A 121896-nucleotide genomic window follows, 5' to 3' on the forward strand; every position below is an offset into this window, starting at 1 on the left:
TTGATGCAGGGCATCCGTATGGCGTGACAGATGATATGTTGTCAACCAACCTAAACATCAGGATGAGTATATCGGACTATGTGGGAAGTACTTCAGCAAAAACACAGCTGCGTGTTAAACGCAACCTTTCTTCACAGCAGATAGCCGAGTAGCTGCCCTGGTCCACGCAGCTCTGTGAGGACGGCACGTCTCACCTCATTTGGATGTGAACAGTTTTTCCTTCTATACAACCCTGCTTCTCTCAAATGTGACTTTCATTATGTACCGTTACACTACGTGTTTGGGGCTGTAACAAACCACAGGAGAGCGAGGACAGTCTGACTGAGAGAGAACTCATTTATTATTTTTACTTTATCACATTTTCTAGACAAAGCGAATCTAAAATAAACACTGATGCTGAGTGTTCAGCAGCTTTTAAAACCCCGAACTCATTGGTTTTGTACCATACCTAATGTTTCATATGTAAGGTTGACTTATCTCTGAACTTGCAAATACAACTAAATAGATGAATAGTAACATTAAAAAAAGGGTATCCTAGTAAAAAAGGGTATTGAATCGTATTTGAGGTGTTTATAAGTCCAGTTTTAGCTGAGATGAGTTCATCACAATATGTCATTGAGATTATCATATAATATTATCATTGAGGTCAGAGGGACTTGTAGAGTTGTGTCTGACTGCATTATACTAAGTGATGTTATTTTACACAGCATCATGTCAGTGGAGTGGATACATCTGTTTACTATACAACATGTACAGTTAACAGTTCATGCTAGATAGCAGAGTAAATGCACATGTGTAGTGGTTAGCACTGTCGCCTCACAGCGAGAAGGTTCCAGGTTCGCATCCCGTCCTGGGCCTTTCTGTGTGGAGTTTGTTCTCCCCGTGTTTGCGTGGGTTTTCTCCGGGTACTCCGGTTTCCTCCCACAATCCAAAGACATGCACGTGTTAGGTTAATTGGATGACTCTAAAGGTCATGAATAGTCTAGGTGTGAATGGTTGTCTGTCTCTGATCGTCTCTATGTGCCCTGCGATAGACTGGCGTCCTGTCCAGGGTGTACCCCGCCTCACGCCCAATGTCAGCTGGGATTGGCTCCAGCACCCCCCCACGACCCCGACCCCGGGATAAGCGGTTGAAGATGAATGAATGAAAAAACGTTAACACACCACCATCGCTGTTAACGTTACTTGCCTGATAGCTTCGTTTTGACTGACTGTGGACTGTCTGGACCCAGGCAATACTAGTCCTTACAACCATAAATAGCTGTGCAAACATCATCTCAAACTAACGTTCTGTAACTACACTTCAGGGTTTTAACATTAGCGAACTGATGTAACAGATTTTGCTGGGTTAACCTGTAATGTTAGGTTTGATAATATCTGATGCTAACCGCTAATGCGGGCTAACAATACCGTTAGCTTGTTAGCTGGTGTGTTTCGGCTGCTTTACAGCAAGAGTACTAACCACACTTCGGTTCTTATGACTTAAACACTTATGCTGTTTCATGTGAACGCTGACAAACATAACAAAATTAAGCTTACGATGCACAGTTCATGTTTTCATCCAGCTGAGTCTTCATGGCCAAGACCATCCCTCCCACCGGAGGCGTCAGCTGCACCGGAGGCGCCAGCAGCACCGGAGGCTGACGAAGCTGCTGCACTGAAGGAGGTGCACCAGCTGTCTGCCTCACATGTGTGTCCGTGTCGGCTTCAATATCTCACTCTGAAACCCGTCATATCACCGGGAAAATCAGAGAGCGCCCTAATGTTACACGGCCATGTACAGCTGCGGCGGGTATCATCTCTTCTTCCTGTTAAAAAAAAAACAGTCCGTCTGTCCAATCAAGAGGGTGCATCCTCTAATCAGAGAGACCTACCCTTTCTGGTAGATGTTAATGTTGTTGTGTTTTACGATTTGTCATTGTAGTTTCGGATTTGGCGTTGTGCTTTCCTATTTGGCGTTGTGTTTTCTATTTGCTGTTGTGATTTGCACTTCAGGGCCACCGTAGTTGCTCAAAATAAACAAACAAACAAACAAATAAATAATAAACGTAGCAAGTATGAGTGTGGATGTAGAACCATAACATAGGCTAATACTGGAATGAATATCTAGTATGATTTATGCAACTGACCTCACAACATCCAATCAACTGTAAACTGTGAGCTAAGCTTTCATGCTTAGAACCAAAATCAAAACAGATCCCATTTTCAAAAAATTAAAAAAGAGCATTCAAATCAAGAAGACCAATTATTCTTATGAATATTTGCTACAAATAATGAAACTGTGCTAAATAATGAAAGGCCTGTTGTTCAGTAAACTAAGTCAATATTACTGTGGTGGTTTGTAATGCAGTCACCTGCTCACTCTGTCCTAAATCAACTACTACATGAACAAAACCGCAGTTTGAAGGTAAGGCTGATATTTATATACGGTATAAATATATATATATATATATATATATATATATATATATATATATATATTACTGGTTATAAATATATATTTATCTATAAATATATGAATGTTAAAGCGGGACCTGATTTCCCGGAGCCGATCACACCTAGAAGCCGGTGTGATCGGTAGCCAGGTTACATTCGGCTGGCCCTGCGTCAGGATCCCCGGCAAAGATCCTGTTACACGGCTTCACTTTCCCAAACATCAGCGCCATGGTTCTCTCCTGTTGTCTCTGCTCTCATGTGAGGATAATGGAGAAGGCTGTGGCTTTGGGTGTGTTCTTCCTTTCTTGAAGACGGCAGTCAGAAAGAGACAGAGTCCTGCGCACGTCCTGAGAACACGGTCACCCAGAGACTGAGCTGGAATCTGCGTCAGCCTTGTGTTTCCTGACAGGAAAAGAGCAAGGATGCACTGACCTGTCCCTTTTAGGAGAAACTTGGACTGTAACTTGACTGAAGCCCCGGCCACTTGACTGAGCTGGAAAGCTTTATTAAGCAGCCGACAGTGGATGTGGGCCTTTTTTGATTTGTCTTGAATAAACGAGGCTGCCCTAGAATTCTCCACCACATGAACTAAGATCTGCTGTCCTCTTTTAAAAGTAGACTGAAAACATTTCTATATATCCAAGCTTTTAGTAAGGCTTTATGTTTGTGGTTTAGTCTATTTTAGAATCAGTTATTATTCCCTATTTTTAAATATTAATAGGCCTTCTTGTGTTATGCCCTTTTCATTATAGGCATATGTTTTTATGGTATCTTCTATGTTTGTTTATTTTTAGATTTTTTTTGTTGCAGTTTTCAAACCTTTTATCATTCAGGACATAGAGAGGGGGAGAGGTGCAGCAAAGGGCCGCAGGTCGGAGTCGAACCCGAGGCCGCTGCCTCCAGGACCTTCAGCATCTCCACATGGGATGACCGCTGTTGCCCTTTTTGCTTTTCATTGTGTATGTATAAAATATGCTATTCTATAAAGTAAATATCCTCGACTTGACAATGTTATTGGTGAAATCAGGAGCTCCCCTGTTTTGAGGGTTTGTTTCCCTCCAGGGGCACTTAAACTGATATGGATTCAGGTTGGCCTTTTTTAGGTGTCTAAAATATTGTAGTGAGGGAGTGGCATGGGGCGGAGGAACTCCGCAGAGAGGGGGGCAATCAAGGGCTGATGCAGTTCACCTGGGAGGGGGAGGAGGGAACGGGGTCAGCAGCTGGGAAGAAAACAGGCGGGGGAGAGAGCGAGTGGTGGCAGAGACGGGAGAGCTGTCGGCCTGAGCTTTTTGGGAGCCAGTGGCACTGTGGCGGGTGGGTGCTGTTCGCAGCTTATAGTGCTGCCGGCAGTGAAGACAGCTGAGTAGGAGAGTTCGTCGTGTCGATCAGCCCTGTATCAAGAGGGGAGGCCAGACACCTCCTTTAGGTAGCGAGGGACTGGCGAGTAGTCGTGCCTTACCTGTGCTCTCATGCAGCAGCCACATCAGTGACGCCGACCATGCTGAACGACCTCACGCCTGCCAGCTGAGCATTCTGTTCTCCGGTGCACAGCCCCGTTCCATTGCCTAGGCCCCACGGGGGGGGTCTAGTCACCAGACCGGGGCAGGATAAGTCCTCTGTTTTAATGATTTTCATATAAACTTACTTGTAGTCTTGTCAGTTAATGTCCGAGTGTTATATGATTTTCCTCTTAAAGAAAGGTTTTTAATTAACTGACGTCAGTGTGCCAGCGGCCCGTTAGGGGCGGCTCATTGCTCTTGCGGTGCTCTATCTCCCCCTAGTGTTTGGGAGTGGGTTTCGACCCTCTGTGTTGTAGTGGTCCCTAAGGAGCCCGTGTGATTTTTGAGCTCCCATTGTGGGTAGTGTGATACCGGTCCTAGTTGCTGTGAAGTGATTTGTGTGCAGTGTCCCTTTTTTGGGTGTGTTCTCTCTCGTGTGCAGTGTTGGTTTCGCCAAACGCTGGAGTTACCTTTTTTGAATTGAATTGAATGAATTACCTGCCTGACCTGCTGGAGCTGCCCTCATTGGCCTGCTGAGTGCAAACGTCCCTAAATTAATTGGAAATAAAGATTGTCTATTTTTATACATGTCTGTGGTGGGTGCTCTCTGACCTCTAAATACCGGACCAGACCGGGTTAACAAAGGTGGTGGCAGCTGGACGCTACTCTAAACATCCTAAACAACAAAATTCATTACAATACGTTTAGCTGCTGCCTCCATTACAGTGAGCTGAATGATCGGTCGGCAGCTCCTGTGTGGAGTGCACCCATGGAAGCACAGACAGCTATCACTGGATTACTACTGAAGAAAACTTCAAAACAGGATGATTCTCAGGCCCGTTTTGCAGCGTCTTTTCTCCATGATTTCTAAGTGGATTTATGGACATTTGGCAGTCAAACAATTAAAATGATTGTCTCCTATGACACAAACTTGCCTACATGTTGTATTTGGCTGTGGATTTAGAGTAAAGTTGGCACTAGGAATGTAACAGAATGTGAAAAAAAATAACATACAGAACATGATGATTCATTTTGGAGTCTTTGTCTGTCACCAGATCAATGTCACTCTCTTTCAGCTGTCTCTACCAACTCCTGAGGAAAATCTGTTTTACTAAAGTCACCAAATATCAGGAGCTCATTTGAACTTTAATAGACAAAATGCTGTTGCTGTTGAATGGTAGTGGTGCCATTACAGAGTCTATCCACCAGAGAGCACTATTTAGACACAAAATGTCACACTCATATCTCAGTCACAATTATTAAAGCTATCTATCTATCTATCTATCTATCTATCTATCTATCTATCTATCTATCTATAAAAAAATGCTAAAGAAAATATTTTGGTGTGTTTTATTCTATGTTGGTATTTGTCTGGATTTACTTGTGTCATAACATATCATACTGTGACATATATATCTGTAGTCCCTAGACAGAAAACAAAAACGGAAAATTACATAATATATATTTACAAACGTACAGTACACAGGTAGAAAAGGAATGTAATTCACTAATTCTTTTTAAAGCTGATACATGATACTGATTATTGTTTTCATCTGTACTTACTTTTAAAGGTGATAAGTTGGAAAGTACTTAGTTACAAGTAAGAGTGCTGCATGTCCTGCTCTCAACTTTTCAATGACTGCTGAAACAGTGGCATGCACACTATGTGACTGAGGGGAACAACCTATTGTTACAGTTAAAGTTCCTGCTGCTCAAGGACAAATCTTCAGCTGTTCAACAACTGTCAGCCACAAACAAAGAGCAAAAGGAATCATCAGCACATTCACAGCTACCCTACAATTATCCAGCTCCTCTTTCTCCTCTGGCTACATGTCATCATAACGTACTTGAACTGTGTCACACGTCTGTCTGCTATGTATAGAGTCTGTTGTCGGAGCTGTGAAAAAACAGAAATCTCTTTGAGCTATCTGCGCTGGATAGGAGGCACTCAGTCTCACCGTGGTAAAACACCACCAGTATGCAGTTCAGCTGAGATGTGATGAAGTTCCACGGCAGGGAAGTGGAGTCCAACAGCTGTCCATGCTTCAACCAGCAGCCAGGACACTGTAAGCCACCAAGCAGCCTGAGGGTCAACATCGACGGCAGCTCTTTCACTGTGGATAAAACCACTCTGACTGAGAACTGTGAGTACTTCAGAGCATTGTTCCAGTCAGGGATGAGAGAGTGCCAACAGGAAGAGATCCACCTGCAATGTGTAGGGGTTCTGGGGTTCCTGGTCATGCTGCGGGTCCTGGACGGGGAGCGCCCCGTGCTGAACAGCGACCAGATCGTAGAAGCGATTGAGTGCACGGCTTTCCTGCAGGTGCCGGCTCTCACCGATCATTTGATCAATATTGTCAATTCTGAAAACTGCCTGCTCATGCACCACACAGCTGCCACCTACGGGGTGTGGGAGCTCTCCCACAGTTCAGCCTTATTCATCAGAGATATTTACACTGACCTGAAGGAGGATGTTCACACCTTACCCAACAAGCTGGTAGAGTACATAGAGTCCCTTCCCCCGAGTAGCTACATGGCGGTGTGCAGTCACTCACCATCCACTGAGCTGTTGCAGGATCTCCAGAGGACTGTCTGCTACCTAGATGAAGACAGCAGAGAGTGGAAGGTCCTGACACATCTACCTGTGAGCACGAGCACCACGATGGCAGGCGTGGCCATCCTGAACAACAAACTTTACATTATCGGAGGAGTGCATGATGTGAGCAAGAAGGTAGTAGAGACTGGTTTCTGTTACGACCCTGCAGCAAACACATGGTCCACCATCTGTGGCTCCCAGCAGCCACGCTACAACTTGACTCTGATAGGTCATGAGGGCTGCCTGTACGCCCTGGGAGGTGAGTATAACATGAAGGCCCTGTCGTCTGTAGAGAGATACAGGGTGTCTAATGGAAGCTGGGGTTTTGTTTCCCCCCTCCCCTGCAATGCAGCCTCAGTGGTGTCTGCTGTAGCCATGAACAGGATCTTTATCTGTCTCTGGAAAGGTAAGGGAGCCACAGATATACATGAGTATGTGTCTACACAGGACCAGTGGCTTCTGGTGACCACGCTCATCCGTGAGCACAGTTATGGTCTTTATATGGTGGCCCATAAGGATAATCTTTATGTGATGCGCAATGGACCCTGTGATGACTTCTTACTGTGTTTGATGGACTCCTACAACCTGAGCTCAGGGCAGTGGACGGCCATGTCTGGCCAGTATGGGAACAGTAAAGGCTCTCTGCTCACTGCTGTGGTCAGAGGAGACTCTGTGTTCACACTCAGCCGGCAGGTGACCATAGAGTACACCGTAGAGGATTACAAATGGAGAGTGAAGCGTCAGATGAACGGTTTTGGTCGGATTGGATCCATATATACATTTCTGATGAGGCTGCCTAAAGTCACTGTCTCCCCCATGGGAAACTCTCCAGATCTGATCGGGAGCAAAGCCTCAGAGACTATTCCTCACAATGCTCTGTTAACCTGTAAGAGCTGCTGAGAGAGCTGCTTTATTACTCCATTTTTCTGATTACTTTGGACATGGTTCAAAAGTAGACACAACTAGTAGGCAGTAGTTAGCGCACATTAGAGGCTTTTGGGCTGATGGATAATGGTGAATCAGTAGCGGAGAGAAATCAATCTGATTGGCAGTTCAGTCAGTGCACAAGAAGAGAAGCTGTAGAGAGGAGAGTAAACAAATGGCTTAAGTTAACAGGCTGTAGGTGTAAAACAAACTAGTTATATCAGGTCAGATTTAGCCATTGATTCCTTTAGCACTGCCACTGCAGGCAAGATTGCTGGATGAATATATAGATATTTTAACTTGCTGCTGCTCAAGGGGTAATTGTTGGGTCTCTGTAAATCATAAATAAGTCACAGAGTGTTGTCTAGACCTACTCTATATGGAAAGTGTCTTGAGATGACTTGTTATGATTGGCACTATAAATAAAATTTGATTGAATAGCAGAAACAGTTCATAAGAGCGTGTATGTGCACGGTTAATATAACTTATTCTTTCACCATTGGGCTGGGTTGTTAGTATGCTAACTGGCTAGGTTTATACTCCCGACAGTGTACCCTGCACGAGGGGTTACACATGAGGAATAACATCACCAAGTCGCTCACAACCGGCACGAATCATTTCAACATGGACAACTGGGAAGACTGGCCGAGCAGAATGGTCTGTACAAACATCTGAACAATTCTTCAAAGACCTCAGAGTTAAATGTTCTTGATCACATGACGTAAAAGAGAGAGCCACCACACTGGTAAGAAAGAGGCATTTTGCTTGAGGATGAGGAAAAACATATGACTTTGGCAAAGCTGTGTGGAGGAAGATGGCTGTAAACTATAAATTAATACAGAATGCAATGATTTGCAAATCATTAAAACCACATATGTAACTGAAAATAGCACAAAGACAACTTTTCAAATGTTGAAAGAGAAAAATGTAATTGTTTTAGAATTTGATGCCATCAGCACATTTAAAACAGTTTGGACAGGGTCATGTTTACCACTCTGGTAAACATCACCTATTCTTTTAACAAACCTCTGTAAGCGTTTGGGAACTGAGGGTTGCTGTCATTATGAAATTGGGTTTTTTTTTTCTTGCTTGATGTTGGAGTTCAGCTGCTCCACAGTTGAGTGTGTCATAATTCCCCAAACATTTTTAATAGGTGACAAGTCTGGACTGCAGGTAGCACCTGTACTCTTTTACTATAGCCATGCTATTGGAATACGTGGAGAATGTGGTTTAGCATTGTTGTGCTTAACTAATAAGGCCTTCCATATGGCAACATACAGTATGTTGCTCTAAAACCTGTATACTCTGGAGATCATAATTAGAGAACACAGTTATAATTCTTGATTTATTCTGAAATACTGTTATTTTTTATTGTTCAAAATTTCATAGAATATTCTCTGTGTCTATACCACTGCTGTACTAGCAGGTTTTTAAAAAATAACCTAGTCACTTCAACAAAAACCTTTATTGTGTGAAAAAAAGTGATCAAAATTAGAGAAAAGTAACCATTGTGTCAGAAGATTTCAACTATGTTTTCTTAGGGCTATAGGATTCAAAAGTGACTTTTATTGCCACTGTCACAATTTATCAAATTCTGGTATCAAATTCAAAATAGGCATATCATGTTAAAAAAAATAATGACATTTCTTAGTTTCAACACTGGATACGTTGTCTTTTTGCTTCAATTAAATCTGGTGTTTCAATGTTTTGCAAATCATCACATTCAGCATCCCTACTTGTTTTGGAAATGGGGTTGTACAATTTTAAGATTTGGACCTGAACCTAAATAAAATGTCCACACATATTCGTGTTTAGTTGGAAAAAAAGTTTTTTTGAGGTTTAGTTACTCTTGTAAACCAATGGGAATATATTGTGTTGATGTTTATCAAAGCTTCCTGTTGGTGGGAACCAGTCCCTGATGGATTCATTCCAGGAAACAGGATAAATAGCAAATAGCATTCATGTGACAGCGTGAAAAACAAACCTTAGTGGATTTTCATGACATGTCTTTAATAAATCTATCACAATTACAACTACTCAGATCACTTGAGACTGTTACACAAGTTCACTCGACTTCACACAAGCCAGGGATACACTGTTAATAAACACTGGCGTCATAGACATCATCATCCTCCTCTTCATCATTTTCAGCATTATCACCATCACTGTCATCATCATCATCATCATCAATGCAATATATAAACAATATAACTGTCCTGAAGGCCACGTCCATCTTCAGCTATAATAATGTGTGTTTAGTCGTTCTCTCTGTGCATTATTAACATAGATTATATATTTCCCTGCAGTAAATAACTTTTAGGTTGCAATTGAGTTATATAAAGTGTGTGTGTGTGTGTGTGTGTGTGTGTGTGTGTGTGTGTGTGTGTGTGTGTGTGTGTGTGTCTGCCATCACACCACACGCATCATCAGCTCCTCCAGCGCCCGTTCTCTGTGGTTTTCATGCACCAGCAGCACTTCTTTGATGGCGTTCTGCTGGAAGCCCATCTCATTGAACTGACTTAGCAGATGAAGGAACTGCTCGGCCTAAAGATGAACACATCACTGTGTAATTACCTTTTTATTAATAAAACTGACTCTATGAGAGGAAAAGTGTAAAGATGTCTGGATGTTTTACCTTTGTTTCACAGTTGTGAAACATCTCCAGAGCCTCTTCTACCAGAGCCGTATCATAACCCAGTTGACACAGGTGGTCACATGCCACGAGGTAACTCAAGATCTGCAAACACAGAAACATTTGGACATCAAATAGGGTCAAAAACCAAAAGGAAGAATGAAAGGTGTCCTTCTCTGTTACTAATCAGTTGGGCTGAGAGAAAAAAAGGCAGACAACTTGACTTATTCTGGCCATTAATAATAATAATAATAATAATACTACTACTAATAATAATAATAATAATAATAATACATCAGTGGTGGAGGAAGAATTCAGATCCTTTGGTTCAGTCAAAGTCAAAGGCATTGAAAATCTTCCTTTACAAGTATATCACTGTTAAGAAGTATAGAACTGTTATTACTATATTTTATATATATATTATTACTATATATTATTATTATTATTATTACTATATGATTATTTTCTTTATGGATTAATCTACTGATTATTTTCACTATTAATCAATCAATCAATCAATTGTTTAGCTTGTAAAATAAAATTGTGATAAATGGTGTCACAATTACCCAGAAATGATTACAAATCAATTACATTTAAAATCACAGCAAGGAAAATCAAGAAATCCTGAGCTGGAAATATTTTCACATGAAAAATGACTTTTCTATTATCAAAATATTAAGCTGTTAATATGTTTTAGCTGCATGCATTTCTGAAATGTAGCTGCAGAAGCAGAGGAAGAGCATGAATTGAAGATACTTAAATAAAGTACAAGAACCTCAAAAGTACAGTACTTCAGTCAAAGTAATTTGTTACTTTCCACCGCTGTCATCTGGTTAAAGCTCATGCTGTTGGTCATAATCTATAAAAGTCTAAACCTGTGGATGTTTATTCCAACCATCTGTATCCACTGTCTATAATAAATAATGATTTCACATCTCTGCGATGAGTTAAGCAGCTGAGCAGAGGCTAAATCCACTATGTTCTGACATCAGTGCAGTGAAATACAATCTGTGTGACCTGAGTGAGCAGCATGAGACAGAGTCATACACTCATCAAGTCACTGGCTCGTCCCTGCAGCTGCTGCCAGATCAGACAGACTGAGACAGCAGGGGCTGATCTGAAATCACACTATACACTTTGTCAACCCACTAAGCATTCCAATGAGTGAAATAAAAGCACTGATCTGAATATCAGTGCTGCAGGATTCTTTAACCCACTTTTCATCAACAGTGAAAAAACAAACCACGCTGCATGAAGAGTTCTCGTCAATGAACACACTTATTGTCAATTGCATTTAGGCAGAATGTGTCTTTTGTAACTTTAAGGCTAATTACATGGAACTTACTCAAAGGGTTAAAATGCATCAGAATTTTAACAAGCAAATATTCCAAAGTCAGCTAGTGTGTCCATCTGTGTCTCCCACTGTGTGTCCCCCTTCTGTCCTTACTTTACCATTAACCCTGCTGTGGCCTGTGAGCCTGTGACTTACTCTGAGCCGATGTGAGGTGAGGTTATTGGAAAACACAGAGCAGGCTGTGGAAACTCAGCTCTATTTTTACACTGGCTTAAAGTGGCTTAGGATACTCTCTTTTGGTTTCGTTCCCACCTACAGTTGGCTAATTGGTTATATATATATATATATACATATATATATATATATATGGGTTTTTTTCTGCAATGACAGCAGACCCAGTGTTTTGCAACTCTGTGACTCTGTAGATACAGCCCTGATTTGGGTAATGTAGTCCCTGCTGAGGTCATAGGACTACCTGCTACAGTCAACCCTGGAGTGGTATGCTCATCAGTACAGCGGCAAAACTCTCTACTGGAGGCTAATGCTGTTCATTATGCTGCCACTGTGTGTTCCACCGCCACATACTGTTTCTACAAGTGTTAGTTCACTGTCAGTGAAAGTAATTTCATACTGTGTATCTTTGCAGATGTTTCCAAAGTAAATATTTGAGCTAGCCTTATCTTACATGGCTATGTTAGCCTAGCCACCATACCACCTTTTGCCCATCTGTGCGAATGCCACGATGATAGCAACTAATTAGGCTACTCATTCATAGTAGCCTTTTTATGCTGAATAATAAATAATATACCCTGTGTATGCCTGGTTAATGTTGTGCAACATGTTTCATATGATGTTACGTGTGTTTTATCACTGACAGTGGTCATTTCAACTGTCACAAACAGTGTATGCTGTTGTAACACAAGCACACAAACACAAGCAGCATACCACTCCGGGGACTGGTGCAGATGTAATGAGCAGCATAAGCCGCCAGGGGATCCGTTTACGCCGCTGTGGGCTACTGACCATCAAACCATTCCAGGGATCAGCTTATGCTGCTGTACCATAGTGGTTTACCATAAGTCACTTTTCAGTCTCTCCAGTATGATGGATGGGATGTTCTCTTCTCCGAGGCTGAATATGTAGATATAGTGTTTCCATAAATATGTCCACATATGCAGACAGCAGTAGGCTATTATTAAAGTTTTACACAAAAATTAACCATAATTCATATTTAACTTTACTTCAGAATCTCGTTTTGTTTATTCTCATTAGCTTCTTTTGGAGTTGTTGGAAGCTTCTGCTGTTTCCTGTCTTTGAGCTATGGTAACAGAGTGTTTTGATTTTGTAAACTAAACACAGGCAACATTTTCTTTGATAGCAAAGATTTTTGTAAAATTGTATTTAGCACAAAGTTAGCTTCTTTAACTTCAGGTTCCATTTCAAGAATGGTTAAAATGTTACATATTTGTTAAAGAGTAGAATATTAGCAAGTCCAATTGTAAATGAAGGCTAGACCGCTAAATTAGCCAGCATACTGTATATTATAATATTATATACTGTATATACACACACAATTGTTTGTTTATGTTCTATCATGTTGATGCATTTTTTCAGCAGTGTGAAGCCACAGTCCAGGCTCAGAGTCAAGAGTGGTCAGGTCTTACTGTATGTGACACTGACTGACCTGATCCGGGGTCTGCTGGCCTGTCTTCTGCAAGGTGATGATGGCAGTACGGAATGGGTAACCCCGGGCAGTGATGGCCCCGAGCAGCTCTCTCTCCTCTGGGCTCAGAGCTGACAGGAGCTCTGCTGACGAGTCTGAACCAGAAGAGAAGAGACCCAGGGGAGGTGAGGTCACAGGGGTTCTACAGGAGTCTGGGCTGAGAGATGTCTAGGAAACAACAAGAGAAAAGAGGCAGGCAGTGAGGACACAGAGAGAGCAGCATGTCTCTGGTTCTTTCTGTAAGGCTGACAGCAGCTTTGCTGAGAAAGACATTTTCCGAGGACTTCCACCTGCTTATCCTGATAAATCTCTCATAACCTGGCTGGATTCTGGGAGCAGACTTTACACAGTCTATTTTTATAGTGCAGATCCCTGAAAATATTTAGGAAATGTGAACTGAACAGTGAATGACATTCATGAGCGTAATTAAAGGACGTTTAAATGGACTGCATTTATATCACACTTTTCTAGTCTACAGACCACTCCAAGCTTAACAACACAAGCTAACTCACACATTCCTCACTAATGACACAGGCTGCCATGCAAGACGCAACCTGCTGATTAAGCAGTTAGGGGTTCAGTGTTTGCTCAACGCAACACTCAACACTCAACACTCAACACTCTCTCTGTTGAAGCAGGGGATTCAAGCAGGAACTTTCTGTTTAGCTTGCTAGAGGACTGGTGTCCTAAGCCATTCCAGCCCTTTATTTGAAGACTGACTTATCACCAACTTGACTTTAAATACAATCCAACCAATCTTGCTGTGTTGGGCAGTGAAGGTATGTGTGTAATACTACAGTGAGTCCTGTCTGGGCTTGTGTGTGGAGATTATAGTAGGGCTCAGGAGAGGGTAATGCCCTGGGCTTTAAGCTCTATTCATAGTCTGCTCCTGTAGACTGGAGTAAAGGGCTAACTATGCCTCAGATTCCAGGGGTCCGTTTCACAGAGCAGGTTTAGTGAAAACTCTGAGTCTGTTAACCCTGAAATGAGGGAAACTCTGAGTTTTCCGTTTTACAAAGAGAGGTAATTTAACCTCTCGGTCAGTTACCATGGTAACATGCTCTCTGAACCTAACCTAGTCGGGACCAGGTTTTTCTCAACAAACCTCGAGTTTCTCTCTGTCTCCGCCCTCTTTCAGCCACACACGGTATTTGATTTCCTCATTCATTCAGTCAGCAGGTGAGTTTCGGCGTAGTATAGTTCTGGCGTCTGTTTTTTCAGAAAATCTTTGCAAAAATCAGACATTAGAAGTTATATTAGGTGGTGAATATTTCCACTACCATGGCATGTCCTTTGATAACGATCCCGTGGATGAAGGTGCAGCATAACCCACAACAGCCAGAACACTGGTTGCTTACAGTCTTTAAACTATTTTAAAGAGTTTAAAGACACAAACTTGGATAATAGCGAACACAAAACAACACCTTTTTGTATGTTCTGTGGAAATAAACTGCAGCCATATTTACAAAATTAATTCAATGGATCTTATGAGCAAGTTGAATGAATTTGACTTAGCGTTTCCTAAATATAATCCCAGCTTTTCTTGCAATTCATAGGTTCAAAAGTGTGTGCTTTTAATGTGGTTACCTGTATATAAACTACTCCTATAGGTCGAAACAACAGCCTTCTGATCCAGAATATCACCTATAATGCGAGGGGGTGCATTTCACAGCAGGGGTGCTGAACAGGGCACAACACCGTTTCATGTCACAGTCCATCATTTACATACACAACCTTATCCGTCCTTACATTACCAACATTAACAACCAAAGTCATGCTCTTATATCCCAGCAGATATTGTGTGTTGCGCTGCGTTTTTTTGCAAACGGGAGTTTTTTATACAACATATAAAACAGCCACTTACGGTAATATTTACTTTATAATGTAAAACATGCTCAAAATGAGGCGTCACCATGAGATTGTGCCGATGTTATACCTGTTTGAACAATCTTTTTATGTTTCATCTTAAGCTACTGCCAAGTGCGCTTCTCCCCCGTGGGACTGCACCTAAATGAAATAAACTAATAGACTACCACTCAAGCAGTCCCCCCTGTGATATTATTGTGATTGCAACAGGACTACATTTAAACTTACGCACTGACCCGAGTAGCAATGTCCTTCTGCACCGTCTCCCTCTCTTTTGCTGCTGCAGCGGTGTTACACTTACAGTGAAAAACCTGCTCAAACTCTCCGTGTGAGCGCATTAATATTTACAGTTCCAGTTGTAGCGTAGCCCTCCCCTTCCCCGTTGCCATGGTGACTCGTCGAATCAGAGCTCCATTGATGCTGTCTTTTTTTACTTGTGGTGCACGCGCTTAACTCCAGGTCAAACTACTCAGAGTTGATCAAACTAACGCAAATCTGCTGTTCTGGAACTGAAAACTCAGAGTTTCCTATCTCAGAGTAGATCAACTCAGAGTTCAGGGTTAGACTCAGAGTTTTTTGAACCTGCTTTGTGAAACGGACCCCAGAGCATTAGCTTTCCCTAAGCCACACTATAAACTCCCACTCATAAGACTAAATAGACAGCCTCATTAAAACATTAGGTCATATCCCATATTACAATCTGACAGGTATTTCGGTCTATTAAGGTCATAGGATGCTGTTTTATACAATACAATAAATATTTGGAAAATTACATTTTTAATTGTTTACTCCAGCATAATTGATTTGAAATTATATAATACCTATGATGTTAAGGGGCTGGCTTTCAGTGTAAAGCATTAATTATTTTTAATATAACCAATGGATCAACAACTTTGTGTATTGGGAACTGTGTCAATTGTAGTGATAAACCCACAGAAACGTAGGCTCAGGTAGGCTGTACTCTACCTGCTCAGGTAGGCTGTACCCTACCTGCTCATGTACACTGTACTCTACCTGCTCAGGTAGGCTGTACTCTACCTGCTCATGTACACTGTACTCTACCTGCTCAGGTAGGCTGTACCCTACCTGCTCATGTACACTGTACTCTACCTGCTCAGGTACGCTGTACTCTACCTGCTCAGGTAGGCTGTACTGTACCTACTCAGGTACACTGTACTCTACCTGCTCAGGTACGCTGTACTCTACTTGCTCAGGTACGCTGTACTCTACCTGCTCAGGTACACTGTTTTCTACCTGCTCAGGTACACTGTTCTCTACCTGCTCAGGTACAATGTACTTTACCTGCTCAGGTACACTATACACCTGCTCAGGGACTCTGTTTGGAGGACTATGTCTAAAGAAGGCTACAGTCCCTACACACCTCACATTAAAGTAATGAGTAAGTTAGTACTTTAGGACAGAATCAAATAAATGATACATGTATTTCTGCAGTATGATAAAATACAGACATTTAGTGAGATTCTCCTATTAGAAATTTCAAACGCAGACTTTTCCTTGGTTCAGCACCATTCTTGATTTGAGCATCACTCGGTTATCTTTGACTAGTGCAAATAAAACTGTAGCTCTATTGGTCAAAATACAACATGTTCAAATGTTAAGCTCTTACTGTATGTGTTTTGTTGTGGTTGTTGATGCCGGGGAGCTTGTCGACTGTATTGGCTCTGGTGGTGGGGGTCCTGTGTGAGAACAGGCTCTTGGCTTGGCTGTCTGTGCTGGGATCATGTTGTTGGGATGTGTCCAGCACTGATAGGGAGCACTGTCGGAGGTTCTTCCTGCGCTGGTGTGGCAGGCTGCTGAGGCAGGCAGGAGGGTTCAGGAGGTCTGGGACAAAGGCTTTCTGTGCTTTCCTCTGGCCAGGCTGACATGAAGCTGCAGGACGGTCTCCACCAGAGTAGGCTTTCACTGACAAACACATCTTGGCGCTCTCTTCATCATCAACAGAGTCTGAGATGGTCAATTTGGTGCGCAGGACGGCGGGGTTGAGGCTGTTGGAACGCTGTCGTGGATTGGGCTCCCAGAAGTCGGAACAGTGACGGCTGGCCAGGCGACTCTGCTGCGGGCTGCTGAACATCATCCAGTATGGAGGACAAGATGGCTGCAGTCCTGATGGAGGGGGGTGGAGCTGAGGCCGATGGTGGCTGATGAAGCCGCTCTGCAGCCCAGTGAGCACCCAGTTCTCCAGACTGAATTCATACTGTCACATGGACAGACAGCATGTTAGTGAGGGAAGGCCGTGGGTTCATTAACATCAACGACAGGTGTTCATGGACATCCTCCTCACGCTACTGAACACACCACTCACCTCTGTGTCCTGCAGTCTGGTGAGATAATCAGGGACAATCACTTCAACTTCCTCTATGACTTCCTGTGAGGCATTCTGTGGCATCTTCAGAGGGATCCCGTCCATCCCACACACCTACACACACACACACACACACACGCACACACACACACACACACACACACACACTCACACACACACTTTGACTTTGGGTTCCTGATACCATTCACCAACACAGTGTAGGTAACTGCACACTAGCATACACACGCCTGCCACTTTGCATATCCAGCACAGTTTGTATCAGTTCTCATCATTGTTCATTGTTTTATAACCAAGACCTGATTTATTTCCTGTTTTGTTCATTTACAGCTGAGGTTTTCAGACAATTTACATCCAAAATCACACTCCTTCTTGTCATTACTCAGTCACACAGCTAAAGTTGTTAATTCAACATTGAGTTGTGTGGAGTTGAGGTTTCCACAGCCGTCAAACTTCAAATCAATGCCTTTAAATCAATGCCATTCAGTCAACATTGACTCAATGGGCTACTGCCAACTTTCCCTCCAAAATATCTTAAATGAAATTCTGCAACCTGGTTTTAGATTTAAAAGAACAAGTGCCCACCGTTCTCATCATCTCCCACCAGCCTGTGGAGAAGGAAGGTAAGTTTGAATCTGTTTAAGGAACTCAAATATTATTGTTCCATTGATTGTATTAGTCGAAATCAGTAGGCACACAGGCACAGTTTGTTTCTTTCACCTGCGACTAGTGAACAACTACAAATCCATCTGCTGCTTCAGCACCACAGATTTATCAATATAGCACAGTTATGCTGCTGCTATATCAGAGCCATGGTCCGGGCCACAGATTCTAACTGTCACAAAAATGATCGTTGTAAATTTACAGCAGGATTTCCACAGTATCATTAAATACAGGGCTTTAATAGTACTAAATATGATTATCTGTTAAATTACTGAATGTTATTTTTGAATCTCTCTCTCTCTCTCTCTCTCTCTCTCCGTAAAATAAATAAAAACGTTCATACTGCATTTTCATTGGCAGTACAAAACTGTATGGACAGTAAGAAACTGATAATTTTACCCTAACATAATGGCAACCCTGCTGCCAGTTGTTTACTGTGGAACTAGAATGTCATTTGGACTCAAACAGGCACAGCAAATACCAGCAGTAGTATGAGCTTTAATACAGTTTCTAAGTGAAAACGCGTCATCCGGCAGGTGCATGTACTGCAGTGACACAAAGCTGGGTGAAAATCGATAAAGTTTCCCATGAGGTAAAGGATTCATGCGGCATACAGTATGTCTGATGATGTCAATCTGCTCAGTGTCCTTTGTCCCTGCTGTCCTGGGAAAGCTAATCAGATATTTGCTCCAGTAACACCAAAACACCAACAAGCCAGATGGTAGAGGACTTACTAACAGCAGAGAAGACAGGTGTTCTGTAAGCTCACTGTGTTGTCTCTGACGTGCAAAACGAAACATGTTAATGCTGCTGGACAAACAACATGTACAAATGTACGTGACCACTTCCAAGTAGTCCAGTTTAAGGCCAGTACAACTTAACTTACGAAAAGCAGAATATGTAAAACATGTGCATCATTCGATCCCCATTTCATATACGTCCTGCAATAAACAAGTCTTTCCCAAAACAAACACTTTGTTATGTAACACTAGTGAATATCGTGAAAGACCTGAAGATCAGAACATACTCAACATACATTTTAAAATCACTTCTTAACACTTAAACTTTTATCACATTTAATTGTATTTGGTGTAGGATTTTATTATTAGGGTTGGGCATTCAATATGATTATTTATTGTCTTTCAATCAAATCGAATTATGCTGAAATCACACAACATCATTAAATTGATAATAACAATCACATACTAACTCAAACTTTTCAGGAAATCTGAAGTGAAATATTTGAAATAGCTGTTTCATAGAGACTTTATTTATTATTCTCAGCCGGAAAACATGCTATATTATGACTTGATGAGATTTTGACCATTCACCCAGCCCTAGCTATTATTCTATTTCATTCACTGAACTTTTATTCACTAGATTTTTTTTTTGTGGTGCTGACCTTTGTTTCGCCTTTGCAAAGCCCTTTAAAATGTTTTGTATTATTATTAATATTAATTGTTACAATAGAAACCGCATCTTATCTCACTTATACAGTGTATGGGTACTGTCATATATAGTTCATGTAACGGAACTAATGTTGCCACAGCAACTTGTAACATTGTAATGCAGAGCAGTTAATGTCTTGTTGCCTTGGTTACAGAAGACGCTTTTCTTATGCCGGTTTGTTGAGATGTTTGCGCTGTCATTAAAGTGAATATAAACGGATCAAGCCGACCCTCGATCATTTTACAGGTACTGTATGCGTATGTGCCCGGGAAATCAATTAAATGTAAAGCACAGTCTAACTTTTCAATAACCTTTGTGTTGTGTGTATTAAAGATTATTCCATTGAAACTATATTTGAATGTTGTAATAAAACAAATGTCAGCTTACCTGTGTTGTCTTGGAGTTGCTGTCACACTGTCAATGTCCTCTCAGGTGCGTGTGAAGCTCAGACTGACACATTAAAGGAGAGCCACCTGGAACAGTAATCTACTGCCTTACAGTAACCTACATCACCTGATTTACTGTCCACACACACACACCCACGCTCACCAACGCACAATCAACAAAGAGTAAAGGCCTGTTACGTCAGACACTATTATAGCAGTACAGTCAGCTGATAGGATCCTGTCTGAACACAGTGATGTAAGGTTGTTCTTTAAAGGCTGCTCTCTGTGTAACTTTCAGAAAACTCTTGTTATTAGCGACACCAGTGGCCGTTAGTGAATTGAATCCTGTTGCTGGTGTGCACATGCTCGCACACTCCCACACTCCCATGGGCTGAGGCCCCCAGTCCATCATTTGTTTCCTCAGTGGGATCTTCAGCAGCACTGGCCCAATCAGACCGTGAGGTGTCTGCTCTAAAGACTCCTCTTTGCCCTGACTTCAGCGAAGAGAGCGGGTGACTTGTGTGCACTGTCTGTGCATTCATCGGAGGGCTTTCTTCCCCCCTCCTCATGCAGAAACGCCTGCACACATTGTATCCTATCCTGTGCGTTCACTCAAATATTATGAAAAGCTGTCTTCAGGAGGTCTGATTGGCTATTTGTCTGCCATGGTAGCTGGACTTCAGGAGCATCCTTGTCAACAGCTCGTCAATGGATCTGTCACACAGGAGTTATGAAGCAGTGGGTCGCCTTCGCAGAGAGGGTCTCCACCAGGGGGGATCGCTCCATCAATAGCATTGTTCAAGGATGTCTCAGTGGAAGACATCCGCCTGGCCACCTCTTGGTCCTCTACATCAATTTTTACGCAGTCATCTCAGGGACATGATTGTTGGCTCTGTGTCTCATTAGGGGCTTGGTGCACAGTCTGGAAGACCTCGTCTGTTGCAGGCTAAGGTATGTTTGGTATAAGAGTTCTGGACTGTGTTTGTTTCTGGCCCAACTGGGGGTACATTTGATCCCTACAGCCTTCGCCTGTATAGGGAATAGGGAAGCCCATTATAGGGCGGAGCAAGTAGGACATACAAATAGTACTTACATGGATGTAACTCCAGTTCGATGAGTAAGTGCAGAGCCCTCTAACTGTGGGCCCCGGGTCCTTTGGTTGAATTTCCTAGATGAGATGAGCCGTGGGGGAGCAGGGATTATATAGGGGGAGGGCACTGGACAATCGGGCGGTGAGTTAAAATATACCTTATCTATCTATTGTTTTAATATGGGCATAATGCTGTAAAATGAATTACAATAACAAAACAAAACTGCCCTCTGCACTGTTAGACTTTGTTGTTGTAAATTGTAAATTGTTTATTGTTACATGTATAAATTGATGCAATTTGTTATTTGTTATACATATGTACTGTTATCATATTTTATATGTATATATTATCTGTTTTTTATCCACTTTGCTGCTGCAGCAATGTAAATTTCTCTCCTGTGAGAGACTAAAGGACTATCTTATCTTAATTATATTTATGCTAACAGTAGCTTGTGTTACAACCCAGCTCGTGAGGGGAAAGGGAAGCAACATAAAACCAGCTGTTGTTGGTAATATGAAAGGTATTTATTAACAATGAAGTAGAAAATGAAAACATACAGAACTACAGCAGAAGGAGAGGGCCTAAGGGTGCTGCTTAAGGAATGAACTGGAAAAGGACTCTTTAAAACTAGAGCTGAAACAAAAGGCAAACAAAAGATCATCCACTTAACTAATCCTTTAAAACAAAGCACAATGTGAGCAGCACCCCTATCCCCAGTGTTACTAACATGAGGCAGCTATGGTCTAAGCGAGATGCATGTGAGTAAACCTACCCTGGCCCAATCTCTGGAGTAGAATCTCACAAAAGAAACAATACCACAAAGCAGTGCCGGCCCTGAGTAATTTGGTGCCCTAGACAAGATTTTAGCCGGCGCCCCCTTGCATCACAGCAGTCAATTTCACAATCAACGTTACACGTACACTCACACAGAAACTGCATGTGTGTATCCAAGATTTTATTTCTTTGAGTAAAAAATATCACACCAAATAAAAACTAAAGAAATAAACGTGATAAATTACAATACAAAATATATAAGACAAACATATTAAGATAAACAGTGCACACATAAACAAGTGATATAATATAAATTAAAAATACAAAATAAATAAGGCAAACATTAAGCTAAACAGTGCACATGTAAAGCAACATAATATGAATTAAAAATACAATATAAATATGGTATTGCACAAAATAAATAATGAAACCAGTGCATATATGACAACACACAATAATGCACAAAGTAAAGAAAAATGAGATACACCGCTATTTACATAATTCAAACAGAGGGGGCTATCTGCACGGTAACTGTATTAAACAGTAACACCTCAAGAAACTCACTTAACAGCCTTACTCTTCTTGACTTTCTAGATGCAAAGTCATCTATAATGTCATTATATGACAGCTGTTTTCCAACAGTATAGTTGATGCTTATAATGGAAAGCCCACTGAGACGCTCTTGTGCCATCGTTGATCTTAGAGAAGCTTCTTTCCGCAGAGCCACTGTAACAGGGAGAGTGGCAGATATCCTCAGAGCAACCCACATGTTGGGATAATTCTCTGTTAGCTTTTTCTTGTGCAGGAAAGTCAGGAGTTCCATGGCTGTCACACAAAGTTCCCTGTCATTAATGTCTGGCTGCCCGTCATGGGTCAGAGCAGTGCTCAGGTTCTGACACTGTTGTAGCAGCTCTTCTTTTGCTGCGTTGGGGAAGTTGAGGAGCACTCCAAACTTGTCCTTTACCTCTCCAAGGTTCTGAAATCTCTCATCAAGTGAAAGGACAACTGTATCCACGACCACATTAAAAAATGTGGTTTCCATTTTTCTGAGTGCATTATTGATAGGCTCATCTGGAGACTCGTATGCAAATGCTATTCGTGGTTCTCAACCGCTGTTGTTTCAGTACAGTCTCCACGTTTATCTCTTCACACATCTCCTTTGCAGTTTTCTGTGCATCAGAAAACGCAGTGGTTCTGTAGCAGGCCATGGAATCTCTGGTTTTCTTCAGCAAGTCTACAGCCACATCTAGCTGCATGGAGGGTGACTGCAAGAATTTACACACATGCTGGATTTGGTTGAGGATGTCGTACCACATGGCTGTACAAATGGAAAATCTGTAAGATCCTATCTCCTCAGCCAAAGACTGGGCTTCAACTCTCACCCCAGGGTCTGCAGTAGTTTCCCTCACCTCCAGGAGAGCCCCTCTGACTTGCCTAGCCTGGTACCTTACTGCCTCAATGCTTTGTATCCTGCTTTCCCATCTTGTCTCTGACCATGATTTCAAAGTAGTTTTAACATGATTCAGCAGTGTATCCCATCTCTGGGTGAAGGCTGAGAAGAGCTTGAATAACTTTGTTAAATGTCCAAAGTAGCTGATGGCTTCTGGTGTGCTCTTTGCAGCATCAGCTATGACCTGATTTAAAGTGTGAGCACCACATGCAACAAGAAAAGCTCTCGGGTTCTGTTGAAGCAACCAAGCCTGAACACCTTTATTCTTCCCCTTATGTTGGTTATCATAGGATTGTCCTCTGCAGTTCTCAAAGGGGATGTTCAACTCCTCCAGCCTGTTTAGGATGAGAGATGACAAACTTTCCCCTGTTGTCTCCTCTGCCACAAGAAAGCTCAATAAATGTTCTTTAACTTGTGATAAGTCACCTAGTGATACTGTCCTGACAATGACAGACAGCTGCTCCTTATGACTCAGATCAGGGGTGCAATCTAGAAAAATAGAGAAATATTTCATTGTTTTGATCTCGTCCACAATGCTTTCCAGTATTTTGGAGCTCAGTTCATTTTGGATTGATTTGCCCAGATAATGTGTGTGACTGCTAGCTCCACTTTCCACCCTCCCAACATGCTGCTTCATTACTGGATCAAATTTTTTTTTCAAATTATTCTCTTTCAGAAAGTTGCCATTGTCTGGTTTATTTAATGTATCTGTGGACCCTCTTAAAGCCATGTTTCTTTCAGCTAGGAACTGAATTATTGCCACCAATCGAGAGAGAACATCACGCCACCTGTTTCTCTCAGCCTCAGCGAGTGCCATCTCTTGCCTATATATTGTTAACCCCTTTGCAAAATGGACATCCAACTCCTATGTTGCCATGAGGTTATTATGCTCCTGGCTATCCTCATGAACTTTCAGCAATTGGCTTGCATTTTTCCAGTCCTTCTTTGTTAAGTTTGTAATCTTTTGTAGAGAGCATTTTGCAGCAAAAGCAGTGCAAGCTATCATTATTTTTGGAATACATCAGCCAGCTTCTTTTGATTGTTTCCCCAGTAACTAAGACTCTTTTAAAAAAGTCTTGTTGACACCTTATCCCATCTTTATTTTTCGGAAATGTGTAACTGTTTTTTGTTTCAAATGGTCCTCTGTGTACTAACTCTCTTCTTACTTTGTCTGTAAGAAGAGCTGGCCAGTCAGCAGGGTCTGTTGGTGCAGCCTTTGGTCCTGATGCTGTGTCACTGGCCTGTGCAGCGGTAGATTGGACAGGAGCACCTGATGCTGTGTCACTGGGCTGTGCAGAGGTAGATGGGACAGGAGCACCTGATGCTGTGTCACTGGGGGTGGTACTGAAATACTTTAAAAGTGCATCTGAAGAGAGGAGAAAAGAAATGTGACCGCTGGATGTTACATTTTAATAACAAACAGATGTTTAGTGTGCTATAAGACTAAAAGGAAAATATGATGAGATTCATTAAACTTTATTGTCATTGCAATACAATTCAGTCTAACCAGAGAGCAAAAAGCAGTAATGTGCAGTGGAATCAATATGTATTTTTTGTCTATGAATGATATGGGGAAGCTAAGGTGTGGAGTATTAACAATAATACATTTTAACTGCACTTAAACACTGAACTATAACAAACATAACTGACACACAATTAACAAAGGCTTACAGCTAGACTATTACAAAGGGGGTGGAAAATTAAAAGCATTTTAACTGACATACCAGCAGTAGACACCTGTAAAATAACAGCTGAACAGGTATAACGTTAACTTTTCAAACGTCCCTGATGTTTGCGGCGCCCCCCGCGGATGACGGCGCCCCTAGCATTTGCCTATACTGCCTATGCCCAGGGCCTGCTCTGCCACAAAGAATGAACAGTAAAGCGCACAACAAGGCACGAGGCGTCTGAGTCACAGAAACAGGCAGTAATCATCACTCAGGGAAGCCATTTATAGGTGAGTCAGTGACGCTGAAGTTGCTGGAGCCGCTGGAGCCGCTGATTGATTGGTGGGGGAATACTGCAGGCCGCCACACCAATCCGGATCCGCAGGAACCAGGAAGTGGGTTGTGCCAGACAGAACCAATCCCCGTAGGAGGCCACACATCCAACTTTGCATATACAAACACTTAAACATATGAGTGGGGAATAACAACAGCCGTAACAGCTTGCTTTTTGTAAATCATTCCATCAGCCAACATCACAAAGCCACTGACAGTAGATATATGTCACGCACTTATGTTCCCCCAGCTCGCGAGTAATTCGGCCACATTAGCAAGGAAGCTACCATTAGCCAGAAGCCTGTGAATGTTCTCATTTGTCCAGGTCATCGTTATCCCCAAAGCAATTTCAGTCAAAAGCAACTGGACTTGGTTATTTGTCTAGGAAGACGTTTCACCTCTCCTCCAAGAGGGACCAGCTACCCACTGTCCCTAGGCCCTGAACATGGCCTGTATGGAGTAGGATCAAAAGCCAGGTTAACCAACCGGTTACCAACTCAACTGAGCAGAACAAAGAGCGATCTGAGTCCTCTTTTGTCAAACAGCAACAACCAAGACATCTCCCATCTCATGGGCTGGTAACTAATCACCAACTGGGCATTACTACATGTTATAAGACTGTATGAATGGCTAAGCATAGAACTGTGACTTTGGCATAACCTGAATAAGAACTCCTGAGATCAGGCCTGCTGGCTTTTGTGTAACTTAATGTTCACACCTTTTCTGCAGGGGTCCAAGCCCACACCCTTCCTCCCTCTCTCTTTGTCTTATTCACACACACACACACACACACACACACACACACACACACACACACACACACACACACACACACACACACACACACATTTGCTGTTCTCCGTGTGAAGTTTTTTAATAAATTAAAGTTATTCATTTTTAGTAATTTTTCTTTATTAATTTCCTTTTTCAAATATTTCATTTGATAGTCACACTTTTGATCCAATTAATCCTAAAGTACCTACATTGGTGCCCCGTGTGAGGCTTAGTTATATTGGCTGTTGGCAATAATTCATGTGTGATATTAATATTTGTCATATTTTTGATTTTTGGACATTTTACAATTTTTGGATTTTTCATCCAACATTTTCCAAAGTTGTTTCATTGAACTCCACTTGTCTTCCACAGGAGTAGACATCCAGCTGTACTTACAAACGAGTATAAAGTGGTGTTATTTGAATTCTTCAAATTTAGCTAAAGCGATTTGAGATTATTGATAACCTCTGTAAACCTTATAGTTACCCTTAAGATTTTGCTATGGTTGCTAGCTATTCAAGTTTGGTTTAGCATTTGAATATCACATATTCAATGCAATCAAATGAGTCTTGTCGTAAGTTGTTGCTAAATTAAGTGCTCCTTCCCCTTAACTCATAGCGTGCCCCTGGCCCTATGAACCAGAGAGCTTGAACTTTGTTGGAACTGCCTTGCATTTCAACCTGAGTGGATATAGATAGAGTCACAGAGTGCTACAAGCCCTGTGAAATAAAGTTACATACCCAGCTGTTTCTTCCGAGTGTCTCAGTTTGAGTAGAACTTTACAGATATAATTCCCTGACTGACTGCCCTGCATCTCAGTAAGTGTGAATTCTGGTCCCAGAATCACATGGTGCTGTAGCTGCCCCTCCCTGTGCAGGATGCAAGCTACCCACATAGTGTAGATCAGAGGAACTGTTGTTTTAGGCTAGTGTACTACCCAAGTCACATCACAGGGTGTCTGCCAAGCAACACCAGAGCCAAAACAATTGCATTGTTGTACTAGACAACAAGTTTTAATCTCACCTTCCATTTTAACAAAATGGAGAACCCACATGTAGAAAATTTTATTTCTTCCCTAGCACAGAGCCTTGAGCTTGGCTACCCTGAGTTCATTAACACATTGAATCACTTCTGAGTGACACATCTAAAGGGTCAGTGTTGAGATATTTGCTCCTGAACTTCCACCGGCAAACTAACATTGTCTGTCAGAGCAATACAGCATTAGAAAAGGAGATAGAATCCCTTAAAGCTCAAAATGCTAATCTCATTAGTGGAGTTCAGATAGCAAATCATAAAGTCCTGCGTTATTTAGAAGATTTGCACCCAGCAGAGTCAGAGCTCTTCTCACACAAAAAGAAATTGTTAGGGCTCAGAACAGAAACTCTTGCCCCACCAAAGTCATTCAGCTACGCTGATTCTGGCTTTTCAGATTCAAATTTCTCCCTCAATGAGAGATTAACGCCCTCTCTAGAGCAGACCAGGAAAGTTCAGTCCTGCTCTACCTCCTCACTGTATCACTTTGAGAGTGATGACAGAGTGCCTTCACAAACGATGACCTCACAATGTCCCCGCCTTGAAGAGCTTGAGCTTCTAGCTAAAGATATGGACATGTTTGATCCAGACAACTGCGATCATAACATTGAGGACCATTTTAGGGAATTAGATCAAAATCTAATTGACCTGCCCAATGCAACGCAGAGAGAGAAAGTTAAACTTGTGTGGAAAACCAGCTCAAAAGCTGTCCACAAAGTTTTACACTCTCAACCTGCCAGAGTCAGAAATGACTACAATGAGCTTCGTCATGCACTGACAGAAGAATTCGCTTCTACTGCAGCCGAAATCACTTCTTTGGTTGCAGCTAGTCAAATTAAACATTCCCGTCAAGAGAGTCCCAGAGACTATTATAGACATTTGCGACGTGTATACTTTCAGGGAAAGAATGCACCAGGCTTAGAAGAGAACCCAACCTTTAAGTCCCTGTACTTGCAGAATCTTCATCCTTGTACGCACGTTATTCTTGAGACAAGAAAAGATAACCTCTCTCTTAACGAGGTTAGGAAAATAGCACAGGTAGCTTGGGAAACTGTTGTCAATTGCAAATCAAGGGAAACAACATCTGCTTCCAGCAGCTCAAACACTGTGAGGTCACACAGACCTTCTGTCTCAGAACCTCATCCTCTGGACAGATCGAAGAAGGGGGACAAAAGACAGCATGGGGACGCAAAGCGTAAACGCCATGTCCGCCAGCTGCCACGGGATAGTCATGCCCACAGCAGGAGCTGTAGAAGGCTATATTCTGAGATTCTGGCCCAGCATAACGACTTGCAACTGACAGCTGCATCTCATATGTATCTCACACTTACACATTTACATAACTAACACTTCTGTTCTCACTAACCTGGAGAGTAGCTGAGAAACAATGTTTATTATGTGTTTCGTATAGTGCCATTGTCATGTTTAGATTTTGTTTTGTAACTTTTGTTCTTGCCTAGCCGAGATATTAGTAGTGTTTAACCAATTCCCAGTTGGTAAAACAACTGCCAAAAATGTTGCAGACACTAAATTAACTGACAAATTAACTCTGTACATCTATGGACTGTGAAAGCTGCTCTTAAAATCGCACATCGGGTGCAGTCTCAAGGACATAGGGGGGATATTTAGGTGCAACCGGCATCCCAAAGATGATTGTTCATTTCTGGATTAACTTGAACTTTCAGTTTGATTATGAGAAGGCCTCAGCCTGATCGAGCAAAGGGAAAACTTAACTAGAGTAATTTTTATTATTATCTTTGATAATTATTGGTGATAGCTAATATTTACTTGATTAATGATAAGTTTATTTAGAATAATCAATCTCATAATCTGAACGTGATTCAAGGCCCTACATTTAATTGGTTCTCCGTGTGAAGTTTTTAATAGATTAAAGTTATTAATTTTTAGTAATTTTTCTTTATTAATTTCCTTTTTCAAATATTTCATTTGATAGTTCAGTTCAGATAGTCACACTTGTGATCCAATTAATCCTAAAGTACCTACATTAGTGCTCTATTGAGTCTTAATGACAGTGGTTGCAGGAGGCCATTTGTGAACAGTTGTTCTGAGGTTAGATTGTTGAATCTCCTGGGAAGGGATGAAAGGGCTTCCATCCCTTCCCAGGAGATTCAACAATCTAACCTCAAAGAACAACTGTTCATAAATGGCCTCCTGTGACTCAAACTCCTTGGATGAGAGATGAAACGTCTTCCTAGACAAATAACCAAATCCTGTTGCTTTTGACTGAAATTGCTTTGGGGACGACCATTAGCCAGTTAAAAGCACAATCAAAGCACAATATATTCGACATGTCAGGATTTCTATCAGCACAGGGTATTGTTGTACTATGATGTTCCTTCACTACGGGGGCGGCTGTGGCTCAGAGGTAGAGCAGGTTGTCCTCCATTCGAGAGATCGGCAGTTCGATCTAAACCCCAAATTGCTCAACGTACCGTGCATGAATGTGTGAATGTGGTGTGGATGGTTAGATTAAATTAGATGGTATGTAGCTCCACCGCCATCAGTGTGAATGTCTGTGTGAATGGATGAATGTGACAAGTGTGAAAGCGCCTTGAGTAGTCAGAAGACTAGAAAAGCGCTATACAAGTACAAGACCATTTACCATATATATATACACACACACACTCACACACACACACACACACACACACACACACACACACACTGTATATAGGCTTTGTAGGAGAGGAAAGCCTAGCAGATATTGTGCTACTGCTCAATAGGCATGTCAGTAGTTTAAGGGCAGCACTGAAGAGGTATATATAGTATAACTGATTTAAAATGAACTGATTTTAAATTCCTCTCCGGGAACCATCACCTTATCGTGGTGGAGAGGTTTGTGTGTCCCTGTGAACCTGAGGGCTGTGTTGTCTGGAGCTTAATGCTCCTGGTAGGGTCTCCCATGGCAAAGTGGTCTCAGGCGAGGGGCCGGACTAAGAATGGTTCACAAAGACTCAATGGACAAACAACAAAGAGGAAGAGAGACCCTGCCCGGAGGAAGCCCGGGGCCCTCGTCTGGAGCCAGGCCCAGACGGAGGGCTCGCCGGCGAGCGCCTGGTGGCCGGGTTTGCCACGGAGCCCGGCCGGGCACAGCCCGAAAAAGTGACGTGGCTCCTCCCTCCTCTCCATCCTGTGGGCCCACCACTTGCAGGAGGAACCACTTGGGTCGGGTGCGCTGCTGCACGGGTGGCAGTGAAGGTGAGGGGCCTCGACGGACCAGACACGGGCAGCAGAAGCTGGCTCTTGGGACATGGAATGTCACCTCTCTGTCGGGGAAGGAGCCGGAGCTTGTGCGGGAGGTGGAGCGCTACCAGTTAGATCTGGTGGGGCTTACCTTCACACACAGTCTCGGTTCTGGAACCGTTCTCCTGGATAGGGGTTGGACACTATTCTTCTCTGGAGTTGCCCAGGGTGTGAGGCGCCGGGCGGGTGTGGGGATACTCACAAACCCCCGGCTGAGCGCCGCAGTGTTGGAGTTCACCCCGGTGGACGAGAGGGTCGCCTTCTTACGCCTGCGGGTGGTAGGGGGGAAAACTCTGACTGTTGTTTGTGCATATGCACCAAACAGCAGTTCAGAGTATTCGGCCTTCTTGGAGACCCTGAATGGAGTCCTGCATGGGGCTCCAGTAGGGGACTCCATAGTTCTGCTGGGAGACTTTAACGCCCACGTGGGCAATGATGGAGACACCTGGAGAGGCGTGATTGGGAGGAACGGCCTCCCTGATCTAAATCCGAGTGGTCGTCAGTTATTAGACTTCTGTGCTAGTCACGGATTATCTATAACTAACACCATGTTCGAACATAAGGATGCTCATAAGTGTACGTGGTACCAGAGCACCCTAGGCCAAAGGTCGATGATGGATTTTGTGATTGTATCATTTGATCTGAGGCCGCATGTTTTGGACACTCGGGTGAAGAGAGGGGCAGAGCTGTCAACTGATCACCATCTGGTGATGAGTTGGATCAGAGGATGGGGGAAGATTCTGGACAGACCAGGTAAACCCAAACGAGTAGTGCGGGTGAACTGGGAACGTCTGGAGGAGGCCCCTGTCCGAGAGATCTTCAACTCACACCTCCGGCGGAGCTTTTCTGGCATCCCTGTGGAGGTTGGGGGCATTGAACCGGAATGGGCAATGTTCAAAGCTTCCATTGCTGAAGCTGCAGCAGTGAGCTGTGGCCTCAAGGTCTTAGGTGCCTCAAGGGGCGGTAACCCTCGAACACCGTGGTGGACACCGGTGGTCAGGGAAGCTGTCCGACTGAAGAAGGAGGCCTTCCGGGATATGCTATCCCAGAAGACTCCGGAGGCAGTTGCAAGGTACCGACAGGCCAGAAAGGCTGCAGCCTCTGCAGAGGCAAAGCAGCGGGTGTGGGAGGAGTTCGGAGAAGCCATGGAGAAGGACTTTCGGGCGGCACCAAGGTGCTTCTGGAAAACCATTTGACATCTCAGGAGGGGGAAACGGGGAACCGTCCAAGCTGTTTACAGTAAAGACGGGACACTGGTGACCTCAGCCGATGAGGTAATCGGGCGGTGGAAGGAGCACTTTGAGGAACTCCTTAATCCGACTAACACGCGGAAGTCACTGAGGTAGTCAAACAACTCCACAGTGGCAAAGCCCCAGGGGTTGATGAGATTCGTCCAGAAATGCTGAAAACTTTGGGTTGGGAGGGGCTGTCTTGGTTGACACGCCTCTTCAACATTGCGTGGAAGTCTGGGACAGTGCCAAGGGAGTGGCAGACCGGGGTGGTGGTTCCTATTTTTAAAAAGGGGGACCAGAGGGTGTGTGCCAATTACAGGGGTATCACACTACTCAGCCTCCCTGGTAAAGTCTACTCCAAGGTGCTGGAAAGGAGGGTTCGTCCTATAGTCGAACCTCAGATTGAAGAGGAACAATGTGGATTCCGTCCTGGACGTGGAACAACGGACCAGCTCTTCATTCTCGCAAGGATCCTGGAGGGGGCCTGGGAGTATGCTCATCCAGTCTACATGTGTTTTGTGGATCTGGAGAAGGCATATGACCGGGTTCCTAGGGAGATACTGTGGGAGGTGCTGCGGGAGTATGGGGTGAGGGGGTCACTTCTGTGGGCCATCCAATCTCTGTACACCCAAAGTGAGAGCTGTGTCCGGATCCTTGGGAGTAAGTCGGATTCGTTTCCGGTGGGGGTTGGCCTCCGCCAGGGGTGCGCTTTGTCACCAATCCTGTTCGTGATTTTCATGGACAGGATTTCAAGGCGTAGTCGTGGTGGGGAGGGGTTGCAGTTCGGTGGGCTGAGGATCTCGTCTCTGCTTTTCGCAGATGATGTGGTCCTGATGGCATCGTCGGTCAGTGACCTTCAGCACTCACTGGATCGGTTCGCAGCCGAGTGTGAAACGGCTGGGATGAGGATCAGCATCTCTAAATCTGAGGCCATGGCTCTTAGCAGGAAACCGGTGGATTGCTTACTCTTTTACCATAAGTTTACTTATCGATTTTGATAAACGCTTACTAAATATATTACATTTTATTTTACTTAAATTAAGTGTTAATTTAGAATCAAACCATTTTTAGCAATGCCAATTCATTTTCAACTGTATCCAAAATTTGCTTCAGATTCTCACCAGAACAAAATAGATTTGTATCATCAGCCGATAATATCAATATTAATACTTTAGAAACCTTACATATGTCATGAATGTATAAGAGAAACAGTGATGGGCCTAATACTGTGTCTTGGGGCACCCCACATGTGACCTACAAAAATGTTGACTTGCAATGATCTATTTAAACATGTTGTTGTCTTTTCTCCAAATAACTACGTAACCAATAATGAGCTACCTCTCTAATACCATGTCTTTACAATTTTTCGTAGTAAGCAGTATCAAATGCTTTTATAAGATACAAAAATACCGGCAATGTATATTCTGTATTTTCTATTGCAGTGGGTGTTTTCTACAAATTCTATGAATGCATGTGAAGTGGTCGTATTACTTCTTAATCTATATTATCTTGACAACGTACCACTTTATGATTTGTAACAAAGTAATTTAATCTAGTATGAAATTGTTTTGTGTTTTTAATTTAATATATTCTGGAAAACGGTGATTGCAAAAAAACAGGCCTATAATGTGCATGTATAAGTGCATGACCAGCCTTATGTATGGGTATAACTTTGGCAGTTTTCATTTTACTAGGAAATAGGTCCTTTTAAAAAGACAAATTGCAAATAAATACTAGTGGTTCCCCAATACACTCAATAATATAATTGACCAAAGACATATCCATGTCGTTCCAGTCAGCTGACTTCTTATTTTAAAATGATTTAACTATATCAATAATTACTTTTTCATCTGTTCCCCTTATAAACATTGATTGCTTATTTACCTTAGTGGATTTTCTTTCTATATTACTTTTTTTCTCCCCATTTTTTAATTAAATTTGGCAGACAATTACACAAGAGAAATCATAACAGCTGTACAGTGTCTGCCTTAAAGTGAAAAAGAGAAAGAGACAAAAAAACACAACACGGACCAGCCATCCCTCCCAACAATCCATGTCAGACACGGCCACAACACCCAACCACACAACATATAACAAAAGTAGATAGGCAAGGTCAAATAAAATAAGATAAATAAATAAACAGAAATTAAAAATTTAAAAGATAAAACTAATGACAAAAATTAATAATTCGAGGAGGAATAAAATAAAAAAGAGAAAAAAGGGGGGGGGGTCTCTCCTTCTATTTTTTTTCTTTTAAAGAAAAAATGAATAAATACATGTGAAAAGTCAGTAAAAGTGTTTATGAAGTCCATGAGGCTTTTACAAAGTGCTGTGTTTACAAGTTCAAGTTGCTCCATGGAAGGAGCTGTTTTTGTCCAGGGTTCGTCTTCTCCGGAACTCAGTGAGCACCTGTTTGCACACAGAGACACTGTCTATTACTGTCTGATGGAGAATTCCACAGTTTCATGCAGACGATGCAGATGATCAGCTGTATCAGTTCCTTGTGGTTTACTGTGGGGATGTTTTCCAGGACACAGCTCATCACAGATTTATAGGACAACTCAAAGTTAACACTGTACACTTTGAGTTTGTCCCACACCTCTTTTGCTCTGTAACATCCCATTAACAGATGCTGTTGTGTCTCATCATCGTTGCAGTGGATCATTGGACATTTTTTTGTTTTGACGTAGCAACTCCAAGACACGACAGCTCTGACAGCAAGTCTGTTTACGGACAAGAGCCAGCGCACATCTCGGATGCTCTCTGACAGGTTTTTATTTTTTAACACTTTCAAAAACTCTGAGCCTTCATTTTAAGTTATGTGTTTGTATTTAATGTAACCACCATATCTGTAATTGTTGATTTTGACCATTTTGATGCACTCTCCTCCAGAATCTGCTTCTTCTTCATCCTGGCCTTTTCAGCCCCTCCTTTTTCCTTTCTCTTCTTGCCCTCCATCAGGTGTAACTGAGCAAATCAAACACACAAATCCGATTCCTTTTCCACTATAAGAAAATCCACTGCTCCGACCTTTCCCCTTTCTCTCTGTCTGACAGCCGCTCATTCATCCCCATTCGTTCATTGGATAAACGCGGAGCGATCATTGGAGCGATACGCAGTTCCCATTTCCCATGAGGCTTTGCTCCATCCATTCTACATTCATTTATGAACCAAAAAACTAATTCAATCGTTGGCCATTTTAAATTTGTGGTCATGAAAGTTATGTAACGTCTGAAAAAGAATTAGATCAAGATAAGAGGCTAAACAAAAATCAGTAGGCTGGATTAATGAGAGTGAGTGTGACACTGTAGCATCCATTAGTGAGATGTAGAGACACAACAAGTGTTATATATAGTGGTAGGACTCTCTGTGTCCTCAATGTGCTTGATTCTGAAGAGTTTTAACTCAAAAGGCCGGTCATGAGCATCATACGGCTGCGCAGGGCAGTCTGCCAGCCGGTTCACTTGAGCTTATTGGCCCTGACGAGAACTGTCATTGGATGTTGGTGGTGAGAAGAGAAGCATTGCACACTACTTTAAGCTCTATCTATAGTGATGTGTAAACTCTCCATAATAAGCCATTTTGAAAATCAATTTGGCTATGCATACATGCTCTCAGTTATTTAAAGGTTTACACAATACCCTACATTGTGTCCTTTCACTATTATCACTAATACCCAGGGTTTCTGCCTAATTTATGTTGTGTTTCCATGTGATTAATAAAAGGTTTTGTAGCCGCATGACAAAAGAACCCTTTTCTTGGATCCACTCGGGGAATCCAAAGCTAAGATAAAGACGTGCCCAGAGTCAACAAGGTAAATTTGACTGTAAAATGTAGTCGTTCTTGTTTCTAAATTATATGCAACAGTTTTTACTCATGCACTATTTACATGCTTTTAGATCCTTTAGAGCCACTCTCCCTCATAGCTGTCAACAAGATGGCCTAAAAGTGACTGTGAGGTGCATTTACGTAAACATTATTGTCAAACTCAAATTTAGTAGCAATTTGACTTGTATGTAATCAATGGGGGTGGGGGGAGAGTCATAAACCATGCAATACCTTTTCCATTCTACTAATCAAAGTTCTCTTCAGTTTGCAGAGAAAATTTTACAAGGGCAGGCAATAAATCTGGACCCATCACAAAAGGCCGTTGACAGCTTCAGACTGGACATAGCCACGTCCCTCCTCAGAGAATCTGGTGTTTCCTTTTTGCTCAACATTGTCAATGACTTCATGTTGACAATTGTTTTTTATGCATGCTGATTCCAGTGAATTAATACTGTGCAGTGCTAATTGTAGTAATCAGAATCTATTTGTTCTGTATTGTTTGTTTTAACAGATGACCTGAGCAGTATGTGCTTCTTTTGTGGGATGAAGGACCAGGACGAAGCAGAATGGGTAATGGGTATTCACGTTGCAAAATGTAAAAAATGAAAAGGAATCGTTTTTTCTGACTTTATCAACGTTAGGGTTGCTGTGGTAATTACAACAATCTACTAAAACAGGCATCATTAATGTTGTGCTCATTTTGTGTTGACATGTAAGATTACTTTCTTTCCATTGTACATGTGCTGTATAAAATAGTTCTTTAGCCAGAACACAACATTTATGTTCGTTAGAACATCCAAAAACAGAAGGAAGATATTATTAAAGATATTAGTAGTCAATAATTTAGAGTTATCTTTTATTAAAGGATACATTATAATGTACAACTTGCATACAAATACACATCCCTGTTTTCCCAGATTTGCTGTGACATCTGTCAGAGGTGTTACCACCAGGACTGCGTACACAGGTCACGAGTGGATGAGGAGTACTTCAGGAGGATCCAGAAATCTTGGACTTTCTTTCTTTTTTTCTAACATGTTGAAATGGCAAATATATGCGCACTACCGAGTGCCTCTTTAGTTTACACATTATTTAATTAAGTATTAACTCAATATATATTGTATTTATTTTTATATTGTTTTAGTATTTATATATATATTTTTTTCTAGTGAGACATTTAAGAGTTGTGTTTTTTGTGATGGTGTTCAGTGTTCAAAGTGTTTTTTTATTTCAATAAATTCTGTAAAGTCTCCCAGCTGCTGCTGCTGTGTGTTGTGATCCTTTCGGTCCTATATTACTTTTAGTGCCAGTCTTTGTAAGCTCTTTAGCTAAATTAGAAACAACTTTAACTAAAACAATTTAAATTAATTAATTTTGCGATCTGTTCCTCCATCATTAATTGTTGCATTATTATTTATCCGAAAAAAGGTTGGGTAACCTGTCCTTCCAACCACATTTTTAGGTATTTCATTTAATATTTTTCCTTTACTATATACTATACCTATCCCGCTACTATAAGAGTTTCTCTTACTGTTCTTCTTCATATTAGTCAGTGTATTTTTGTTTAACTTGTATGCTTTTACGTAAGGGACGTAGGCCGTTATTATTTACTCTGGGCGCGTGACAGTGTTTAGAGGCGGATGCGCGCGGTGCATCGGGAGCGAGCACACGCGAGCCTGAAGACGGCAGAAAGTGCAGAGAGGAGAGAGAGAGCGGAGACTGTCAGTCAGACACTAATCTATTACATTTGTGTGTGTGCGTCCATGAGACCTGTAAGTGCTATTATTTATGTTGCTAGTTCATTATCCTTTGTTTTCATAAGATGATAATTATAGCCACCTAGCTTGGGGCTACTTGCTAACTTCCCAGCATGTGGTTGTTAATTGGTGGATGTGTAGCTACGTATTTGTTCAGTATTTAAGCTAGTGAGTGTGCTGTTTATACTAATTAGTTACACTGCATATAATCTACAGAAAGCTGTGTGTTTATTACAAATATTAAGGTGCACATGCAATATATGTTTGTGTATGTAATGTGGGCCTGATAATGTTTTCCTTTTTTTTGGGCAGAACCACTCACACAAAGCTATGCCCATGTTCTGTATTGTTGCTTGAGTTTATTAAACAATCAAACTAAGAAGAGTTGTCAGCATCTGTGTTTTGGCAGACACACCTGGGGCGAAGCTAGAGATCAGGATCAGCGAACAACCATTATACAGTCCTTTATTACAACCCTCAGTAACAATGCTTGTCTTTATATAAAAAATCGATATAATGTATTTTTGCTTACTTTTAGTTAACCGTGGCTTTTCAACAAATTTCTACTCCACCACTTTCCTTACTAAATATTACTATTAATATATAATAAAAGTAAATAAATCTGCTAAAATACATAAAGCGTGTCCTTAACAAGCCGTGCACTGTTAACAAGCACTGTGGTTGTGTAAAACGTGCCGATGGAACCACGCTGTTTCTGCTGAAATATGATGCACGTTTATGCTTGTCGAACTATTGGAACTTATTGCCCCCACCAAGGAGGTTAAGTTTGTTGACTTTCAACTGGTGAAGGTTTTACTGCACTTACAATAAAACGTGTCGTCGTCTCCACCTGGGTCACTTCTCTCCTCCCTCTGCTGCCACTGCACACGCCGTGTGTGTGTGTGTGTGTGTGTGTGTGTGTGTGTGTGTGTGTGTGTGTGTGTGTGTGTGTGTGTGTGTGTGTGTGTGTGTGTGTGTGTGTGTGTGTGTGTGTGTGTGTGTGTGTGTGTGTGTGTGTGTGTGTGTGTGTGTGTGTGTGTGTGTGTGTGTGTGTGTGTGTGTGTGTGTGTGTGTGTGTGTGTGTGTGTGTGTGTGTGTGTGTGTGTGTGTGTGTGTGTGTGTGTGTGTGTGTGTGTGTGTGTGTGTGTGTGTGTGTGAGAGAGCAGCCCCGCCCTCAGTGATCAGAGAGATAGAGCAGGGCAGGAAAAGAGCAGTTTATGGCGCTGTGGAAAAAAACTGCAGTCATCGGCCACTATCGGAGCCAAGTTCCACCAATTCTCATAGTTTGTAAAACGTCCTATCAAACGCCAAAACGATTAATCGGCCGACCTCTAGTGCTGAAGTCATTCAAGGCTGTGGCCTCTACACTTCCTGTTAATTTTTGAATCCTATAGAAGAAAACATTGTTGAAATCTTCTCTTCTGACACAATGGTTACTGTTCTCTATTTTTCTTCACTAAATAATGTTTTTTGTTGAAGTGCCTTGGTTATTTAAAAAAACATGCTAGGACAGCAATGGTATAGACACAGAGGATATTCTATCAAATTATAAACAGTAAGAATTTCAGAATAAATCAAGTATGAATACTTTGTTTTCTTTTGATCTCCAGTGTAAATCAACAGCTGGAACTTATTCTGAAACTAAGAAGGAAGTCTAAAGTCAGGACTGACATATTTTTAGGACTTTCTAACTCTGCCAGTTAGGCAGGTTTTATTAAATCTTAAAGGATTGTTCAGGTATGGTGGAAAATTATGAGGGACCAAAAGGAACATGGTACAAGAATAAATACATGTGCAGTATAAAGATAGATAAATATGAAATAATAATGTTCAGCTAACTTTTAGTTAACCGTGGCTTTTCAACAAATTTCTACTCCGCCACTTTCCTTACTAAAGGACAATTTACTATATATTAGTATTATATAAAGCACTGAGTACTTTCTCATTTTATTAATAACTTTAGTGCAAAATGAACAGAACGTGTAAGGATCAGAAAGTTATGAATTACCCAAATGACACTGAATAAAAATGAAACATGTACATAAAAAACCTCCATAAATATATAGTTGGCGGGCATTAACTATAGGATACCAGTGTCTGTAGTATGTCAACTAAACACTAACACAAAGTATACTTTCCAATAATAAATGAAGCAGAACCAAAGCTATGCTGTTCACATGTGAGCTTCAATATATACTGTATACTGTGAACCAGAAGAGAAAGAGAATGAGATTATCATCACTATGAAATGTCTTTTTTTTAAAAACAAAAAAACAAATTGTGCCAAAATGTGAATCTGCATTTTATCATGAAGCCTTTTTACACAAGTACGTCATCACACAACATGAACATCCTGGATAGAAGGTTGTTTTTTTAGGGATTTGGAGGAACAGCAATGACATGTAAACCAAAGATGATGGATTTGAAAACCTTGCATTTTGTTCTGTGACCTCAGTAGTTCCAGCCTCATCACTGTCATTTATTAGACCTGACATAAAGAGTCACGCAGTCCACGATGCTGCCATTCACATAAGAAGCATGTCAAAGTTAACTGATCACATCACATGGTCATAATTTATAGTCTTAACCAGAGGGTTTCCAACAAACAACTTCTAAATCCTGTATTAACTTCATCAATCTTTAACCTCTTATTTACATGTCTTCTTCACCTGGGTTCATACTGACAGTCCTTCTACAGACCCCTGTAGTGCAGGCTTGGATGTAGTTTGAAGTATCGGATGTCAGGCACTGGTTGAGAGTGCCAATAGAGGACCGAGGCTGTCACTCTGTGTCAGCTGTGTGCAGAACAGAGGCCCAGGCCTGGTCTGATGGGGCGTCTGGCAGGATCCAGGTCTGAGGAACCGCAGAACCGTCAGGATGATCCGCCGGAACCACAAAAGCATCCCACTCTCTCCTGAAAGCAAACCAAGGTATTTAATTATTTCAAAAGCACCATGATAGCAGGGCATGCGTGAGCCTCAACATATGTTGACTAAATGATGGATTGAATATCAGGCTCCTGGTATTGTTCATCCTGCTCCCTGGCAGGTCCCCATCCAAATGTATTTTAAGGGAATCTCCAAACACTGAATGAATGTTTCCATCCACTTCTGTTATGTGTTTATTAGTATAATATACAGTGGATATCAAAATTAGAGAACAAAGTATTACTACTTGATTTATTCTGAAATACTGTTGTTTTTTTACTGTTCAAAATTTGATGGAATATCCTCTGTGTCTATACCCCTGCTGCCCTAGCATGTTTGTGCTGAAGTCATTCAAGGCTGTGGCCTCTACACTTCCTGTTCATTTTTTAATCCTATAGAAGAAAACATTGTTGAAATCTTCTCTTCTGACACAATGGTTACTGTTCTCTATTTTTCTTCACTAAATAATGTTTTTTGTTGAAGTGCCTTGGTTATTTAAAAAAAACATGCTAGGACAGCAATGGTATAGACACAGAGGATATTCTATCAAATTATACACAGTAAGAATTTCAGAATAAATCAAGTATGAATACTTTTTCTTATGATCTCCAGTGTTAATCAACAGCTGGAACTTATTCTGAAACTAAGAAGGAAGTCTAAAGTCAGGACTGACATATTTTTAGGACTTTCTAACTCTGCCAGTTAGGCAGGTTTTATTAAATCTTAAAGGATTGTTCAGGTATGGTGGAAAATTATGAGGGACCAAAAGGAACATGGTACAAGAATAAATACATGTGCAGTATAAAGATAGATAAATATGAAATAATAATGAATAATAATAAGGACATCATAATTTGAAACCAACGCAAGAATTCTTCTAATTTTCTTATTTTTCTCAAAAACACCTCAACTGATTGATATACTGATGATTTGCAGCAGAATGGACATTGAAGTGTTCGCTGTGGTCCTTTCACGCGTACTTTCTGCACTCATTTTATTTTGCTCTATGGTTTCCTGCTTCATGAAGTCAAATAGCTTTTGGCTCCAGTAATCCAGTCTTTCTGAAAATATATTAAGGGACAGTGAATGTTTTGAAGTGTGGTTGTATGAGAATACATAAATGTGTGTTAGCTACAGACAGTTAGCATACCTCCAGTTTGGAGAAACAGAGAGGAGTACACAAAAACTAAGCAATGTCCTTCTAAGGACGGGTGCAGAAGCTCAACTTATTTTAGACACAAACAAATTAATATCACTTTAAATGTACGCATATTCTCACAGTTTTACCTTGCTGTCAGACAGTTTTGCACTTTAATATGTAAACGTTTGTTTGTATTTTATGTCATGCTGCATTATACAGTGACATAAAATTTGTCAAAATAAAATTAACTTAAATGAAATTAAACAATTTGATTTTGTGAAGGAAAATTAATTGTTTATATTAATTGACTAATCAGAAAATAGACAAGACAATTGATAGAAAAATTGTTGTTAGTGGCAGCACCATACATGGGCAATAGAGAATATTCTATTCTTCTGTGTGTATGTATTGTTTTACAGTTATTTATTTCTAAGTTTATCTCCACATGTATTTATTTTCATTAAACAGTATAAGTAAATGTCAACATAAATGTCAAATTTGTAAACAAATTGCTGCGTTCACCTACTTATGTACAGAGTTTTTTTTGTTCAACTTTTTAGCTGTATGTCTATTTCTATGTGAAAACATTGAGAGTTCAAATGCCATGTATGTAATAAAGCTGATTCTGAAATAAATCAATAAAAAGATAACCTTTTCTATTTTTAATTAATCATTCACATTTATTTATGTATATATTTATTGTCAGTGCTCCTTTGAGGGCTACCATAGCTGTATTAATACTCTTATTATGTAACACAGACTGAAGATAAAGAGGAAAATGAACCTGATTAGTAGTAAAGCGTGCAGTGAGCGCTCGCCGTGGGTGTAATATTCTCTGAAGGGCTGCAGAACAGAATCAGCAGGAAGCTCATCTGAGGAACACACAGGGAAAGCTAATTACATATTGCAATATAATAAAATGTATTTGATACAATCATAGAGTTGTTAAACTATGAAGTATTGTTCTCCCTGTGGTGTGGACAGGGTGTGAGGTATTACCTCCAAACAACATGGCTGCCACTTTGCGTTTCCTCTGCAGGTGTCTCTCCCTCTCCTTCTTCACTCGTTTCTCCTGCTCTCTCCTCCTCTCCTCCTCCTGCTCTCCTTCCAGCATCACCATCAGAGCGTTCTCCTCTGCTGAGTAAACTGCTGTCCTCTTCTTCATCACACACCGCAGCTGCTCCAGTCTGCTGCTGAACGCCTCGTCACATGCTCGCTCAGTGAGGATACCTCACACACACGCACACAAATATAAGTAAATTGTGTGTGCGACCTCTGGTCATTACTTTGATGATCTAGCATCTGTCAGAGGAGTATGGTGCAGGGCTGAAGAAGTTACCTTTCCTCGATGCTGCCTCTTTCCTCAGTCTGCGCAGTTTCTCCAGAGATCTCAGGATGTCTTGCATCCTCTTCACATCTGCCTGCTTCTTCCTCACCTCACAGAGAACGGAGTCTGCAGCCAGCTTCAGCTCCTGCTCCTGGTACAGAAACACATCGAAAATATGACCGTTCTTTAATAGCTTCAGCCACAAAATAAACCTACTGTGGTTCACAGGTCAGCATGAGATAATTTCTGTTTACTATAGCTATTACTCTTTAAATTAGGACTTTGATCATTGATTTGTCAACTAGGGTTGGGTGATAATTCAAAAACAATCATTTCACATCCATGAACGGAATGGTATTGTAATAAAACCATATACTGAGATATTGTTATATATATTGTTACGCTGCCTAAACTGATAACAAGCTGCACACACTGGCCCTCATTTTTCAAGCGAACATACGGCATAAAAACGTGCATACGACCATTTCCTGGCAAACTTCGGCATTTATCAATTTGGACGTGAGCGGGAGCTACGTTCAAATCTCACGTCTGGTCTGAGGTCGTGTACGCGAATTTGAGCCTGTGTATTTGCGGTGCAGCACAGCAAAAGCTGGCTGAAATGAATTAACAAACCTCAGCTGTCATTAAGCATAAGCAGTCACATCTTAAGAACAGATCAAAACGGATTCTTAAAACGAATTTAAAAAAAAAAATTGTGGTTGGAGCAATTGATTGTACTCATGTGCGTCTGAAGGCACCATCCATGAATGATTACGCATTCATCAATCGCAAAAACTACCAATCGATAAATGTGCAGGTGATTTGTGATGCCAAGCTATCGCTTTTTAACGTGGTGGCCAGGTGACCGGGACACACACACGATTATTTTATATTTTAAAACAGCTCGGCTCCAGCCCCCCGCAACCCCGACAGCGACAAGGTTGAAGATGAATGAATGAAAAGGAAAGCGCACTGCAGAGCCAAAGTCATCTTCTCGGTAAGTGGCTACCCTCGATAAATTGCGTTAAATAAAACAAGGTATCAGATGATTAACATCTTGGTATGGTTCTTCTAGACGACAAAGGTTATCCTCTAACGGAATACCTAATAAGCCCGCTGGCAAACCCCGCTACAGAGCAGGGGCCGTTCAGATGTATCAAAAGTGAAATGACCGTGGAAATGTGCGGTGCGCCACGCAAACTTCATGGCTGTCGTACGCACGTTTCTACAGCTATTGTTTCGTTGGCGACACTTAGAGGTGATGCTGGGAAACTGTTAGTTATGTGAAAACAATTCATCCTCAGTGTAATGTGCGCATCAGAGACACATTAATGGAAAATTAACACACACGTGTTTGCAATCATAAGAATGGATATAAAAGCATGCGCAATTTAATGAAAAATGGCATTAACAATGGCAGCCTTGGCCTTGTAAGAAGACATCGCAAATGGTTATATCAGACGTGAGAGGGTGTTTAGAGAGCGGGAAGATCTGTTGGCAAATGACGACAACTGGCTCACGAGTCGTTCCAGGTTGCCGAGGCCAGTGTTACTGGAGCTGTGCGCGGAGCTGCGTTCAGCCCTAAACAACACACAGCCAGGAGCCAGGGGTTGTCCGTTCCCACACAGGTGCTGACCACTCTAGGGTTTCTGGCAACGCATGACTCGTTCAATCTAAACAAAAGCATGGTTAGTAACAGATTGGAGGCTGGCACGGTGCGCGATGGGTGGCTTCTCAGTGAGTAAATAATTTATCCGTGTAATGCGCCCCGAATTTAAACCAGCACAATGCCCGTTTGGACATGCGCATTCAAATATGTGTATTTGTTTTTTTCCCTGGTGAAAAAAGAATGGCAGAGCTATCTTGTCTCCTTGTGTTCAGTAATTGTCTCAATAAACGCGTGCGTAAAGTAAACTTCAGTAGCCACGGCGCACCTCTGCAGTCATTAATATAAGTGTGATTAGTCTTGTCAATCCTTGTAATGAAGCTGTTTTGTCCTGTTTGTTATCCTGGCAACTTAACGCACAAGCATGTGTAATGTGAGCAGCCTATTGTACGACCAGTATAATGACATTTCTGAGTTTAACACATTTACCTTGAAGATGATCTGTGTCGCCTTCATGGGCCCCCACAACTCCGCTTAGAGCTGTGTCCTTCACAATAGCCGCCACTCTCTGATCAAAAGGGGGTCCGTTCCTCCCCTCCTGTCACCCCGCCCGTTGCGGTGATACTTCGGTGGTTGTGCACTGCTCCGACCCCACAGCGTTCACTGCCTCACACACACTCCCCACAAATGTCTTTTTCTTTGTGTTTATCCCTGAAAAGAGGCTACCAAATAACACAGCTCTTTGGGTCTCCACTTCATTTAATAAAATTCCGAGCTTAGACTCGTTGAAGTTGCGCTTCTTACCTTTACTCATCGTTTAAATCTGATGGTGCAGAGAGGGAATCCCCGTTGCAGGCCCTATTTACATTGATTTGCATATTTAAATGGTGGCGTGGACAGGGAGGAGTTTAGCACTTCTACATGTGCGCTCAATTCCACGTTGATTGGGATGTACAAAGGAAAAGGGCTTGGATCCATGCGTACGCACACTTTGATACATCTGAATTTTTTTGTGCTTACGCCAGTTTCTGGATTCTAGCGTACGCCATGTTTTAGTAAGAAAGCCACGCAAGTCTTAGTACATGAGGCCCCAGGAGCGCAGGTTCAGCAGTGCGCACACACGTACAGGCGCACACGGGTCACAGTGGAGTGCTGCTTCGGGTTGACTGCCTCCGTTATTCTTTTCCATACAGCGTTTATATGGGCCCCTTTTATTCCACTCTTAAGACGGCCAAAAAACACGTCTTTAATTTGCTCCATCTCCGATGTCAGGATGCCGATCTGTGTGTTTCTTTTGGTACCAGCGTTTTTCCTCTGCATGTTTGACCTCAGTGGGCGAGGCCTCCAAACAAGGAATATTTAAGGGCGTAACATGTTAATGACAATCAAATTCAGCCGCCGCATTTATCAAGGTCCGCTCATTCGTACGCTGAGATTGGTCCGATACGAATGTTTCATAAATCACACGTGGGTCCTGTCATACGACCAATTCTGCGCTCAGATCTGCGCCCGTTAATAAATGAGGCCCACTAACTCTAATTTCTCATCTGATTGGAAATATTTTGAGGAAATATCATTTGAAGATCGTAGTTTTGTTTTTACATCATACTTTATATTACTACTCAATTCAATGTGATTAACTCTACCTGGAAAACGTTAAGCTTCATTACCCAGTAGTGTTGTCACGATACCAAAATTATGACTTCGGTACGATACCTGCCTAAAATATCTCGATACCGATACTGAAACGATACCATGGCAGAAAACTAAAACATCAATAAAAGTAATGGAATAAAATATTAGATGACAAAATGTGGAACTTAAAATTATTTATTTTTATTCATTACAACACTTAAACTTAAAAAGTCAAAATAAATATAGAGATTTTTGTCAAAGCTGCAGAACTTTATGCTTATGCTTCAATACTACTAATATTATCATCATTATTTCAGGCTGATAGTTAACTTAGCTGCCAATGTGGTTACAAGAATCTCTGTGTCCAAAAAGACAAGTGTCTTGTGTTGTTTATTTGTCTTGTTTGCTCTCACAGATTATTTAATGACCTGATTTTCCATTTAAAGCTCAGTGTTTGTAATAGAAAAAAAATGAACAGCACATTAACTACAATTCTATTCAGCATAAAAATAATTGTAAATCTGGCAATTCATAAAATAAGATAATACTTTATTCGTCCCACAAAAGGGAAATTTGCAATTTGTATTTTAAGTTGATAAAATTCAAACCTTGTATTATCAGCCTGCAAACTACATTAGTGCAGTAAAGTATAACACAAATGACCCAGACCCGGTGGAGGTCTGTGCTCTTACCATACCATTTTCTAATAATGTAAATTACAATATATCTTGTAAATTTTTGACAATAATGTACATGCTATGATTATATTACTAGCACCGGTTGACTTAAAATGAGTGTTGTTGTTTATCATACTTGTGAACACCAGCGCATGTTATCGTAAAGTTCATGTCACCAGTGTGAACGTTGCGTTAGCAGACAGAGATATGTGGAACCACATCGGACTGTTAAACAGCTTCTCCCCTGACTGCCTCCTGCAATTCTGATGGGGAAAACAGTTCGCTTGACTTCATCCGGGGGATATTTAACGTTATCTATTGCTAACGTGCAGCTCTTTGAACTCTCGGTGCGAATCGGGGTGTCTGTCCGCGAGATGCTTCGCCAGGTTGGACGTGTTGCCTTCCTTGGTCATCACCGACTTATAGCATCTCTTACATACGGGCCTTGTGGTCCTCGCTGTCTGCAATGTGCTCCGTGCGTCTGCTTTTACAACAAGCCTCGGACGGTCGGCAGGAGCACTCGTGAGACTTTCGGCCATGTCTGTCTCGCTCTGCTCTGTGACTGTCTGTCACCGTAAAGCCACGCCCACTCCGTCTGCAGGCAGCGAGGAAGCAGAGAGAAGCTGCACAGACACGCTGTCGCAGAAAATTCAGAAAGTACCGATACTAATAAAACATGAAAAAGTATCGTTCTTAACGGCTGGGTACCGCGGTACCTTTCTAGTATCGGTATACCGTGCAACACTATTACCCAGAATACAACAGTGCATACAGCTAAGGACAGGGTTCTCTCTGCATAATAATGGTGGAGAGTATTGTGTAAAGGTCCACCTGGAACCCAAATATTGGTTAAAATAAATTGAGTAATGCTTTGCAACAGTTGTGTGCCGGATTTTCTTCATTCATTCAACATTGTATGCCTATACAAAATAATTCTGCTTATGGGAATTTCATCTCATCGTCAACCGCTTATCCGGGGTTGGGTCGCTGGGCAGCAGCTTTAGCAGGGGACCCCAAACTTCCCTTTCCTGGGCCACATTAACCAGCTCTAACTGGGGGATCCCGAGGCATTCCCAGGCCAGTGTGGAGATCTAATCTCTCCACCTAGTCCTGGGTCTTCCCCGAGGCCTCCTCCCAGCTGAAGGTGCCTGGAACACCACCCTAGGGAGGCGCCCAGGGGGGATCCTTACTAGATGCCCGAACCACCTCAACTGGCTCCTTTCAACGCAAAGGAGCAGCAGCTCTACTCCGAGTTCCTCACGGATGGCTGAACTTCTCACCCTATCTCTAAGGGAGACTCCAGCCACCTTCCTGAGAAAACCCATTTCAGCCGCGACTTCGTTCTTTTGATCATGATGCTTATGGGAATACAGTGTATTTGTGAACATGCATGTAAACTGGTGTCTCTATAATTTCCCTTAAAACTGTCTTTTTTCATTTTGCACTAAAGTTCTTCATAAAATGAAAAATACATATGCTTTTCATTTGTCATGTATTTAATTCAAAGGAGTTTATATAGACCAGAGAACATGCTTTATCATGAATCTGAATATTCATCATTATATGAAATTACCTAGATCTGGATAAAAGATTTTGGCCATGTTGCTCAGTCTTAAAAGTGTTGTGCTTTGTACTGTACAAACTAACTTACACTCTTCCCAATTGTTCTGTATGGAGGCATAGAACTCACAGACATTTCTTCACACCAGAGCAAAAAAACAACTTGCGGTCCGGGAGGACAGTGTGAGTATGCCCTTACTTGGCTAGATGTCATTAGCTTGGTATGTTTCCAGGATATTGTGAAGCTGAATTGCAAAAGTAATGAATTGAAAATGTTGAATAAACCAGGGAGAAAACCTCCCTCAAGCATGGAGTTAGTAGAGACCAACCATGAGCTAAAGGGAGAGAGATTGTTGGACTTGAATTAGACATCCAATCAACACAAGAACCTCAATGACAACTTCATGAGGTGCTTTGTGGGTTTGCTTTATACCTCTTCTGCCCACAAGTGGACAAAAACAATGAATACAACTTTTAATCCTCTGATAAATGTACCTACCCTCTTCTTCTCCTCCACTTGGTGTATCCGCTGCATCCTCCATGTATTGATGGCAGCCTCTTTCTCAGCGATGCGCTCCTCTCTCTGTTTTTCCTCCATCTGGAGCAGTTTCCTGGCTCTCAGTCGCCGGGCCCTCCTCTTAGCAACACGGGCTACTTTAGCTTTCCAGCTATCTAAACCCTCCCTGTCACTGAGGACTTTGAGTGTGTCCTGTAGCTCTGTCTTCACCTTTAGAGCCATCGGATAAGAGTCCGCCCAGACACGCTCGTTCTCCGCGTTATTCCCCAGAGTTTCACAGGACTCTCTCAGCTGTGACACGAGCTGAGCGGCCCTGCTCAGAGCTCGTCTCAGGTCCGGAGCACAGCGGAGCCGCGGATGCTGCCCCCTCCCCGGGCTCCTGGAGGTTTTGTCTCTGCCTTGTATGAAACGTCCGAGCCACTGTTGATCCTGCCTCCTCTGAACGGCTGCTTCATCCTCGGGCCGTGTTGTTGTTGCCGGACTCCTGTCATGGACCTTGCCCTGCGGAGGAGCCAGCGGGGGGCCGAACCGAGCTCCTCTCTCAGACACATCCTCATATCCGTGCTGTTGTTTCTGGCTGGAGTTCAGGTCGTACAAAGTGCCGGGTCCGGCTCTGAAATGCTGGGGAAATGTTTGAAAGGGTGAGGCTCCCCTGCTGCTGTATGTGTTGGTCGGAGCGGTGACCACCATGTTATGGAAGTGTCCTGGTGGTGGGCAGCCGAAAGGAGGTGGGGGTACAGAGGGGTCAAATCCATAAGCAAGGGCCAAGCCAGGCCCTCCGAACCCCCCTGCTCCGGGAGACGGCGCGGGGAACTCGCACCTCACGTTAAATCCGTACGGGTGAGCGTCATATTCCCGCGAAGGCGACCATCGTGGAGCGCTGTGGTCCGGCTGTGTGGGTTCGTGAGCCGTGCTGCTCGGAGGTGGTCTGTTCGCTGTGTAAGGCGTCTCCAGATAGCCGCTGTTATAGACCAGAGGGTGCTGTGCCTCTGGCGGAGCGTGGTGGTATCTGTTGTCCATGTCGTGTACAATAGTAATGTTGAACTGAATCTATGGGAAAGGATATGTACAATAATAGTTAAATCCAATACTCCAAACTCCTCACAGGAGTATGTTTCCTTTTCTTCTTCTTCCTGTTTCCGGCAGCTTTCATACGTTTAGTAAGTTACATCGCCAAGAGCGTGTAGTGGCTAGAGTTGGTACTGCAGCCCACGACTCTGACGTGACCCATAAAAAATAAACATTTTTATATTTTACCATAAAACTGCTAGGGAAAAGTAAATGTAAGAAATAGTTATGATCGTTAAGCATAACCATTTTTTTCAAATGTTATGTTTAAATATGAAAATGAGGCATTATTATTATATGTGCTAATTTAATTTAGGATAAAGGTTTGAAACCATAATAGCAATGCTGGTACCCTGTGACCTTGAGACCTACCTTTTCAATAAAGTAAAAGAAAAAAAAAAAGACTGCACTGGTTGCAAAAAGAAGTCTGTTTATATGGAAGCCTAAGCTTCTCACTTGATTTATTTCCTCAGTAAACATTTTCCTAATGACTTTATGGTCTCAATCTCTAGTTTTAAGACTTCTTCAATAAAAGATAATGTTCATTTAGTAAATTATGGTCCCATTTAGAGAAACATTTGCAGATTACAAATTTTCTGAAATGTTATGTTTGCATTATCTAATGCTACTTTTGTTGGATGTATAGGACAATTTTTTCAAGTGTAGTAAAATAATATTTTATTTCCACTGGTCTGAAAGAAGACATGTTAAGGAAGCTGAATATCCCTAGTGCATGAAAAAAATAGTTTTTTGGCCTGTAGTGTCTCCCCTAAAGAAATGTTTGTGGTAGTTGGCGTGCAGTTGTGTGTAGCACCGACCAGAGAGGAGGCGTTGAAAGAAGCTGTGTCCAGGGGGTGACAGTCCTCTCTTTGGAGAGTGCCCAGGCCGTTCTATATGTCATAATCATAAAACAGCCTGGTCATTCAAATATATAATCCGTCATATATGACCAAATTAATACTATTGTAGAATGAAAGCTGTCACAAACTTTTCGCCCACTTGCACTTAAAACACTGACCTCAGTGTTGTGAGGGGGTGTATTGTTGAGCGACATAAGCCCAAAACTGCAGCAGATTCAGCTCCTAGGACTTCATTTGAAATTGATGGCCAAGATGGCTAAACTGGCCCATTAACAAAAATGTTTATGTGCACTGCCCCTGTAAATTTAAATTGTATAAATAATACAATTTAAAAAAATCAAATAGGTACTGTGTGTGTCAGTAATGAATGTGAGCAGATGAATCACACCTCACAAGTGCTGCGGTTGGTTAAATCCTTTAGGGGTGCACCCAGACAAAAACTCACAAACCATACATTTGTAATAGAAATACCCCTCCTCAACTAGTGTGAATGGATGTGTGCGCATGCGTAACTGTAGCCCACACAGTCAGAGGACAAGACGTGGGAAGTGCTAACCGCTGCAGAGGGCTACAGCTAGCTGTACATACTTAGTGGGCTAACGTTAGCGTTAACACACACACACACGCACACGCACGCACACACACGCACACACAGCCCAGTAGGCGGTGGCAGCATAGACATATAAAGAGTAGACGCCGCATCGAACGTTTGGCCGCGAGAAATGCGGCCGCCATCTTGGACCGGTCATTCTCCCAGATCAGTTCTATGAATGACTCGTTGAGCCTATGAGTTGAGCAGCAGAAGGAACAAGATGCCAGAGCACTATGCAGCGTATTCCTGCTCTAATCTAATATTACAATATTACAATTCATAATCAGTACGGTACAGTACAATTTTAAACAATTATACATAAATCCATGCATTTTTGAATGTTATAGTGAGTCCCTCAGGCTGTGGCAGGTAGATACATATTTAGCTGCCAGAGGAGCTGCTGTCCCTTATTATATTATTATTATCTTGTCACAGTAGAGGCATGGAGATTAGCCTCTGTGGGAATCTTAGTGCGTGCGTGTGCGTGCGTGTGCGTGTGTGTGTGTGTGCATGCCCGTGTAGATATGAAAGGAAAAGCAGGGAGGAGAGGGGTTGTCGTACATGTGGTCTAGTGTAAATGGATTGCACATTTCCAGCAGTAGGTCAGCGGAGGATGTGCTGTGGTTTCATGAGAGGAAGACACTTCAGAGACAGTTCATCTCAGGTCACCTCAGATATTCTCAGTTTTGTTTTTTTAAATATTGAACATGACATTGACATGAATTATGAGATCATTTTTCATGTCATGTCACTTTTTTTTTTTTAAAGTTTAGTCTATCAAAGGAGAAGTGGCAGAATCGGATCAACATCCTTTGCTGTTAAACTGTTTCATCAAACAGGAGCAACATGATGTGGGGTTTATTATAAAGAATGAATTAGAGATTTACGAGGCAAGCGTGAACATGTATTTCCACTCTGTGCCCGATATTCTCACAGCTGAACTAAATGTTCCATACATTTTTACTTGGTTCTCCACATCTCCACTTAAAGCAGGACGAACGTCACATGTTTGTAAACCAGAGCTGATGAGTCCAGGCTTTTTTAGTTCAGTTGTACCACAGAAGTTGAAACAGTCTGAAAAGAAAAAATCATACATTTATTTAACTAAGGAAAAATCTTAAATGGTTTGTATAATTTAAAATGGATATTACTGAACTATGCCCCGTGTTTTTGTTTGCACATTAAATACATTTACTACATCATTAAAATATAAATAAATAGAGCTACACTCTAATTGGTAATTGTGCAAGAACAAAACAGTGTGAAAATGATCGATTTAACAAAATGTTATATATATTTTTATACCACACACACACTCGCTCCCTCTCCTCTCCACTACCACGACTATGCGACTGGCAGAGCATGGATCATTTCCAAATATTTATTTTTGTGCTATAAATGGAAGTGTGTCTGTTTGACTTGTATTTAGATGTGTCCAAAATGTCATCTCTCTCTCTGACCTAATTGTATTGATACTCTTGATTTATATGTATTTTAATTTTCTCTGTGTGTGTGTGAGTGTGTGTGTGTGTGTGTGTGTGTGAGAGAGAGAGAAAGAGAGAGAGAGAGAGAGAGAGAGAGTGAGAGAGAGATGTATGTATTCATGTATGAAATATAGCCTATTAATACTCTATAAATGATTTCTATTGTTGTGTTTATATTTATAGTGTTTGTAAAACACCTATCATACATCACATATATCATATATCAGAATATTCTATTACTGTTAATCCCACTATGAATATTAAAATACGCCGAACCGTGTCCTGTCCTTACACTGAGTGGAGCGGGCGACCGGTCCAAGATGGCGGCCCCACCGCTCGTCAGCGCCAATAGGCCCAACGTTCGATGAGGCGTCTACTCTTTATGTCTATGGGTGGCAGGAGCTTTGCGGAAGTGTCTGACACCGGAGTCATATGACCAGGCAGCTGGAGAAATGCTACCTAGACATGGATAATATTCCTCGGACACGGTGACTAACATCCGCAACGAACACGGTAACTGTACCCAGAAATCCTATTTACACACAGTAAATAACGTTATATGCAGTCGTTAGGTTCTCACCGTAACTGCTGTTAACGGCCACACACTCATGTTGATTATCTTTAACGGTTAGCAGTTAAGCTAATATAACAGGTCAGGTGTATAACATCTGAATGATTGGAAGTGTTTAGGCAGCATATTTTCTGAATGTTTGTCTCTAAATGTGTCCTCAGATGGAGGAGATTAAAGTTTCTCCTGACTATAACTGGTTCAGAAGCACAGTGCCCCTGAAAAGAGTAAGTAACGTTACCTCATGATTTCTGATGTGTGATGGAGGGCCATAATCACCGGGCCCACTGCCTCTTACCGGACAGCAAGTAGTCTACACATGAACACATAGGCCTAACGGGTCGAAAGAATCATGTTACAAAACAATTGGGATGCTGTGTAAAATGTAAATAGACAATGAATGTAAAGACATCTAAATTAAAGTAACACTAACACATACATCCTCAAAGCAATTTCAGTCCAAAGCAACTGGACTTGGTTATTTGTCTAGGAAGATGTTTCACCTCTCATCCAAGAGGCTTCATCAGTTCATGTACGCAACTAACAAGGCTGGGACTGGTCCAACTATCTGGTGTGGGGATCCAGGTATTTAACATTTCACAAGGCCGAGGATGTCCCCTGGAACCCTTTGTGCTCCAAGTGTCAAAGACCATTGCTAGAGTGACAGTCGTTGGTGCGAAGTACGTTTGGACTTTTTTAGTGCTCTATTGAGTCGTAACGACAGTCGTTGGAGTCACAGGAGACCATTTGTGAACAGTTGTTCTTTGAGGTTGGATTGTTGAATGAAGGGATGAAAGGGCAGCATTGTAAACTGGAGATAAGTGGTGTCTCAGACCTCCTCCTCTGTTTAATGATGGTTTCTCTACTTTTGCATAGATGGCTTCTTTTACTCCTCTTTCAAACCATCTGTCCTCTCTGTCCAAGATTTGGACATTGTTGTCATCAAAGGAGTGGGCTTTCTCCTTGAGATGTAAGTGGACAGCAGAGTGCAGGCCATTCCTGTGTTGGGCCATGTGTTTATGCAGTGGTTCTCTTTGCATTCCTCGTTGCATTGGACAGCATAAACCAGATTGCTTTTGAAGCCATCTATGCAAAAGTAGAGAAACCATCGCTAAACAGAGGAGGAGGTCTGAGACACCACTTATCTCCAAATTACAATGCTGCCCTTTCATTCCTTCAGGAGATTCAACAATCTCACCTCAAAGAACTGTTCACAAATAGTCTCCTGTGACTCCAACAACTTTCGTTAAGACTCAATAAAGCCCTAACGAAGTCGAAACCAACTTCCCACCAACTACTGCCACTCTAAGGATGCTCGTTGGCACTTGGAGCACAAAGGGTTCCAGTGACATCATCAGCCCTGTGAAAGGTTAAATACCTCGATCTCCACACCAGTTAGTTGGACCAGTCCCAGCCTGGTCAGATGCGAACATGAACTGATGAAGCCTCTTGGATGAGAGGTGAAACGTCTTCCTAGACAAATAACCAAGTCCAGTTGCTTTTTCATCGCCTGGGCACTGCCGAGGTGCTGTTGAGCAAGGCACCGAACCCCTAACTGCTCGGGGCGCTGGTCACCGGCAGCCCCCTTGCTCTAACATCTCTCCATTAATTGCATGTGTATAGATCCTGTTTGTGCATGTATGTGTATTTCAGGCCTGTGTGTGTGTCACATGAATAATCATAATAATAGAGTGAAAAAAATCTAATTTCCCCGTTGCGGGAGTAATAAAGGAATTATTCTTCTTCTTCTTCTTGACTGAAATTGCTTTAAGGATAACAATGACTTGGACAAATGAGAACATTCAAAGTTTTACTAACGCATACATATAACATATAAAATGCTGAAACTGAGAAATATTGTTTTTTGAAAATAATATGCCCATTTGACTGCAACAAATTTTGAAAAGTTGTGACAGTGGCAACAACAGAGTGGAAAAGTTGAGGGAATGCTAAAAGAAAACACCAGCTGAATGACAGGCTCTAGGTGCACGGAGAAGCATGTTTTTTCCTTAAACCAGATGATTTATGTTGTTCTATCTGAGCATAGTGTCGGCTTCAGTGAATATGATCATAACATATGTTGCTGACTGCATGTTTAAAAACAGAGAGGATTCTGGAGTGGACATCAGTGCATGGGCTCAGGAACACTTCCAGAAACCATTGTCTGTGAACAGTTCATCGCTGCATCCACAAATGACAGTTCAGAAACCGTCTAGAAACCAGATCCAGAAACGCTGCCGCCTTCTCTGGGCCTGATCTCATTTAAGATGGACTGAGGCCAAGTGGAAAACTTACTGTTGTCCGACGAGTCAACATCTGAAATTCTTTTTGGAAATTATAGACGCTGCATCCTCCAGGCTAAAGAGGAGAGGGGCCATCGGGCTTGTTCTGAGCACAGTTCAAAAGCCAGCATCCGTGATGGTATGTGGGTGAATCAGTGCACATAGCATGGGTCATGTGCACTTTTCAGGGAAGAACTTGCTAATTTCAGCACGGCAATGACAAACCACATTCTGCACATATTCCAACAGCATGGTGCCGTAGTAAAAGAGTCCGGGGTAAACTGACCTGCAATCCAGACTTGTCACCCAGTTAAAAATGTTTGAAGCATTATGAAACAAAAAACAAGACAAAGCCCTTAACTGTTGAGTAGCTGAAATGCTACATCAAGCCAGAATGGGAAAACATTCCACTTTCATAATGACAGCAACTGGTCTCCTCAGTTCCCAAACGCTTACAAAGATTTGTTAAAAGAAGAGGTGATCAACAGAGTGGTAAACATGACCCTGTCTAAACTTTTTTTTAAAGTGTTGGTGGCATCAAATTCTAAATGAGGATATCATTATCAAAAACAATTACATTTTTCTCTTTCAAAATTTTAAATGTTCTCTTTGTTATCCTACATGATGTATTTATTTCAGTGTTTGGTGTTGAATGATTACATTTGCATATCTGCCTGATAGCAATGTGTGTGCATCCCAGGAGGTTTCAGTTCAGTGTGTTCAGTCAGAGCTACAAACCTGCCTAATTGTCATAAAAGCAGTCCAGTTTTTTTATTTCCATATATAGCATATGGTGATTCTGCTATCAGGGATGCCCTTATAGCAGTATCAGGTCAATACAGACTCAAATAGCGGGATTAGGTATCAGTGACAATGTGGCCCAGCTATTTATTTCACCTCTTGTAATAAAAAATATCAATTCAGTAAAAACATATAGGAAAGCATTGCTCATGCCTTATGCATAACAGAATGATCCCAGTCACTTCCACACAATGAGGCAGATAACTTATTAATGAAACACTAAAGCCCAGGTATCAGGACAGGATTGGGTGAGAATTTCCAGGATCTCAATCCCAAGAATTCCACCTGGACCTTGGATCAGTGAAAATCCTCATACTGAACAGCTCTGTTTGATTACAAATTAGGAATGATTATGAAATAAATTAAAACATAAAAGCCCGGCTGATGTCTAAGCTGCTCAGCTACACTCCTAAATACTCTACTGCTGTTGGTGTTGTTTAACTGCTCAGCTTGCATGAACAGTAACACTGTTCACACTGATCCTCTACTGTCTACATCAATAACCACTCACATTCCTATCTTCTTTATTTGTAGCACACAAAGCTTTGTACCTTTTGGTTTCCAATATACAATGCAGTTTCACTTCCAACCAACTACTGAGCTTCTAAGAGTACAGTTACAGGAAGGCCTTGGCCATGTTGAGCCAAGGCTTTTTACTCCTGTTGTTGTAGACGATGATTTGAAAACTTAACTAGTCACCGAGAGGCTGAGCGGAGGAAACTTTCTCGATGCCCTGGCTGTCAATCATCCACTGAAGCTTTGAATGAGTTTTTTAGTTTATTAACATAAATGTCTCCAGAGGCATACAATACACAAAACAGTGAAAATAGCGAAGTATCTTAATAATGAAATGGAGTAATAGTGAAAGGTACGTAATAGTGGTCAGCAAAACGTAGAATTCCTCCAACATTACTTCTCCTTCTCCTTCCATTCACAAAAACAAACCAGGTTAAAGGTTGATAAGCCTTACTTCCGCCACAACCAACCCCGCGTGACCCAATAATTGTAAATTTCCAACAAAAGGTCTTCAAAATAACAGTTGGTTAATTAAATTCAATTTGATTTTATAGTGCCAAATCATAACAAAAGTTATCTCAAGACACTATACATATACAGTAGGTAAAGAACACACTCTATGACCTACTCATAAGAATGTGAATTAGTAACATGCATTATTGGGACATGAATGATACAAAGGATAGAAGCTCAGAGTATCACAGGAATTCAATTCATTCATTTACGGTGCCAAATCATAACGACAGTTAATTCAAAACACTTTACAGAGTAGGTACAGACCACACTCTGTGACTTATTTATGATTTACATAGACCCAACAATTCCTCCGTATGCAGACAGTGGCAACGAAAACCTTCCCTATACCAGGCAGGAACATATAACAGACCCAGCTCGGACCCAGGACGGACATCTGTTGGGGAGGAAGAAAAGGAGAGAGAAAAGTGTGACTATGACTTATATGTTATGGCCGTTAATATATCAGAATAGTAGAAACAAGCACAGATATGGTGATAGAATATGACAATAATAATAATTATGGTGGTAAATATGATAAATGATGAGTAGTGATAATAAAAGCTGCGACACAATGAGATATAGTACTGATGATATTTTTATAGCTACAAATGTTACAATTTACAAGACTAATGATAGTATATATGACTAATAGTGATAAAAGCAGCAGGAAGCATCATGCAGGACCACGGCAGCAGGCACCACCACGATCAGCAGAGACCTGCAAGACGACAAAACACAAACAACTCTAGGGAAGAAGTTGAATTAGGAACATGCATTGATGAGACATGAATGATACAAACAGAGAGGAGAGAAGCTCAGAGTATCAGGAACAGTATTACCCCCCGGCAGACTAAGACTATAGCAGCATCATTAAGGGCTAGGAAGCCCTAACTATAAGCTTTATCTAAGAGGAAAGTTTAAAATTTACTCTTAAATATGGGGACAGTGTCTGTCTCTTGAACATCACTTGGGAGTTGGTTCCAGAGGAGAGGAGCTTGGAAGCTGAAGGCTCTGCCTCCCATTCTACTTTTGGAGATTCTAGGAATAAAAAGTAGCCCTGCATTCTCAGAGCGCAGTGATCTAGTCGGGTAATACGGTACTATGAGCTCTTTAAGTTACGACGGAGCCTGACCAATAAGACCATTGTAGGTAAGGAGAAGGATTTTAAATTCTATTCTAGATTCTACTAGGGCTGCCCCTAAAAAGTCAACCAGGCACTGGTCGACCAAAAATCATTAGCAGACCAAAATTTCATTGGTTGCAGGAAAAAAACATTTGGAGCTGTTTCTTGTCAAAATTAAGTGAAAATCTATGTTACTGGCAGCTAGTATTGGGCCTTAAAGGCTGGAGAGCTTTTAATTTGAAGGGCCAGATACAGGAAGTCGTGACACTCACTCACTGTCAGTGTTTTTTTTTTTTTTTTACAAGGCAGGAAGGTCCCTGCAGAACATCGCAGACAGTTAATAATTAACAGCCAATCATGTTGGGTAAGACGTCTAAAATATGGGATCACAACTCAAAACTTGCCTATCACTCGTCCACGACAAACATGACCTCCCACCTTCAACATGTAAGTAACGTTAGACGAACATGACCTCCCACCTTCAACATGTAAGTACATTAGACGAACATGACCTACCACCTTAAACATGTATGTAACGTTAGATGAACATGACCTCCCACCTTAAACATGTAAGTAACATTAGACGAACATGACCTACCACCTTAAAACATGTAAGTAACATTAGATGAACATGACCTACCACCTTAAAACATGTAAGTAACATTAGACGAACATGACCTACCACCTTCAACATGTAAGTAATGTTAGACGAACATGACCTACCACCTTAAACATCTATGTAACGTTAGACAAACATGACCTCCCACCTTAAACATGTAAGTAACATTAGACGAACATGACCTACCACCTTAAAACATGTAAGTAACATTAGATGAACATGACCTACCACCTTAAAACATGTAAGTAACATTAGATGAACATGACCTACCACCTTAAAACATGTAAGTAACATTAGACGAACATGACCTACCACCTTAAACATGTAAGTAACATTAGATGAACATGACCTACCACCTTAAAACATGTAAGTAACATTAGATGAACATGACCTACCACCTTAAAACATGTAACATTAGATGAACATGACCTACCACCTTAAAACATGTAAGTAACGTTAGATGAACATGACCTACCAACTTAAAACATGTAAGTAACGTTAGACGAACACGACCTACCACCTTAAAACATGTAAGTAACATTAGATGAACATGACCTGCCACCTTCAACATGTAAGTAACATTAGACGAACATGACCTACCACCTTAAACATGTAAGTAACGTTAGATGAACATGACCTACCACCTTAAAACATGTAAGTAACGTTAGACACACATGACCTCCCACCTTAAACATGTAAGTAACGTTAGATGAACGTGACTACCACCATAAACATCTAATTGGGTATACTTTGATTAGTCGACAAATCACTCTAAATGACAACCACTGTTCAACCAAGAAAATCCTTGGTCGGGGCAGAACTAGATTTTGCAGGTAGCCAGCGCAAAGAAGTTAATACAGCAGAAATATGTTTTCTTCGACTGGTTTTAGTCAATACACGAGCTGCAGCATTTTCAACCACTTGAAGACTCACTTATTGGAGCAGCATGATAATAAGGAGTTGCAATACTCCAGACCATGGTCTCTGGCAGGGACCAGTGGTTACTGCCACTAGGGGCACTAGAGTAAACGGTCGTGAACAGTTCCTCAGTGGTCTGGGCCCTGGTCCCTGTGGCCTTAGCCCTGGTCCCTGTGGTCTGTGAAGCGGTCTCAGTGGTCTGAGCTGTGGTCCCTGTGGTCTGTGAAGCGGCCTCAGTGGTCTGAGCTGTGGTCCCTGTGGTCTGTGAAGTGGCTTTAGTATTTCCTCCTGTTCCCGTCGTTTTAGCAGCACAATAAATGTCAGAGATCATAATCTTTAGTCTATATAAATCACTACATCAGATATATTATGAGTATTATTGTTATTAATATTGATTATGAAGATCCGTGTGGTCAGGACCAGTGGTCTCTGGCACATACCTGGGGTTACAGGTTACAGGTGTCACAGCAGTCATGAGCAGCTTCTTACTGACACAAAGGGCACTAAAATGACTGGTCCTGAACACCTCCTCTATGACCTGTTCTGTTGTTTGGGCCAGTTGAGTGATCCGTGGAGTGTGGGTTTGTTTGTTTGTATTCATTTTTAATACATCTTTTCCCGTTTCTCACTCTGAACAGATTAGCCTAAATGTGAGAAGCCATAATCGTTTGTCTATCTAATGTTTTTGATCACTATTATTAATAGAAATCATAATAACAATGATTCAATTAGTATTAGTCGTAGTGGTATGAGTAGTATTATTGTTTATGCTGTTCAGTGTGTTCGTGACCTGCCATAGTCCTGACCAGCTCCTACCAGGCACGGACCAGTGGTAACTACCACTAGGGGCTAAAGACACTGGTCTGTCCAGTGGTCCTTGTCACCTACCTGTTGTCTTGACCAGGTACTGAGAGGTCTTTGGAGTATAGTTATTGTACATTTATTACACCTCCCAGTGGCGCAAGCCTTGCGTTGGGCCCACAGGGTTACGTAAGTGCGGTATCCTTTGTTACACGACCCCCTTGCTCAAAACCAGGGATTTTACTGCTCGTATTATATCCTATGGCTTTCTCACACATCCCAGTCAAGGTGCTACGTAATCTCGCCCAACTCATATATTTTCTCCATTTTCTTTAATATATGTTTATTTGGTTTCAGTAATAATACTGGCCGTGAATAAACAAAAATCATTATCACAATTACTTCATTTATTTTGTTTTATTCTCAACATTAACAAAAGTACATGGCGTGCTGGGAAATCTGTCCGACCAATGGTTGAAGAAGTAACAGTTAAATCGTCTTGATTCATCCAGCACCTAAACACTCGATGATCTTTCCAAGGATTTTCTCTGCATAAAATCTGGAAAAACCCACAAATCTCACCAGGATGTCAACTGTGGCCTGCATAAGGAGACATCAGGACAACATGGGGGAAAAAAATAAACAAGGAAGAGGACACATTACCAGCTCTATTAATGTTAAATTAGAAGATGTAATTATGTTTATGAGTGATAAAGTAAATAGTCGATAGTACCACTCATACAACTACGACCAATAATATTAACAATTTAATCATCGTTATAATGATTTCTATTAATAATAATGACCAATCATATTTGACAGACAATGATAATGATTAAAGATAAATCATTACATAAAGATAATGATTTTATTTTTACATTTATTCAGCACAGTGTTTCCAACATAATGAGAAAGGGGAGAAGGTGTATTAAATGTATAATAACTACTCAGTAACTGGTCAAAACAACAGGCAGTCGACAAGGACCACAGGGTGGACTAGTGTCTTCAGCGCCCCTAGTGGATGTGACCACAGGTCTGTGCCAGATACCACTGGTCCTGACCACCCAGATCTTCATAATTAATATTAATAACAAGATTAATCATAATATATCTGATGTAGTGCATTATATACACAAAAGATAATGATCTCTGACATTTATTGTAGGAGAGGAAATAAAGAGGAGGAAATGCGCTTCTCAGACCACGGGACAGCCCTCAGAATCGGCTGCAATCCCCACTCTAAGTTTGTTTAAAAGAACCCAAACCAAAATAAAAAAAATGATGTATCACTCACGCCTCCGATAATAATAACTTTATTTAAGCTTTATTAAGCTGAAGCCTTGTTTACCGTCTTCTTTGATGACGCACACTAACGTGAACAGGATCTGTAATAGAGAGGCCTAAAGCTGTTTCAGCCTGTGTCAAGCCTTGATTCAAGAGAGATGGGATGGGGATCCATATTCTCCTGCTCCTCTGACATTGATACAATGAATCATGATTCCTGCAATGATTTAATAGACTAGACCAGTGGTTCTTAGACTTTTTACACTGTGTACAACCTTAGGCTCTCCTAGTACCACCCTTATGACAGACGTTAAAATACAATAGCGTAGGCCGGCCCTATTCAGCTATGGACATTTCACACAGGAGGCAGGTTTAATCAAAAGACATATTATTTGTTGGTAACTGTTGTCAAACTGTACAAACGGGTAGCACTACAAATGCAACAAACTCTTTCACATAACTCTAAGTATGCAAGGGCTGAGCCTCGCACGGGCACACACACACACACAGCATTAGGGAACATTAAGAACTCTCTCTCTCTCTCTCACACACACACACACACACACACACACACACACACACACACACACACACAGAGCAAGTGGGAACATAAAATATAACAACTGTATTACAGTCTCACAAAAACGTTTTGTTAAGGCTAAATACTGATGAAAGCTGCGGACAACTTACAAGCCTAATGAGAAGGGTGAGCTTGCTTCTGAGACCAAAGTCCTGCGATATCTGGGTAAATTTGAGCTCAGTGTCAGGTCGGGCTCAGCACCCATCCTGCTTCCATGATTAGTCTTGATGACAGTGGGCAAAGAGAAGCCTTTCTCGCACAGATATGTGGTTGCAAAAGGAATGAGAAAGCACACGGCCTGGTCTGCAAGTGCAGGGTATTCACTATGCTGCTGTATCCAAAAGTCCAACAACGACTGTCTTCTGAAAGCAGACTTCCATATGGCATCGCAAGACGGTTCTATTAGACCCTCCTACTCACCAGCTGTGAAATCCTTGGTCATTTCGGAGGTTTCGATGTTGAAGGGGGTTCTCACCTAGCTGTTTGATCCGGCCATCACTGGGAAGCACTCACGGAACTGTCCTCCAAACGAGACGAGGTGCGCAATGATGTTGTCTCTGACCCCATCATCAAGGATCAGAGAGAAAACTCTCCAAAGCAGTGAAAGCAGAAACATCACCTGCCTTGACTTTGATAACAAACAACTCCTAGAGAGTTAACCTGATCATCTTCAAAATTGGCCTATACCACCTCAAGACCTTTGTGATCAAAGTTACCTCATCTTGTAACCTAATTTTGCAGCATGTGGCCATGGTGTGGTGGCGAATATTGGCGTTTTTCCATGAAACAGGAAGTAGCTAATAACTTCAGCATACATTGCCCGATCTGCTCCAACCTTCTGAGGAATGATGAAAGTCAGGCCCTGAACAGAACCCCATCTCAATATTTACTCATAGTCAGAGCGCGCCCTATTAGCGACAGGAAATATGTTGCTTTTTGATGGTGTCATACCTTAACAAACTCCTCCAAGAGATTCAACCCGATCGGCTTCAAAATCTGCCTGTTCCATCTAAAGACCTTAGTGATCAAAGTTACCTCATATTGTAACCTAATTATGGAGGGTGTGGGTGTGGCCGTGGCGTGACGGTGAACATTGGCATCTCATCCGAACCCATAAAGTAGCTATAACTTGAGCAATAGTTGTCCAATCTGCCCCAAATATCTCGTGCATGACAAGAGCCCCTCCTGAACAAACCTAGATGACAACATTGACTCATAGTGAGAGTGCCCCCTACTGGCACACCTTAAATTACAGCCCCTCCTCCAGAATGGACGCACTTTTATGAAAATCGGTAGGCATATATAACATCTCCAGGCGTACAAAAAAGCCTCTTGGAGCGAAATCCTAAACTCAACAGGAAGTCAGCCATTGTGGATTTTATAGCCATTTTCCAACATTTGCACTATTCATACTTTAATAGACTCCTCCTAGAGATTTGACCTGATTGACTTCAGAACTGGACAGTACCATCTCAAGACGTTAGTGATCAAAGTTACGTCATATCGTTTCATTTTTCTGGAGCGTCTGACTGTGGCCTGGCGGTAAATATTGGTATCACGTTATGGAACAGGAAGTTTCTCTAACTTGAGCATACATTGTCAAATCTTCACCAAACTTCTGATGGTTGATAAGAGTTTGATGCTGAACAGAACCCCATCTCAATATTTTACTCATTGTCAGAGCGCCCCCCATTGGCGACAGGACATATGTGGCTTTTTGATGGTGTCATACTTTAATGAACTGCTCCTAAAGATGGAATTCCATAACCTTCAAAATTGGCCTGTACCATCTCAAGACGTTAGTGATCAAAGTTGCGTCATATCGTTTCATTTTTCTGGAGCGTCTGACTGTGGCCTGGCGGAAAATATTGGTATCACGTTATGGAACAGGAAGTTGCTGTAACTTAAGCATACATTGTCCAATCATCACTGAATTTCTGAGGCATGACAAGACCCCCAGCCTGAACACACCAACAACTCAATATTAACTCAGAGCCACAGCGCCAACTGTTGACCAAAGGAAGTCAGCCTAATATGAAAAACTTCATCCTATTCACATCAAATTTTCAAAGCGTGTTCTTAGGCCTGTCAAGATAATAAATTTTGCTGGGTGATTAATTGTCCCAGAAATTATTGCGATTAGTGATAATATTGCCGTTTTGAGACCATTTTCAACTGATATGATGATAATGGCATAATAATGCAAATACACCCTTTCAAGGATCAATAAACATTTACTATATTTCTAAAGAATATTTAACATGAGAGCTGGAAAATATTTTGAATATCTAAAATAAATAAACAAAACAACCAAAAACAATAAATAATATGCACCCTCAGTCTATTTGAACAAAAATTGCACTTGAATGAAAACACACACAACCGAAACAATAGATTAATTGGATGTTAACTAAATTGCACTTATCGCGACAGGCCTACGTGTTCTTCGTTTGATGTATAGCAAGGCAAAGCATGTTTGATAGGCACTCTCTAGCGCCACACAGTGGGGCAGGTTATGAAACAGGAAGTTTTTGTACCTTTATCATACATACTTAGCAAGTCTTTACCAAATATCTTAGGCATGACAAGACCCCCAGCCTGAACACACCAACATCTCAATATTAACTCACAGGGACAGTGCCACCTATTGGCAACAGGAAGTCAGCCTAATATGACAAACTTCATCCGATTCACATCAAATTTTCAATGTGTGTTCTTTGTTTGATGTACAGCAAGGCAAAGCATATTTGACAGGCACTCTCTAGCGCCACACGGTTGATGCAGGAAGTGCGGCAAAAGTTTCCATAGATTGCCTGCAGTACCACGCCCTTCATGTAGTGTTCGACCTTAGCCGAGACACGCGACCGCACCAGCCGTAGTCCGGCCAGTTCCCCCGACACGCACCGGGTGCGAGGGCCCGTTCACCGCTGCTTGCAGCTTTAATTTGCTTCGCCTTTTCTGAGTTGGGTGGAAGTGCTTCCAAGCACTAGCTTTTGATGCAGAGGGTGTCGGTGTGTCTGATTAAATGTTTTTTTTTTATTAACCGGTGACAGTGAGACAGATGGGTCAACTAACCAGGAAATAAACATTTCTCCTCTCTATCTCATTCATTTGTCGGTGTCTTTTGAAACTTTGAGATAGAAACGTTTGCTGGGACATTCGTTGTGCTCTCAGCAGAAACACATGGAAATACTAGCTGTCTTTATCACAAAAATAGCAACCGTTGTTTGGAGAGTGTGTTTTCTTACCATGTTCTGTACCGTTGCCTTCAAAGTTCTTTTGCGTTCTGTAAACAATATTTTATCATTTAACATTTAGAAAATTGATTTTTGACGTGTGAATTGATTCAGAATTGTCCAAGTCCATATCTTCATATTGCACAGCCCTAGCACAGTGTCGACTGGGATCTGGCTAATGGTTCACACTGGCTGCTTCATCACAGGTTGTATGTGTTAGAAGCTGTGAGCAGCTCAGTCAAACATGTTCTCACATTGTTTAGCATGTAAGGATGAGAATTGAAAATATTTTTATTGATACCAATGCTGGCCTGTGTAAAAAAACCTGGAGGTAGGGATGGGAATCGAGAACCGTTTCCAATTGAGAACCAGTAATAAATTGGAATAAGAATTTTACGCCTCTGAGCTTATCAATTCCTTTTATAATTCCTTTGATCACATGTTTTTTGGGCAATTGTGCATTACAAAGCACTGACATCAAACTCCTGCATCTACACTGCTGGAAACAAGAGGGAGTCATGTCAAAGAGGAAGAAACGGTCCAAAGTGTGGTGTTGTAACATTCACATCCCAAAGGCAGGCTTAGTTGATATATTATATATATTAATATTCTCTCATTTTATTACACTGTGTTAAAACTCCCAGACAATAAAACAGTTACATTGACACTAAAAGCCTTTGTAGGCAGACTTTCTTCTAAAGAGAAAATTGCTCAGAAATCAGTAAGGTAATCAATAGGGAATTGGACCCATTAGCAGAATCAATAATGGCATTGGTATCAATAAAATGTTATAGTTCCCATCCCTAGGCACCATGATAAGCCCTGGTTGCAGGTTGTAGTTTTCTCACCTTGTGTTCTTGGCTCCACCAGATTATTGTTGATGATGATGACAGTAAGGTGTGGTCGCTGTATGATGCCGGCCCAAAGAGCATCAGGTGTCCCATCATCTTCCTGCCTCCAGTAAGTGGGACAGCTGAGGTGTTCTTCCAGCAGGTGCTGGCTCTGACAGGATGGGGCTACAGAGTCATCTCGGTGAGATCAACAGCTTCATATTTACTAGGGCTGCAACTCTCATTTTGATTGATTCATCTGCTGATTCTTTCTCCATTTATCCTATTCTTCTTAGTTTTGTCTATGAAATGTTTGAAAACAGTGAAAAATCTTGATTTTCTCAGAAGGTGGTGTCTTTGAATGTGTTCTTCCTTATTACTGTGAAACTGTAAAACTGACACCAGTGAATCAGAGGTTATTTGCAGATTCTGTTCCCGACAGTAATAGTCAGATAGTACTTGATTAATGGACTAATGTATGACCTTGTTGGCCATGACTTACATGGGTGTTAAACTGATCCAGTAAAGGGCCGTGTGGCTGCAGGTTTTAATTCCAACCAATCAAAAACACACCTGGTCCAACAAATCAACTGTGTGAAGACAGTTCAGGTGATTGAGTAAGTCGAGTCAGGTGTGTTCTTGCTTGGTTGGAATGAAAACCTGCAGCCACACGGACATTTACTGGATCAGTTTGACACCCCTGGTCTAAGTAGAAGCCAATCCTGATTATAGGATTTAGTGTGTAAATGTGAAAATATCTGTGTGTTTTCCAGCTGCAGTATCCGGTGTACTGGGATCTGCTGGAGTTCTGTGACGGCTTCAGGAAGCTTCTCGATCACCTGCAGTTGGATAAAGTACGTAGGAGTTTTTCTTTTGTTTCAGACAAAGAGAGAAAGAGAATATAATACTGATAGTTTGGAGCAGGAAAAAGCAGCTAGCCAATTAATCGGGGGGTTGGCTGGTTTGTCTCAGCCAGCAGCTGAGATTGGTCGACCCCTAGTTTTGATATACTATAACTCTTGATGAATGAGCATTGCATCACTAAGTGGAAAAACAATAAACACATGTTCACTTCACAGAAAACGATATCAATTATTAAAAATGGTCAACTTATTCATAAAATACTGGCCATCTAAACGGCTAATAGTACTACCAGGAATTGTCATGTCATGGTCATAGGAATATGAGTCTTATTATTTATACAGTAACGGAGGAAAGAATAAGAGCCATTCTGCTCCTGTGGATAAGCTTCCATCTTACAAATACATTTATTCATTTGGCAGAAGCTCCTGTCCAAAGTGACATACAAATGAGGTTCAACCCAGCCACAGTAGATAGAGAGAGGGGGTGAGAGAGAAGTGAGCATTAGTGAGTTGAACTTGTTGAAAGACATGAAAAGAAAGGGCTTTTTTTGGCACGTTGACGACCAAATACGTTACTGCATCTTGTGGCAAAAACATCACATACAGCTGTGCTCTTGGAAGGTTATAGAAATATTATAGAACACATTGGCTTTAAAACTGAAATCGACAACTCTAAAACACAAAGGCTGATGCATTTTTTTATACAGTCTATGGTTCCAAGTGGTGACCCATACCGCACAAACTAAAAACAAGTGCAGCTTCCTGCAGCGTGCCTCGCTCTGCTCACTAAGGCAGTCCTGTTAATGAACTCTGACTCAGAAAGTTGTTGTTGGCTATCTGAGGCTCATGCTAACTCTGAACTAGCATGTTGAACAGAAGCAACTGCTAGGTTAACATAGGCTGAGAGCTGATGTCACACAGCAGGACTGGAATTTCACTTAAATGCATTTTAGCTGTGGTAGCAAGAAGTCACAGCAACAGTATTGTCTGTCCTCGGGACAGCCATCATGACTCCTGTGTGCAGACAGGAGCTACCCAAGTCATTATTTGTGTTATTGTATTTTATTTGGACTCTGTAAGATTTTCATCTAGTTAATTGTCTTTTAAGTTCATATCAAAGCGTGAGTTAAAACAATGGTGATTGATCATGTGACCTAATAATGAAAGCATTTGTTGCCTCTTTGCTGAGTATTACAATCTGTGTGTCTGTGGAGACATTCCCTCGCTATATCACCTCCATGTTAGTGACGCTGCTGACAGCAGTTGGTCTGCCGGTTATGCTGCGTTGCATTGTAATTGGAAATTGTGAACAAAGGGCAAAGGAAATTCCAAGAAAAGGAGATCCAAGAATGTTAGGTGGTGCTGGTAAAGACCAGGGTCTTTTAACTGGTTTTAACCCTCTTAACAGTGGTTTTTTATCAGTTTTAAGCCATGGTTTTTGACCTGTTTTATCGTCCTACTTACCTTTCTCTGACTGATCTGCATTGGAAACTGAGGCAACACAATGTCTCACCTCAGTATGTTGGGCCTTTTTTGGCCGTGGATGCTGATGTCACTTTTTATGCAGTCTTTCTGTGTATGGAGAGCTCTTCAGTACAATCAGGAATTCCCTCTTCTACTGCGCCGTACCAGTGTGGGCACCATGGATCCCACGGAGATGATCTCCCACCGAGATCATCCGGCCGCCGAACCCTCTTGCAAGAAACCCAGCCGGGCACCCAGACCGACGATAAGGAAAGGAGGTAGCCGCGGTGGTGTGCGCCAGAGGCTCCGGAGACAGGGTCACCATAGGATTTCCCTGCCTACCGTCATCCTCGCAAATGTCCAGTCAGTGCGCAACAAAGTTGATGAACTTCAGGCAAATGTGAAAATCCTGGCGGAATTTATCTTCTTGCCTTAACGGAAACTTGGCTTAGGGAACATGACTTACAGTCCAATTTGGAGATAAGCGAGTCCCCTTTCGTATGGACTGAGACCCTGCAGTGACCGGTAAGTCTCTTGACCGGGGGCTGTGTCTATACGTTTACAAAGAACGTGTAATACAGTAGTCATAAGAGTCCCCGTGTACGCCCGACATTGAACTACTTTCTGTATCTTAACTTCCTTTTTATCTCCCAAGAGAATTTCTGCACTTGTGTACAGGGCCTGAAGTTAACTATTTTGGCCACCCACTGTGGCAGGTGGATTTGGAGAGATAGAGGAAGTTCCATCGAGTTTTACTAGTTCCTCCACTATTTCCACAAGCCTAGCCCGTTCCACCCTTCTCATTTTGGAAAATAGAAGATAAGACAAGATATCACTTGTCCTCGAACAGTAGCTTTAAGTGCTTCCCATAGAGTGCCGCTGCAGACATCAGGGGTGTCATTAAACTCTATGTAAGAGCGGATTTGAGTCGCAACAAAATCTTTAAACTTACTCTCCAATAATAAGTGTTAGCTGAACCTCCACGGTGAACGTGGAATTGTATCTTGTGGAAAACTAATGTCAACTGTGGTAGGAGCATGGTCAGAAGTGACTATATGGTGATATTCACATGCATTCACGCAGTTGAGGAGGTTGTTATCGATTAAGAAGAAATCAATTTGGGAGAATGTGTGGTGTACATGGGAAAAAAAGGAGAAAGCTTTCCCATTGGGGTTTCTAAACCTCCAGGGATTAGAAATTCTCAACTGTGATGCATATGTTTTTACTGTGTGTGCTGATTTGGATAGCGTAACCTGTGTAGGAGAAGATCTGTCAAGAGTCACATCCTGCACCAGGTTAAAGTCTCTGCCTATGATAATGCGATGACTGTCAGCGTTTGGGATTTTGGAGAATAGCCTTGTAAAAAACTGTTCATCGTCCCAGGTGGGTGCATAAACCGAAACTAAGACCACTGGTGTGTTCTGGAGCGTGCCCGAAACTATGACATAGCGGCCTTCAGTATCTAGGATTTTTTTTTTTCCTGCTTTGCTACAGTGCGGACGCTTTTCTGCTTGCTCTCGCCTTTGCTTGCATTTTTTGCTACTATCTGCTACTATTTGCTTCTCCTCAATAAGAAACAAAGAGCAACAGCTCCTGGATACTTACAAAACCAGTGGGATTATATTTATTTTAGATAACAGAGGCATTTTTCAATATTTTTACGACTTCCTCAACGCTAGGCAGGGAGGCCTACCATTCAAGATAAGCCTGAGCCTGTGCTACAGTGCTAAAGGTAATCACCAGAAGATGCCTCCCTTCTCTATGGAAGATTACCACAAACTACTACAGAAGATTTTGCTGTTGGAAACAAAAATTAATCGGCTAGAAGTATTTATAGAAGTGAATGGATATTGTGACAACAATACCACTCTAGCACTGACTGAAAACAGTGGACAGGGGCAGGCCAGAGCCCAGCTAACTAGCAATGATGAAGCTACAAGGAAACGGGAGGTCCCTGCACAGGGTAATAAATCTACCAGCGATAATCCTCCCTGGAACACACTTGGGGCAAAGCCAAAGAGAAGACCACCTCCCTGCGACAAGGGAGAACGGATAACCGGGAGGACCCAGCGACCCGATATTTCTGATCTGACCGGTTGGCCTGCGCTACCATCTCTATCCAGGCATAGCGCTTCATCAACTCCCCTGCCACGTAGGACACAGCAGCGGACAGCTGAGAAGAGGAAAAGTACCAAGAAACTTCCCCAGCAAGCAAGTGTTCAACTAAAGAACAGGTTTGCTCCACTGTTGCCCGACAATGGATCCCCCTCTGATTGCCTGAATAACCCACCATCACCACGCAGAAGGGTAAGACCTGCTAACTTAAAACCACAGAGAAAGCTAACAAGTGGGCCTGAAAATCTGATTGTGGGTGACTTTTCTATAAAAGATATGAAAAGCAATAATAGCACCAAAGTACTCTGCTTTCCGAAGGATACGGTGTCTGACTTGGAAAAAAGAGTCCTGGATATTGTGGCTGCACACCCAAATGTGAAAAATGTCATTCTGCACATTGGTTTTAATGACATTGGAAAAACAAAAATCAAGGGAGCTGAGAGAGCACTCCAATAAACTCTTTGAAACAGTCAGCGCTGTGAATGCTGAGGTGTTTATCAGTGGTCCTCTACCTCCGATCAGGAGAGGAGCTGAGAGATTCAGTCGACTTTACTCGCTGAATGAGTGGCTCTCCAGCGTTTTTCTTGCTCGTTCGATGCATTTTATTGACAATTTTAGCTTTTTCTGGGACCGCAGGCATCTTTTTAAGGCAGACGGACTTTGTCTAAATAAGCTGGGAGTAAAGCTTTTCATGACCAACATGTCTTACTTCCTGCGTCATCCATCTATCATCACTGCCAAGGACAACAGACAAGAGGAACCAACGGAAAAGACAGACACAACACAGCTTATCATGAACGTCGAAGGAGGACCGCCATTGCAAAAGGAGAGCGCTGACCATGAGAGACACCGGAGCAAAGAGGAGACGTGTCCATCCCCCTCTACCGCCCCTTTCATTTCAAATGGGCGTGAAGATCCCTCCCCCCCACCCCCCAAGACTAAATCCAGGTCTCCATCCTTCTCCCTTCCTCAAGTAAGCCTTTCTCCCCCCTTATCCCCCTTGGAGTTCCGGGAGCTACCCCCACCCACTCCCCGCCCTACTCCTATTTTTACCCCCCTTGACCGACCTCAGCGATCCCCCCCTCAGCGTCATCTCAGTGGCACCTCCCTCCCACCTCCTCCCCCCCCTCCACGAAGGCGTGCTTCACAAACCCTCAGCCCTACTCCGCCCCTCTTACGTAAACCCCCTGTACGCCCTCAACGTCCACCTCCAGTAGTTCATTCCAGCTCTGACGCTGCCCACTCCTCCTCCCCCTCATGGCCACCCCTACCCCGCCCTGACAGCAGTCCTGAATATTATTGATACAAAAACGGGTTCAGCAGTAGACCACATTATCAGCTGGGCCCAAGGCTGCCTACGTCAAAGCTTGGCACCTTCTACATTCCTGTTGTGACTACCAAGAGAGTGAACATTGGGAAACGTAGACACCCTGCTAACCTAAACAATCTCATTCCTATCCTCTCCAAACTCCAAAGTCAACATCGAAGCCTGTCAATAACACCATCAGGATGGGTCTGCTCAATGTTAGGTCTCTGAATAACAAATCATTTTTAGTCAACGATTTTATTACTTCTTCCAAACTTGATTTTATGTTTTTAACTGAAACATGGCTGGAGCAATATAACAGTGCAAGCATTCTGATCGAGACAGCACCCCCCAACTATAACTTTATTGATGTATGTAGATCTGGGAAAAGGGGGGGAGGGGTTGCTGCTATATTTAAAAACATATTTCAGGGGAAACAGATGTCACTTGGTGATTTTACATCATTCGAATACCTGTGTGCTGTGTTGAAATGCTCTCCCAAAATTCTTCTGTTAATTATTTACATGCCACCTAAATACTCAGCAAATTTTTTCGAGGATTTTACCGAATTATTGTCTAGTATCTCCACTGACTTTGACTGCCTAGTTATAACTGGTGACTTTAATTTTCATATTGACGATTCGAATGACAAGGGTGCAAAGGAACTTTTTACTATTTTAGATACATTTGACCTGTCTCAACATGTGAAAGAGGCTACTCATTGTAAAGGACACACCCTGGACCTGATTATCACAAAAGGTCTCAATGTTTCTGATGTTCTTGTGACTGATCTTTCATTGTCTGATCACTTCTGTGTTTAGATAGATAGATGCCTCTATTATCAACAACTACAGACCAATTTCAAATCTACCATTCATAAGTAAAATAATTGAGAAAGTTGTACTCCAACAACTAAATCACTTCTTGGCTTCTACTGGCTGCCACAACAACCTCCAGTCAGGATTTAGACCTTTTCATAGCACCGAGACGGCCCTTATTAAAGTTATAAATGACATCCGTCTTAACACAGACTCTGGCAAAACTTCAGTACTAATGCTATTGGACCTCAGTGCTGCATTTGACACTGTCGACCACTCAATACTTTTGGACAGGTTGGAAAACTGGGTGGGGCTCTCGGGCACAGTCCTAAACTGGTTCAAGTCATATCTACAAGATAGGAACTATTTTGTTTCCATTGGCGACTTTGTATCAGAACAAACCAACGTAACGTGTGGAGTCCCCCAAGGTTCAATCTTGGGGCCGACTTTATTTAACATCTATATGCTCCCACTAGGACAAATCATGCAAAATAATAACATTGACCACCATTGCTATGCCGATGACACCCAAATCTATGTAGCGCTATCACCAAATGACTATCGCCCCATAGATCTTCTGTGCCAGTGCATTGAGCAAGTCAAACACTGGATGTGCCAAAATTTCCTTCAACTAAATGAGGATAAAACTGAGATAATTGTTTTTGGTGCTAAGAAAGAAAGGTTTAAAGTCATCCAACACCTTCAATCACTGTCCCTGAAAACCTCAAATAAAGCCAGAAATCTTGGGGTTATTATGGATTCTGATTTACATTTCGACAGTCACATCAAATCAGTAACAAAATCGGCCTATTATCACCTTAAAGTCTTGAGCTGACATGAGCCCTCTAAGTCTTGTTACATTACAAGACTTAGAGGGCTCATGTCAGCTCAAGACTTAGAAAAACTTGTCCATGCCTTTATAACCAGTAGACTAGACTACTGTAACGGTCTCCTTGCAGGTCTTCCCAAAAAAACTGTCAGGCAGCAACAGTTTGTTCAGAACGCTGCTGCTCGAGTTCTAACAAAGACCAAAAAATGTGAGCACATTATACCAATTCTTAAATCATTACACTGGCTTCCTGTACGTCAGAGAATTGATTTCAAAATCCTCCTGCTCACATATAAATCACTACATGGTCTAGGGCCGAGGTATATCACTGATATGCTCCCACTACATAAGCCTTCTAGATCACTAAGATCCTCTGAGACCAATCTGTTAGTGGTTCGCAGAGTAAACTCAAATCAAGGGAAAGCATCTTTCAGTCATTATGCAACAAACAGCTGGAATAAACTTCCTGAAGATTTGAGACTTTCACCCACTCTGACCATTTTTAAAACTAGACTGAAAACTTTTATGTTCACCTTAGCTTTCTGCTAAATCTTCACACTTTTAACGTCCGCACTGTTTTGATTATTGTCTATGTTTTTATTCTCTTTGTCTTTCTGTAAAGCATTTGAATTCATGACATGTTGTGCTGTGAAGCACTTTGAGTCTGCCTTGTGTATGAAAAGTGCTATACAAATAAAGCTGCCTTGCCTTGCCTAGGATTACATTTGTTGGCTCAAACAGAACCTTTTATGAATGATGATAGCTGCCCCTCTAACTCTATCTGTAAATTTAGAGTGGAATAGGTGGCTCATCCACGCCCTCTTAATAGGTGAGGTTTCGGCTGTTTTGAGATGTGTTTCGTGCAGAAACATCACATCCCCCTGAAGTTGCTGCAATTGTGTCAGGAACTTACCGATTCTAAAACCTAAACAGTTTTCTTAGGCGGCCGGTGGCACAGTGGTTTGCTGCCTCCCTCTCCCTCTCTCTCTCATCCCATTTCCTGTCTGTCCTTTATAATAAAAGGCTTGAAAAACTGCCAAAAAAATAATCTTTTCTTTTATTTAAAAAAAAAATCAGTTTTCCAATGAAAAACATCCAACTTACATTATTTCATGAATGATTAATGATTAAACGGTCAGTTGTTAAGGTGACCGACTATCGATTAAAGAAATGGCTTAAAAATGTGTGTCCCTATGATGCAGTTTTGACATGAGCATCAGCCTCTTGTACACTCTCTCTCTGTGTTTCATGAAGATCCTCCGTCTTTCTCCTAAACCCTCAGGTCCATCTGTTCGGGGCATCCCTGGGTGGATTCTTGGCTCAGAAGTTTGCAGAGTGCACACACAAGTCTCCTAGAGTGCACTCACTGATCCTGTGTAATTCATTCAGCGATACCTCCATCTTTAATCAGACGTGGACAGCAAACAGGTGCTTTTTGAATGATTAAATCACAGACTTTCCTTTCTGTTTACATGCATTGTTAATGTTTAGTTTCCATGTTCCTCCTCAGTTTCTGGTTGATGCCAGCTTTCATGTTGAAGAAGATTGTTTTGGGGAACTTTGCCAAAGGACCTGTGGACCCTAAGATGGCAGATGCAATCGACTTCATGGTCGACAGGGTAGGTGGACTTGTGTGGTGATACAATGACCCTTATAATGACCACACAGAGGTTAATTACGTGGGACTCCCCACAAGGCAGTTAGAACAAAAGAAGCTGTAAGGCAGTGACACACCGGGCTGATAATTAAAGTGTAATTCCGGCGCAAAATCATCCCATGGTCTTTTTCAACACTTACATTCATCAAATAAGCCATCATGACAGTTTTTTTCATGTAACAACTATTAACGGAGAAATCCGGGAGAGTTGCTAACAGCCAAATACAGTTAACACGGATTAGCTCAGGGCAGTACGGTGAAGGCCGTCAAACGTCTTTTTTAACCACTAATACTGTTCAAAATAACAGCAAACCTCTGCAGCAGCATGAGAAGAGTCCCTACACAGAAAACAAAGCACCAATGGGCTCACTCCTTTGGGATTGACTTTGGTAATCCACTTGAATGGACTTTACTATGAGAGGAGATGGTACGAGGCCAGTTGGTAAGTCTTTAAAACACTCTTTAATAAACTCTTGGTTCCCTAACTACATTGTTGGTGCTTTGTTGAAAAAGAACATGGATGATTTTGCGCCGGAATTACACTTTACAGTTGGGTCAACGTTAAACAACTGCCGCCTTGGTGTTTGTGGTGTGTCCTTAATCGTTGGCACTAGTCGGCCCATGTCAGCTGAATTTCGCTGATTCAGCATGTTGAGAGGCTTCATTTATCAATCAATAAACTTTTATGTTTATAGCACTATTCAGTCCCTTCTTCTCATATGGGATCCCATGGGAAAATTATGCCGCTAAAGTTACCTTCTTTTTAGCTGGTGTTTTAGAGCTGCAGCACACTTCTCCCACTTGGCTGCATGCTGTCAAATTAGTCATGCTGTTGGCACAGACTTTAGAGCTACAGTTACCTCGAAGTTGGAAGCTGCAAAACAGAACTGCTTCTTATCTTGAATGGTAACACCTGTATTATGATACGTATCATGTCGCCTTCTGCTTTGACTTGGAGAGAAATGAAGAAGGAAATGGTGGATGACCTCAGCGTAGACAATTGTAGCTTGTTGAAGAACAGAGAAGAAATTAAAAGTTAAGTTGTTAAGTGTTAGTAAATTTTCAGTATAAAGTTTTTCATATTTCCTGACGCTGGTTTGTTTCTGTAAACAGCGCCTCTGCTAACAGAATGGTATTCATCATGTGTTTGGGGAATATAACTAACCTAATAAACACCACATCCTGCATATGATCATAAGCCTCATAAACTGGATATTCATGTCCATGTAAATGCACTCATTTGTGAATGTGCAGAGATCTCAGCTCCTGAAAATATAAATATGCTGATATTCCTTAAAAAACATGTAAATTCCAAACTATGAACAATGGCCAAGCCTTAGTTTGTTTGTTTTTTTTTTTTTTTTCCACTTCAGTTTTGATTGTTGTTTTCATTTAACAGACATTGCAAAAACACTACCGACAAGTAGAGGGAGTCTCTCTTGAATATTTCAGTCTTCATTTACCACGTCCTCGTGTCTATCGCTGTTTGAGTTCTTGCATATAGTCCATTTCTCCCATTTTTGCTCTCGTTGCACCTCTTGTAGTCTCATACGAAGTGTCATCTTCTCCATTGTGTATATTTCTTCGACAATTGCCATCCACTAATCCTGGTACGGTGGGTCTACCTTACACCAATTTCTAGTTATAGCTTTCTTACACGGAATCTATAATATCTTTACCAAATCCTCGTCCTTCATCCAGGTCACACATGTACAGAGTCTCACAGGTCATGGGGATATTATATCCCAGTATCTTCTGCATGACACTGTGTACCAAAATCAAAAAATATGATAATAATATACATATAATATAATATATGCTTCTAAGTCGCCACATTCTCTCCAACACAAGTAATTCATTTTTCAGTTCAGTTCAGTTCAGTTTATTTTCAGACATTTCAGACAAAGACATTTTGTAACAAACACAAAAAATAAATGTATAAGGTCTGAAAAAAGGGAATAGGCAGAAGCTAAAGCTTATAACGCCTACCCTTTAAAATACATAAACTTAGGTAGCAGCTACACACAGGTCAAAAAGAAAATGTCTAATAATTAATTTATTGCTGCTGTCAGCGAAACACAATCAACATATGTTTGAATAATGTTCCTCTTGAGAACAGTTTTAAAGTAAATTAATGTTCTGCAGTCTTTTAAATCTATGGCCAAATCATTCCAAACATTCACTCCAATAACAGAAATACAATGCATTTTTGCATTTGTTCTAACACTGGGCTTTTTCAGCACGTCTTGCCCTCTCAGCAGATAGGTACTTTCCCTTTCCTGAAACAGGTTCTGAATCAGAATGGGGAATTGATTATTCTTTATTTTAAACATAAATTGTGCCGTTCGAAAGTAAACCAAGTCCTTGAATTTCAAGGCTTTTTTTCGGATGAAAAGTGTATTTGTGTGTTCCCTATATCCAGCTTTATTTATAAGTCGCATTGCCATTTTTTGGATCAAACTGATTGGTTTGGTGTTAGTTTGGTATGTGTTTCCCCACACCTCCAGACCATAGGTCATGTAGGGAAGCACCAAGGAACAATACAATACATATAGCGTTTGATCATTTAAATATTCTTTAACCTTACTAATGACTGCTAATGATTTGCAAACTTTTGCCTTTATATAATTTATGTGATTTCTCCAACTTAGCTTATTTTGCAATAGTATTCCTAAAAACTTAATTTAATTTACTTGTTCAATCTCTGTATCGTTTATAATTAAATTTGTTTCCACATTGATTGGCAGTTTTGCAAATATTATAAATTTAGTTTTCTTTAAGTTCAGAGTTAATTTATTTGAGTCGAACCAATGCTTCAATATTTTCAGTTCGTTTTCTACAGCTTCAAATAATGCCTTTAGATCTCTGCCACAACAAAGTATGTTTGTATCATCTGCAAATAATATAAAGTGCATTGTTTTTGAAACCGAACATAAATCATTAATGTAAATTATGAACAACAAAGGACTTGACACTGACCCCTGGGGGAGTCCACAGGTCACTGACATGGTCTCTGAGTCGGTGCCATCAAAGTGGACATATTGGGATCTGTTGCTCAAATAACTTTGGATCCAGGAAAGGGCCACACCCCTGATCCCATATCCATTAAGTTTTTTCAGCAAGAGATCATGGTTCACGGTGTCGAAAGCTTTGGTAAGATCCAGGAATAAACCAACAGCATATTGCTAATGTTCTATTGCATTTGTTATATTTTCAACTAGGTCCACCAAAGCTATGGTTGTGGTTCGGTCAGGTCTAAAGCCATATTGCTGCTCACAGAGTATGTCATATTTTTCTAAATAATTATTTAATCTTAAATGGAAAAGCTTCTCCAATATTTTAGAAAATTGGGATAGTATGGAGATAGGTCTATAATTTGTGAATGTGTGTATATCACCCAACTTGTAAATCGGAATGACTTTTGCCATCTTCATTCTTTCTGGGAATATTCCTGTTTGCAGGGACAGGTTAAATAAAAAGGTGATAGGAGTTATTACAAAATCAATTATTTCTTTTAATATTGACTTGTCCAATCCATCAGAGTCTGATGGCTTTTTACTTTTTAACTTTTTCACAATGGAAAGAATTTCATTTTCATCTGTAAGATGTAGGAATATACTGTTTTCCTGCTTTGGAAGTTTGCTGAGGATATCCTCCTTATTATGGTAGTTTGGTATTTCTTTTTCTAAGTTAGAACCTATTTTACTAAAGTAGTTATTAAATTCTGGGTGATCAGATGTCCATAATTTATTTCAAAGTGAGAAGGGAAGTGGGACTCCTTATTTCTTCTTTTAATTAATTTGTTCAAAATGCTCCATGTATTTTTTATGTCGTTTTTGAATATTTATTTTTAATTTTAGGCGTAATAAAGAATCGTAGCTATTTTAGTTGGTTTATATCATTTATCTTGTATTTTTGGACCACTTTGAACCATAGATCCAACGTGAATGAGGTAATTGGGTTTATTATTTCCTGTATTTTTTGTAGGTTTCCTTATCCCCAATGATGCTCTGGGGTACCCACCAAATTCCTTTTCCATGTCTTTCCAATTAGCCACGTAGTCCAGCCTACACTAGCACACTATTGATCTAAATTGGGCTGCATGGTAATATTCCTTTAGTCTTGGGAGACCCATACCTCCACTATCTCTTGGTAGCTGGAGAGTTTCGTAACTTACTCTGGGGCTTTTTCCTCCCCAAATAAATCTTGATAAAACTCTATCCCAATTTACAAATTGAGTTTGGGGGAACTATATAGGTAAAGCTTGGAACAGGTATAAAAGCCTAGGCAGTATATTGATTCTGACCGCCTCAATTCGTGAGCTGAAATCTAATGGTAAAATAGACCATCTTTCTATGTCCCTTTGAATATCCTGATTGTTATTGTTGTAATTTGCCTTATACAATTTGGTTAAACTTTTAGTAATGCAAACCCCCAAGTATTTGATTCCAGTTAAAATTGTAAGATTCTTGTATCAGCCTTGATGGGGTATAGTGTAATGTTAAAACCTGGGGTTTTGATATATTAATCTTATAACCTGAGATATGTCTGTATGTTTCGAATAATTTCATTAGTGTAGGGAGAGAGTCATCCGGCTGACTGGGGTAGGCCGTGATGTCATCAGCAAAGAGCCCTAGCTTGTGCTCCATACCATTTATAGTCACACCTTTAATTCCTTCATTCTGTCAGACTGCTTGAGCTAGTGGTTCGATAAAGAGAGCAAATATCTTTGTAGATTTATCCTATCCGTCAGGCTGCCATTGATTTTGATTCTGGCACTTGGTTGATGGTAGAGTGCTTTTATAAATTGTACTGATTTGCTATTAAATCCGAATCTTTCTATTACTTTGTATAAGAATTTCCAGTTTACAGAATCGCCTTTTCGGCGTCAACACTTAATAACAACATATTCTGTTTTTTCTTTTAGGCTTGCTGGACAATATGTATAATTCTCCTAATGTTATCCTGTGCTTGTCTATTTCTTATGAATCCCGTTTGATCTTCTTCTATGATGTCTGCTACAAATGTATTGATTCTGTTTGACATAATTAATGTGTATATCTTATAGTCTACGTTCAATAGTGAGATTGGTCTATAATTTCCAGATTGTTCTTTATCCTTCCCAGGTTTTGGGAGTATAGAAGTTATCGCTTCATCCCATGAGGGAGGTATTTTATTGTGTCTTAGTGTCCAATTGAATGACGCCAAAATTAACGGTGCCAGTTCTTCCCTGAGTACCTTTTACCATTCGGCCGCATAACCGTCACTTCCCGGGCTCTTTTTATTTTTCAACTTTTTAATTGCATCTGTCACCTCCTCCATTGTAATTTCATTTGTTAATATTTCATTTTGTGAGGCGCCAATTGAAGGCAAGTCTAAAGAATTCCGAGATTCCTCCATCTCATCCTCTCCTGCTGATACAGGTTGGGTATACAATTTACTATAATACTCCTGGAAGACCTTCTCTATATCTTCTGGCGTGCAAAACAGCTCTTGTATCTCTTATTTTATGGATGCTATTAATTGTTTGTTGCTTTTTTATGCGCTTTGCCAATAATTTAGTAGCTCTTGGTCCTATTTCATAATAGTTATTTCAGTAACCTTTTTTTTTCTCTACTTCGTCTGTTAAAATATCATTTATTTTTGTCTTTAACGCCGTAATTTCTCTGTATATATTTTGGTCTTTTGTACTCTGAAAGTTTCTCTCTAGTACTCTTAAATTTTTTGTGTATTTCCTGTATGTTTCTATTCTATTCTTTTTTAATAGTGCTGTTTCTGCTGTCAATTTTCCCCTAATAACCACCTTCATGGCGTCCCAAAGTACTGTTGGGTCTACTTCACCATTATCGTTTGCCTCAATATATGTGTTGATTTCCTTTCTGATCCTTTCCTTTCTCTGTTCATTATTCAGTAGGCTTGTATTCAGCCTCCATGCTGTTTGCCGTTTTCTATTACGGAGGCCGATTTTTAAGTATAATGAGTTATGGTTCGCTCCAGAGCCGGTGCGCTGTTGCTCCTCCTCGCTACCGGTGCTTCCCCCTCCTCACCTGGATCTTCCATCGTGTAGCCCTGGTCATATCAAGCGCTGCCTCTCTGGGATCTTCATACACTTTAACTCCGTCTTCCCAGTATATTCTAATTTTAGCCAGCTGGGTCTGGAACCGGATTCCTTCTTGTTTTAGTCACGACCATATGTTTTTCGCTTCTGGATGACTTCGGTCGCATAGTCATGATCAAAGAAAACTTGTTTGTCTGCGATCTTTATCGTTTTCTTCTCTTTGCCCCATACCTTCTGTAGGATCATTTCTTTAGTGTCGTATTGCAGAAAGTTGGTGACTATTGATCTGGGCCAGGTTTTTTCACTAGGGCTCGGTGACAGCGCTGAATGTGGAGCTCGGTTCCTTCTGGCAGTCCAAGTTCAGTAATCATCAAGTGCTCCACATATTTGCTCAATGACTCATAGTCCTTTTCTATGTCTTCCGGGACTCCATAGATACGGAGGTTATTTCTCCGTGATATGCCTTCTAAGTCTGTTAGCTTCTCTTGGAGCCGGCGGGTCCGCTCCGACATCTCCCACATCAGTGTGCCCGAGTCTGCCTTCCACTCCGCAAGTTCAGCTATGCTAGGCTTGCTGTGCTGTGCTTCCTCTATGCTAGCTGCCTGAACATGCAGCTCTTTTTAATTTTTGCGAGCATTTGCGGTCAATCTCCACTCACATTGCGCTTATCTCACCCTTTATCTCTCCTTTGAATGTGGCTAGGTCATTGCGGAACTCACTTCTGAGCCCCTTTATTATGTCCTTGATAGCGGTTAGCCTGGCTCTGAGCCCCTCCGTGTACTTCGCCGTTTCAGTTTTCTTGTTAGCTTCTTCGTCTGTGTTAATGTTTCTAACTTGTTCGGGGTCCATTTCAGATTTTCCTTCTTGTTTATTTCTATTCCTTTGCCTTCTTAGTGCTGTCGCCTTGTTCATATCTTGCCTTTGGCTGTTGAGTTACATATATTATACGTATGTTTCCTGCCGACTCGAGGGAGCTTGTCAAGTGTACGTCCACTCACTCCGCCATCTTCAGTTTTTTTTTTTTTTAATTCAATTATTGTTTTGTTATTTAAAAAAATGTTCAGTTTTCCTATTAGAAAGAAAAGTAAATATGCACTGTTTTGCAGTTCATACCCAAGAAATAATGATTCTTTAATTGGAAAAAGAAATTGTATAAGAGAATATTTTGTAGGTTTTAATAAAAATGATCTTTTCACTCATGATTTGTCTTTAATCTCATTGTGTTAAAAAAACAAATTGAAAATAACATTGTGATTGCAGTGTAGTGATCTCAGTATCGTAAGTTCAGTGTATTGGTACATCCCTATTACAGTCGCATGTCAAGCAAACGGCGGCCTCCTTCAGGACAAGGTTTATTTACTGCTGGTTTTGAGTAATTCTAGCGGATTTCAGTTAGATTTACCATTTTAAAGCGTAAAAGTGATTTTATAGTGTAAAATGATTGTGTAATGTAACATTGTACTTGGTTAGTTTTGGGAGATTATGCTAATAAATACATCTACTTTGCAAGTTATTCTGAGTTTCTGATTTTCCTTCATATGCTTCATGTTTTTTTTTCAGTTTGGATGTGAAATGGGTCTTAATTGCGTTTCTGATGGTCTTAAAAAGGTCTAAAAAAATCTTTCATTTAAGTGGTTGGGACCTGCAGAGACCCTGGTAATGTCTTTGTGTTTGAATGTTAAGCTCTGCCCTCCATGTGTTGTTTGTGCTGTAGTTGGAGAGTCTGAACCAAAGTGAGTTAGCATCGCGGCTAACACTCAACTGTCAGAACTCTTACGTGGAGCCACACAAAATAAAAGATGTTGCTGTGACCATTATAGATGTAAGTGTTAAAGCATCTCTTTCTATCGGCTGTACCATTCATGAACATTTCTACGACAGTAACCTGACTCACATGTTTTTTCTGTGGACGGTGTTGAGGTTTTTGATCAGAGCGCTCTGTCGCTGGAGGCCAAGGAGGAGATGTATAAACTGTATCCTAACGCCAGACGAGCTCATCTGAAAACAGGAGGAAACTTCCCGTACCTGTGCAGGAGTGCTGAAGTCAACCTCTACATACAGGTACGCTCTGGATTATCATTCACTAGGAAATGATGATGGTACAGGCACACAGGTGGTATTCATGTCATATCTGACCTGTTTCCCTTTATTTCTCCCCACAAAAAACGATTCATTCCTAAAACAATTTGGCGGTTCTCTCTTCCAAATGATGCAGCCAGGTAATAGGCCACAGAACAGCACATCGCAAATTGTAAATAAAATAAACGTATTCCAATAATGTACACAGGAAATCCACATGTGCACATCCAGACCCTAATCTACCCAGACGTAGGGTCTGGGAATGATCAATAGACCTTCCCAACTCAAGGGGCGACACAAACGCATGCAGTCCAAAATACCAATGCACGCAACTGGATATTATTACGACTAATCAAAGCAATGAACAAGGTGACGTATATACTGTACGTTTAGGAGGCCTCTAGCGTTAGCAGACGCTCGTCCTGTAAATTTGCATTTACCTCGAGGGAGCCTATCTTGTAGGAGTGTGGTCGGACACTGTGGTGTGGACGTGGTCCAGCTTTGCTTCGAGCGTTTAAATGGAGGCTTTGAACTCGGCAGAGAGGGCTGCACCGTGATGCTCCAAGAGGTTAGTAATGGCCGCCATGCTAATCTCGCCACCTGCCTCCTCCGCGGTGCTAGCCTTCGCCCCCTGGTCTTTTACAGTCTTTCTGGTCGGATGTGTCGGCATATTTAGGTGGTGTATCCGTCAAACAAGAGGAATATTAATATTGTTGTGACTTTCGGGGGTCCTGAAATGTAAAAATGATCAAAAGTCGCGTAAGCAAGATTCGACCCGTGTTACTCCAGCTCAGCCAAACCGGAAGTCATGAAGTACAACTTTAAGCGAGAAAACCCCCAAACATTATCCTGCATTATATGTTGTTTTTTTTTTTTTTATTTATTATATAAAAACAATACCCGAATACCAAAAATTTAAATTGAATACCTACCCAATGAGTATCTTTTTTTCTGTTGTATAAATCACAATGTAATAGGAAATAAGCCTTTCCATTTGATTTACAGAAAATGTGCTATATCATGATGTATATTATTATGGGGATACGAAATGACCTATATGACGATGTGAGATTTGTGTCAGCCCTAGTCCTCGACCATCCCTCTGAGTGAGAAGTGACATTGTGATGCTTTGTGCCTGATGTGAGGCATTGGTTTGAACAGTTTTTTCTTCTTTCTCCGCTGCTTGTTTGTGAATGCACAGATTCACTTGCGTCAGTTCCACGGGACAAGATACGCGGCCATCAGTCCTGCCATGGTGAGTGCTGAGGAGCTTGAGGTGCAGGAGTGTCGCCTAAGCAGGAACCAGGACTCTGATGACGACCAGTGAGACAGCTTCTCCCTCCAGGCAGTTTCCTCTAAACTTTTCCAACAGTTTCTCTCGCTCCTCATCATTTCACAGGACTGCTCCAGATTTTCTGTGGAGCTCAGCATTCCATTAGAGAGTCAACTGAGAATATTTTTATTTGACAGATGAAGCAATATTTTGATATTGACCTGTACATAAATGGTGTATCGGCCGCTTTGCTTTAAAAACATACGATACCTTGCCTTATGTGGAATGAATTTGATATTGTTGCACTCATAAACTGCCTGAACTGTTTGCCTCAGGTGTTCATTTCTGTGTGTCATATATATTGTGATTAACACAGCCTGCCTGTTCACACAAAGATGAACACACTGGAGATCTATATTTCAAAGTATTTGTGTGATTCCATGAGATAAAATTGCATTTTTTTCCCCATTTGTTTTTAGACCTACAGTAAATTATTTACATTTCCACATGTGCAGTTATTTCCACTCCCGTATCATAGTGGTGAGCTGTATGAAGTTAAATACTGTAAGAAGAGCCTAATCACTTTCAAACACAAATGTTTTGGACTCTGACAAATGGACTGGTTCACAGAGACACTGCAAACTGCCAAAGCTTCAGCCAAGTTATTTTTTTTGCCAGCTGTATATGAAACCCAGGTTGCAAGTGTCACTGGGCGTGTGTGCTCACACTGATCACTTTTCTTTCTCTGCTCCTGACAACGTCAAATAAATGAAAATGATGTGCTGTGCCTTTTTATAAGATATCATGTTAACATTCTCTACACTGTGAAGCCTTTCCAAATCACTTTCTAGCAGATATACATTGAAATCTGCTCTCATGTACCACCAAAGAGGAATAGCAGAATGTGCTGCAAACTCTTTGTTCCCTTATTACTTTCACTTCAGTATAACGACGTCTGTTAGAGCTGCAGCAGGTAACTTTTTAAATCAAAGGTTTTGTTTGTCATATTTGCTGAAACTGTCACTATATCCTGACAGTCCTACATGAGACAGATGATCCATGTAACCATCAGATTCCTCTTCCTCCACCTGGTGCTCCTAATGGCATCTGAACAACAACCAATGAGAGCAGAGGAGTCTGACAGTGTCAGTTACTGTTCTGAACTCTGATCATACTAAAACTAGACAGCACTGATCAAATATGAATCCGGATTCTGTTTCTGTATTAACATATTTCTCACATTAAGTGTTTTTGGAAACATAACAGTTACTGTTGCGCTGTAACATGACAAAGTTTGGCTGGCTGGTTGGCTGGTCGGTGGGGCTTGGTTATGACTCGATTTGGTCACAAACTTTCTCATTTTGCAGCTAAACAGTAACTTAAATAACACTTTTATGAGAGGAATAGTTAATATAGAAACGAATTTGGATTCACATTTCATCAGCGCAGGGCCTACTCCTTTTGAGTATTTAGAGTTCTGTAAAGCTGTAAATATCAATGGACCAAATGACAGCATGTAATGTGAAAGAGGTCACTTATGACACAATCAAAATGATCACCTGACTGCAGTTCAGCTCTACAGAGGCTCTCATTGTTCAGCTGTCCTGCTGCAGCTTTACTCTTCTGGTTCACTCTGGGCTCTTAGAGCGTCATTTCCAGCAGCAGCAGCTGTTTTCAGACACAGCTGTAAAAAACGGCAGGCAGTAACCGGTGAACGCAGTGGAGCAACCATAGTGTGGTTCACGAGTTAGAGCGGGTCAATCCCTGACTACTCCAGTCCACATGTAGTGTCCTTTGGCAAGAAACTGAAGGCTGTGCTATGGGTTCGATTAGTTCCTAACGAGAGCAGGTATGTCAATGTGCATGTAGTGTGGAGTCGGAAGATCAAAAAGGGTCTGTATAAATAGACATCCATTAACCATTTAGCATCTAAAGAGAGAGACGTTTTATCAGGAGTTGGTAGAGGACGAAACGGCAAAGCGATCATCTTGGACATTCATCAGGTGACACAAACACATAGGCTCCTAATGACCCAGCATGCTGCTCTCTACTTTGCTAATTCCAAAATGAGCCTAAACGGTGCTGACATGTCACTGTTAGAGTTTGTGTTCTACAGCTGAGAGGGAGGCTGTACCTCAGCTGGTAGAGCAGCTCTCCCACTCATCACAGGGTTGCTGTTTGAGCCCCAGCTCCTCCAGGCCACATGTTCTACAGTGTGTGTGTGAATAAGGCAAAGTGCTCTAGATGAAGAACACAGTTACAGCTGGAAAAACAAATCATTGGCTGCAGGTGTAATGGCACACAAGTTACAGACATTCATCTCCTATGGGTAGAGCAACTACTACATGAAATGACTGCCTGCATGGCATATAGTTTTTTGCATTCTGGGTTTTTTGACCTGATGTAATTCAAATCAACTTTATTTGTGAACTTAGAACATTTAGATATGTGTGAAGTTACAACACTTGCAACTGGAGTTCTACATTGACCATTTAAAAAATGGAAAGAATGAGTCAGCACATATAATTTGAGGACCGACCTGTTAATACGGTCTGAACAGCAAGAAAGCTGGAGGTCCAGACTGACTTAATGACATTTAATAGAAAGCCTGAAAGCAAGGTGTTTTCATCAGAACTTTAATCTGCACGACATTCATTATCTTCACAATTTACACAAGTAGCATTTTCAACCCGAGACTCATTTGTATCATCAATCAAAACCTAAAACCTCAGTCTTTTCTCTGAGACTGCAATTTATGATTTTCATCATCTGCAGATTATTTTGTCGAATTGATCAAAAAAAAGCCAAGAAATCGTGAAAAAATGTCCATGGCAGTTTGTCAAATTGCCAAGGAGATGTCCTGTTTTGTCCCAAACCCGGAGACATTCAGTTAAACAGAATATAAAACAGAGAAAAGAGGGAAATCTCCGGCAGAAAAAAGCATTTTCTGCCTTTTTGCACTTAGTTACGTTTCAGATGAATCGATTATGAAAATGGCAACAGTGATTATTTTCCTGACAATCGACTAGTCCTTTTGTTGACCTCAACCATAAAATCATCAAAGCTTTAAAACCACCCTGTGGGAAATTCACATCAGACTCATGAACAAAAAAAAAACGACAAAGATTTGTGTGAGCTCATCAAGTGCGCACTGCTTCTAACAAGCCACCACCGTACAGGCACCAACGTTTATTACATCTCAAGTGGAACCATCAAAACTGCATTCAAAGTGACGAGTGGATCTCAGATAATGCATAAAAAATTTAAAAACATTTAGCATCAGGAGCCCAAAGGAATAAATAAGATAAAAGACTTGGTGCAAGTTCAAACGGGATTAATTTAAGTAACTGTATTCCTGATCACAACACACTTCCTACACAGGAACGTCATGGTCGTCTCTGGGCAATATTTATTTCATGACAAAAAAGAAATTGTCTAAAACATGAAGCCGTCATTAAATAAACTCGGGAAGGATCTTAAAAGACGTGTGCTTGTTCTCAGTGTGCCGGCGACAGCCGACGTGTGCAGTAAGTATAAAAGTTCAATGTGTTGAGCTTGTTCGTCAGTAGAAAAAGGTGCCAAAGTCGCCCATGCCGTTGCGTCGGAACTGGTTTCCCTGAATGGAGAGGAAGATCTGGTGATCCATCAGATCCTGGACTGCTCGGCTGCAGGATGTCTCCTTGTTTCTGCTCAGCTGACGGGTGAACTGCCACTTCCTGCCTGAGGTGGAGGCTACGTCAACACCGGTGCCGTTATCCTCTGCTGTCTCAGGCTGACCGTCTGCTGAACTGCTGCTGTTGCTGCTGCTCAGCTTTGTTGTTGATGTTGTGGAGCTGAGGAGAGGATCAGTAACACCTCCCTGCTGTTTGTCTTCAGCAGTGGGCCCAGCAGCAGGGTCTTCTGGGAACAAAAAGTCTGTTCAGTATTGATCAATCAAAGCCCACCTTCCTTTAAGGAATGTTTGTCATGACTGGAGAGCTTCACCTACCTTCATTTCTGTCCAAAGGAGCTCCATGTTGTTCCCAGTCGTTGGGTTTCACTAGAATCACCCCGTAGCCTTCATTGTTGTGGATCACATTGTTCTCCATTGTGATTGATGGCATCACATCAAGCTCATCAGCAAAGTCCTGCACACACACACCAAAGCAAAGGATTTGAATCAAAAATCAGGGGGACAGCCCTGCACTTAGAAATGGGACTAAAAGTAGACACACGTGTGCGTGTGTGTGTGTGTGTGTGTGTGTGTGTGTGTGTGTGTGTGTGTGTGTGTGTGTGTGTGTGTGTGTGTGTGTGTGGTGAAGACACTTTAGGAGATTTAATATGCACTCTAAATCTGTTAACCACGTGTATCATAAACATCAGCACATGATGTGCCTACAGCACCACACATGTTCTGGCAAACATGTCATTAATCTTGTCAGAGCTGTGGAACTTTTCATCCTTCAGCTGGCAGGAACGTTCAGACTGAGACTTCTCTTTATTGATCCCTTTGGGATGAACTCCCGCAAGGCAGCTTACAAAAACACGAGGTATAAAAAAATACAGTGTAAGATAACCAATAAACTCTTATCATGTTTATGTTAAAGGCAGAGGCACAGGTAGACCACCAGTTTATATACTTCAATGTTCATGTCATTCAGTTGATGTCGGGAAACTAAACGTTTTTTTTACCATTAAAGCTGATAAGATACCAGTCTTTTTTGACTTGAATATACATCAGATAAGCCACTGAGACAGTTTTTTTCATTGATCACCTGCCTCTCAATGTGGATGTAGCCGGGTGCTAAGGCTTGTAGCATTGTAAAACAGTGAACCCAGAGTTGATTTAAAAAAGACTAACTACGTTGTTGGTGCTTTGTTTTCTGTGTAGGGACTCTTCTCATGCTGCTGCAGAGGTTTGCTGTTATTTTCAGCAGTATTATATCAACGGGAAAAAAACGGTCTCGACGGCTTATTTGATGTTCATGGAGAAAAAGGCTGTGGTGTGTAATTTTGCAGGAGCTACACTTGAAATCCATCCTGCGTGATCAGATCACAAGTGAACAGCTAGGAATTCACCCAGGACTCATTGGGGACCGATCCCTGGGAACACACTCAGAGGTGGTCTCAGACACTTGGATCCAGATAAGTTCTGCAGTGTGAACAGAATGCGTCTGTTGGTCACAGTGAAGGACCGCCTACTCATCCGTTAGCAGAACAATGTCCTCATTCACTGGTTTTGTCCACAACTTCGAAGACAGGGAGCTCTGTGTATTTTTGCCATTTTTATTATATAGTCCCACGCCAGACGCCTGTTAAAGTGAGTCCAAGCTTCCTGCCCATGGAGCCAACGTTAGCGATCTACAACTAAGTTATAGTTTAAGCAATCTGAGCCCAGTGTCAGTCAGACCCAGTCTCGGATGAGGAATATGTTATAACAGACGTATGAGAATGTTGTCATTAGCATCATTTCTTAGTGTCTGTTTGTTAGCTTGTAACTGTCAGTGGCTGACAGCTGTGATGACAGTGGGCTTTCTGTCTGTACTGACAGTGAACTCTGCAGTGGAGGTTTCACGTTTCTTTGCTGGCTTTTGCTTATCAGACAGCTGATTGGTTTATGGATTTATGACGTTACAACTGAAGCTGCCCGGGATACGTTTGAATTTCACATTACAGGAAAGAAACACAAGAAACTTTTTTGAATGGAGCGGTTTCCTTAATACCATTATCAACAGTGAATATCCAGATATTCCTGGTTTGATATTTGGAGTAGACTGCTTTCATCTTCATTAAATCTCCTGAAAGCAACAGCAGTCTGCTACAGTTGAAGCACACAGACCTCTACACACAACAGACAGCTCGGTTATGATGAGACTCGTGAGTGTCATGCAGAGGCTGCAGTGTTTCAGTGGAATTCATACATGAGCGGTTAATTACTGGTAATTGCTCCAAACACTGAGTAACTTTCTGCTTACATGCACATCTTTGAAGCCTACATTGTTGAAACACAGCAGTTAATGTTGGCAGTAGAACAAGAAGTTGGAGACTGTCCTGCAGCTGCTCTCTGTTGATTACACAGCAACCGAGCGTGAGGAGACGAAAAGAGAGAAGAGACAGTAAAAGGACAGCAAAACACAGTAAAGACCCACACTGAGCTGAAATGGAAACGCTGTGATGCAACACGTGTCTATCGCTTTAATTAAAGAGTATTCTTTTTTTAACGAACCTATTAAAAAAAACAACCAACGAACAAATATTAATATATTCAGGTCCAGCCCTACTTTAAAGATTAGTATTTTAAGTATTTCTCATGTCTAATGATTGACAGTCAATCGTGTGTTCTGGTTATTATCAGACCGTCAGCAATGTGTCTGTGTGTTTGTTCACCTGCACTTATCCAGCTCTCTGGAGCACTTCCCCAGTTGCCTTTTCAAAAAAAGCAGCCCCAGTGACCGCTGGTGGATAATAACCTTAGTTCATTCCTTCATAAAATGTATCCGGATTCACAAATATGTAGGATATATTACTACAGCTCTTTCTGTTCTTTCCTTGTAACGTCTGCCGATGCTATCGACAAGCCAGAGCGGCTGTAAAACGTGTCATTTCCTATAAATTCTTCACAATAAAAGTCTCGTATTTTTGTTATCAAAACGCTTTCATTGTGAACCAGCAATATCAGGAAATGTTGGCTTTTCTGCAGCAGTAACTCAACACGGCTCCTATACAGCTGAAAGAACAAGAAACGGTCAAATAAAGCAACTAACAGATGTATGGAGAGCTGAACACTTGTGATGTGATCACTCAGGACGGATGTTAATACCAGGCGCTCTGTGTGCTGATAATTAGAAAAACATCCACTCAGAACCGAGGAGTCTCCGAAGCAGCTTCCATAAACTAGGCAGCGCTGATAAAATATCAACTAACATTCCGCCACTGTATCGCATAGTTCTTGCCTTAAGTGAGACACATTTTAGTTATTGTTTAGGTGACAAAATAAGAAAGCTCCGGCGCTTAAAATCACAGTTTTATATGGACGTTGAAGCCGTTTAAGTCCAGTTTAAGTTTTGGTCAATAATGAAATGTTACTACAGAGAGTTTCTCATTCATTTTCTGGGCACTTGAATGTTGTCTGGTCTGAATACAGATTTCACATTGTTTACCATTGTTTACCATGATGCATATCAAGTTAAAAAAACGAATTAAAACTATAATTTGTCCCAGCCTCCATTAAGCTGATGGACAATGTACAATAGAATAATGTGCAATAAATGGCATTGCACTTTATACATAAGTTCTAGTGAAATACATACAGTACATTAACACCTGCACTTTATCCCTACAGCATACACTTTGATGTAATAGAGCCTTGTAGTTTTACTACTTTGTACCCTTGTTTTACACCTGTAAAGTATGTTTTTATGAAGCAATCCTGCACTGTGCCCAAGACGAGTTTAATACAATAAAGTTTAACTTGACTATTTGTAACATTTGTTCTGTTGCTGTGAACTTCTTTGAATGAGTGTTGTGTTGTTTATTGGTGTTTCCTTATGTAATACAGCTCATTGGTTGTTCCTGGTACGAACACTGAAGACAGTATTTGTTTCCGACAGGCTGAATGTTTGTATGAGTCGTGGTGTCTTTTCTCACCTTGATGAGGATGCCGTCCTTACAGTGATGGATACCGTTACCAACCAAGCTGCAAACACTGCCCGGGTAAATCTCCACACCAGCCCCCTGCACACAAAACAAAGCAACATGACTCAGCACATAAAGTCACAAGACAATACCAGCAATATGCTGTGACAATACAGAACTAAATGTATAGAAATGCCAACAATATTTTTGAAGTCATTTAGAGCCGTGTCTCCAACAGATGTGTTTATTTTGACACTGTAACATGTCTTACTCCCAGCACATAGCGAGGCTTCTCTGGGCTTTCCACCTGTGATCAGCATTATACAGCCCTCACCTTGGAGCCGTACAGGTCACACCTGTTCATGGTGAGACGGGCTGATGTTCGGACGATCACTCCTGTGGTCTCACACTGCAGCACACAGTTCTCCATATTCAGAGTCCCCTGACGCACACCTGTCAAAAAGCAAACAGGAAGCTGCACATCAGGAGGGACAGCAAATCAGCAGAGAGCCTCACGCTTTATCCCACAGAAACATGTGTACATGTGTGCACATAACGCCCCATGGGAAAAACAGTGGTTATGACCTGGACACAACAGTTCGAGAAGAATCCTCCATCCCTGCAGTGCAGAGTCGAACACATACACCGGAGATCAAAATTAGCGAATACATTTTAAATTCTTGATTTATTCTGAAATACTGTTATTTTTTACTTTTCAGAATTTGATAGAATATCCTCTGTGTCTATACCACTGCTGCCCTAGCATGTTTTTTAAATAACCAAGGCACATTTAGTGTAAAAAGACACTGAGTAAAGTTAGAGAACAGTAACTATTGTGTCAGAAGAGAAGATTTCAACAATGTTTTCTTCTCTAGGATTCAAAAATGAACAGGAAGTGTAGAGGCCACAGCTTTGAATGACTTCAGCACATCTGCGCCCACAGGACATCACTGGTTTCTCACACTGCTCTGGTCTGATCTTGGTCAATCCTGACTCGGTCTCTTCCACAGTTCACTAACTGGAGTGGGTTCCTTACACATTACTTTGTTGCCAATGATTTTTAAGATATTGTCTATGGGGTTTAGATCTGGACTCTTGCCATTTTATTGTTTCAATATTCTTCACTTCAAGGAACTGCTTCACTGGTTTCACAGTGTGACAGGGGGCATTGTCTTGCATGAAAATTGCAGCTGATGTGAGACAGTTGCAGTGGAGGTATTGCATGTTGCAGAAGGAGGTTCACATAAACATTTGTATTCACCCTGCCATGCAGCTGTACAAGAGGCCCAACTCCTGCTGCAGAATATATCCCCAAACCATGACACTTCCTCCTCCAAATGGAACTGACTTCTTTACACACTTTGTTGAAACTGAGATTTAGTAACTGTTCAAAGAAAATCGATGAAGCTGAGACTTATCAAAAATGAACACAGTTAACACACGCTAAATTACGGTTGATCAGGCTTACGTTATATTATAACTCTGTTGGTAACTTTACAGGTTGTAACCTTATATCATGATTTTGCATTTAATTTTACAGGTATTACAGCTCACAACTATATGGATATGGACACAAACATGGGTTTGGTCACAATATTTACAAATGTTCCATTACTTACTAATTTTTTATCACATGCCAATTGGTTAATGTGAAGAAATCAATGCAGCCTCTGCACAGGTTTAGCGTGGTCATCTGTTATGAATCTGTTTGGGTCTAAGCAGAGGCCATGGGGACTATGCAGGACTGTTCTCGCCACTGAATGATAAATGATTAAGAATGAAATGATAAAGAATGAAGGCCAGTTTTCACCTGTATGTGCTAGCGGATGGCGAATTGGTTTCTAACCACAAAACTTTAATGAGAGTTAAGGAACCCTCAGAGAAGGGACTATATAGATTATAAATGTATTGTGTACTCTGAACTTATGTTTGTGTGCTTGGTGGTGCTGGCAAAATCACGATGTTGCCGAGAAATAGGACACTATGTTCAGGCCAAAGAGCAAGATGACCGGCCAAAAATAATTAGGCCAGAGTAGGAGGACATTGCTTGGAAAACAGGATATTGCATTCCTGGAATATACTGGCAGTTCCAGGAACTCATCACGGGCCACAACAGGAAAGGTCTTAGTGCCGATATTCAAACAGGTGTTGGACAGCTGGTCAATGGTAAGTCATACCAAAAAAGGAATTATATTTCTAACAAAATGCTGACGTCAAGACTAACGTCTTGGTTGTTTCTGCATGATTATACAGAGTCTTGTAAAGGAACTTCAATGCTTTTTCTGACTGTGCTTCCTGGGAAGACAATAAAAGTCCATCAACTGTGTTAATTTTTGAGAAGTCTCAGTGTCATCTATTTTCTTTGAACAGTTACTAAATCTCTGCTTCAACAACTTTGGGTTCAGTCTTTCCTCAGTGCTACGCCCATCATATCCTTTGTTTCTGCCCTACATGCCAGACGGCATATAAGGCAGTAAGTAAGTCCAACATAATGTTTCCCATCAGACCCAAATAAACTGAACGTCCTCTCAGCACTGAAGTCACTCTGGACCAGTTCTCCTCTGTCCACACAACATGCTCCTCAGCAAATGTGTGCAAATACTGTGTGCAGAGAAAGATCCTTGCCCTGACCAGCACTGAACAGTCTGAAAAAAATGGTTGGGACTATCGGGCACAGCACTAGGATGGTTTCAATCCTGCTTTAAGGACAGAGACTACTTTGTTTCTATAGATAATTACACATCTGAGTGGGCAAAAATTACATGTGGAGTTCCCCAAGGCTCCATTCTGGGGTCTCTTCTGTTTGATATTTACGGGCCAGTTGTTCAAAACATTTAATGTCGATCAAAATTATCTGGATTTGGAAATCCCATTTTTTGCTATCCAGGATCAGGTAATCTGTCTTACTTTTATGTCGGTTTTTCAAAGCAACATTGGATTGGATCACTCTGATCCAGATACAGTTTTCAAGATTACCAAATCCGGATTGCCAGTGCTCTAAATGGGACAACATATCACAATGTGGGCTACAGCTATGTAAAGAACAACAGGTAGAGGAGCCAACATGGGGTCGCTGTAAGTGTTTTTTCATTTTGAGACAAAACACAAATATAACAAACTCCACTTCCATTCATATTTTTTTCATGACCCCGCATCTGAGCCACAACAAATACAAAACAAATATGCAACTGCATTGTGCATATTTTGAAAACGTCTTAAATGAAAAAAAAAGGCTAAATGTCCAATAGTTACAAAATAAGGAATGTTCAGGGTTCTTCGTCATTTGAAGAGGAGAGACCAGCATTTTCAAGCCCTGCTTTTAGTAGGCGGATCAGAAGTTTCACATTGGTTTGCTGTAGTTTGGTCAGCTTGATTTATTCCTATGCTAGGAGTATCTGTGCTTCTGCTCTTTCAGTTTCTCGTTTGAGAAGTGATTGATAGGCATCATCATTATTATTTGGGTAAGGACGCCCTTTTCTCATCTCCTGTGACTGCTGGCTCTACCAGTGAGGATCCAGGTTGTTCTTCAGAAATAGTGCTGAGATCCAGAATGAATGTTTCCATTTCATTTGGAGGAACTGGCTCACTTTCCTCTACCATCAAAGGCTCACCATCTCCTACAACACCTTGAATCCCATGCAGAGCTTTAGAGTTCTCATCTCCAATAATGTCCAGAACCCCATCGGTGTATTCACCTCTCTTAAAGGGTTTGTTGCCCGTTTGGATGTTTTTTGCTTCATCAAGGTCTTTTGTTGGTCTGGCCCCCAGATTTTTCCATCTGAATTTCACCTGCTCCAAGGTCCTCTTCTGGCCAGACCCCATTGCATCAACATGCAGGGTAATTTCAACCCAAATGTCTTTCTTCTTTTTGTTAGTCACCATTCCACTTGCAACAGAGCTTCCTACTATTGAGGCATAATGGCACTTAACACCCTCCAGCAGTGCATGGGTTTCTGCAACGGTGAAATTAGGTCCTTTTGAGTCCATGGTTGCCCCTCATCTGTCTTAGTGAACATAGTATTTATAGGCCTTGGGCTTGATTGATTTAATTGAACACAAGCCAAAGCACATTAGCTAATGAGTGGGTGGGTATTTGACAGCCATCTTATATTCAGCCTTTAACAGAGAGAGAGAGAGAGAGGCAATGACATGGCAGGTATTGTCCATCGCAATCACCATTTTGGTGGAAGAGGATACCGTCAAAGGGTATATGTTGAGCATGCAAAACCACTGGAGCAATACACCGACAAAGAACTGTATGCTCGCTTTCGCCTTGGGAATGCTGATATCAGGTACATTGCAGACCTTGTCAGGCTAAAGCTTCAACGGAGAACCCAAAGGAGTCACAGTCTGTCTGTGGAAGAACAGGTCCTCATTGGTCTGCGCTTTCATGCATTTGGGACTTTCTACCAAGTTGTTGGTGACAATATAGGAGTGGACAAATCAACTGTGATGTAGTGAAAGCTGTGTCCATTGCATTGGCCAGCCTGGTCAATCAGTTTGTTTCTCTTCCAAAGGATGACCAGATTGCCCAGACCAGGCACAAGTTTTTTCTTTTGGGGAAAATGGCCAATACTATTGACTGCACTCATGTGCATATCCAAGCACCTCATGAGAGGGACTGGGAGTACATCCACTGAAAGGGGAGGCGCAGCATCAACATCCAACTTGAGGGCGACGCTGACCTCATTATCACAAACTGTGTCGTGAAGTGGCCTGGGTCTGTTCATGATGCACGTATCCTGAGAGAGAGTGCTTTATACAGAGAGCTCCAAAACAACCGACCGGATGGCATGCTATTAGGAGACAGTGCCTATCCACTTCTACCCTGGCTTTTCTTGCAGCAACCACACCTGCGCAGGCACGCTTCAAAACAGCTCATTGCAAAACCAAATGAGCAATTGAGCGTTTGAATAGAGTTCTGAAGAGACGCTTTGCGTGCCTCAACTACTTGCGAGTGGAGCCAAAGGGAGCATGCAACATAATACTCGCGTGTATTGTCCTGCACAACATCCCTACCAGGCGCCATGTCCCTCTCCCTGATGATGTTTATGCCGTTCTGTCAGAATGAGGGACTGACTGGACGTGTAGTAAGGGATGCCATTTACAGACATTATTTTTGACAGTTTCATCTGTGATGATTGTTTGCTTGAAATGAATATAGTCATGACAGAAAAATGTTATATTATTTTTGTTTGTTATTGAAATCTGGGGTATTGTTTCACGGTTTCATTGTTTTCACAAGATCATTTTTATTTTATTTTATTTTGACTTTACTATACTGAAAGGCTTATTTGGTAGCCTATGTCTACCTAATTTACTTCATTACTTTAACGGTTAAACAAGTCAAGTGCAAAATATAAATAAAAGTATATACACTAAATGATACAAATGTATTATTTTAACAATTTTACAGTTTTACTACACTTTCTTCCTGAAATCCACCTTGAAATTCTACCTCCTGTTGGGATCAGGATACTCCTGTTTTTTTGGATCAAAGTTATCCAAATCCTACTGAAACGTTTTGAACAACATAAAGTGAAGATTTGATCCAGATTAAAACTAGGATTGGATTCTGTGATCTAATCAGATTTCAAAATCCTTCTTTCCCTTTTGAACAACCCATTTTCAAGATTTGATCCAATCCGATAACCAAAATCCAACCGGATTACCTTTGAACAACTGGCCCAACATGCTTCCACTGGCTCAGATCGTGAAAAAAGACAACAATAAATGTTACCAGACCTACGCAGACGACACACAAATTTACATAACAATACCACCAGGAGACTATAGTCCAATACAGGCACTGAGCAGATTCATTGAGCAAATCGGCAATAGGATGGAGAAGAATTTTCTCCAATTAAACAAAGAAAAAATTGAAATAATTGTTTTTGGAGCCAAGGACGAACTATTAAAAGTCCCATCCAGCTTCAAACTGTAATCACAATCGGAGCAGCTAGTGGCTGAGTGGTTAGAGCAGCCGCCCCATGTAATGTGTCATGTCGGCATGTCTCCCACTCTCTCTCTCTCACCCTATTTCCTGTCTGTTCTATATAATAAAGGCTTGAAAAACTGCCAAAAAAGAATCCTAAAAAAAACAAAAAAAAGACAAAGCCAGAAACTTGGGTGTAATCATGGACTCAGACCTGAACTTCAACAGCAACATTAAACAATTACGAAGTCAGCCTACTATCACCTAAAGAATATATCAAGGATTAAAGGAATTATGTGTCAGCAGGACTTAGAAAAACTTGTCCATGCATTTATCTTCAGCAGGCTCGACTACTGTAACAGTGTCTTTACAGGAAAACGGCAGATCTGCTGCAACTTTTAGTTCTTTTAAATCAAGATGAAGACTTTCCTGTTTTCCGCTGCCTTTCATTAAATAATTTTAACTGCTTGTACTGTATTTTAACTTTTCCTGATCCTTTATGTTTTTTATTTGAATGTCATTGTATATGTGATTAGGGCAGTAGGATTTTATTGATTCTGCGATATAAATCGATATTTGTGTTTCCACAGAAAGTAACAATTTTTTGTCCGCAAGTATCAATACATCAAGTCCCATTCAAACCCCGTTACTCTGCTCACGATATATGATTTGATGACTGTATTTTACACATATATAATGTTAGCGGATCTACTGGACAGATTTCTTGGTAAAAGCACTAAAAAAAAATTGAAAATCCTTTACAATATGTGTGCATTGTTCTAAACTGGTTTACAGTGTGGAGCCACAACAGTGACAGTGGCTGGATTTATATATACTCACTAGGGGTGGAACGGTTCACAAAATCCACTGTCCGGTTCATATCACGATTTCGTGTCAAGGTTTTTTGGTTCGGTTGTTTTTTCTATTTCTTTTAGATTCTTAAAATACCATGTATCAGATCTGTAGCCTAAGAATTAAAAAAAAATGTAATCAGATATTCTTAAGGACATGTCATGCAATCATGCAAAAACTGAAATAATGAGGCAGCTTGCTTAGGGATTACTGTAACAATCTTAAATGAAAGTGAAGTGAGATTTTGAAACCGTAGGAGACACATTGCTGCATTTACGCGTTTATATAATTAGTTGGCAAAAAGGTAAACAATTGTTTTCCTTCTGGGTCCGCTGCCTTTCATTAAATAATTTTAACTGCTTGTACTGTATTTTAACTTTTCCTGATCCTTTGTTTTTTATTTGAATGTCATTGTATATGTGATTAGGGCAGTAGGATTTTATTGATTCTGCGATATAAATCGATATTTTTGTTTCCACAGAAAATAACAATTTTTTGTCCGCAAGTATCAATACATCAAGTCCCATTCAAACCCCGTTACTCTGCTCACTGCCCATTTTCTCCCCTGTTCCCTTTGCAGGAAAAGCTATTAAGTCGGCCAGCCGCTAGTGTCGCTGTAGAGCATTTCTAGCTGTCTGTCCAGCAGAGATGGGGACTCAAGATTTGAGACTTGTGCACAGTCTTTATATTTATGTTCTTTTTGGAGATCAACATCAGGAGCAGAAAGTCATTCTCTCCCACAGAGATGTGGGAGCGGCCACATTCCGCAGATGACAGGAGAGCATGTCACCTGCTGCTGCTGATGACCGAAGTTAGTTTTAAGTTGGATATTAAACATACCCACTCCTGTTCCAGTCCATTCAAATATTCAACTTCACCCTGGTCTGCTGCTGCAGTTTCATTACTGTTTGTCATACTGTTTGGCTTTAATAACTTCAGGCACAGCCGAAACAAAACTTTTGTTTTAAGCTCAGCTGCATAAACTATCAACGTTAGCTTGTTACTAATGTTAGCTTTGTGAGAGTTTAACTTTTAGATTGGTGTTCATTAAATTACACATTTTTGAAATGTGTTTTCTTGCCGGTGCTGCCTCCATCTGCTGGCTAACGCTGTTAAACCGGGAGAAATAACCGTTTATTATTAATGTCCCCTAAAGGCATGTTTATGTTACAGGTTTATTGTTGACCACATAAAGTTAATGTTACTGCGTTATTAGCTTTAACTATTACACTGCGTTTGAGAGGCTGGATGTTTTTTTATTTATTTTTACAGGAAGAGCTCAACGACATTAAATATCTCTTTTTTCAGAGTGTCCTGAGACAGACAGCAGCACGACTGACAGCTTTTCTAACAAACATAATGAGCAGCCAATACAAAATACATATTACTATAAACTATAATACAACAAAAATATATCAAATAAGTGAAAACAGCAAATATACATCAAAATCAAGCATAATCATGAATATATCAGTCAGAATATCTACAGCTGATGTGTCTGCCTCCAAGTTATTATCAAATGTCTTTAAATCCTCCAATGAGAGCAGGACCTGGAGCTTCAGGTGTGTCTGTAATTAGTTCAGGTAAAGAGAGCATCAGACTTTCTGTATTTACACAAGAGTGTTGGGACTTTGTGTAATTATACAATGAGGTTGCACTTCAACTCTATTATTTATTAAAACCATAAGAGACTCGATTAGGACTTGCTGCTTTCCTCAGAGACTTTAGACTTGACTTGGACTTGCACAAAGTGACTTGTTACCACCTCTGCTGTCCAGTCAGAGCCATATGTTGTGTAATTGATTCTTTCAGTTTTTATTTATTCAATCCCAGTCAATGGAACACACAAGATGTCACCAAAATCACACCGTCCCTTTAAAATCTTTCAGAAAATAATGTAAGTGTATCGTGTCCAATCGAATCGTATTGGTGGCTAAATAACATGATATATATCGCATCGTGAGCTGAATATTGTGTATCATATCGTGAGATTAGTGTACAACCCTATATGTGATTATATGTAATTTTATTATGTAATATATGTGTTTTTTTCAAATGTTCTGTGTAAAGCACTTTGAATTGCACTATATAAATAAACTTGACTTGATTTCACTTGACTGAACTGGTGAGCAACCCCAGCTGCAGTGTTGAACCAATTCCTCATTGAGAGTCATCTCATAATCCTGTCCTCTCATGCAGTTGTTTTACGTGGACGACCGGCCTTTTTGAGGGACTTAAATGAATCTGTCCTTGTAAAGTTTCAATCTTCTTGAAATCACAGACTGTGAACGGCCAACCTCTCTCTGATGGCTGAGAGGGCCGTCCCTTTGGCCTTCAATCTGGACAACCTGCTGACTCAGGGTTTCAGTCTCCTTAGAGCAGCTGCCATCTTTCAAAGTAAGCAGGAGAGCTGCAGATAAATAGGGTGTGTCTGACAATGAAGCAGGGCTCCAAACTAACTGTTTTTACTAGGAGCACTTTGGTCCCCAACTGAAAATGTATTGGGCGCAACCGGAAATTTTAGGAGTGCAACCGGAAATTTTAGGGGCACACAGTAAATCAATAATAGATGCAGAAATTACAATGTGCGGTTTTAAATTCAGTGTCACATTTGTATTGTGCTATTTTGAAGATGCAACATAGAAGATAAACTGATTTAATTTGATGACTGTATTTTACACATATATAATGTTAGCGGATCTACTGGACAGATTTCTTGGTAAAAGCACTAAAAAAATTGAAAATCCTTTACAATATGTGTGCATTGTTCTAAACTGGTTTACAGTGTGGAGCCACAACAGTGACAGTGGCTGGATTTATATATACTCACTAGGGGTGGAACGGTTCACAAAATCCACTGTCCGGTTCATATCACGATTTCGTGTCAAGGTTTTTTGGTTCGGTTGTTTTTTCTATTTCTTTTAGATTCTTAAAATACCATGTATCAGATCTGTAGCCTAAGAATTAAAAAAAAATGTAATCAGATATTCTTAAGGACATGTCATGCAATCATGCAAAAACTGAAATAATGAGGCAGCTTGCTTAGGGATTACTGTAACAATCTTAAATGAAAGTGAAGTGAGATTTTGAAACCGTAGGAGACACATTGCTGCATTTACGCGTTTATATAATTAGTTGGCAAAAAGGTAAACAATTGTTTTCCTTCTGGGTCAGAATATAAACACTTTTACATTATCAAATCTTAGAAAAAATTAAGAAAATAGGTTTTCTTTCACTAAAATACGCACAAACAGCAATCACTGAACTGACTGAATAAAGGCTACATCAGGGCTATTCAGTTAATTTGGAATTGAGGCCGGTTGACGAAAATGATCCAAAATGAGGGGCTGTAAAAATATGAGCATCACATTAATGGAAATTGTAAAACAATGCAGTGACATAGGAGTACATACAGTATATTGTCTTTATTTTATCAATGTAAATATTAGTCATAGGCCTCAAAGTGCAACAAGCTTGTCAAAAACAACCCTTGTTGAATGAACAAACCTGTGAACCAGAGGTTTTCACTCATTACAGATCAATTATTACCTCTACAAATCAGTGGAAATATTCTACTTTTTACTCCACTACATTTATCTGATTACTTCAGTTACTAGTTACTTTACCAGGCTGACAAGCACATATGAAAAATTAGTTTATCCATCAAAAACTGGACTGACACAAATGAACGTAACATAAATGCAGAGTAGCATGATTTTTATCAACTTCTCCTCTTTATACGCAGATATGGCTGCAGAGTAAACACAGGCTTCAGAGAGACAGAAACAAAAACTTCTCTGGTGAACTGATGGTTTTCTGTGTCAGAGTAGAAAGAGACATTGATATGGTGATTTAACCACAGATTTAACCAGAGAAACGATTGAGAACAACAACAGAGCGGAGCTTAGCGAGCTGTTGCCAGGAGCATTCAAAAACCCACGAAGAAGAGCGTAGCTGTGGCTGTGTTCCTACAGGGAGAGCATGGAGCAAGTCTCCCAGTGCGCCGGGATTTGACGCACTGAGACTTAGTGCTGAGACAGATACGAGAGAGGACAGCGGTCATGAAGGCTTACGCTACGTTGCACTTCATAAACCAAACGGTACACACTTGTACCGAACCGTGACATGCGTACCGAACGAGACAGATTTTTTCGGTAAACCGTTCCACCCCTAATACTCACACAGAATGCCCTCGATAGCATCGTGTTGGATGAACTTGATGTTGGACAGTCTGACATCAGCTCCTGTGGACTCCACAAATGAGTCGCCCTTGTTCTTCTTCTCAATCACCACCTCATCAGGAAGCCCGAAGCCTGGCACACAGACACAACAAGAACACAGTCAGTACAGAGCTGTAAAATAAATGGTGTGTGTTTTTTTAGACTGCAACGCGCACATTACAGTCAAAGTACATGAGGAACGGACAGGAGTGTACGTAGGCGCAGCGCAGCAGGGTTTTTTTTTTATCTGCTACACAGACTCCATCAATAGTGTGTGGCTGGCTGCTGCCAGCTTCACTGTAATACAGGTGGTTCTGCATGTTTGGAAGCTGTGCTGCCTCACATTGGCCTCTGGTACAATGGGGTATGTATCTTAATCATTTTAAACATATTGTTCCATGTAGCTTTTACCTGTTAGAGGGCTGTGTGGACAAGATGCATAAAAATACAGTTGAGCCATGTAGCAGCTCCAGATGGATATAATGGATGCTCTGCTGCTGGCATGCTGCGACAGCCATGTTGTGCCGCTTTCGCAGCCCATGTATGGCCATTAGGTTTATACTCAGAGGGATGTCTGAGGTAAGGCGTCATCCCACTGGGGTTTAATTAACACATGATCTTAGTAGAAACAGCCATTTACCTTCTATAGCGATGGAGTCTGGTAGGAAGATGGTGCTGCTGACACTGTAGTTTCCTGGGAGAATAATGACCACGTCACCCTGATGGCCCGTTTCCACTGCTGACACTGGGTCTCTGTGGAACTAAACGCACGTATGAGAACACACTGCTAAGTCACCTGAATCCACCCACTGTGTTTGTACCTACTGTACAGTTTAGAGCTGAGCCTGAGAGAGCTCCTATAGCAGCTTCCTGTGTTTTTCTTTTTTCTGGCACCACCTTCATGACAAACTTTAGACTTGGCCCAACTAGTCCTTGCATGTGCCTTTGCCACGCAGTCTTGTGAAAACAGCTTTGGAGGGCTTACTAGGCAGAATTACAGTATTGTATTGTTTTTTTCACTGCATCCCCTTTATATACCCATTTCCTTATCATGAAGAGGCATTTTTCTTTATCATTGTTATTATTATTATTATTAAGAGGCATATTTTTTATTGCGAAAGCACTTAGGTAAATGTGTTTTGCATTATGTGGTTGGTCAATACTTCTCATGCTTCTTTCTGACAGCTGGAATCAGAACCACCCCAATATTGTAAGTATGTGTGGCACTGACCTGAATCTCGGTGTCCTCAGAGGAACACAGAGGCAGTAGTCTGTCACTAAGGAGGGACTGGAGCTGGACGCTGCTGCAGGAGGCTGTCACCACATGGACCACCTTCATACCTGATTCTCTGAGCCCTCGGCTCTGCACACACTGCTGCCTTGCATTGCCTCTGTAGCCCAACACATACCTGGAGAGGAGGTGATGGACATGAGCATGATGAAGATACTGAGGAAAGGTTGGATATGAGAGGCAAAGAGGAAGTAGTGATGGTATATGACATTTAATGAAGAATCTCAACACATATCTTACCTCAACAGGGGGTTCTCAATGATGGTCAGCTTACGTTTGAATGTTTCCAGCTGGTCATAGAGCTTTAGGCCTTCCACCATGGATACGTTGTCAAGCTCTGAGTCAGAGTCAGTGTTAAGGCCACTGCGCAGCACAGAGAACTGCTGAAAGCACTGGGAGCAGTTTTCAAGCACAGACCGGTACACTTCCACCAACCCTGATGGGACTCTGTCTTCTAAGATGTCGTAGTAGCTGGAAGAAGACACATTTATAGGATTCATTGAAATAAAACATATTTTATATACTACGTCATAACCCAGACAGAAAGTGTACTCACAGCCTGAGACGGGGCTCCACACAACGAACAAAATAGTCAAAGTCATCATCTTCATCTTCCTCATCCCACTGCCTCCAAATATGTTTATAGAAAAACCTGAGGAAAGAGAGGTAGAAGACAGAATGGCACATCTGGGCAGAACTCTATCAAACTGTTTAAAACACAACAAGGCACAGGATCAACTCAGGAGTCCCACCTGAGATGCTCGAGGGCAAGGGCAGTCTGATCAAAGTCCCCAGACTGCTCGTAGACCACCTCCAGGTCCTGCAGAGGGACTTTGTGCTGAGTGGCCTCTAGCAGGGTCTTCATGGCATCCTCAGTGAGTTCACAGCCTCTGGTGTCACACTGCAGAGGCAGGACAAGCCTCACACACGCCTTCAGATCTTTCAAGTCCACATCATACACCTGAAATCATGAACAACCGTTAACATGTTCAACCAAACGATCTCTGGGGTTACAGATTTCTTTTGAAGGCATCCTTGTAACTGTGTGTCAAATCAATGATCTGCTCTAAACACAACCTTTACCAGTTATATTTCAAACCAAATATTGAATTTCTAAAAGAATAGAAAGCAAATCAGTGCACATTTCCATGAACTACTGTTTTGTGGTTAAACACAAAAATGTGTATGGAAATGTTCCTCCTAATATTATTACAAACAGCGTGTAAACACCAGTGGAACACTGATAGTTCTCATACCAAGTACTACAGCTGAGGAATTAATTTTTGACCCGGCTTCATCTGGTTATAGCTTATTTAAGGTAAATGGTTTGTGGGTAAGGCTCAACCTTTAAAAGTGGTTTCCAGGTTAGTAAGCAGACATCAGCTTTAGAACCTCCGCCATGAAAATAGAATTTATCATTGTATACAGGGAATATGAATAACCTGAGTTCTCTGTTCTCATGTAAACACTACCCTGGAGATCAAAATTAAAGAACAAATTATACAGTACATACTATATTGAAATACTGTTATTTTTTATTATTCAGAATTTGATAGAATATCAGCTGTGGCTATGCTTAATTGTAAGTATTTGTTGGACACCCTATTTATCTGCAGCTCTCCTGGTTACTTTGAAAGATGGCGGCTGCTCTAAGGAGACTGAAACCCTGAGACAGCAGGTTGTCCTGATGAAGGCCAAAGGGATGACCCTCAGCCATCAGAGAGAGGTTGGGCATTCACAGTCAGTGATTTCAAGAAGATTGAAACTTTACAAGAACACAGATTAATTTAAGTCCCTCAAAAAGGCCGGTCGTCCACGTAAAACAAGTGCGCGAGAGGACAGGATGATGAGAAGACTTGCAATGGGGAATCAGTTCAACACTGCAGCTGGAGATGCTCGTCAGTTCAGTGCTGAACAGGACAAGGATCTGTGTCTACACAAAGTGTCTCACTGTTTTAAGACTTTTTGGAGTGAAAGCCCACTCTGCAGTGACCAAACCTCTCATCAGCAGAAAGAATAAAAAAGCTAGACCTGCCTTTGCTGAGGAGCATGTTGTGTGGACAGAGGAGAACTGGTCCAGAGTGACTTCAGTGATGAGAGGACGTTCAGTTTATTTGTTTCTGATGGAAACATTATGTTGGCCGTAGGACTGGGGAAAGACTGAACCCAAAGTGTGTGAAGACGTCAGTTAAATATGGAGGAGGAAGTGTCATGGTTTGGGGATGTTTTCTGCAGCAGGAGTTGGGCCTCTTGTACAGCTCCATGGCAGGGTGAATGCAAATGTTTATGTGAACCTCCTTCTGCAACATACAATACCTTCACTACAACTGTCTCCCAATCAGCTGCAATTTTCATGCAAGACAATGCCCCCTGTCACACTGTGAAACAGGTTAAGCAGTTTCTTGAAGCTAAGAATATTGAAACAATAAAATGGCAAGAGTCCAGATCTAAACCCCATATTGAATCTCTTAAAAATCCTTGGTAACAAAGTAATGTGTAAGAAACCCACGCCAGTTACTGAACTGTGGAAGAGACTGAGGAAGAATGGACCAAGATCAAACCAGAGCAGTGTGAGACTCTAGCAGAGTCCAGTGTAGGCACCCCTGTGTCAGTCTCTAGTGGAAAACACACCGGCTCCTGGAGTGAAGCGCAGCCAGCATTTATGATCTCTGATTTAAACTGATATTCAACACAGTACCATGACCATAGACTGTGAAACACCAACCCTCACGGAATCCTCTCGCTGCTCCAGATTAGCATCTAGTTTATGTGTCATAGATAGTAGGCTGTATTCAAGTCATGGTGCAAGTACGGCTATTTAATTAGCATAACAGAGCTTACGTTAACACGGTGTGTTCCTAAACCATCTTGTCATTTATGGAAACACCACCACACAAATGACCACAGTCCAGGTGGAGATGCTAATCCTGACAACTAGCCTCCAAGGGGAAGTGAGGGCCCGAGGCTAACTGCCACTCAAGAGGCAACGCCTCTAATTATTCATAAACTTTAACCTTCAATAAAATAAAAACTAACCTGGTACAAAAATATTCACCCCCCTCAGTGTTGTCATGGAGATATGACCTTAACATACGGACTAGAATGTTTTTTTTGTCCCAGGCCTTAAGTAGGTTTAATTATGCTTGGAATCGGCCTGTTTAACATGGGGGTCAATGAGAAACTGCTCTATTGTGAAACCTGGCCACTAGTGGCACTTCCTTATTGGATCAACCAGGAAGTCGCTGTGGTGGGGGCTTGATTATAACGAATAATATCTCATAGCCCTCCGTTTGAGGTGTGGATCTGGAAAATCTCCTTTTGGAGGGACATTTTTTCAAGTTGGAGGTAAAGAACAAACTGCTTCAGCTACATTGGGAGGGTCACTCTACAGAGTGAAAGTATTACATAAAGTATCTGAAACCCTTCCTGTAAACCCCACCAGAACGAGGCTCCTTTAACTGACACTGAAACTGAGATGTTAAAGTCAAAAACTGGCCAAACATTGTGGGTGGTGAGGTAAAGCAGGCCCAACATGATGTGTGACAAACTGTATCTATCTTGACATCCAGTACAAAGCATGCTGTTCAGACTCTGAACTTAAACTTATCAGAAAACTGAAATCAGAAACAGAGGCTAAACACAGTGGCCTGGATTTGACTCTGACCTGCAGCCCTTTTCTGCATGTTATCCCCTCTCACTCTCTATCCCCCATTTCCTGTCAATTTTCAGCTGTACTGAGCGGCCTTAATGGGTCATGTGGGGTGAAAATAAAAAGGTACATTCACAGTATTAACAGATACATATGTGAAAGTTGGTCTTACCTCCACCAGGACATCAAAAACATCAGTAGTCCACAGAGCCAACCAATCACATGGTTCCACTACCTTCTCCAGGTAGTCTGCTGTGAAGGCCTTTACCTCAGATGTCTTACAGTCTCCTACACACAAATGCGTACAAATATACATAAATTAAAATTATTATTACTGTTATTATTATATTGTACTTTAGTCTGAATATGTAAGAGTGACTGGAGTAGTCACCAAGCATGTAGTCTTGATAGGCCTTGAACCTCTCATAGAACAGCAAGTGGCTGGTCTGGAAGGTGTCAGGAAGACTTGAATTTGCTCCTCCATGGCGCTCACATCTCTGCAGCTGAGTCCCTGACTTTACAGAGTTAAAATGGTCTGTGCCACTGTCGTCATCATCGTCATCAGCACTCTCATCTTCATCCCCCTCTTCATTCTGAAACAGAGCTGTTGGAGAAAACAATGGTTTTCATGCGTTTCCACTGTAGCGGATTGCCTGAATGTTCTTTTCTTAGTGTGCCAGTAAGTGTTTAATCAGACAATTTAATGGTTAGGTTCGTATTAAAGGTCAATCCCCACATGGATAAATGAATCAGTGTTAAAAGGCGTTAAAATCAACAGACAGAAGGATCACAATTATACAGGAATAATTAGAGCCACAATGCAAACTCAGTTTAAATCAGTGTTTCACACAATGAGCTACACTCGGCATCAGAAAATGTATTTCAAATAATTGTCCAAAAGGTCCAAATAATGTTCCCCAACAGAAACAGTCCATAGTTTAATCATAAATCACTTTATGGTTTCAAGGACAACAAAATAATTTTGTTTAGTTAATTCTTTTTTAGCTGTTTTTTGTAGGAGGGGAGCATCAATCTCACATGCTGTCGATTTTTCTGAGAATTGGAAACACGCGACCATGTAGAGACAGAATTTACAATAAGATAAAAACATATGGCTGTTACTAAAAGGACAAAGTATAGAGCTGTTCTATAGGAAAGGAATCCTTAAATGACTCCTGTTGGGATCTGATGCTCTTCAGAAAATACAATTATGTAAAATGTATCTGACTTTCAAGGGGGGAGGAGGGTGCCATTGTGGGGGGCACAGCGCCCCCCTAATATAATGGTAGGGGAAACACTGCATGATCCGGCTGCATGAAAGCACAGGCACCTAAGTTACCATGGAGATTTATTCTGCTCTCTCTTCCAGACCAGGCTAACAGCCAGGTTTGATTAATCCTACTACTTTATCTGTTCAGTCAGCTGTCAAATCATACATGTTTCACAATTATTCCATGATCTTTTAGCCTAGTTCCATTTTTATTAGCCATGCAAGTATCAGGGATACATTGTGTGTGTGGTGGAAAGTACGTACATTTACTCGTACAAGTATTGCACTTATGTACAATTTTGAGGTACTTGACTTCTACTCCACTACATTACAGAGGAAATATTGTACTTTTTACTCCACTACATTATTTTGGTAACTTTAGTTATTTTACAGATTCAGATTATTAATAAGAAATATTGCCAACAAATTAAATACCATATATTGTTATAGATTGAGCTACACAGCAGTATATAAAGTAAATCAAATTAGCCCATCAGCTACAATATTAAAGTGATATTTATATAAATACTGTATATTCATAATTATACTATTCTGAAATCCCTTCTGTGTGGAGTTTGCATGTTCTCCCTGTGTCTGAGTGGGTTTTCTCCGGGTTCTCCAGCTTCCTTCAACAGTCCAAAGATATGCAGGTGTTAGGTTCATTGATGACTCTAAATTGCCCGTAGGTGTGAGTGGTTGTCTGTCTCTGTTTGTCTCTATGTGCCCTGTGATAGACTGGTGCCCTGTGATAGACTGGTGCCCTGTGATAGACTGGTGCCCTGTGATAGACTGGTGCCCTGTGATAGACTGGTGTCCTGTGATAGACTGGTGTCCTGTGATAGACTGGTGTCCTGTGATAGACTGGTGTCCTGTGATACACTGGTGTCCTGTGATACACTGGTGTCCTGTGATACACTGGTGTCCTGTGATAGACTGGTGTCCTGTGATAGACTGGTGCCCTGTCCAGGATGGACCCTGCCTCACGCCCGATGTGTGCGGCTGAGAAGTGACTGACACGTCATGTGACAAGGGTTAATTCCTCATTGCGCTGAGGAAGAGAGAGGGCTCAGTGGAAACAGATAGACCGGAGTGAAACTCTTGTCATCCAGTCTCTTTGATAGAGGGACACCGGGAAAACGGAAAAATCTAAATTATCGCAGCTGGAAAAGTTATACAGCTCATTAAAATTTTTCGTGCGATTAACCAATTAATCGATTTATTGCTTATTGCGACAGGCCTATGTCCGCTATGTAAATGCCAATTATCTATCAGGCAGTGATTGTTGCTGTAGCATGGCTGAGGCGGGCAGGGGAGCGAAAAATTTGGACATGCCTGTGCACGACAGCCGAAACATGCACGCTCGTCAAGAAACGGGTGCAGCCACTGAATACTGAACCAACATTATGTGCCCAAAACCACGTCCACCTGACCTTTCTCATTCATATAACTCTGTCACCCACAACCCAAGAACCAAGACAGTTCCCTACAAAATATCACTCACTGTTAACATTATTACTGGAGCGTCCCTCAGTGACCAGACGGTGAGACTTTATCCAGTTTGTTGCAGCTTTATTTCTGACTGAACACAGGCTACTTTGGCCCATAGCTGACACCAAAACAGGACCACCTTAAAACCCTCTTTACACACTAGCTCCTAGCTTATTACCTTCCCCAAACTCCTGCTATTTCCACGGCCACCCCCCTTCTTCTCTCAATCAACTACGGGTTTACAGCTTCTCAAAAACAACATGTAACTTCACTGACCTGTGGGGCATCTCAGTGATTCACTCCAACAGTGACACTCCCATTTTAACATCAACAGTCACTACAGTCCGTTACATTACTATTATTTCCACCCTTATTGTTTGTGAGCGGTAAGTGTGCCAGAGTTAACGTCAAAACCCAGAGGTTTAGCATTGCGCTAGTTTGAATAATCCAAAACGGATTATGTCAGAAAATAAGATCTGTTACTCACGTTAATGATACTAACACGTTTAGTGTAGTCAATCTTTACATACTGGCAGGGCCGCTGGAAGTAATTTTGAACAGGGGAAGCTGTGAAAAAAAAAAAAAAAATGTTTTGATAAAAAAAAAACTATGAGCCTATAGGCCTATTTTAAATACATTTTAAAAATAAATGGATTGAGATTGACTACTTTATTCTAGTAGTAAACTTCAGTGCACACACCCCGGGGTCTGTAACACACAGATTGCATCAGTTCTCAGACGAATGTGCACTATTAATTAAACTTCACAATAACGCTAGAACAATGCAATAGATTTGGTCAGCTGGCATTAACCTGAGTCACTGCATCATCTATGTTTATATCCCACACAACTCTATTAGCACCAAAATCCTTTTACGCACACCACAAGGAAATAATATCTGACTATTTAAGTGCATAAGTGAACGTTCCATTACGCAAGGAACAGACACACTAAATAACACTCTCCATCCCCAACACCTTGCAAAAATACTATAGTGTGATGTTAAACTGCATAAAAATATACGGGATGAAATTGCACGCCGGCACCATACACTTACTTTGAGCTACAGGCAGGGCGCCATAGTTACAGGTGAACAAATGTTGAGGTGCACTCTGGGGTCGGGGAGATAAAGTCTCTCATGAGGGGACAATGAACTGAATAATCAGTTTTTTTGTCTCTGAGCGGGAAACCTCTTTACTCAGCGTCCAGTAGCCTGCCTGGCGCTGACAACGTAACTTCCGTGAACCTGTGCTGATTAGGCCTCAAAATAATTAAATTAAAATCCAAAATACATGTTATAGCCTACGTGTGTCAAAACCATTTTCCTAAATATTCATACTGAATTTATAAATTGTGCAGAAATATATTTAATACATTTATGGAAAATGTTCTCCCTCTCGGTGGCAAGAGGATGAACTATATTGATTTTCAATCAAGATTCCAGCGCAGCGGCCGCCTCCAAATTTAGAATGCAGAAAAAACTCTGTGGAGTGAAGATATTTGTATAACATGAATCTAAACAACCACGTACCAACGTGTCATGCTTGTTTTTCTGAAATTAGGCTAAATAACGTTCCTACATGTGTCATGTGTGATGACGTTAGTCTCTCAATAGGAGACATTTCATTGTAGTGATGCATTTTGTGTATAAAATGAGCTGTGGTGACCTCTAGGAAGCCTCATGAAACTTTACTACGTATACTGATAATTGAGGGGGTTTCTGAGCAGTATACACAACACAAGTGCACGCCATCCAATCGTCAAAAAATGCATGACTTGACATGGTATTCATTCTTTAGCTTAGAGGGATATTTTGCATTACACCTTTCATGAAAACAGAAGTACATCTTGTTGAATGCATAGTCACTGTGTTGTCACTCTCAGCAATAGACAACATTTGTAGGGTTGCTACGTCAAAGACATAGGTTCAATAATAAGAGAACCATCAGTTTGAAGTTGAATGTTAAATTTTGTTTTTGTTTTGCTACGGGTGTATGCCTTGCTAAAAATCACTTAGAACTAGAATTTTCCCCCCAGATGGTTCCAGGGCTCATAATGACGATGATGTGCATATTTGACTGTGACACAGCATCATCAACAGATCTTGATGCTTAAAAAGCTTCCACTGACTTCCATTGATATTCTGCAAACAGTAGCAACAGTAGCAGAGAAATGAGTGACCGCTCCAACTGAGTACTGAGCAGTTTCATGGGTTACAGGTGGAAAAGACAATATTACGCATGTGTCCGTTTCTGTCTGACCATAGCCTAAGATGTCTATACTGTTGAATACACAGGAAAAGCAGGTGGCATAGTCACATATATATAAATGACTACAGCCTTCAAGTTCACCAGCATTCGGATGTATCCATGAAAAGAAGGTAATCCAGTTTGCCCCGCAGCCCAACATGACAAAGGTGAGGTAAAGAGAAGGCAAAAAGAAGGTATGAGCCGACACAGGATCCAAACAGACACTTGGAATAGCTTTAGTGATATCTCTAACCTGCGCTGAGCCCAGTTAAAGTCAGAGAAGTGTCCCATATCAGTCAATTGACCCCAAAAGCATCTATTTTGATGGCCGATAATCATTTCAGTGAAATTTCCAGCAAAAAGACCAATAATGTGCTTATTTTCGCTCCTCCAATATGAACATTTTCTGCCAATTTGTGGTGTACATTGTTAATCAACAAAACAAGACATCCCCTTAGACTTTTTCTAACAATTTATAGACCAACAAATTGATTAATCAAGAAAAGTGTATGTAGATTATGGAAATAATTGTTATACTGGGAAAACATGAGCCTAGTGTTAGTGCAGGGGGTGGTAAAAAATAACATAGCTAGATAACCTAAACTGGAAATACCTGTCGTTTTCCAGGAAGTACTAACACCCAGATTTCATCATTCATCATATATCATCAGTGGATTTTATCTTGTGGCGCAGACATGTGCTCTGGAAGTGTTGGAAAAGTACGCGTCTTGTCTTGCTATTGTCACCTTAAAACACCGACTCACAAACTACATAAAAGTTAAAGCACATAACCTCTTTGGTACATCACGACAATGGAACATATAAACGAAGGTTAGCATAACGTTCAAAGTTAACTAACAAGCTAAACGAATCATTGAACACTGACATTAGCTACCGCTGAAGTATTATAAAGTGAACAGAAAACACGACACGGACCTTGAGTTGCAGCGTTGCCGGACAAATCATGTCCCACTTCAGACACCCCGTTGTGGTTTTCCATGTCGAGTTCAACGTTGACGTAGGACTCCAAATCAACCACCACGACGTCGGTCATCTCGTCCCCAGTTCTTCTCGTCCCAGCCAAAGAGTTGTTTGGCTCCATGAACAGTTAAAAACAACTAACGTTAGGCTTCTCAGTGTTTCGCCAACTAACGTTAAGTGGCTCTCCGAAGTTTGTCAGTTTGACAAACAAACACACACGTAACCGCGCACACCCAACTTTCAAAATATTCCCGGTCTAAGGAGCCACGGCCAATCGATAACAGCAAAACTGCAGGATGTCCCGCCCCCTAACATCCGAACGCCTACGAGCCAATGGGAAAAGGGAGCAGTCAGGGAGTTGTTTTTCTTCACCCGTGTGTGTGCGTGCGTGCGTGTGCGTGTGTGTGTGTGTGTGCATGCCCGTGTAGATATGAAAGGAAAAGCAGGGAGGAGAGGGGTTGTCGTACATGTGGTCTAGTGTAAATGGATTGCACATTTCCAGCAGTAGGTCAGCGGAGGATGTGCTGTGGTTTCATGAGAGGAAGACACTTCAGAGACAGTTCATCTCAGGTCACCTCAGATATTCTCAGTTTTGTTTTTTTAAATATTGAACATGACATTGACATGAATTATGAGATAATTTTTCATGTCATGTCACTTTTTTTTTTAAGTTTAGACTATCAAAGGAGAAGTGGCAGAATCGGATCAATATCCTTTGCTGTTAAACTGTTTCATCAAACAGGAGCAACATGATGTGGGGTTTATTATAAAGAATGAATTAGAGATTTACGAGGCAAGCGTGAACATGTATTTCCACTCTGTGCCCGATATTCTCACAGCTGAACAAAATGTTCCATACATTTTTACTTGGTTCTCCACATCTCCACTTAAAGCAGGACGAACGTCACATGTGTGTAAACCAGAGCTGATGAGTCCAGGCTTTTTTAGTTCAGTTGTACCACAGGAGCTGAAACAGTCTGAAAAGAAAAAAATCATACATTTATTTAACTAAGGAAAAATCTTAAATGGTTTGTATAATTTAAAATGGATATTACTGAACTATGCCCCGTGTTTTTGTTTGCACATTAAATACATTTACTACATCATTAAAATATAAATAAATAGAGCTACACTCTAATTGGTAATTGTGCAAGAACAAAACAGTGTGAAAATGATCGATTTAACAAAATGTTATATATATTTTTATACCACACACACACTCGCTCCCTCTCCTCTCCACTACCACGACTATGCGACTGGCAGAGCATGGATCATTTCTAAATATTTATAAACATATAGGGTTCGGCTCTTGCTTTTTTTTTAGTGCTATAAATGGAAGTGTGTCTGTGTGACTTGTATTTAGATGTGTCCAAAATGTCATCTCTCTCTCTGACCTAATTGTATTGATACTCTTGATTTATATGTATTTTAATTTTCTCTGTGTGTGTGTGTTTGTGTGTGTGAGAGAGAGAGAAAGAGAGAGAGAGAGAGAGAGAGAGAGTGAGAGAGAGATTTATGTATTCATGTATGAAATATAGCCTATTAATACTCTATAAATGATTTCTATTGTTGTGTTTATATTTATAGTGTTTGTAAAACACCTATCATACATCACATATATCATATATCAGAATATTCTATTACTGTTAATCCCACTATGAATATTAAAATACGCCGAACCGTGTCCTGTCCTTACACTGAGTGGAGCGGGCGACCGGGCCAAGATGGCGGCCCCACCGCTCGTCAGCGCCAATAGGCCCAACGTTCGATGAGGCGTCTACTCTTTATGTCTATGGTTAGCACTGTCGCCTCACAGAAAGGGGCCACCCGCGTATAGGTATAGAGGACTTTCCTTGAAAAAAAGGCCCTGCAAGCAAGTCACAGGTTCGATCCCGGCAAGAGTCAACCAATAAATGTCATATATAACCAAGAATATGAAACTACAGCATGTGTTCATAACACAAAACTATCAGATTCAGTCGTTTAAAGTGAAACTAAACACAATTTGTTTGTAGAAAGAATTGTTTAGGATGATAATTAGATGATAAAACCATAATATTTAAAGAATGTACAATAATGCAACCTTTACATGCTGCTGCTGGTAAAAAAGAAATTGAACTACAGTAGCAGTGATAATAATATTACTTGAATTGAACTGAATAATAATAGCAATACAAATAATAGATTACACACTAGACAGTGATTTACATAAAGAACACCCTTTAAATAATCACAAAAGAAAGATATTAATTTCCAAAATGATGTTAGTATTATACTAAGGTTTCATTAATATATTGTGTTGATGCGTAAGCATACAGCTGAGCACATTAATGATTATAATATTTAATTCATTTATTTTGTATCACTATTACTTCACCCATGAAGTAAACACAATAATAGACTATAATATTTAATAAAATCATTTCTTTATGACTAGTTCTCCCCCTCCCAGGTAAAGACAGTCACAGTGATGCTTTATATGAAATATTTTATTGAAAAACAGCTAAATTCTAAAACACACAAAATCTAAATAGCAGATTAAGAGATCACAGATTAAATACAGCAGATATTTGTGCATTCATAAATATATACAATATAATAATTCACAGAAAACAAAAGCATACAAATTATTCTAAAAATAACAATAATAAAGCAAAATGATCTTACCATCTCAAGCAAACAAAAAAGAAAAAATTAAATTCACACATTTGAAAAGGAGTAGGAAAAAGTATAATTTCTTTAGTCCCACCCTTTCTCTATAATTAGTGGTATTTTTAAAATAAATTATACATTATAATATAGTAATAACCACTTATTTTTATATTTTTAATTTCAGCATCTTCATTTTCATTTATAAAATAAAAAAATCCATGTTTTGGTTATGAACATGTAGCCACAGCCATGTACAGTGTGTGTGTGTGTGTGTGTGTGCATGTGTGTGTGTGTTTGTGTGTATGAGTGTGTGTGTTCGTGTGTGTGTGTGTGTGTATGAGTGTGTGTGTTTGTGTGTGTTTGTGTGTATGTGTGTGTGTGTGTGTGTGTGTGTGTGTGTGTGTCTGTGTGTGTGTGTGTGTGTGTGTATGTGTGTCTGAAGGTATATCTGGGGTTTTGGGGGTATGCAGTCACTTTCCCTTCTCTGCGACCCATCTGTCCCTCTCAGCCTCATAAAAGTCAGAGAGTTTGAAGTCTGTCCAGCTCATCTCCTTCTCCATGCCCTGTGGTTGGTACAGGGAGAACACTCTGGTGGGGCAGTAGATGTATTTCCCCGGCACTCCGGGGAAGCTGGCGTGAATGTGGTGGCTGTGTGGGCTCTGCTTCAGCGGCTGGTGACAGAACCTGCACAGACGACCTGTAGGCAGCTGCACCGCTGACTTCCTCTTCGCTCTCTCTTCTACCACTCTCCTCCACTCTGTGCCTCGCTTTCTGGCACCCTCCAGCTCCCGCTCAAAGAATGGAGATGCTTCAAACTCCTCAAAAGGCATCCGCGGGTTTGTGAGGCCTTCATCTTTATATGTCTTAAAGACCCTCGTGGAGCAGTAAAAGTACTTCACGGCTGTTGCCTGATAGAAGAAATGAACTGAAGAGCCGTCGCAGAGATACCGGGACTTTGGCTGACCGCAGGCTAAACAGTTTCTGGTTGTTATCTTCTTCTGCTGCTGATGTTGCTGTTGTCTTTGGAGGACCTCACTCACAATCTTCTCCACTGTAGCCCGACTCAGTGACTCATCCTGGGGCGCAGCCACAGGTGGGGGGTTAACAGGTGCAGGAGGCAGGGTGATGACAGGCACACTGACCGTTTGACTGCCTGTGGTCAAACTCTGCCACAGCTGCTGTCTTTCAAGAACCTTCTCTGTGCTTGTGTTGATGGAGGAGCTGGTGTTTTTTAGCTTGGCCAGATGTTTTACATATCTTGAGATATGTTGCCATGTGGTTGGATGGAGAAGGCTGTTGGGGTCAGTGCAAGTCCTCTGGACCATGGCAGCATAGTCTGCATCCACCCGCTTCAGAGTGTCTTTCACGCCATGGTGTTTAATTAGAAGCCCGTCGATGGCGGCTCTCATGGCTTCTGGCCACCGGCCGTGATCCAGGACCTGAATAAGACCTCCAGTCTTTATGGGTCCGGTGCTGGTGGCCCTGGGAGACGAGGCAACAGGCAGCGGTGCTACCCCTGGCAGATTTAAACAACAAAGCATATGTTTATCATATTGTTTTTTGAGCTGTTCAATATGTCACATTTATTATATTTTCCCTTCATTTTCGCATTTTGCATACTTTAGCTTACTAATTCTTACTAATGGACAAAATCTAAATGATTGTCATGAACTCTATTCCGAGCAAACTGTTTCGAACTGTTTTTAAGTGTCACCCACCTCCCCTCCCTGTCTGAGGGAGGGGAGGTGGGTGGTTTGAGTTACCTGTATCTGTCAAAGACTGAGTCTCTAGTTTGGCTGTGGCAGGAGCTGGTGTCAACGGCTGCTGAAACATGGGAACTGCTTCTGATTGCTGCATAGACAACAGGACAGGTGCTAATCCTCCTGGATCCTCACTGTTCTCCTGAAAAACAGCATCAATACAGTGATTCAGTGGGCCAGTCTGCAGGTCAGTCAGTCAGTGACAGTGAGTCATAAACCTAGATTACCTGAGAGTCCGTGCTCACCACAGCGACAGGGCAGGGATCCTCTGTCTCCATGGCTGCAGCAGCTGAGATGTTGGGCTGTGTCCTGTTCTTGTCCCAGTTTAAGAACACAGGACGACAGCCTGGCTCCACATACTGCAGTCCAAATCTCTCCCCTGTGTCCCTGTTGGTTGTCTGCAGCATTGAGTATTTTGGCCTCCCTGTCACCTTTACTGAGACTGCATTCATCTCTGAAATCAACAGGGGGTCAAACACAGCTGGCAGCTCCACATCAGGTAGCTTCAGGTCCACCAGCCTCTGGAAGTTCCAGCGCACCACTCCCGTCATTGCCTGAGCCTGGAACAGTTCACAGGACACCCGGTTGCCTGTGACCCAGTGAGCCTGGTGAAGGTGGAAGCCCTCCTGCTGAGACGTGCCTCTCACAGGGATCCAAACACGTACAGCAGCTCCTGCGCCCTTGGTGTAGTTGAGCTGCAAGGTTCCACCAAACCTGTACAGGGTTCCCTCCCCTACCTCTGGGTCGCTCAGGCAGCCTCTTAGGATGTGGACACGCTGGATCCGCCACACCTTCAACATGGAGGCCTTAAAGAGGAGCACATCATTGGCGTCCTTTGAGAGGTGGAAGTTATGCAGAACATCTTCCACTCTCTGCAGCAGTTCTCTGGGCTGTGGCACCCTGGTCCTACAGTGCTCCCGGATGTGCTGCTTGGTGGGATTAGCAGGGGATATGCCACAGAAGTTGTACGCCTCCCGGAACCTTCTCTGGTCTACGACAAGGAACGCTGCAGAAAGGAACTGGCAGAAAGAGCTGTACACAGGATGGTGTACAGCTGTATCCCAGGCTCTACAGAAGAACTGTGGGAGACTGGCTTTCCAGGTGCTTTGGAAAAAACAGACACCAGATGTTATCATTACTTCACATGAGTGTTAGACAGTATAACACATTGAAAAACTCGCTTCTGTTCATCAGAATAACAGGGATATGAATGTGAGACACACATGTAGAGGATACATACTTGGTCTGAACACACTGGGTGGCTGCTCTTCTATCCCCAGCTGTGTGGCGAGGGCGAGCAGCTGAGGAGGGACAGGCAGCGGGGCCTTCTCCGTGGCTGTGGGATTAAAGCGCAAAGGCCACACTGTTTGGTCACAGAGCACGTGCAGTAATAACATCACACAACGTTCAGGGTGGTTTTAAGAAGTGAACACACAATAACCTTTGAGAGAAGTGACAGTCACAGAGGGGACGTCGGGGTCAGCAGGTGAGGGAACAGTCGCAGCAGCTGTGGGCTTCGTCCTGTGTGCTGTCAAACATATTCACTGTCAGTGTCATCACACCGTCAAGTTTGTTTCTGCTTCACATCCTCAAAGCAATTTCAGTCAAAAACAACAGTTGTTTTTGACTGAAATTGCTTTGAGGATAACGATGACCTGGACTAATGAGAACATTCACAGGTTTCTGCTTCACAATGTTTCTGTCACTAACTGCTGCTACACACTGAAACTACAGCTGCTGTTGACTGTGAACTGGGATTTATTTCAAACATAAAAGCACAGAAACATTATCAACAGATACTGTAATAATCACACCAGCTGTCCTTCAAGGATGTGGCATGGTAACCATAATACATCTTAGATAGATATTTCACATGCCAGATCCTTGAATGACAACCTGAGAAAAAGCATGCAAAAAAAGAAAACACTTACCCTCATCGCTGACATGTTATTTCCTTCAGTTAGTAGGAGAGTAAAAGAACACAAGCATCAGAACAGGCCAGAACACGGCCAAAATAACAAACGAGTTGACGGATAACGGTAGTAGCAGGAGGATTCTGGTGAAACAGAATCCTCCCTCCACAGTGATGGAGAAAAACCTGTTGCTGGAGGCACAGCCGGGGATCTGGAGACTGCTGCTGATGGCCCTGAAAACACAGGGGACATAAGACTTTTATCATGTACAGTAAGACTTTAGAAAACTCTTTGTATTAAACTAGATCCACCTACTTGGTTCCGTGTCGTATTTAGACGGAGACATCTCTAACATCTCTCTCTCCAGCTCCTCGTCCTCCTCCATCACTAGGGGATTGAACAATAACATTTATGACATGTTCGGTACATTAAATGTTCACATTAAATCAGTATGTGCATGGTTGTGAACTGACCAAGTGTGGTGGATGTCGCTGTGGAGGCAGCTGATGTGGTGGAGACAGGTGCTGGAGAAGACTCGGCCGTCTGCTGCCTCAGGATATACTGCTGAAGCATGTCCATCCTACTGTTCTTCACACACTTCACCCCCAGAATGAAGCCAGCAAACCCATCTGCCCTGCTCTCCCAGACCTGCCTCCAGGTGTCCTTGGCCCTCTGTCCGAAACCAACCACGTTGTCCCCCTCTGAGGCCACGGGGGGGGGGGGGGGGGGGGGGGGGGGGGCAGGCAGGCTTCCTTGAGGACAGATACTCCTTCAGGTCCTCTACTTCCTGGAAGCTTCTGGCATAGTCCAGAAATGACAGCAGGCTGTCTTTGCTGGCTCCCTGAGGATTGAAGGTCCCACGTTGCTCCTCGTCTTCTACCTTTTGCATAAGGTAGATGGTGTAGCCAACGTCGTTCTGCAAAAGCCACCTGAATGACTTCCCCTTGTATTTTCCGAACTGAAGTTGATACTCCCCCATCACCTCCTGTCGGTCCGACACATCCCCGCCCCGCTGAAGGACCACAGTGAGGGCGTTGGTCCTCACTAGGTCCTGTCTCTGAGGTGGAGACTTGTCCTGCAG

At 41.5% G+C, this 121896-nt stretch overlaps 5 protein-coding genes and 1 pseudogene across 7 annotated transcripts; 3 read left to right on the plus strand and 3 right to left on the minus strand.

Moving 5' to 3' along the window:
* Positions 1-5934: 5934 nt before the first annotated feature.
* On the plus strand, positions 5935-7431 carry kbtbd13a (kelch repeat and BTB domain containing 13a; the record flags this gene model as incomplete). Its single annotated transcript, XM_083915092.1, has 1 exon — positions 5935-7431. The coding sequence occupies one exon, from the start codon at positions 5935-5937 to the stop codon at positions 7429-7431; it is 1497 nt and encodes a 498-aa protein (XP_083771218.1).
* Positions 7432-9864: 2433 nt separating this feature from the next.
* ubap1lb (ubiquitin associated protein 1-like b) lies at positions 9865-17398 on the minus strand (the record flags this gene model as incomplete). Its single annotated transcript, XM_083915101.1, has 5 exons — positions 9865-9999; positions 10091-10192; positions 13066-13272; positions 16643-17185; positions 17294-17398. 5 exons carry the CDS (start codon positions 17396-17398, stop codon positions 9865-9867), a joined length of 1092 nt encoding a protein of 363 aa, XP_083771227.1.
* A 21635-nt stretch (positions 17399-39033) lies between these two features.
* On the minus strand, positions 39034-49515 carry pdcd7 (programmed cell death 7). Its single transcript, XM_083940365.1, has 5 exons — positions 48384-49515; positions 42419-42557; positions 42079-42309; positions 41864-41951; positions 39034-39925 (listed from the first exon to the last, which is right to left on the minus strand). The coding sequence occupies exons 1-5, from the start codon at positions 49419-49421 to the stop codon at positions 39793-39795; spliced, it is 1629 nt and encodes a 542-aa protein (XP_083796491.1). The 5' UTR covers positions 49422-49515; the 3' UTR covers positions 39034-39792.
* Positions 49516-52822: 3307 nt separating this feature from the next.
* On the plus strand, positions 52823-85724 carry spg21 (SPG21 abhydrolase domain containing, maspardin). Its single transcript, XM_083913469.1, has 9 exons — positions 52823-52918; positions 53138-53200; positions 66520-66681; positions 67253-67333; positions 75157-75302; positions 75385-75493; positions 83304-83411; positions 83510-83650; positions 84870-85724. Exons 2-9 carry the CDS (start codon positions 53138-53140, stop codon positions 84993-84995), a joined length of 936 nt encoding a protein of 311 aa, XP_083769595.1. The 5' UTR covers positions 52823-52918; the 3' UTR covers positions 84996-85724.
* A 2220-nt stretch (positions 85725-87944) lies between these two features.
* shcbp1 (SHC SH2-domain binding protein 1) lies at positions 87945-114543 on the minus strand. 2 transcript variants are annotated; one of them, XM_083917067.1, is made up of 13 exons: positions 114446-114543; positions 108894-109106; positions 108675-108790; positions 105606-105814; positions 105410-105505; positions 105094-105324; positions 104794-104971; positions 104203-104323; positions 103524-103655; positions 92890-93008; positions 92568-92654; positions 88930-89068; positions 87945-88838 (listed from the first exon to the last, which is right to left on the minus strand). In XM_083917067.1, exons 1-13 carry the CDS (start codon positions 114507-114509, stop codon positions 88504-88506), a joined length of 2040 nt encoding a protein of 679 aa, XP_083773193.1. In that variant the 5' UTR covers positions 114510-114543; the 3' UTR covers positions 87945-88503. The 2 variants fall into 2 exon arrangements, with proteins under 2 accessions (XP_083773193.1, XP_083773192.1); XM_083917066.1 differs by having other exon boundaries at positions 87945-88841.
* LOC310945080 (putative nuclease HARBI1) lies at positions 96705-97626 on the plus strand (annotated as a pseudogene). The gene has a single exon. The product of its transcript is annotated as a putative nuclease HARBI1 (transcript).
* Positions 114544-121896: the final 7353 nt, after the last annotated feature.

The sequence above is a fragment of the Echiichthys vipera genome (genome assembly GCF_963691815.1).
Source record: "Echiichthys vipera genome assembly, chromosome: 1".
Classification (NCBI taxonomy): domain Eukaryota; kingdom Metazoa; phylum Chordata; class Actinopteri; order Perciformes; family Trachinidae; genus Echiichthys; species Echiichthys vipera.

Bases quoted from the DNA above. Each gene is read 5' to 3' on its own strand.
- spg21 (XM_083913469.1), top strand. From the start codon at position 53,138: ATGGAGGAGATTAAAGTTTCTCCTGACTATAACTGGTTCAGAAGCACA. The intron at 75,303-75,384 runs GTGCTTTTTGAA...GTTCCTCCTCAG, and splicing joins CAGACGTGGACAGCAAACAG to TTTCTGGTTGATGCCAGCTT. The intron at 83,651-84,869 runs GTACGCTCTGGA...GTGAATGCACAG, and splicing joins AAGTCAACCTCTACATACAG to ATTCACTTGCGTCAGTTCCA.
- pdcd7 (XM_083940365.1), bottom strand. From the start codon at position 49,421: ATGGACAACAGATACCACCACGCTCCGCCAGAGGCACAGCACCCTCTG. The intron at 41,952-42,078 runs GTAATACCTCAC...TGTGTTCCTCAG, and splicing joins GGCAGCCATGTTGTTTGGAG to ATGAGCTTCCTGCTGATTCT. The intron at 39,926-41,863 runs GTTCATTTTCCT...GTTTGCTTTCAG, and splicing joins CACGCTTTACTACTAATCAG to GAGAGAGTGGGATGCTTTTG.
- shcbp1 (XM_083917066.1), bottom strand. From the start codon at position 114,509: ATGGAAAACCACAACGGGGTGTCTGAAGTGGGACATGATTTGTCCGGC. The intron at 105,815-108,674 runs GTAAGACCAACT...TCATGATTTCAG, and splicing joins TTTTTGATGTCCTGGTGGAG to GTGTATGATGTGGACTTGAA. The intron at 93,009-103,523 runs GTGAGTATTAGG...GCTTTTTGACAG, and splicing joins TGCTATCGAGGGCATTCTGT to GTGTGCGTCAGGGGACTCTG.